The following is a 144,179-nucleotide window of genomic DNA, read 5'->3' as shown; positions in this document are numbered from 1 at the left end:
ACATATAAGTAAGTAAGTCGTGACGTATTGTCAAGTATGGTGACCCATACTCGAAATTGGTGCTCTGCGTTTAACCCATCCAAGTGCACACACACAGCAGTGAGTAGTGAACAAATCCACACACACACACACACACACACACCGTGAACACACACCCGGAGCAGTGGGCAGCCATTTATGCTGCGGCTCCCGGGGAGCAGTTGTGGGTTCGGTGCCTTGCTCAAGGGCACCTCAGTCGTGGTATTGAGGGTGGAGAGAGCGCTGGACATTCACTCCCCCCACCTACAATCCCTGCCGGCCCGAGACTCGAACCCGCAACCTTTCGATTACGAGTCCGACTCTCTAACCATTAGGCCACGACAACTACACGACTTCCCATAAGGAACCGCTGGAGGACCAATTTGCAACTTATTAGGTCAATTGGCAACATGATTGGGTATAAAAAGAGCCTCTGAGAGTGGCAGTGTCTCTCAGAAGTCAAGATGGCAAGAGGATCACCAATTCCCCCAATGCTGTGGCGAAAAACAGTGGAGCAATATCAGAAAGGAGTTTCTCAGAGAAAAATTGCAAAGAGTTTGAAGTTATCATCATCTACGGTGCATAATATCATCCAAAGACTCAGAGAATCTGGAACAATCTCTGTGCGTAAGGGTCAAGGCCGGAAAACCATACTGGATGCCCGTGATCTTCGGGCCCTTAGACGGCACTGCATCACATACAGGAATGCTACTGTAATGGAAATCACAACATGGGCTCAGGAATACTTCCAGAAAACATTGTCTTGAATACAATCCACCGTGCCATTCGCCGTTGCCGGCTAAAACTCTATAGGTCAAAAAAGAAGCCATATCTAAACATGATCCAGAAGCACAGGCGTTTTCTCTGGGCCAAGGCTTATTTAAAATGGACTGTGGCAAAGTGGAAAACTGTTCTGTGGTCAGACGAATCAAAATTTGAAGTTCTTTTTGGAAAACTGGGACGCCATGCCATCCGGACTAAAGAGGACAAGGACAACCCAAGTTGTTATCAGCGCTCAGTTCAGAAGCCTGCATCTCTGATGGTATGGGGTTGCATGAGTGCGTGTGGCATGGGCAGCTTACACATCTGGAAAGGCACCATCAATGCTGCAAGGTATATCCAAGTTCTAGAACAACATATGCTCCCATCCAGACGTTGTCTCTTTCAGGGAAGACCTTGCATTTTCCAACATGACAATGCCAGACCACATACTGCATCAATTACAACATCATGGCTGCGTAGGAGGAGGATCCGGGTACTGAAATGGCCAGCCTGCAGTCCAGATATTTCACCCATGGAAAACATTTGGCGCATCATAAAGAGGAAGATGCGACAAAGAAGACCTAAGACAGTTGAGCAACTTGAAGCCTGTATTAGACAAGAATGGGACAACATTCCTATTCCTAAACTTGAGCAACTTGTCTCCTCAGTCCCCAGACGTTTGCAGACTGTTATAAAAAGAAGAGGGGATGCCACACAGTGGTAAACATGGCCTTGTCCCAACTTTTTTGAGATGTGTTGATGCCATGAAATTGAAAATAAACTTATTTTTCCCTTAAAATTATACATTTTCTCAGTTTAAACATTTGATATGTCATCTATGTTGTATTCTGAATAAAATATTGAAATTTGAAACTTCCACATCATTGCATTCTGTTTTTATTCACAATTTGTACAGTGTCCCAACTTTTTTGGAATCGGGTTTGTAAACAAATCCCATAACATCCAATGTGATTGTTACATTGTAAATTTGAATGGCATCTATGCTAATATTATTTTGTCTGTTTATTTCTTCCACTGAGATTACCCTAATATCCTGGATCCAGTCTGTGACCAGACCAGATGGTGAATAAGCACTTAGAGATGACCATAAAAGCCCTGCATTCAAAGGAGACCATGACAACTACATGACAGAGACAGATCACATACAAAAAGACTAGACAACCATCAGCACAGATCTTCAGAGAAGACCACAAGAACCAGACAATACCACTGCACAGACCCTATGGCCAACTTCAACACCCCAAACACTGGCGTATTCCAATTTTCAAGGAAAGGGAACTGGATGAAATATTCTGAAAGATATCAATCCACAGTCCAACTTGTGATGCAGCCTGGAATTAAACCACACCATGTTCATTCATCTGGACAGAGAAAAACTGAGCCTGGTTTCTCCCAAGGTGCCAAGTTTGAGTTCTCTGCCTGTCACCTTTTCGCTTGCTTAGTTGGGGACAATATTTTGCAATATTAACTTGACTGCACAAATACTATAAAGTATTGAACTGAGCTGAATGATGGCATCACTGTTCTCTCCAAAGCTGCTTTATATATTCATTAAACTCAATTCCATAACTGATGAACTTTACACAGTTATTAAACCAAACTGAATCAACAATAAACTATAAATATAAAATAAATAATGACCATTTATTGTTGTCTTTTCAGAGGTGCTTTACAGCAGAATTAAATTCTGTTAGCATCACTGAAAAGCTGATTTGAATAAAGTGCTATAAAATAAAGGTGACTTGACAATACATTATTTATAAATTATTTGCTACAATTAAAATAGAAAATGGAGAGGCCACACAGCATTTGACCACTGGATTTACATAAATCACTTCACTTTTAAAGACAAATGGTGAAAACATTACTGCGCAGTATATAAAGTATTTCCTATCAATTTATTGGCATGTTTGTTTTCTCAACATTGCCTATTAATCAACTCCTGACGAACACATTATTTATCACTCCAACCATGTATTTCTATGACTTAAAAAAAATGTGCTTGAAAAGTCTTTCAAACACATTAAAATGCACAAATTCACATATTTTGCAATGTAATCCATACTTGCATTCCAAGCCGAAGTGGTTGTGTACTCTGATTCAAATGTGTACACAAATGCATTTTTTGTGTTAACTTTTCAGATTTTGAATGTGACTGATTCAGAAATAACTGCTCTGATCTGTTACCACACATGGATCGCATTTGTAATGTCAAAATTGACTGCATAGGCCTAATTCTAGAAACTTCTTTCCATAAATCACCTTAAAATCAGAAAAAGTGAATGGGATAAGTATGCAACCTGGGACAAATGACTAAAGTCGTTTGTTCCATTGTCTCACTGGCACTGGTGACAAACTCTGTTGTGAAGTTAGTCAGTGGGAAAGAATTTTCACAAAACAGCAGAAACAGAAGAGCCAAGAAGACTTGCCCTATGAAATGGTTTTACAGCAAAGAAGACAAGGCTGTGTCTTTGTTCCGGAAGGAGCCAACAAGGAGCCATTCACATACACACATGCACATGTACTGTGCAGCACTGCTCATGAATGCTTGCTTCTAACAAGACAAACACACCCCATCTGTGAACCTTATAAGTGGGCTGAAAACAATCATGTGAACAATTTGAGATATTCCCGATTAACAAGATCCCAAGAGGGTGGATTAAATAATTGCCTTAATCCCAAACTAATCTACTTCCCCCTACATGGCAAATAATTGTCTAGTCTAGAAATTAAAGCAGCCAGTCAGATGACCTGCAGGTGAACTCATTCCAATTCAAAAGGATCAAACTCTTGCACCGAAAAATTACCAAATTATTTTCATAGCAGGTTAACACTACAGCAGACATGAGACATCTAGCAGAACATTTATGCTGCTCTTTTCCATTCAGTTATAGTGAATTGACCTTGCGACAGAAATGATTTGACAGTCTAGTCAATCAAAATGCTACACAGAGGCTCCGTTGCTGTCTGCCATTTTGTTCATCAAGTTTTAAAACTGTGATTGGCTGGTTAATGGAGTTTAGTTTATTCCGCTCACAAACGCAGCCAGTAATCTCAAAAAATGCTGTGATTTATTTTACACTTTTGTCATTTTGACATGTTTTCTCCAATTAACAAAAAGACTGAATAAAGCTTGTGTTTGAGCAGTTTTCCTTAACAAGATCCATATTAGGCGATTACATGAAATTGTATAAGGCCATATGCTTCGTCAAGAAAATTTTATTTAAATCTTCTGTAAATTTCTATCTACATTTTGAGTAAACACCTGTATACTAAATGCAAATGAGCTTCATCCAAGATACTTGTGCATCTGTTGACTTTCTTACAGCAAGTAAAAAAAAAAAAAAAAAAAGTTCTTTATTTTAAGAAAAACACTAAATAAAATGACACATTAGGCTTACTGTATTTTTCCCTGTTTGCATCTGCAAAGTGTCTGTAAAACTTTGTTTTGTATTAATGTCAGGGTTTTTGACATGTCAACTGTCCACCTTTACACTTTGGAAGATTCCCCTTTGTAATTGTACTACTTTCTCATCTTCTCCATTATATTTGTCAAATAAAATAAAAACTGATACAAAAGCTACTGTTTTCTGATTTTTGCACTGTGATAGGTATGATAAGCATGCCGAACTCAAACTTGTTTTGTTTTACTGACATGTAAATGAAATGATCACAGATAATAATTTTGATGTACTCTGCTGAAACCTGGCTTAAACCAAATTAATATTTTGGTCTAAATGAGTCTTTTACTGACATGTAAATGAAATGATCACAGATAATAATTTTGATGTACTCTGCTGAAACCTGGCTTAAACCAAATTAATATTTTGGTCTAAATGAGTCTTTTACTGACATGTAAATGAAATGATCACAGATAATAATTTTGATGTACTCTGCTGAAACCTGGCTTAAACCAAATTAATATTTTGGTCTAAATGAGTCTACTCCACCAAGCTACTGTTATAAACATGAGCCCCGTCAGACTGGTCGTGGCGGCGGTGTGGCAACAATATATAGTGATATTCTCAATATTACTCAGAAAACAGGATACAGGAGGTTTAACTCATTCGGAATACTTCTGCTTAACGTTACACTGTTAGATATGCAAAATAAATCTCTCCTCTCTCTTGCTCTGGCTACTGTGTATAGACCGCCAGGGCCATATACAGATTTCCTAAAAGAATTTGCATATTTCCTCTCAGATCTATTGGTTAATGTTGATAAAGTGCAAATTGTCGGAGATTTTAACATTCACGTTGATAATACAAATGATGCGTTAGGACTTGCGTTTACTGACCTAATAAACTGTTCTGGAGTCAAGCAAAACGTCACCGGGCCCACTCATCATTTTAATCATACGCTAGATTTAATTATATCGCATGGAATTGATCTTAACGATATCGATATCGATATCGATGTTACTGATCATTTCCTTGTATGTATTTACCCTATACAAACTAAAAAAATAGAAGATAAAAATACAAACTAACCGAATGCTTCACATAAATATTTACCCTATACGAACTGAAAAATAGAAGATAAAAAATACAAACTATACGAATGCTTCACAAATACTGTACATGTGCAAAGAGAGATATTGAGTCAAGCAGCAGAACTATTGTTCCAGCCACCAAAGACAGATTCACAAATAACCTGCCTGATTTATCTCAACTGCTCTGTGTACCCATAAATACACATGAACTAGACGAAATGACTAGCAACATGGGCACTATCTTCTCTAATACATTAGAAGCTGTTGCCCCCCTCAAATTGAAAAAGCTTAGAGAAAAACGTACTGCAGGTACATAGTACAACAGTTATACCCATTCTCTCAAGAAAGAAACTCGTATTCTTGAACGCAAATGGAGAACAATTAACTTGGAAGTTTGTAGAATTGCGTGGAAAAACAGTATGTCCAGCTATAGACAGGCTCTAAAAGCTGCCAGGGCAGAGCATATCCGCAAACTCATAGATAATAACCAAAACAATCCAAGGTTTTTATTTAGCACAGTGGCTAGATTAACAAATAAACACACGCCACCCGATATAACTATTAAACTGTGAGGGAATATTTAGGACTTCATGAATTTCTTTACTGATAAAATAGATAACATCAGAAATGCAATATCAAATGTATATTCTACTGCGTCTAGTATTTCAGCTCCATTCATCGCACCCAAAGAAAAACTGCAGTGCTTTACAACTATAGGACAGGAAGAGCTAAATAAACTTATCAGTGCATCTAAACCAACAACATGTTTATTAGATCCTGTACCCACTAAACTACTGAAAGAGTTGTTACCTGTAGCGGAAGAACTGCTTCTCAATATTATTAACTCATCGTTATCTTTAGGTTACGTCCCAAAACCATTCAAGCTGGTGGTTATTAAGCCTCTTATTAAGAAACCACAACTAGATTCTAATGAACTGGCAAATTACAGACCCATTTCAAATCTTCCGTTCATGTCTAAAATTTTAGAAAAAGTTGTCTGCTCAATTGTGCTCCTTCTTGCAAAAAAATTATCTCTATGAAGAATTTCAGTCAGGTTTCAGGCCTCACCATAGTACAGAAACTGCACTTGTTAAAATTACAAATGACTTGCTTCTTGCTTCAGACCAAGGCTGCATCTCATTGCTAGTATTACTTGATCTTAATGCTGCGTTCGACACTATAGACCATGACATACTCATAGATCGATTACAAAACTATACTGGTAATCAAGTGCAGGCTTTAAGATGGTTTAGATCCTGCCTGTCCGATCGCTACCACTTTGTTCATTTAAATGGAGAGTCATCACAATTATCACCAGTAAACTATGGAGTACCACAAGGATCTGTCCTAGGTCCTCTGCTATTTTCAATATACATGTTGCCCCTTAGTAATATTATTAGAAAATACGGGATTAGTTTTCATTGTTATGCTATACTATATATCTCTCAACAAAACCAGATGAAACTTCTAAGCTAATAGATTGTGTAAAAAATATAAAAGATTGGATGACCAATAATTTCCTATTAAATTCAGATAAGACAGAGATATTACTTATTGGACCAAAAAAAAAAAAGGTACACAAAATCTCTTGGATTACAATTTGCAACTAGATGGATGTACTGTTACGTCCTCTAAAGTAAAAAATCTGGGTGTTATATTAGACAGCAGCTTGTCATTTGAAAACCATATTTCCCATGTTACAAAAACAGCATTCTTCCATCTTAGAAACATTGCCAAGCTTCGAAACATGCTACCTGTTTCTGATGCAGAAAAGCTAGTTCATGCATTCATGACCTCTAGACTGGATTATTGTAATGCACTGCTAGGTGGTTGTCCTGCATCTTCAACAAACAAGCTGGACAGATGGTCCAAAATGCAGCGGCTAGAGTTCTTACCAGGTCAAGAAAATATGATCATATTACCCCAATTTTAGTCTCTGCACTGGCTACCTATTAAGTTCCTGATAACATTTGGGGTTCAGACACACTCTCTCTGTTTAAATCTAGATTAAAGACACATCTCTTTAGCCAAGCATTCACAATGCATTTTATAATCTTGTACTGCAGTTATATCTGATCAAATGTACATTATTAGGGCCCAAGCCAGTAAGGCGCAGGGCCCTATTGTTCTTCTAAGGATTATTATTTTTAGGGCCCAAGCCAGTAAGGCGCAGGGCCCTATTGTTCTTCTAAGGATTATTATTAGGGCCCAAGCCAGTAAGGCGCAGGGCCCTATTGTTCTTCTAAGGATTATTATTTTTTTTTTTATTTTTTTTTATTTCGACTATCCGGGTACTTTTGGGGGCCTTAACGTGCCCGAAAACTCTTGAAAATTGGCACGCACATTGGAACCTGCGGCCATTAGGACGCGGCTGAGGCTGGGACCCGGGCGGGGCACAGGGGCTCTACGGCGCCCCCTGGAAAATTGTCAGAAAGCTTGATGTATAGCTCACACATACTTGCACGTATTCATATGAAACTCGGTACACATATAGAACTCATTGAGCCGAACAACTTCCGTGCAGCATTTCATAGGCTCCGCCCAACAGGAAGTCGGCTATTCAGGGCTGTTTAAAAAGCGCATGTTCTGGAATTTGATATACTCCTCTGAGGATTTCCATACGATTGCCACCAAACTCGGTGAACATGATCTCAAGACATTGGGGATGCTAAATTGCGAAGATATTTTTGATATGTCGAACGGTTTGCCCGTGGCGAGGCGATGAAGTTATGGCGAAAAATGAGACCCAGGAAATGCCTAATAACGTCCACATACATTGTATGATGTAGATCAAACTCCAGTGATTTGTTCGTTGTATGATGCCGATCGGATAGATGTGACTATTATGACTGAAAGTTATAGCGCCACCAACTGGCTGCAGGAAGTGTGTCGTTTTCAAAATGCTTTGAATTCAGCATCTTATTTTTACTCGATTTGCTTCAAACTTCACCAGAATAATGTCAAAACACGGCCGATGTAAAACTGTGAAGGGAATATTGATATCTAAAATTATGTTGCCATGGCAACGTGTCAAAGTTGAAAATTCGTTTCTGGTGATTTTGAGGCAGATAACATGTTTAGAATGTCATGAAACTCAACACACATATCAGTATTAATGATAGTTAGACACTGGAAAAAGCTCATAAACGGGCGTGGAAGAGGCACTCTATAGCGCCACCTTTTGTCAAAAATGAGGGGGTTAGTTTTAGCTACAGACCCCAAACTCGGTACATAAATTGTTCTAATTAATCCGGACAACTTTCTAATTTACAGTCATTAGCTACGACCAACAGGAAGTCGGCTATATTTATTTTAATGTGGGTTTTTTTTTAAAACGGGCTGTAAACAAATTAATACTCCTCCAAGCAGAAACACGGAAATCACACCAAACATTTTTTATCATGATGCCAAAATACTGAAGATGCTAAATTGCGGACGGATTTAGGATATCTTGAACGATGATTTAATGGCAATTTATTAAAGTTACAGTAAAAAAGATAATTTTTTTTTTTTTTTATCTTTTAAGAGCAGCTTCCAAACACTTCATAAAAAATTACATACACAGAACAATACAGTCTGAGGATATGTGATTAATTTCATGAATTTACAATACACTATGCAGAGGAGAAAATTAAAAAACTATCAGAGCTGCTTTTGAGTTAGAGCTCCCTGCCAGCCTGCCTCTGAGTGAGGGGTGGGGGTGGGGTGTGAGTGACTGTGTGAGTGACTGTGTGGATTGAGGCAGTGGGTGAGAGAGAGAAAGAGAGAGAGGGTCTGTTTTTTAAAATCTTTAAAAAATGCTTATAAATCATTAAAGATTTTGATAACACTTTATAATAAGGTCTCAATTCTTAACATTAGGAAATGCATTAATTAACGTGAACTAACAATGAAAAATATATTTTTACAGCATGTTAATTCTTCCATGATAGTATGAACTAACAAAGAACAATTTTTTTAAAGCATTTATTAATCTTTTTAATGTTAGAAAAATAGTCATGTTCAAAAGATAAACTTTAAAATTTAATAATATATAAACACATTTTGGATTAATATTGATCAACATTAAATGGTATATAATTATTAATGATTATATATATATATATAATGATAGCTACAGACACCAAACTCGGTACATAAATTGTTCTTATTAATCCGGACAACTTTCTAATTTACAGTCATTAGCTACGACCAACAGGAAATCGGCTATTTTTTTTTTAATGTGTTTTTTTTTTTTTAAAACGGGCTGTAAACAAATTCATACTCCTTCAAGCAGAAACCAAAAATTCACACCAAACATTTTTTCACATGCTTCCAAGATACTGAAGATGCTTCATTGCGGACCGATTTAGGATATCTTGAACGGTGATTTAATGGCAATTTATTAAAGTTACAGTAAAAAAGAACACTTTTTTTTTTTTTTTTTTATCTTTAAAGAGCAGCTTCCAAACACTTCATAAAAAATTACATACACAGAACAAGACCGTCTGAGGATATGTGATTAATTTCATGAATTTACAATACACTATGGAGAGCAGAAAATTAAAACTATCAGAGATCTCCTGTCACTGCGCTCCTAATGTGTGCGGTGGGTGACTGACTGTGTGAGTTCAGTGAGTGTGGAGGGGGAGAGAGAGAGAGAGAGAGGGTCTGTTTAAACTTCTCAATAAAATCCTTAAAAAATGCTTATAAAGCATTAAAGGTTTTGATAACACTTTATAATTAAGTCTCATTTGTTAACAGTAGGGAATGCATTAATTAACATGAACTAACAATGAAAAATATATTTTTTACAGCATGTTAATTCTTCATTGATAGTATGAACTTACAATGAACTAACAATGAACAAAATATTTTTAATATTAGAAAAATAGTCATGTTCAAAAGATAAAACTTTAAAATGTAATAATATATTAACACATTTTGGAATTGATTTTGATCAACATTAAATGGTATATATTTATTAATGATGTTAACTAACAACAGTTAAATAATGTTGTTTTTTAACATTGGTTAATGCACAAATAACATTAAATATTAACAATATATTTTTTACTTTATTCATTTGTGTTAGAAAAAATTATTCATGTTAGTTAATGGAAAAATAAATCATTAAAACCTTTGGTAACTATAATAATTTCTCATTTGTTAGCATTAGTAAATGCATTAACTAACATCAACTACCAATGAAAAATATATTTTCACAGAATTTAAAGTTTTATATGTTGTTCTGTGTGTGTGTGTTTCACAGAGTTGATGGTTTGGATTAACCCTTTAATTGCCGTATCCCTTAAAACCAAACTGCCAGAGGGTTACTGTGATGCTTGTGCTCGCTGGGCACCGTTTTATCGATGCCACCGGGGTGGCGTATGCTGACGGCTTGGGCCCGTCATCGCTGCTCGCAGCTATATTTAGGGCCCAAGCCAGTAAGGCGCAGGGCCCTATTGTTCTTCTAAGGATTATTATTTTTTTTTTTTTTTTTTTTTTTTTTTTTTTTTTTTTTTTTATTTCAATCATCCGGGCACTTTTGGGGGCCTTAACGTGCCCGAAAACTCTCGAAAATTGGCACGCACATTGGAACCTGCGGCCATTAGGACGCCGCTGAGGCTGGGACCCGGGCGTGGCACAGGGGCTCTACGGCGCCCCCTGGAAAATTGTCAGAAAACTTGATGTATAGCTCACACATACTTGCACGTATTCATATGAAACTCGGTACACATATAGAACTCATTGAGCTGAACAACTTTCACGCAGCATGTCTTAGGCTCCGCCCAACAGGAAGTCGGCTATTCAGGGCTGTTTAAAAAGCGCATGCTCTGGAATTTGATATACTCCTCTGAGGATTTCCATACGATTGCCACCAAACTCGGTGAACATGATCTCAGGACATTGGGGACGCTAAATTGCGAAGATATTTTTGATATGTCGAACGGTTTGCCCGTGGCGAGGCGATGAAGTTATGGCGAAAAATGAGACCCAGGAAATGCCTAATAACGTCCACATACATTGTATGATGTAGATCAAACTTCAGTGATTTGTTCTTTGTATGATGCCGATCGGATAGATGTGACTATTATGACTGAAAGTTATAGCGCCACCAACTGGCTGCAGGAAGTGTGTCGTTTTCAAAATGCTTTGAATTCAGCATCTTATTTTTACTCGATTTGCTTCAAACTTCACCAGAATAATGTCAAAACACGGCCGATGTAAAACTGTGAAGGGAAGATTGATATCTAAAATTATGTTGCCATGGCAACGTGTCAAAGTTGAAAATTCGTTTCTGGTGATTTTGAGGCAGATAACATGTTTAGAATGTCATGAAACTCAACACACATATGAGTATTAATGATAGTTAGACACTGGAAAAAGCTCATATACGGGCGTGGAAGAGGCACTCTATAGCGCCACCTTTTGTCAAAAATGAGGGGGTTAGTTTTAGCTACAGACCCCAAACTCGGTACATAAATTGTTCTAATTAATCCGGACAACTTTCTAATTTACAGTCATTAGCTACGACCAACAGGAAGTCGGCTATATTTATTTTAATGTGGGTTTTTTTTAAAAACGGGCTGTAAACAAATTAATACTCCTCCAAGCAGAAACACGGAAATCACACCAAACATTTTTTATCATGATGCCAAAATACTGAAGATGCTAAATTGCGGACGGATTTAGGATATCTTGAACGATGATTTAATGGCAATTTATTAAAGTTACAGTAAAAAAGATCATTTCTTTTTTTTTTTTATCTTTTAAGAGCAGCTTCCAAACACTTCATAAAAAATTACATACACAGAACAATACAGTCTGAGGATATGTGATTAATTTTATGAATTTACAATACACTATGCAGAGGAGAAAATTTGAAAACTATCAGAGAGTTAGACTTAGACTGCTTCTGAGTGAGAGATCCCTGTCAGCCTGCAGCTGAGTGAGGGGTGGGGGTGGGGTGGGGTGTGAGTGACTGTGTGAGTGACTGTGTGGATTGAGCCAGTGGGTGAGAGAGAGAAAGAGAGAGAGAGGGTCTGTTTTTTTAAATCTTTAAAAAATGCTTATAAATCATTAAAGATTTTGATAACACTTTATAATAAGGTCTCAATTCTTAACATTAGGAAATGCATTAATTAACGTGAACTAACAATGAAAAATATATTTTTACAGCATGTTAATTCTTCCATGATAGTATGAACTAACAAAGAACAATTTTTTTAAAGCATTTATTAATCTTTTTAATGTTAGAAAATTAGTCATGTTCAAAAGATAAACTTTAAAATGTAATAATATATAAACACATTTTGGAATTAATATTGATCAACATTAAATGGTATATAATTATTAATGATTATATATATATATATATATATATATATATATATATATATATATATATATATAATGATAGCTACAGACACCAAACTCGGTACATAAATTGTTCTTATTAATCCGGACAACTTTCTAATTTACAGTCATTAGCTACGACCAACAGGAAATCGGCTATTTTTTTTTTTTATGTGTTTTTTTTTTTTTTAAACGGGCTGTAAACAAATTCATACTCCTTCAAGCAGAAACCAAAAATTCACACCAAACATTTTTTCACATGCTTCCAAGATACTGAAGATGCTACATTGCGGACTGATTTAGGATATCTTGAACGGTGATTTAATGGCAATTTATTAAAGTTACAGTAAAAAAGAACACTTTTTTTTTTTATCTTTAAAGAGCAGCTTCCAAACACTTCATAAAAAATTACATACACAGAACAAGACAGTCTGAGATATGTGATTAATTTCATGAATTTACAATACACTATGGAGAGCAGAAAATTAAAACTATCAGAGTTCTCCTGTCTCTGTGCTTCTAATGTGTGCGGTGGGTGACTGGGTGGGTGACTGACTGTGTGAGTTCAGTGAGTGTGGAGGGGGAGAGAGAGAGAGAGAGAGAGAGAGGGTCTGTTTAAACTTCTCAATAAAATCCTTAAAAAATGCTTATAAAGCATTAAAGGTTTTGATAACACTTTATAATTAAGTCTCTTTTGTTAACAGTAGGGAATGCATTAATTAACATGAACTAACAATGAAAAATATATTTTTTACAGCATGTTAATTCTTCATTGATAGTATGAACTTACAATGAACTTACAATGAACAAAATATTTTTAATATTAGAAAAATAGTCATGTTCAAAAGATAAAACTTTAAAATGTAATAATATATTAACACATTTTGGAATTGATTTTGATAAACATTAAATGGTATATATTTATTAATGATGTAAATTAACAACAGTTAAATAATGTTGTTTTTAACATTGGTTAATTCACAAATAACATTAAATATTAACAATATATGTTTTACTTTATTCATTTGTGTTAGAATAAATTATTCATGTTAGTTAATGGAAAAATAAATCATTAAAAAATGCTTATAAATCATTAAAACCTTTGGTAACTATAATAATTTCTCATTTGTTAGCATTAGTAAATGCATTAACTAACATCAACTACCAATGAAAAATATATTTTCACAGAATTTAAAGTTTTATATGTTGTTCTGTGTGTGTGTGTTTCACAGAGTTGATGGTTTGGAATAACCCTTTAATTGCCGTATCCCTTAAAACCAAACTGCCAGAGGGTTACTGTGATGCTTGTGCTCGCTGGGCACCGTTTTATCGATGCCACCGGGATGGCGTATGCTGACGGCTTGGGCCCGTCATCGCTGCTCGCAGCTATATTTTTTTTTTTTTTTTTTATTTTTTTTATTTTTTATTTCAATCATCCGGGCACTTTTGGGGGCCTTAACGTGCCCGAAAACTCTCGAAAATTGGCACGCACATTGGAACCTGCGGCCATTAGGACGCCGCTGAGGCTGGGACCCGGGCGTGGCACAGGGGCTCTACGGCGCCCCCTGGAAAATTGTCAGAAAGCTTGATGTATAGCTCACACATACTTGCACGTATTCATATGAAACTCGGTACACATATAGAACTCATTGAGCTGAACAACTTTCACGCTGCATGTCTTAGGCTCCGCCCAACAGGAAGTCGGCTATTCAGGGCTGTTTAAAAAGCGCATGCTCTGGAATTTGATATACTCCTCTGAGGATTTCCATACGATTGCCACCAAACTCGGTGAACATGATCTCAAGACATTGGGGACGCTAAATTGCGAAGATATTTTTGATATGTCGAACGGTTTGCCCGTGGCGAGGCGATGAAGTTATGGCGAAAAATGAGACCCAGGAAATGCCTAATAACGTCCACATACATTGTATGATGTAGATCAAACTCCAGTGGTTTGTTCGTTGTGTGATGCCGATCGGATAGATGTGACTATTATGACTGAAAGTTATAGCGCCACCAACTGGCTGCAGGAAGTGTGTCGTTTTCAAAATGATTTGAATTCAGCATCTTATTTTTACTCGATTTGCTTCAAACTTCACCAGAATAATGTCAAAACACGGCCGATGTAAAACTGTGAAGGGAATATTGATATCTAAAATTATGTTGCCATGGCAACGTGTCAAAATTGAAAATTCGTTTCTGGTGATTTTGAGGCAGATAACATGTTTAGAATGTCATGAAACTCAACACACATATCCATTTTAATGATAGTTAGACACTGGAAAAAGCTCATAAACGGGCGTGGAAGAGACACTCTATAGCGCCACCTTTTGTCAAAAATGGGGGGGTTAGTTTTAGCTACAGACACCAAACTCGGTACATAAATTGTTCTTATTAATCCGGACAACTTTCTAATTTACAGTCATTAGCTACGACCAACAGGACGTCGGCTATATTTATTTTAATGTGGGTTTTTTTTTAAAACGGGCTGTAAACAAATTAATACTCCTCCAAGCAGAAACACGGAAATCACACCAAACATTTTTTCTCATGATGCCAAAATACTGAAGATGCTAAATTGCGGACGGATTTAGGATATCTTGAACGATGATTTAATGGCAATTTATTAAAGTTACAGTAAAAAAGAGATTTATTTTTTTTTTTTTATCTTTTAAGAGCAGCTTCCAAACACTTCATAAAAAATTACATACACAGAACAATACAGTCTGACGATATGTGATTAATTTCATGAATTTACAATACACTATGCTTAGGAGAAAATTTAAAAACTATCAGACAGTTGTTACAATGCTTCTATGAGTGAGAGTTCCCTGTCAGCCTGCAGCTGAGTGAGGGGGTGGGGGTGGGGTGGGGTGTGAGTGACTGTGTGGATTGAGGAGCTGGGTGAGAGAGAGAAAGAGAGAGAGGGTCTGTTTTTTTTAAATCTTTAAAAAATGCTTATAAAGCATTAAAGGTTTTGATAACACTTTATAATTAAGTCTCATTTGTTAACAGTAGGGAATGCATTAATTAACATGAACTAACAATGAAAAATATAATTTTTTACAGCATGTTAATTCTTCATTGATAGTATGAACTTACAATGAACTAACAATGAACAAAATATTTTTAATGTTAGAAAAATAGTCATGTTCAAAAGAGAAACTTTAAAATTTAATAATATATTAACACATTTTGGAATTAATATTGATCAACATTAAATGGAATATAATTATTAATGATTATATATATATATATATATAATGATAGCTACAGACACCAAACTTGGTACATAAATTGTTCACATTAAGCCGGACAACTTTCTAATTTACAGACATTAGCTACGACCAACAGGAAGTCGGCTTTTTTTTTTTTATGTTTTTTTTTTTCAAAACGGGCTGTAAACAAATTCATACTCCTCCAAGCAGAAACCACAAATTCACACCAAACACAGAACAAGACAGTCTGAGGATATGTGATTAATTCCATGAATTTACAGTACACTATGGCGAGAAGAAAATTTTAAAACTTATCAGAGATATCCTGTCACTGTGCTTCTAATGTGTGCGGTAGGTGACTGGGTGAGTGACTGACTGTGTGAGTTCAGTGAGTGTGGAGGGGGAGAGAGAGAGAGAGAGAGAAAGAGAGAGAGAGAGAGAGAGAGAGAGAGAGAGAGAGAGAGTCTGTTTAAACTTCTCAATAAAATCCTTAAAAAATGCTTAAAGCATTAAAGGTTTTGATAACACTTTATAATTGAGTCTCATTTGTTAACAGTAGGGAATGCATTAATTAACATGAACTAACAATGAAAAATATATTTTTTAAAGCATGTTAATTCTTCATTGATAGTATGAACTTACAATGAACTAACAATGAACAAAATATTTTTAATATTAGAAAAATAGTCATGTTCAAAAGATAAAACTTTAAAATTTAATATATTAACACATTTTGGAATTGATTTTAAACATTAAAACATTGATTTCAACATTAAATGGTATATATTTATTAATGATGTAAATTAACAACAGTTAAATAATGTTGTTTTTTAACATTGGTTAATTCACAAATAACATTAAATATTAACAATATATTTTTTACTTTATTCATTTGTGTTAGAAAAAATTATTCATTTTAGTTAATGGAAAAATAAATCATTAAAAAATGCTTATAAATCATTAAAACCTTTGGTAACTATAATAATTTCTCATTTGTTAGCATTAGTAAATGCATTAACTAACATCAACTACCAATGAAAAATATATTTTCACAGAATTTAAAGTTTTATATGTTGTTCTGTGTGTGTGTGTGTTTCACTGAGTTGATGGTTTGGATTAACCCTTTAATTGCCGTATCCCTTAAAACCAAACTGCCAGAGGGTTACTGTGATGCTTGTGCTCGCTGGGCACCGTTTTATCGATGCTACCGGGGGTGGCGTATGCTGACGGCTTGGGCCCGTCATCGCTGCTCGCAGCTATATTGAATCATTGTTCCCCTAAGAAATTTTTTTTTATTTCAACTATCCGGGCACTTTTGGGGGACTTAACGTGCCCGAAAACTCTCGAAAATTGGCACGCACATTGGAACCTGCGGCCATTAGGACGCCGCTGAGGCTGGGACCCGGGCGTGGCACAGGGGCTCTACGGCGCCCCCTGGAAAATTGTCAGAAAACTTGATGTATAGCTCACACATACTTGCACGTATTCATATGAAACTCGGTACACATATAGAACTCATTGAGCCGAACAACTTCCGCGCAGCATGTCTTAGGCTCCGCCCAACAGGAAGTCGGCTATTCAGGGCTGTTTAAAAAGCGCATGTTCTGGAATTTGATATACTCCTCTGAGGATTTCCATACGATTGCCACCAAACTCGGTGAACATGATCTCAAGACATTGGGGACGCTAAATTGCGAAGATATTTTTGATATGTCGAACGGTTTGCCCGTGGCGAGGCGATGAAGTTATGGCGAAAAATGAGACCCAGGAAATGCCTAATAACGTCCACATACATTGTATGATGTAGATCAAACTCCAGTGGTTTGTTCGTTGTATGATGCCGATCGGATAGATGTGACTATTATGACTGAAAGTTATAGCGCCACCAACTGGCTGCAGGAAGTGTGTCGTTTTCAAAATGCTTTGAATTCAGCATCTTATTTTTACTCGATTTGCTTCAAACTTCACCAGAATAATATCAAAACACGGCCGATGTAAAACTGTGAAGGGAATATTGATATCTAAAATGATGTTGCCATGGCAACGTGTCAAAGTTGAAAATTCGTTTCTGGTGATTTTGAGGCAGATAACATGTTTAGAATGTCATGAAACTCAACACACATATCAGTATTAATGATAGTTAGACACTGGAAAAAGCTCATAAACGGGCGTGGAAGAGGCATTCTATAGCGCCACCTTTTGTCAAAAATGGGGGGGTTAGTTTTAGCTACAGACACCAAACTCGGTACATAAATTGTTCTTATTAATCCGGACAACTTTCTAATTAACAGTCATTAGCTACGACCAACAGGAAGTCTGCTATATTTATTTTAATGTGGGTTTTTTTTTTAAAACGGGCTGTAAACAAATTCATACTCCTCCAAACAGAAACACGGAAATCACACCAAACATTTTTTCTCATGATGCCAAAATACTGAAGATGCTAAATTGCGGACGGATTTAGGATATCTTGAACGATGATTTAATGGCAATTTATTAAAGTTACAGTAAAAAAGAGAATTATTATATTTTTTTATCTTTTAAGAGCAGCTTCCAAACACTTCATAAAAAATTACATACACAGAACAATACAGTCTGAGGATATGTGATTAATTTCATGAATTTACAATACACTATGCAGAGGAGAAAATTAAAAAACTATCAGAGCTGCAGCTGAGTGAGGGGTGGGGGTGGGGGTGGGGGTGGGGTGGGGTGTGAGTGACTGTGTGGATTGAGGAGCTGGGTGAGAGAGAGAAAGAGAGAGAGGGTCTGTTTTTTAAAATCTTTAAAAAATGCTTATAAATCATTAAAGATTTTGATAACACTTTATAATAAGGTCTCATTTCTTAACATTAGGAAATGCAATAATTAACGTGAACTAACAATGAAAAATATATTTTTACAGCATGTTAATTCTTCCATGATAGTATGAACTAACAAAGAACAATTTTTTTTAAAGCATTTATTAATCTTTTTAATGTTAGAAAAATAGTCATGTTCAAAAGATAAACTTTAAATTTAATAATATATTAACACATTTTGGAATTAATATTGATCAACATTAAATGGTATATAATTATTAATGATTATATATATATATAATGATAGCTACAGACACCAAACTCGGTACATAAATTGTTCTTATTAATCCGGACAACTTTCTAATTTACAGTCATTAGCTACGACCAACAGGAAGTCGGCTATATTTATTTTAATGTGGGGTTTTTTTTAAACGAGATGTAAACAAATTCATACTCCTCCAAACAGAAACACGGAAATCACACCAAACATTTTTTCTCATGATGCCAAAATACTGAAGATTCTAAATTGCCGACGGATTTAGGATATCTTGAACAATGATTTAATGGCAATTTATTAAAGTTACAGAAGAAAGAGAAAACTTTTTTTTTTTATCTTTTAAGAGCAGCTTCCAAACACTTCATAAAAAATTACATACACAGAACAATACAGTCTGAGGATATGTGATTAATTCATGAATTTACAATACACTATGCGGAGGAGAAAAATTTTAAACTTAGAGTTCTCCTGTCTCTGTGCTTCTAATGTGTGCGGTAGGTGACTGGGTGAGTGACTGACTGTGTGAGTTCAGTGAGTGTGGAGGGGGAGGGGGAGGAGGAGAGAGAGAGAGAGAGAGAGGGTCTGTTTAAACTTCTGAATAAAATCCTTAAAAAATGCTTATAAAGCCTTAAAGGTTTTGATAACACTTTATAATTAAGTCTCAATTGTTAACAGTAGAGAATGCATTAATTAACATGAACTAACAATGAAAAATATATTTTTTACAGCATGTTAATTCTTCATTGATAGTATGAACTTACAATGAACTAACAATGAACATAATATTTTTAATATTAGAAAAATAGTCATGTTCAAAAGATAAAACTTTAAATTTTAATAATATATTAACTCATTTTGGAATTAATATTGATCACCATTAAATGGTATTTAATTATTGTTGATGTTAACTAACAACAGTTAAATAATGTTGTTTTTTAACATTGGTTAATTCAAAAATAACATTAAATATTAACAATATATTTTTTACTTTATTCATTTGTGTTAGAAAAAATTATTCATGTTAGTTAATGGAAAAATAAATCATTAAAAAATGCTCATAAATCATTAAAACCTTTGGTAACTATAATAATTTCTCATTTGTTAGCATTAGTAAATGCATTAACTAACATGAACTACCAATGAAAAATATATTTTCACAGAATTTATAGTTTTATATGTTGTTCTGTGTGTGTGTGTTTCACAGAGTTGATGGTTTGGATTAACCCTTTAATTGCCGTATCCCTTAAAACCAAACTGCCAGAGGGTTACTGTATTGTGTGTGCTCGCTGGGCACCGTTTTATCGATGCCACCGGGGTGGCGTATGCTGACGGCTTGGGCCCGTCATCGCTGCTCGCAGCTATATTTTTTTTTTTTTTTTTTTTTTTTTTTTTTTTATTTCAATCATCCGGGCACTTTTGGGGGCCTTAACGTGCCCGAAAACTCTCGAAAATCGGCACGCACATTGGAACCTGCGGCCATTAGGACGCCGCTGAGGCTGGGACCCGGGCGTGGCACAGGGGCTCTACGGCGCCCCCTGCAAAATTGTCAGAAAGCTTGATGTATAGCTCACACATACTTGCACGTATTCATATGAAACTCGGTACACATATAGAACTCATTGAGCCGAACAACTTCCGCGCAGCATGTCATAGGCTCCGCCCAACAGGAAGTCGGCTATTCAGGGCTGTTTAAAAAGCGCATGCTCTGGAATTTGATATACTCCTCTGAGGATTTCCATACGATTGCCACCAAACTCGGTGAACATGATCTCAAGACATTGGGGACGCTAAATTGCGAAGATATTTTTGATATGTCGAACGGTTTGCCCGTGGCGAGGCGATGAAGTTATGGCGAAAAATGAGACCCAGGAAATGCCTAATAACGTCCACATACATTGTATGATGTTGATCAAACTCCAGTGGTTTGTTCGTTGTATGATGCCGATCGGATAGATGTGACTATTATGACTGAAAGTTATAGCGCCACCAACTGGCTGCAGGAAGTGTGTCGTTTTCAAAATTATTTGAATTCAGCATCTTATTTTTACTCGATTTGCTTCAAACTTCACCAGAATAATGTCAAAACACGGCCGATGTAAAACTGTGAAGGGAATATTGATATCTAAAATTGTGTTGCCATGGCAACGTGTCAAAGTTGAAAATTCGTTTCTGGTGATTTTGAGGCAGATAACATGTTTAGAATGTCATGAAACTCAACACACATATCCATTTTAATGATAGTTAGAAACTGGAAAAAGCTCATAAACGGGCGTGGAAGAGGCACTCTATAGCGCCACCTTTTGTCAAAAATGGGGGGGTTAGTTTTAGCTACAGACACCAAACTCGGTACATAAATTGTTCTTATTAATCCGGACAACTTTCTAATTTACAGTCATTAGCTACGACCAACAGGAAGTCGGCTATATTTATTTTAATGTGGGTTTTTTTTTTAAACGGGCTGTAAACAAATTCATACTCCTCCAAACAGAAACACGGAAATCACACCAAACATTTTTTCTCATGATGCCAAAATACTGATGATGCTAAATTGCGGACGGATTTAGGATATCTTGAACGATGATTTAATGGAAATTTATTAAAGTTACAGTAAACAAGAAAAAACATTTTTTTTTTTATCTTTTAAGAGCAGCTTCCAAACACTTCATAAAAAATTACATACACAGAACAATACAGTCTGAGGATATGTGATTAATTTCATGAATTTACAATACACTATGCAGAGGAGAAAATTTAAAAACTATCAGACAGTTGTTACAATGCTTCTATGAGTGAGAGTTCCCTGTCAGCCTGCAGCTGAGTGAGGGGGTGGGGGTGGGGTGGGGTGTGAGTGACTGTGTGAGTGACTGTGTGGATTGAGGAGCTGGGTGAGAGAGAGAAAGAGAGAGAGGGTCTGTTTTTTTTAAATCTTTAAAAAATGCTTATAAAGCATTAAAGGTTTTCATAACACTTTATAATTAAGTCTCAATTGTTAACAGTAGGGAATGCATTAATTAACATGAACTAACAATGAAAAATATAATTTTTTACAGCATGTTAATTCTTCATTGATAGTATGAACTTACAATGAACTAACAATGAACAAAATATTTTTAATGTTAGAAAAATAGTCATGTTCAAAAGAGAAACTTTAAAATTTAATAATATATTAACACATTTTGGAATTAATATTGATCAACATTAAATGGAATATAATTATTAATGATTATATATATATAATGATAGCTACAGACACCAAACTTGGTACATAAATTGTTCACATTAAGCCGGACAACTTTCTAATTTACAGACATTAGCTACGACCAACAGGAAGTCGGCTTTTTTTTTTTTATGTGTTTTTTTTTTTCAAAACGGGCTGTAAACAAATTCATACACCTCCAAGCAGAAACCACAAATTCACACCAAACACAGAACAAGACAGTCTGAGGATATGTGATTAATTCCATGAATTTACAGTACACTATGGCGAGAAGAAAATTTTAAAACTTATCAGAGATATCCTGTCACTGTGCTTCTAATGTGTGCGGTAGGTGACTGGGTGAGTGACTGACTGTGTGAGTTCAGTGAGTGTGGAGGGGGAGAGAGAGAGAGAGAGAGAGAGAGAGAGAGAGAGAGAGAGAGAGAGAGTCTGTTTAAACTTCTCAATAAAATCCTTAAAAAATGCTTAAAGCATTAAAGGTTTTGATAACACTTTATAATTGAGTCTCATTTGTTAACAGTAGGGAATGCATTAATTAACATGAACTAACAATGAAAAATATATTTTTTAAAGCATGTTAATTCTTCATTGATAGTATGAACTTACAATGAGCTAACAATGAACATAATATTTTTAATATTAGAAAAATAGTCATGTTCAAAAGATAAAACTTTAAAATTTAATATATTAACACATTTTGGAATTGATTTTAAACATTAAAACATTGATTTCAACATTAAATGGTATATATTTATTAATGATGTAAATTAACAACAGTTAAATAATGTTGTTTTTTAACATTGGTTAATTCACAAATAACATTAAATATTAACAATATATTTTTTACTTTATTCATTTGTGTTAGAAAAAATTATTCATTTTAGTTAATGGAAAAATAAATCATTAAAAAATGCTTATAAATCATTAAAACCTTTGGTAACTATAATAATTTCTCATTTGTTAGCATTAGTAAATGCATTAACTAACATCAACTACCAATGAAAAATATATTTTCATAGAATTTAAAGTTTTATATGTTGTTCTGTGTGTGTGTGTTTCACAGAGTTGATGGTTTGGATTAACCCTTTAATTGCCGTATCCCTTAAAACCAAACTGCCAGAGGGTTACTGTGATGCTTGTGCTCGCTGGGCACCGTTTTATCGATGCCACCGGGGTGGCGTATGCTGACGGCTTGGGCCCGTCATCGCTGCTCGCAGCTATATTTAGGGCCCAAGCCAGTAAGGCGCAGGGCCCTATTGTTCTTCTAAGGATTATTATTTTTATTTTTTTTTTTATTATTTTTTATTTCGACTATCCGGGTACTTTTGGGGGCCTTAACGTGCCCGAAAACTCTTGAAAATTGGCACGCACATTGGAACCTGCGGCCATTAGGACGCCACAGACGCTGGGACCCGGGCGTGGCACAGGGGCTCTACGGCGCCCCCTGGAAGATTGTCAGAAAGCTTGATGTATAGCTCACACATACTTGCACGTATTCATATGAAACTCGGTACACATATAGAACTCATTGAGCCGAACAACTTTCACGCTGCATGTCTTAGGCTCCGCCCAACAGGAAGTCGGCTATTCAGGGCTGTTTAAAAAGCGCATGCTCTGGAATTTGATATACTCCTCTGAGGATTTCCATACGATTGCCACCAAACTCGGTGAACATGATCTCAAGACATTGGGGACGCTAAATTGCGAAGATATTTTTGATATGTCGAACGGTTTGCCCGTGGCGAGGCGATGAAGTTATGGCGAAAAATGAGACCCAGGAAATGCCTAATAACGTCCACATACATTGTATGATGTAGATCAAACTTCAGTGGTTTGTTCGTTGTATGATGCCGATCGGATAGATGTGACTATTATGACTGAAAGTTATAGCGCCACCAACTGGCTGCAGGAAGTGTGTCATTTTCAAAATGCTTTGAATTCAGCATCTTATTTTTACTCGATTTGCTTCAAACTTCACCAGAATAATGTCAAAACACGGCCGATGTAAAACTGTGAAGGGAATATTGATATCTAAAATTATGTTGCCATGGCAACGTGTCAAAGTTGAAAATTCGTTTCTGGTGATTTTGAGGCAGATAACATGTTTAGAATGTCATGAAACTCAACACACATATCAGTATTAATGATAGTTAGACACTGGAAAAAGCTCATAAACGGGCGTGGAAGAGGCACTCTATAGCGCCACCTTTTGTCAAAAATGGGGGGGTTAGTTTTAGCTACAGACACCAAACTCGGTACATAAATGGTTCTTATTAATCCGGACAACTTTCTAATTTACAGTCATTAGCTACGACCAACAGGAAGTCGGCTATATTTATTTTAAAGTGGGTTTTTTTTTAAAACAGGCTGTAAACAAATTCATACTCCTCCAAGCAAAAACACGGAAATCACACCAAACATTTTTTCTCATGATGCCAAAATACTGAAGATGCTAAATTGCGGACGGATTTAGGATATCTTGAACGATGATTTAATTGCAATTTATTAAAGTTACTGTAAAAAATTGATTTTTTTTTTTTTTTTTTATCTTTTAAGAGCAGCTTCCAAACACTTCATAAAAAATTACATGCACATAACAATACAGTCTGAGGATATGTGATTAATTTCATGAATTTACAATACACTATGGAGAGCAGAAAATTAAAAAACTATCAGAGAGTTATTAAACTGCTGAGTGAGAGCTCCTGCCAGTCTGCCTCTGATTGAGGGGTGGGGGCGGGGTGGGCTGTCAGTGACTGTGTGGATTGAGGCAGTGGGTGAGAGAGAGAAAGAGAGAGAGAGGGTCTGTTTTTTAAAATCTTAAAAAAATGCTTATAAATCATTAAAGATTTTTATAACACTTTATAATAAGGTCTCATTTCTTAACATTAGGAAATGCATTAATTAACTGAACTAACAATGAAAAATATATTTTTACAGCATGTTAATTCTTCCATGATAGTATGAACTAACAAAGAACAATTTTTTTTAAAGCATTTATTAATCTTTTTAATGTTAGAAAAATAGTCATGTTCAAAAGATAAACTTTAAAATTTAATAATATATTAACACATTTTGGAATTAATATTGATCAATATTAAATGGTATATAATTATTAATGATTTTATATATATATATATATATATATATATATAAAATGATAGCTACAGACACCAAACTCGGTACATAAATTGTTCTTATTAATCCGGACAACTTTCTAATTTACAGTCATTAGCTACGACCAACAGGAAGTCGGCTATATTTATTTTAATGTGGGTTTTTTTTTTTTTTTAAACGCGCTGTAAACAAATTCATACTCCTCCAATCAGAAACACGGAAATCACACCAAATATTTTTTCTCACGATGCCAAAATACTGAAGATGCTAATTGCAGACAGATTTAGGATATCTTGAACTGCGTTTTAATGGCAATTTATTAAAGTTACAGTAAAAAAGATAATTTTTTTTTTTTTTTATCTTTTAAGAGCAGCTTCCAAACACTTCATAAAAAATTACATACACAGAACAATACAGTCTGAGGATATGTGATTAATTTCATGAATTTACAATACACTATGCTTAGGAGAAAATTTAAAAACTATCAGAGAGCTCTTAGACTGCTTCTGAGTGAGAGATCCCTGTCAGCCTGCAGCTGAGTGAGGGGTGGGGTGGGGTGGGGTGTGAGTGACTGTGTGAGTGACTGTGTGGATTGAGGAGCTGGGTGAGAGAGAGAAAGAGAGAGAGGGTCTGTTTTTTAAAATCTTTAAAAAATGCTTATAAATCATTAAATAAGGTCTCAATTCTTAACATTAGGAAATGCATTAATTAACGTGAACTAACAATGAAAAATATATTTTTACATCATGTTAATTCTTCCATGATAGTATGAACTAACAAAGAACAATTTTTTTAAAGCATTTATTAATCTTTTTAATGTTAGAAAAATAGTCATGTTCAAAAGATAAACTTTCAAATGTAATAATATATTAACACATTTTGGAATTAATATTGATCAACATTAAATGGTATATAATTATTAATGTTTATATATATATAATGATAGCTACAGACACCAAACTCGGTACATAAATTGTTCTTATTAATCCGGACAACTTTCTAATTTACAGTCATTAGCTACGACCAACAGGAAGTCGGCTATATTTATTTTAATGTGGGTTTTGTTTTTAAACAGGCTGTAAACAAATTCATGCTCCTCCAAACAGAAACACGGAAATCACACCAAACATTTTTTCTTATGATGCCAAAATACTGAAGATGCTAAATTGCGGACGGATTTAGGATATCTTGAACGATGATTTAATGGCAATTTATTAAAGTTACAGTAAAAAAGAGAAAACTTTTCTTTTCTTTTTTTCTTTTAAGAGCAGCTTCCAAACACTTCATAAAAAATTACATACACAGAACAATACAGTCTGAGGATATGTGATTAATTTCATGAATTTACAATACACTATGCGGAGGAGAAAATTTAAAAACTATCAGAGTTCTCCTGTCTCTGTGCTTCTAATGTTTGCGGTAGGTGACTGGGTGGGTGACTGACTGTGTGAGTTCAGTGAGTGTGGAGGGGGAGAGAGGGAGGGAGAGAGAGAGAGGGTCTGTTTAAACATCTCAATAAAATCCTTAAAAAATGCTTATAAAGCATTAAAGGTTTTGATAACACTTTATAATTAAGTCTCATTTGTTAACAGTAGGGAATGCATTAATTAACATGAAGTAACAATGAAATATATTTTTTACAGCATGTTAATTCTTCATTGATAGTATGAACTTACAATGAACTAACAATGAACAAAATATTTTTTATATTAGAAAAATAGTCATGTTCAAAAGATAAAACTTTAAAATTTAATAATATATTAACACATTTTGGAATTGATTTTGATCAACATTAAATGGTATATATTTATTAATGATGTAAATTAACAACAGTTAAATAATGTTGTTTTTTAACATTGGTTAATTCACAAATAACATTAAATATTAACAATATATTTTTTACTTTATTAATTTGTGTTAGAAAAAATTATTCATGTTAGTTAATGGAAAAATAAATCATTAAAAAATGCTTATAAATCATTAAAAGCTTTGGTAACTATAATAATTTCTCATTTGTTAGCATTAGTAAATGCATTAACTAACATCAACTACCAATGAAAAATATATTTTCACAGAACTTAAAGTTTTATATGTTCTGTGTGTGTGTGTTTCACAGAGTTGATGGTTTGGATTAACCCTTTAATTGCCGTATCCCTTAAAACCAAACTGCCAGAGGGTTACTGTGATGCTTGTGCTCGCTGGGCACCGTTTTATCGATGCCACCGGGGTGGCATATGCTGACGGCTTGGGCCCGTCATCGCTGCTCGCAGCTATATTTATTATTATTCTTTAGCTTGGGTTGAACAAATCATTTTTGCTTAGATGGAACAGCAGCTACGCTAATTATGTCTCTATTTGTTTATCTGTTTCTGCCATGGGATTAACATCCCGTGGTAACTAGGAATTACAGAAGCTTCAGTCTGGAACCAACCCTTAAATGATCTGAGGTGACCGAACACCTGAGAAAAGATGATGCCAACCCCTCAGAGGACCTCAGAGGATGCCAAAGCTCAGACAACATACAGAATTACCAAATTTTGCCATAAGTTAATTATATTAAGGTTCTGCAATATATAAATATATTGTGGAAACTTAATTTCCTGTAGAGCTGCTTTGCAACGATTTGTATCGTAAAAAGTGCTATACAAATAAACTTGAACTTGACAGAGCACCATTCCTTGAAAAGCAGCAGGTGTGGTTAAGTAACTGTTGTCATAAGCTCAATTCTAGGTTTTGACAGTAACGCCCACCTGGAGGGCAAAACAATGCTTTCCTCCACTGGCTGCCAGATTTGTACTAAATAATAATGTACTAAGTCAGTCATAAGTCCAAATTCACTATACACCTTATCGCTAAATTGCACATTAGGCTTTAAAACCATCATAAAGAAAATGTTCAATATTGCTTAATGCATTAAGGCAGTGCGTTCCTATTCTGGGCTCATATGCTTGCCTGTATATAATGCGAATCATCAATAAGGTGTATATAATTAATTTGATCTTGTAAAACTTAAACATTCTGCCTAAAAGAATGGAGAACACGTGGATGATAAAATGACAGAAAAAAAAGGGTACATACACTCAGAACTACTTGAACCATTTAAAACGGAGAATATATGAATAGATATTTTCAGTGTATATCTTTTAAACATCTTGTATATCTATGAATATACATGTGCCATCACTTTGTTTGTGTTTGTGTGTGTACCAGTGCCCATGACAGACAGCCCTGCCAAACAATCTGCCACCATGGAGCTGAGCACAGGCTCCTCCTTAGGAGACTTTAATGACTGTGCCATCACCTGCTGAAACCCACATGACTCATAGAACAGCATGGATTTAACCCTTTAAACAAAAGACACAAACAACATCCATCTTGCCACCTAAGACACAACCATCTCTAAGTTGAAGAGGCATGTGCATGACTCAGTATTTCTTAAATTCTGAGATTTAGAAAATCCTGAGTACTAAGAGATTAGGAACCTGTAATCTACTACTAAAAAAGGCAAAAAATGAAATAATATTCAGCATTAAAGATTTATCACCCATGAAATAGTTTTAACCATCTGCAATACCACACAATTATGCAGAAAAACAAGAATTTAGAGCGAATCAAATGAAGAACGGTCTGGATCATATTTCCACTCCAAAGAGGTAATGATAATATATTTTGCATGAAGAAACTAAAACCTATTTTAGACATTTAGAGCCATTCAGGATGTTTTGTATTTTGTGCAACTCCTCATCCATTCTTATTACTACAACTCAGCTGGAAGTTTTCATTGTATTTATAATTCTTTCAGATGAATTCAATTCAATATTTTGACATTGGCATTTTGAAAAAAAAACAAAAAAAAAAAAACATCTTTTTAGAAAATGCACACTGTCCTGCTATCCCAATTCAACCAAGACCAATGGCAGTTCTCCATCATGAAAAGCTCCACTGATGCTGAGTTTACCTATTAAATCATGTTAACAATTGTTCATAATGGGAACACTACACGCCTCTAATAGTAATTGTCATGTCATTGCTCTCTTTATGTGCAGTATGACTTCGTTGTGCCGTAAACGTCCCAGGACAGGTGGGTGCCATTATTTAAATAATTAAATTGCCATTTGTTGGGTCTACAAACTGAATGCTGAATCGAGTTAAACTTCAACGCCAAAATATATTAACACTCAAATGCACAAAATCCACATTCTGTAACAACCATTACAGAACCCTATGGAAGCGTATAAATTCAAGCGTAGCTAAATTCAATTTGCAATGTAATATGCAAAATGGCAATGCAATATGGCAAAGTATTTCTGTATTTAAATTTACATCTTCCCATTCATGTGCAACATTTAGTGCAAAATGAAAATTCAATTATATCATTTAAATTTGCCATTTTCTACACTAGTTTTAATATGCAAATTAAAAACATTTTAAAGTTTTATAAGTTGCAAAATTAAAATTTAAATGTATTACCCAAATTGATTAGATATATTTAACATGTCCAAGCAAAAGCCGTAGCAAAATTATCATTTAAATGCTGTTTTTCCTAAATGCATTTAGACTTGGGGATAGGACACTTGGGATTGCATTTTCATCGGGAGACCGAGGGATAATTGTAGCAAAATGCATTCTGACCACAGGTGCAGCAAAATGGTTATTTAAATGTATTTTATTTTTCTTAAATGCACTGACACTTACATATATGACATTTCAATTGCCTTTTCATTAAACACCCCGCGATGAATATAGTTTGTCATTGGTCTCAAACTCAATTCCTGGAGCGCCACAGCTCTGCACAGTTTAGCTCCAACCCTAATCAAACTCACCTGATCTAGATCTATATATATATATATCTCTATAGGTCAAAAGTTTGGATACATTAATATTTTTGCAATAAGTCACAAAATTGTAATATAGCTACTTTAAAATACATTTTATGCAATGCTGACTTATTAGCAATGTTGGAAACAAGTCATACTTTTTTCAGGATTCTTAGAATAAAAAGTTAAATAAGAACTTAACTTTTGTAACAATATACACTACCGTTCAAAAGCTTCCGGTCAGTATGTTTTTATTCAGCAATGATTTGTTAAATTGATAGAAACTTGATAGTAAAGATAAATTGATAGTAAAGTTTAATATTAGAAAACATCTCTATTTTGAATAAATGCTGTTCTTTTTCAATTTTATGTATCAATGAACCCCAAAAAAGTATGACTGGTTCCAAAATAAATAAAATAAAAAGCAAAAAAAAATAAGCAGAACAACTGTTTCCAACACTGATAATAAATCAGTATATTAGGATGATTTCTGAAGGACCACGCATTGAAGACTGGAGTAATGATGCTGAAAATTCAGCTTTGAATCAAATAAATATTTTAAAGTATATTAAAATAGAAAAACACTTAAATTGTAATATTTGACAATTAGTTTTTCTGTACTTTTGATCAAATAAATGCAGGCTTGATGGGCATAAGACACTTTCATAATGCTGCATAATTATCAAAAATGGTAATATAATAAAGTCCTTTCACTTAATTTCGCCAGCCTACACTTCACATAAGAGGCCTGTAGGTGGCACTTGGGCTTCGTTAACTATGAGAGTTTCATGATATCATACACAAATATAAATAAATTGAATAGCCTACTGATTACCATTATTGCAACTTTTTGTGTCGTGCTTTTGTAGCCATTCAACATTTGTCTCAGCGATGTAGGCTAATTTGACTTATAAAATGAGACAAACCGCAGATCCAGATCGCTCCACAAATAAGCTCGTCTGTCCTGCTTATTTGCATCAATCCGAGTGTAAACAGTGAGAGATGTTCAGACAGGTGAAAAGCGCTTGGTTAATGGTGAATATTGACCTATTGTGCGTCCTGTTGCCGGAATGCATTTTCAAATCCACAATGACCATTGGTCTCAAACTCAATTCCTGGAGGGCCACAGCACTGCACAGTTTAGCTCCAACCAACTCTAAATCGCACCTGCTTGGAAGTTTCTAATAATCCTGAAGACCTTGATTAGCCGGATCAGGTGTGTTTGATTAGGGTTGGAGCTAAACTGTGCAGAGCTGTGGCACTCCAGGAATTGAGTTTCAGACCAATGACAAACTATATTCATTGCAGGGTGTTTAATGAAAAGGCAATTGAAACGTCATAAGTGTCAATTTAAGAAAAAATACATTTAAATAACCATTTTGCTACAATTATCCCTCGGTCTCACGATGAAAACACAATCCCAAGTGTCCTACCCCTAAGTCTAAATGCATTTAGGAAAAACAGCATTTAAACGATAATTTTGCTACAGTTTTTGCTTGGACATGTTAAACATATCTAATCAATTTGGGTAATGCATTTTCATTTGCAACTTAGTATTAAAATGTTTTTAATTTGCATATTAAAACTAGTGTAGAAAATGGAAAATTTAAATTATATAATTGAATTTTCATTTTGCACTAAATGTTGCACATGAATGGGAAAATATAAATTTAAATACAAAAATATATTGCCATTTTACATATTGCACTGCCATTTTGCATATTACATTGCAAATTGAATTTAGCTACGCATACGCTTCCAGACTGAACGCATTGCGCGCTCTCACATCATACATTCGGTGTGTTTGCGCATTTGTAAAGTCAATACAACTTGCATGTCCTCTACCTTTGGAGGCTGGTCGTGTGCTGTTGGAGAGCGGAGGTCTACTCCGTACGATGATGTTGGAGAAGCCATGTTCCTTTCGGTGCACCTTCAAGAGCAGGACACACCGCTGCAGTAATTTCTTCCGAACAGGACAAGGACTTTCAGAACAGTCTTACAATACCACATATATCCCCTCCATCTTTTCAGCTGCTACGGGCATCTAAATGACCTACAGTAACTATGTTACAGGGACAGTGGGCGCTAATTGCGACACGTAATCTTCCGTCGCCGGTGCTTTGGTTTGTTATTGAATGCGCCCTTCCACACCCTCAGTGCAACAGTTTTGTCACCGAATTACAGTGCGCAGACACACACACTCGCAGTGAGTGGGAGGGCGGCAGCTGCAGTCTTACTTGATAATGACATCTGAATGCCATTCTTTAAATAACAAAATATCACAAAGCTATGGAAACTTAAGTGCCACCTTTTCCATTTCATGTTTTTTTTTTTTTTTTTTTTATCTATCGACTTCAACACTCAAAAGAAAGCTAAAAGTCTTGGCTACAAAACACCTTAACATTCCCACCAGCTCCAAACTGACCATGCTCACCATGAATGTATGCCAGTGTAGTTTTATTGTGTTTGTTTACAGCTAATAAGCTTAGAGTGAAATTTTATAGTGACATGACAGACTTCCACAAAAATATCATAATAGAAGAACGCTTTTAATTAGGTGTTTGAAAACAACAAAAGAACCCCTGCTAGAAAACACATTGTTTACACTTTTTACTTATAGCTACTTTATAGTTAAAGTGAAATGTTAGTTGAACATGTCCATAGTTTGTGATAAACATCTGTGGTTCTCTTTCATAAGTTCACTGCTGACATGGAGAACACACTCCAGGTGACACTGTTTGCCCGGATTTGAAATAATTAAATTTACAAATTCAATTAACTAATTTAGTTGCAGTGTACTTAAATGGTTTAAGTTTGGTTGTATGACTATAAAATATAAGTATACACCTATATACCGAGTTTTAGGGGCAATTTTAATCTTGTTCCAGCTCTCCGGCACACTACAGTATTGCAGTCATTTTCCAGATGCTGAGACCGTACTGGATTGTGTCCTGTGATGTCGTTATAGTACAAGTCACCTTTCCTTCTATAGCACTTCATAAAACATTACTTCAAAAGCAGTTTGACAGGGATAAAATGAAAGTAGCAGAATAAATTTTGGAAACTCAACGGGATATAACTGTAAAGCAGCTCTAATGCTTAATTTAATTTAGAGAGTTCAGATCAAAAACGGGGTGAAATTAATCTTTGAAATGAGTTTCATTTAGCTATAGGCAGTTCTACAAAGGGTAGCAATTTCATTTAGCTCAAGCCAGTTCAATGATCAATTCAGTTCAATACCTTGCAATGCAATTCAGCTATAAAGCTCAGATAAGTGTCATCATCCAGATTAATACAGTTCAAGTGTTGTTCTCATCTGATAGTGCCAGTCAGTGCGGTCATATCAATAAACTACTGAAAGAGTTTCAGATCCTGGAGCAAGATAAAACATGCCCAAACGCCATCGAGGACAAAAAAAAAAAAAAAAAAAGTTGGAAGATACCAGGTTCAATCAGGGTACCAGATTATTAAATCTATAATTTTAATATGCATTGAATTAATTGCAAATACTGACATTTATCTAATGCAGGGGTGTTGTTCCTGGAGGGCCACAACCCACGGCCCTGCAGAGTTTAGATTCAACCCCAATTAAACACCTGATCTAACTTATCAAGTCCTTCAGGCTTATTTGAAAACTACATGGTGTGTTTGTGCAGGGTTGGAAACGGCGTTTGACAACCCCGATCTAATGCATTGGCAAGTGCAGTGGAGGGGAGGAAAGAAAAATAATAAAACACGTTACATAACTGGCAAGTAGCAATTGTTCTGTTTGACCTCTGGACAAATATAAACCTCATAGCAGGTGTGGAGAAGGACCAGTCACATTTTTTAAAGGGTGTTAACCACTTGATACCAGACTCTGTCCTGGAGGGCTGGTGTCCTGCAGTTTAGCTCCAACCTTAAACACACTGGAACCAGCTAATCAATGTCTAGGTATACTTGAAACTTCCAGGCAGGTGTGTTGAGGCAAGTTGGAGCTAAATGTCAGGACACTGGCTCTCCAGGATCAAGTTTGGTGCCCCCTGCACGTGACCATTCCTTTCCCCTGCCAATTGTTCAGTTGTTATATTATTGGAATAAAGTGACTAAGGCGGGTTGACTAGTCAATTGAACATTTTTAATTTCACTCAAACGAATTAAGGTCAAGTTCACAAGAATTCCAAAGCAGTAATTCACCACATTAACCATGTGTTAATTAACAGTGTTCATTAACCAGGTGTCTGAACTAAAACAGTTTTAACAAGAGTGCCTAATTCATTGTAAAAGCCTCAGAATGCTATATAAAAGTGAACACAAGGAGTTAAACAATGCAAAAATACCAGATAAAGGATAGGTTTGAATCTTTGTGCATTTAGACGTGTTACCCAAAAAAAAAAAAAAAAAAGTAAATAAATAAAATAAAAAAAAAAAAAAGTTTTAAAAGAAATAACTCCCCAGTATAACAAACGGAGAAACATAACATTTGTGAAGACATTTTGGAATTCCAGCAGTTCTCTTCCAAGAGGCAATAAAATAGTTAAATTAAAATAAAAAAAAAAAACACATTAAATCCCAAAATACAGAACAGAAAATGAGTCCAATTGACAAACCTAGTATACTAAAACATGTACACATAAAATGCCACATTTTGTGGTTTAAAAAAATAATAATTCACCCAAAAGTGAAAACGGTTATAATTTACTCACCCACTTGTGGTTTCACAGTTGTATGCATTTCTTACTTCACAGAACACAAAAGATGATTTTCTATAACACTGGAGCCAAACAACATTTGACCCCATTGAATTTCATTGTACAGCATGTAGAAAAGTTAAGATTTTACCAAAATATCTTCATTTGTGTTCTAAAGCATAAAGAAAGTTATACATGTTTGGAAAAACATGGGGGGAGGAATGACCGTTTTCATTTGAGAGAACTAGCCTTTTAATAACTTGTGAACTCGAGGGTTTACATATTGCATAATCTTGTGATATTGACTTCATTTCTAAATTTCTTTTTTTTTTTAAATACATAGTGTTCTTCACTGAAGAGCAATTCAAGGCATTGTAACAACTAGTGTATGAAATATAAAATTTGTATACACAAATGCATCCATAACCCGTTACTTAACACTATAGTTTCATCTTGCAGAATGTTTTACTCTAACTTAAATATATTGTCATACATAACTTGTAATAATTAGTATGTATATATTTTAGCTGAAGATGCAAGCATAACTAAAGAATGGGCATTAAAAGTAACGCTCAAGTTCAAACCATTAAAAACTAAAGCATATTTAAAAGAAACAGCAGCAAACCTTCGGGACAAACACTTAATACTTCTAAACATTCCTCAGGTCACCTACAAAGGTGTCAAGAGTTGATCTCAGAATTTTAAATTTGCGAGCACGATGTATAATGATTTTTAATAAGTATGATTTGGCGGTTACATTTATCAAAAGCAATGACAATCATAATAACGGACTGTCTTTTATAAATCATATGAATTGTTTCTGTTTTTATGCATGTTTTGAAAGATTTGACATGCCAAATGTTATACATGTATAATATTAAAAGAAAAAAATAAATAAATCACTGAGCCAAATAGAACATCCATATCTGTTGGTAACATTCCAGCTACCAAACAGAGCTAGCTTTCAGATCCTAAAATAAAAACACTTCAAAAACAGAACAAAAGCTAATAATGTAAAACCGTTAAGGTGCTTACAGTCATTTAAAACCCTGCAATCTATACAACCTTATCATAAAATTTGACCAATTATAACAAACCATTGTCAAGATTTCCATTGAGGAGTTCAGTACCGTTCAAATTGTCCCGCGAAATCACATGGGGTAAATGGACCTTGGTCCGAATGGTCTGAAAAATGACTGAATTGTTTTAATTGAACGCCGAGGTGTTACTGTTAATACTCCGGTTTCCAAAGAATGATCCGTTTGTCCACACCACCTGTGATGATAGTACTGCATTGTTCATTCATCCACATACACGTGACTGCACCTGCATTAAAGATACGCAGTCAGGTTAATAGGAAGCCCTGTTCCAAAATCTAGAATGTTACCGACAAAGAGTGCTACACATATGGGTCAAGTCAATTTGACTAAAACACATTATACATTGGGATTTTCTTTCTGTAAGGACAGTGGTTTAGAATTTAGTCAGTTTCCCCGAGCTATCAAAAACGACAGACAATTCCAGTGTAATTGAATAAAGATGCATGAATACAAAGATTGACTAAAATTGTACATTTTTAGAGTATCAGGTTGTTTGCTTAGCAATAAACTAATGTCCAACAACTGGAATTTGTTTCAAGTCAAAACTCTTGTACATCTCACATGAAGTGTGGTGGAGTGAGTTTCTGCCCATGCAGGGGATTTTAAAGGGATAGTTCACCCAAAAATGAAATCATGTTTCAAACCCGTAAGACCTTCGTTCATCTTTGGAACACACATTAAAATATTTTTGATGGAATCTGAGAGCTCTCAGATTTGTGTTCCGAAGATGAACGAAGGTCTTACGGGTTTGAAACATGATTTCATTTTTGGGTGAACTATCCCTTTAAAATTACTAAAGTCACTCCATTTCGGTTAAGATGCAGACTTAAGCCTTGTTCACACTAACATGAGTGACAATGACAGTTGGTCAGACCACGGGCACATTTCCCAAAAGCAACTATGGTAACAAGTTCCAACGTTACCAACAGAAATTGCTACCATAGTCAACTATTGATGCTTTTGGTCAGACTCACTCTGCTCACTGGTGTGTTTACCTGTGTGAGCAGGCATCTTGTGGATGACTTTACTGCTAAGGAGGTCCCATACACTGAGATCTCCTGTCATCCCTCCAGACAACACAGTGTTACCATCCCAGCAGAAACACCTAAAAGGAGGAAAGTGATCTTTGGCTTAGAAAATATAGGAACATGTTGATAATAGCTCCTTAACATGAAACACTGTGCAAATATAATATATTTTAGTGTGTGTTCTGGTCACCTCTGCTCTTGCGCTGCATGTACAGTGGCAGTGAGCATGCCTGTCTGCACATCTGTAACCACAAAACACGAGTCCTCCCCAACACTCAGTATGTGTCTACTGTCTGAACACAGAAACAAAATGATATCAAAATTACCCCTTCAAAAACAAACTACGAAAGTCAAAGATCTTAATGCATTCTTACATAAATATGCATTACACACACACACACACCCACCAGGACTGAAGGCCACCTGATGAATCTTTCCAGAATGGCAGGTCAACTGATTTAGTGGGAGAGGATTGGCAATGTCCCAAAGAGTGAGTGTTCCTTCTTTAGTACCCGTTGCCAAAAGTGTCCCAGCTGGGCTGAGATCTAAAGTATTAACCTGTAAAAAGAAAAAAAATAAAATATATATAAAAGAGTAAAAATGACAATATAAAAGGCACTTTTCATTAGGGCACAAACAGAATCAGTGCACTTATAAACTGTACAAATTCAATTCTACAACTCTTGCATGTTCTTTAGTGAGAACTATTATATATGCCACATTTTATATTTATGGCTTATTACAATTATTTCACAAGCTATTAAAAAATTAATTACTACTAGTTTTATTTTTGTATACAACCCTACATGACTTGCATTAAAAAAATAAAAAAAAAATAAAAAAAAAAAAACTCCCAAATTGTGGCATGGACATCATTTAGACACTTTGTATAACGTGGTGGGAAAATAAGCAAATCAGAACATAATGAATGTGTTAGGCTCAACCAATTAACTTGTTACCCAAGATCTTGTAATGTAAGGAAATATAATATTCAAGCCGAGCAGCCAAGTCCTTCGCCATCTTCAAGAATTGGCTAAAAACCCCCATCTCTTCCATCTGCATTTGACCCTCCAACTAACACTAGCTTCTCTAATCTTTTTGCATTCCATCTGGTTCTTTTTATTTATTATACAAATAACAAGAGGAGAAAAAAAAAAAAAAAAAAAAAAAAAAAAAGGCCTCTAACACTAGCTTGCGCCATCCTTTCTATTCAGTTCTCTTTATTATATAATTTAAAAGAAAAACCTTGCTAATGTACATGACTTCATAGGCTCCGATTATTAGTTTGCACATTTTCCAGTAAAAAGCTTGCCTTTCTGTAGCTTGAATAAAGTTATATAGAGAAGTCTAACAATAGATTCCTTTTCTAGTTTGCAATTTCTCGTCAAACATCATTCAGAATTCATCTGTGTTCACTTCTTAAAAATAACTTCTGGTACATGCTGGTCAGGTATGTGACTGGCTTTAGTCAATGGCGCTGCTTAGATGTCTCTGCTACAATTTGTCGCACAGTCTGGCATAGAAAAAAAAAAAAAAACAAAAAAAAAAAGTGTATAGTAGGTTTAAGAGACTTAACATTTAATTTGAAAAACTAAAGAGACTAAACTTTTGCACCTCAGCTCTGAAAAGTGACAAATTAATAATCAGCTCTTTGACAGTTGCCTATACTGCAGTTTTTTTTTTAAAGATTCCTCAGCACTAACCCCAGCCTCATGTTCAAATTCAGCAAGCAGGTCAAACTGAGCCCTTTTATTACTGGAGATGTCATCTGCTACACATTTCCAAATCTGTTGAAGTAAAGAGAGAAAGTAGGAAATCAAGTGAAACTGTGGGTGATTTAGATATAAATTTTGTTTTATCATTTGAACCATATAAAAAGGAAACATAAATTAGTGTGTGTGCATCCTTAATTATAGTGGCAGATTCAGTTCGATGAATGTCAACATCCTATTGAAATAAGCAAATTTATCTTTCCTTAGTTTATCAGAAATAAAATTGTTTGCAAAAAGGCTTATTTGAAACATTTAGTACCAAGTAAACAAGGTGTCTTTGAGCAGACCTGAATGTACTCTACAGTTACCATAGTTAAAATCAAGATTTATCCATCCCTAAATGCTTTGCAAGAAAGCATACTTGGCTGGATTCATTTAGAATACCTTCACAGTAGAATCCCAAGATGCCGTGTAAAGTTTGTCATCCCTCCAGCAAATATGACTAACTGCATCATCATGACCCATCAAAGTGTCTTGTCTTCTTCCATATGCGATAGAGTAAAAATATCTACAGGAAACAAAAGGATCAAAGAGTAGGTGAACAGAAAAGGCAGAAGTGTGATTTAAAAAAAAATATATAAATATAAGTGTATTAAACTGATTACATATGAATATGATTGAGTTTACTAAATGCTTACACATTGTTGTCCCAGGAGGAGCACGCAACAATCTTATCATCAGGCAGCACCAGACAGGAAGACAGTGCCTTGAGGTTAATTTGAGAAAAATGTTTTAGTTCGAGGTAAGATTTCATTCCAACCTGGCCATGGTATACAGTGAAATATAAAGGTATAAATTTATTGTTTAATGCAATTAAATAAGCCGCACCTAAAAAGAATCGGTCTAAGTTCAAATAATTTTTGGGACCACTGGGTTTACTACAATCTCTAGAAAGGTTACCATGTTTGAGAAGGACACACTTCTTTGCAGTCCATTTTCTTTTGAGAACATCTTCAATGTGGAGTCTACGTGAGAATAAAAGACATGTTTACTTATCCTTCCTGTGAGAGGTGATCATTTAACTCCGCTAATTTCAGAATCTGTCATACACAGACTAAATAACTGATGAATTCCTAACCTTGAGAAGTTGAGAAGATGGACTCCCCACTGAGGGTCACAGCAAAGCCCGTTACTGCTCTGCGGAACCAAAATAACAGGGTAGATTTAAAAATTAATATTGGATATTTGCTTTCAAACACGCAATTACACAGATAAGGTACTCCACAGATACTCACTCTTTGTGTATTTTGTGGCAAGACTGCAATGCAAGTTTGTTCATGTTGCTCCAGGCCATTTTCTTACTCTCCTCAGTCAGGTCCTCAAATGATTCCATACTTTGAGACGCTACACAAAATACAAAGTTTCATTTGCATATTCATGGCTTTCACATACTAAATGACGTCAGGGTGAAGTTACATTCAAGCCATTCTAAAAGGAATGAACTTATTTGATCAAAATGACATTTAAACTTCTCAAAGTTGAATTCTAAGACCTCTTTTGAACATTTACTATCACAAATGTTGAGGTTAACCAATCAATATAAAGATAGATTACTACTTCCTAATGGTGACATTGCAATTTAATATCTGTAAAATTGCAATTTTGCTTAAATGAAGGGATGAGAAAAAAAAATTCTTGATTAAAGTCAACAAATCAGTACATAGGAATGTCCAACCATGCTGCAGCAGATTGCGTTTTAATGTGCGAGATGAAATGGTCACCCTTCTCATATTTTGCCAACTCTCAGACAGGTCTCCGCTTGTCATTTTCCTGCTTTTTTTTTTATAAAAAAAAAAAAAATTATGAAACAAACTCCAAATGATTATTTCAGGAACCTTGTTACAAGTCCATTTTTTTAGGACCATTGCAGCTCTGCATAGGAAGAAACAGAAGCTGCGGATGGATGAGGTCCATTTTCAGTGGTACATAACCAAACATTCTTTCCAGCCTAAAGGAGAAAACAGGCACAGAGCCATTTCCCTGATGAACAGCTGGATTTGTGTTTGTGGCGAGTGGTTTAAGAATAGTTTAGGTCTATTCAGACGGTCAGTAGAAATCGGATTTGTGTTTCTGATTTAAGTCTGAAAACGCAAAAGGTGGTGTGTAGACCAGCAGCATATTTTTAATTTTCTGTTTGACTTGCATTCGCAAACAACCTTGTTTGTGCAAAGAAATTGGTCAGACTGCAACGGACTTAAAGAAATGCAGATTTCAAACAAACAGATTTGTACTAAACTGTATTTCATGTGAATTTTTTGCAGTTTACACTTGCTAAATGTGATTGGATTCCAATTGAGCATGCACAAAAATCTGATTTGGACTGACAGTCTCAACGCTTTGAACCATCCTTTAAATCGCTGCTTATTAAACAACTTAACTTGGCCGGTTGGCAAAGGTCACTGTTGCTTGTGTAGCCGGAAGTCACCAGCTCTCCATTGAAAATGAATGGAGTCATGTTGCTTAACTGCAGCAATAACAGGGCTTAACATTATTTGTGTTTTATGAAAAATTTGCTTTGCTTTTAATTCGAGTCCTGACCTAATGACCAAGGGAAAATATGGGCCTCAAAGCCATATCATTTGAAAACCATTGCAATGGAGCATGCTTACAGTGCACACTGCTAGTACAAACTTTAAAAGAGAAAACTGAACTAAAGCAAACACAATTAGTGCAGTACATGTGTGATTCTCTCATACCTGGTGAGAGCTCACTGCTGCTGAGGCTGGGGGTTGCTGACAGGTTGTGGAAGCGTGGAGTGATCCTCTGAGGATGAGGAGTGACAAAGAGTTGTCGTGGCGTTTGTCCAAACTCCAATATCTGAGTTAGCATGGCTATTTTCTGATCTGGGTCCTCAATACTGCAGAAAAACAGGCATACACTGACAAATGTACACTGACAAATATAAAAAACAAAAATTGGATCAAAAAAGATATTCAGGCAGTCAAGCAGGAGTTATAGAGATTTATTTTAACTTAATGAAGTTTACCCATCGCAGTCGACTCCTCCCTCATACGTTAATGGATGGAAAACTGTAATTTAGTAAACATCATTGTATTTATTCATGATACAATAACACTAATCCTTCATACTTTAAACTCTTTAACAATATTTGACTGATGCTAATCGGTGTTCGTCTATTTTACCATTATGGGCAGCCACAGCTTCACTTCCCCTCTGTTTGTAGCCAAAAATCAGATCAATCCACTCGTGCAGGTGTTCAGACACATACTGACTCTCCAGTGCCAAACACATTTTCTCCAAAAAGTCATCTGGATCTGCTTATGTACACACAGAAATGCAAACAAAATATAAGACGTGACTTCATACACAGGGCTCCGAAGCAGGAAGGGTTGGACACTAGCATTTATTTACATCCAACAAATGTCACAGTTTGAGCTATATAACCACTGAGTTAAGCCCAAAACACACTGCACAATTTTAGCAATCCTATAAGATCACTGCATGTCACACTGTGCGACATGGATCTAATAAACCTGGCTACGACATGCGTGTGGAGTGTACGATACGACGTCAAATAAAACGTCATCAGCAGGCGGTAGTGCTAAACAAAAAGAGCATAACAAGACTACAATTTAGCAGTTGTATTTGTTTCAGTGTGCTGAAAAAAAAAAAAAGGGGGAAGCGGTGAAAGAAGGATAAGAGCTTGAGGTAGGCAGTTTTATATTTTAGCGCCATATTGCGCTTATTTCAGGTCACAGTTTTATTAGTTGGTCAGTAAACATGGATCGTACCAGCAAACAAAGCATGTGCGATGATCATGCTGCATCGTAGGCTCTCTTTGGTTGTAAGACCGTGACAACGGCCATCTTTGAACCTCTAGCTATACGACACAGGACCACCGATTAGGAGCCACGAAGATCATGCAGTGTGTTTGGGGCATTAGAGGATGTAGCAAGTTAACAAACTGCTATAATGCAGGTCATCATTTCACTGCTGGGTTCCAGGCACTTGAATCAACTCTTTAAATGCCAAAAGCGCACTCAACTATACAGCGCATTCCTAAATATAGCAGCGTACTGTATCATTTGATGCTGCTAAGGTCAATATAAAAAGTGACAGTTAACATGTCACATGACATTGTATGCAGTTGCGCACACTGACATGAACAATGATTTGCCATTTCAGCACTGGGTGATTATATTACTACTTTTCAGCTATGAGATGATGTTCTGTAGATCTCAATAGCAACACTTTTCTAAATCAGAAGGACTGTAATTTTAGACTGACATTTGTAGTTCTTGCATTTACTCAAGCAATTTATAAAGCAAGACTAATCTACTATTGACAAATGTGCTGTACAAAATAACCATTAACAGAAGACATGGTCACAAAACTGCAAGACAAGGCAAAGCAAATGCAAATCATGAATAAGCCAGATCAAATAAAAATGTTTAACCAAGATTTTAAAAAAAAATAAAAAAAAGGGACAGTGTAGGGGCGGTTCTGATTTCTGAAGGTAGACTATTCCAAAGTCTGGGAGCGGCTATGGTGAGTGCTCGATCACTCCAAGACTTGAGTCTGGTTCTAGAAACCACTAAGAGCCTTAAATTGGCAGACCTAAGCTTTCTTGCAGGTTGGTGGTCTAGGAACAGATCAGAGAGGTATGAGGGTGCTAAACCATTTAAAGACTTAAAAACCAATAAGAGCACATTAAAATGAATCCTGTAGCGCACAGACAACCAATGTAAAGACTGAAGGACGGGTAATATGCTCAAGCTTTCGAGCTCCCGTCAGGACTCCAGACTGTTCAAAATGCGGTTGCATATGAAGGCGCTTTTATATAATAATAAAAAAAAAAAAAAAAGACTGAATTACAATCAATATACTCAAAGTCTAGATAAATATATTAGGCATGTTTTTCTATAGTTTAAATGAATATAAGATTAAATGAAACATGCTCATCTTTGTGTGAATTTTATATAATTAACTTTTAACCAGTTCATTGCAACTTTTTGACTGATGTGGAAAATCACTTAATTTTGATACAGACCAATACACGTGCTTTAAACAGTGGAAGTTGTGACAGTTGTTGGTTCAGGTGAGGACGTGCAATATTTTATGAAATTTAGCTTTGAACAAAAAATTAAAAGGTGAGAAAGGCAAGAATGAATGAGCACCTGATGCCCAAGGAGGAAGTTCAACATTTTCAACTCTGCCTCCTCCCTGCCTCCTGCCCAAATTCAAACCTAGCAGATTCTTCAGAAAGCTGCCATCACTTCCATAGAACTCGGGAATCAGCTGTAAATACACAGAAACAAACAAAAAACCCTGTACTTTATTGCATGACCTACAATTGGACCGGTTCACAAAATGGTAGATTTTAGCACACTAAATTGATTTTAAAAATAAAAACTGGTTTGCAATACGATAGAAAGGCAGGACATTACATTCAGAACTCACCTCTTTGAAATCGGTTCCTCCCTCTAAACAATTCTTCCATGTCTCACCAACACTGCATACACAAATGCACAATAATGTTAGCAAATGTTTTTCAGTATGGGTTTGTTTACTAGTGTGTGCAAATACCTGTTAAACATTCTGTCTGCCTGATCAAATCGTCCATTCTGTAGGCAAAGCATGTGCTCTGGAGCTGCAGGAAGGCAAAAGATGTCAAACACTGTAGTATCCAAAAGCTATCACCAAGTAAATTCAGAATAGATTGCATGCTTTGTTCTGAAACTGGGACATAAATTATACGGTTGCGTTTGCATTCACAAGGCAACATTTCAAAGCTACCAAAGTTTACACAAGTCGCATGTAAGCATTTATGTTCCAGGATTCCACATCAAGATGGACCGTTTACTGCTTTTAGGTTTTTAACACCTTAACAAAAATGGCTATATTCATGGCAGCATTAACAATACAGCTGGTACAATACAAAAAAAAAAAAAAAGTTATTGTTTTGCATTTTAATGAGTGAAATCATATTTGATCCCCTAATCAATAAGCAAGATTTCTGGCTCCCAGATGTCTTTACAGGTAAGGAGCAGGGAGTGCACCTAATCTCAGTTTGTTACCTGTATAAAAGACATCTGTCCACAGAAGCAAATCAATCAGATTCCAAACTCTCCACCATGGCTAAAACCAAAGAGTTGTCCAAGGATGTCAGGGACAATGTTGTAGACCTACACAAGACTGGAATGGGCTACAAGACCGTCGCCAAGCAGCTTGGTGAGAAGGTGATAACGGTTTGTGCAACTATTCGCAAATGGAAGAAATACAAAACAACTGTCAACCTCCCTTGGACTGGGGCTCCACGCAAGATCTCACCTCGTGGAGTTTCAATGATCACGAGAATGGGGAGGAATCAGCCCAGAACTACACAGGAGGATCTTGTCAATGATCTCAAGGCAGCTGGGACCATAGTCACCAAGAAAACTGGTAACACTATGCCGTGAAGGACTGAAGTCCTGCAGCGCCCACAAGGTCCCCCTGCTCAAGAAAGCACATGTACAGGCCCGTCTGAAGTTCGCCAATGAACATCTGAATGATTCAGAGGAGAACTGGGTGAAAGTGTTGTTGTCAGATGAGACCAAAATCCAGCTCTTTGGCATCAACTCAACGTGATTGGAGGAATGCTGCCTGTGACCCCAAGAACACAATCCCCACTGTCAAACACTGCGGTGGAAACATTATGCTTTGGGGGTGTTTTTCTGCTAAGGGGACAGGACAACTGCACCGCATCAAAGGGACGATGGACGGGGCCCATGTACCGTCAGGGCATTGAAGTCAGCCAGGGCACTGAAAATGGGTCGTGTGCAAACCTGGTGGCCAACTACAAGAAACGTCTGACCTCTGTGATTGCCAACAAGCATTTTGCCACCAAGTACCAAGACATGTTTTGCGAAGGGGTCAAATACTTATTCCACTCATTAAAACGCAAATCAATTTATAATTTTTGAAATGCAATTTTCTGGATTTGTTATCCATCTAACGGTTCAAATAAACCTACCATTAATTATAGACAATTTTTGTCAGTTGGCAAACGTACAAAATCAGCAGAGGATCAAATTATTTTTCTCCCCCCCACTGCATTAACATGGACTGAGAAACTAGCTTGAATTTACATGCTCAAATAGACGTCCGCAACTCCTGTATACCGATTTGGACAGAACTGATACAAAAGTCATCCATTAAATAAATGAAACTCGAACTTGATTTCGAAAACTACTTTTGTCCGAATACTGCTACAGAAGCATAAAGCTGAAACAAATCCTTACCAACTCTGGCAAGGTAGAAAAGCACATAACCAGGTGATGAATAATGACTGCCATACATAAAACAAGGCTCAGGCATGTCTCTGTAGCGTTCCTGTAATGCACACACACAAGACAAGATTGATAAGGAACATCTGAATATTAAAAAGGCTGTCTGCGATTACTGGATTTCTCACCAGTAATCTCTCCAGTCTCTCTGTATTCAAAGCTCCAATTGGTTTACTGAGATCTCGAAATGAAGCAGGGTTCAGCAAATCTGAAAATATATTTTTTAGCATGAGTGTGTAATGCGTGTTCTCAGGTGTGTGTCTGTGTTAGAGAGAGACTGACCCAGCTGTGTGCTGCTGTAGTCAATGACCACCCAGGGGAACACTGGATACTGGGAAAGGTCATTCACACTGCGGTCTGCCAAATTGTTTAGATGAAGTAGGTACTGATAGTTGGAGATGTGACCTCTCTGCCACTGCAGCATGTAGCTCTCCGCTGTGCACTCCGCTACATGGTTTTCTACAGTCACATAGACAGATCTTCAGTAAATGCAATGTGTTGGTAGCTGGTTTTACATGCTCTTAAGGTTAGTCTGGTAGAATAGGTCCCACTTCTGCTCCTGAAGACCAACTTCATGCGCCGTTCAACTTTACTTACAAGTTAAATAACAGGAATTCCATTACAAAATCATAAGGGGGTTTTATTTGACTCCCAACCCTCTGAGTCAATTAATGTTGACTGTACCCTTTAGTTTGTCGACATTGTGTACTATTGATGAAGAAAACACTAATGGTCTGTTTGAAGTGACAGGCTTATGCAACCAAACTACACTTACAAAATAGGGCTGGCAGTCACTTTTTTTGAATGGACCAAAAAAAAAAAAAAAAAAAAAAAAACCCCATGGTGGGTAATTCTGCCGTTTACTGACACTGATTTGCAAAACACTGAATTCATGAAATAGTGGTTTGTGTTGTTAACTTTTCCATTTGCTATTTTAATAAAATCAATCTTTTTATCAAAATGTGGTTGTGTTCACTACTGCGTTTACCCAACAGCCATTTCAAAAAGTATGATAATTTTATACAAACACTGCTAAACACCCCTATATTTACTGAAATACAGCCCGTGAGACAACCTCCCAGTGAACCCTTGCTTAATACACAAAAGTTAAAGCCTACCAAGGAAAGTTGCAATGTAGTAGTAAAGCTCGTCTCTCTCTTTAGTACTGTAGAACTTCAGGTAGATATCAGAGCACAGATCATTCTCTGTGCAGAACACCTCAAGGCCCTAAACACAGTAAATACACAAATTCAAATGCAATCTGCAAATTATATTTGTGTTTGAGTGTAATACCACAATAGACACAAAACTAGTGAAGAGATACATACAAGAACAAAAACTCACCAAAGGCCTCAGCCCATGTCTCCGTTTGTAGATGCGTCTTATACTATGTAACCCAATCTGCACCACCAAATCCTTTCAGAAATACAGAAACACAAGAACTGCAGTGAAGGAACTGCAGTTGAATACAAAAAAAAAAAAAAAAAGCAAAAACTCACAGGGTAGCCGTTCATAGGCTGGAAGTACAGATTGCAATCAGTGATGCAAGCATGACCAGCGTTTGTCACCAGAGGAGAAACCATTTCTGCCACACACTCCATGTGTGGGTTTTCGGTTACATGCTGAAAGCTGCACACAAACATAATCCATCTTTCTACTAGACCACAATTCTGAAATAAGAGGTTTCGGGTGTGTTGGGTCGAGCCATAATGTGCCGCAGATGCAAGCAAGAAATATCAGTTTACATTTTCAAACATTCATTTTGCCATTAATTGTAATAATCCAGTGCGATTTGTTTGTACAAGAAGTCTGACAACAACCAATGCTCCACACAGTGATCTGATCAGGGGTGCGCTTCCCAAAAGCAACCATGGTCGCAAGTTCCGTTGTTACCAATAGAACTTACCATCCGTAGATGGCTAACGATGCTTTTGGGAAATGCACCCCTGATAATCATCATCCAGTCTGTCTGGAATGACATGAAGAAACAGAACAAAACGAGACAGACTAAATCCAGAAGAACTGTGGTAACGTCTCCAAGATGCTTCAAGAATCCTACCTGCAAAGCTACGTGAAAAACTATGCGCAAGTGCACCTAGGGCAAAAGCTGCTTTAAACGCCAAGGATGGTCACACCAAATGATGATTTAATTAGATAAGACAATCTGTGTGTGACATTTTTGACAGCATCTTCATTTTACAGCATTTTTACACAAGTGCCTAAAACAATTAACAGTACTGTAGCTTTGCAGGTAGGTTTCTTGAAACATCTTGGAGACGCTACCACAGTATTGTTATATTAATAAATATAAAAACACACGAAGTCAAAAGTTTACACCGATCCACAGCTGTGATTTTTTCGTTTAGTGATAGTTGTTCATTAGTCCCTTGTTTGTCCTGAACAGTTAAACTGTCAGCTGTTCAGAAAAATCCTTCAGGTCGATGCATTAAGAGCTGGGGGGTGAAAACTTAAACAATCTCTTATTTTGCCCAAGTATCATTTTTTTCTTCAGTTAGTACAGCCCTTCAAAAGCTACAGAAGACATTTAAATGTTTCCCAGAAGACAAAAGTTCAATTTACCCTGATCTTCAAATTCAAAAGTTTTTCACCCCCCAGCTCTTAATGCATGGTTTTTCCTTCTGGTGCATCAGTGAGTGTTTGAACTTTCTGTGATAGTTGCATACGAGTCCCTCAGTTGTCCTCAGTGTGAAAAGACGGATCTTAAAATCAGAGTCATCGTTGGAAAGGGTTCAAATACACAAATGCTAGGAAAAAAAAAAAAAAAAAAAAAAAAAAATAGAATTTGTTGGACCTGAAGGATTTTTCTGAAGAACAGCAGACCGTTTAATGGTTCAGGACAAACAAGTGACTCATGAACAACTATCACTAAACAAAAACAACAGCTGTGGATCATTCAGGTAAGAACACAGTATTAAGAATTAAGCGCATGTAAACTTTTGTCATTATGAATTCAACTTCTCTTGTGGACTACATGTAATCATCTTTTATGTGAAATCTTATTCGGGTCAATACTAAGACAACAGCATGCATTTTGTATGATCCTTTTATTTTGGTAAAATAATCAACATTTTGCAGATTCTGCAAGGTTTGTGAACTTTTGACTTCAACTGTATATAATATTTTCTTATAACTATTATAAAGTAAAAAAGTATTTATTTGAAATGGACTGTACTGTGAAATGGACTGACTGTAATTCACAAGGATGCATTAAATTGATCAAAAGACTTTCTTGCTTTTTCAAAAGAAAACCCTTACTGATCCCAGACTTTTGAATAGTAGTGTACAGTATGTACTACTTTTGTACGCTGAGTGACTGGAATTCTTGATACTTGATGAATATACTTGTTGGTTCTTACCCGTTTTTATCAAAACTTGTTCTTGCTAACCTGGACTGCAGTATAGCTGCAACCTTCAGCAGAAAAACAGATCACCCATAAATATTCAAAAAAAAGCAAAATTATTATTAGAAATTTTTCATTTTACCGACCATTGCGGTCTGGTCACTCTGCTTATCCAGACAGGATGCTCTGTGTAACTGCAAAAATTGCCAAAACCCCAATTAAAGCCATAAATCTCAAAGAAAAGGAGAAAAGGAAAAAGGGTGGGGGGGGGGGGGTTGCAAACCTGTAATAAGATCTGAACAACATCCTCCGTTTTTCCTGCCACATCCAATTGGAATGTGACCTTTTTCTCTCCCTAACATGCAAATCAAAATCAATCGAAAAATTAATCACATCTTGAAATTTGCCGAAACTTATAAAAATATCAACGTTGTAAATTTGTTCCCCACCCACTTTTCAACCATCTTGGACCGAGACAAAAAAATAATTAAACTCACCCTTTCATATTTATATGGAGCAACCACATTGTCTTCTTTAATTAGATAAATCTGAAAAAAATAAAAATAAAACCTGAAACTTGCAGGACTACAGATATTAAAGAATTGATAGGAACTGTGAGGCACACTCACCTGCTTGGTTTCTATAAGAATACAGGCAGGTTCACTTCTGCAAAACACACAAGGAATTGAAAAAGAAAAGAATTAAAAATATAACAAAGCAAAATTGCACTAAACCTGAAAACGTCAAACAAAAATGTTTGTGAACATTAATCAGTATTACTCTGTAAAAGGGTTGTGGCCCGTTTCCTCCACTGCTGCTATTCCTTTGCAGTCTTTCAGAAGAATCTGCAAGAAACATTTACTTATTGTAGAACAAGAAAAACCATATTATCACCAAACTTAATTGCGAAGATAATACCTTTAAAATAGGCTTAACAGCATCATCGGGTTCAAAAATGACTGATTTGGAACAGATCTTTAGCGAGCCACTAGTTTGTCTGTGTATAGAGAGACATAAAAAAAAAAAAAAAAAAAAAAAAAAAAAAAATAAAAAAAAAAAAAAAAAAAAAATAAAAAAAAAAAAGATTGTTTACTGACAAATTCTGACTTCTACAGAGGGGAAGAATTTCAGCAAACAATTAAACAGCTGTGCATTTTCAACAGAATTATTTGTTCTAAAGATCTATAATGCACCATATCATTATGTACATACTATGATGCTTTCTATCATTTTCAGAACAAGCACATTTTCCCGCACTAAAGTGTGAAGTGCGGGGAAATGTGCATTCACATAAGGGTTCAACATCATGCTATACACCCAATTTTTATTGTATTATTTCAGACACCTTAGAGTCAATAAGAATCAATTCCTGTTTTACAATTGACTCTGGCACGAGGGCTATTCAAAGTCAAGGAATCAACTTTTTTTGGAGTGGACTCCATCACTAGACAAACATACAGCCAAGCAATTCAGAGTCAAATTCTGAAAACATCTTGCATTTCCCTAATAAATTGAAGATCAGTTATTCAGTTGGTTAGCTCACCTGTTTGCCTCCTGACCTCTGCTGGTTAGATTATATGCGGTGTGATGTTCAAAATAATGTTCCTCCAGATCCAGCAGCAGCAACGAAAACCTGCACAGAAACGTGAACAAATGATAAATTTTTAAAGGAACTGGTAAATGTTTCTGAAAGTCCCTAATAGGATTTAAAAAAAAAAAAAAACTCATTTTTAAATTAAGCCAAAACAAAACCGTATTGCGATCGCAATGTTACTGAGTCTTAACATTACTGCTATAATATAATATTCACACGCTTGAAACAAATAAGGGACAGGGAATTATACAAATGAATTGGACACCGCTCTTTCTTTCCCTAAACAATTCACCCGATGCTAGGAAAAATGTTGAGATCAAAATAAAAGTATTAACAAGAAAGGCTTAAATATGCATGCATGCATATTCCATAAACGCTACGCGAAACAACACCGAGACATGTGTTGTGTTTACTGGCCTATGAGGACGATCCAGCGACCTAAAGTGACACAAAAGGCCTGAAGTCAGGGTCCTACGGGACGGACCTGAGAGAGAACACCTTCCGGATCCGTCTGGGATGGCGGTATAAACAAAGTGTCAGTTAAAATATGAATGCACAATACCGTTCTTTGCTGCGATCCTTCTTCGTAATGAAAGCCATGAGGGATCCGTGCCTGCTGCTGACATGTAAACACGGAAGTCCTCTGAAACGGAAGAACCGGCTGATCTAGTCTCAGGCGCTCATATCGGTCATGCTGCCGTGGAGAAATAAATAATATATGTTTAGGGAATTTGTGCGTTTATCCATTCATAACATTCTGCTGACAGGACCAAATAAAATTATACTTATAAAAACTAATGCGACCTGTTGTTGTTTATTAAATAGGAAAAAATAAAACAAAAATAAATTCCAAGTAGGCTATAGCCCAACACCCCTTAGTGGTTCTAAAATTCCTGTAAATCATATCTTCCGATCATTTTCATTCTGAACTACATACACATACACATGTATGTGTATACATACACATGTATGTGTATACATACACATGTATGTGTATACATACACATGTATGTGTATACATACATGTATGTGTATACACACATACATATATATATATATATATATTAAAAAAAAACAGCTAGACAACACATCCCCATTTCCTCCCACTGTAGAAAAATTAGGCCAAATGAAATTGCAGTACTACATTTGAATTTGAACTTACTTCACAACTGTTAAAAATGTAAGTATGTTCTCCAAGCCTGCTCCTGGAGAGTTACGGTCCAGCAGATTTCAGCTCAAACTCCAATCAAACACACCTGAACCAGCAGATAATTAAGGTGTTCAGGGCTACTTGATAATTACAGACAGGTGTGTTGGAGCAAGTGTTGTAACACCCACCATGCTGCCTCATGGGAAAATATGAATTTGGACATACTCTTTTGGCATACTGATTTTAGCATATAACTAGAAATTGTGAGTCATAATAGGTCCCACCCAGACTTAATCACAAGTGCGCAATCATGACGCCACACACCGTTTTATTGCATCAAATAACTAACTAAAACCAAAGTTGTTTCCAGTGCTTGGGTAGATCAATTACAAATTGTAGTCTACGGATTACAAATTACATGATTGACTTCTTACACGATTAACACAAATTAACTTTTAAATATGAAGGAATATGTATTTGTATTGAATTTTCATAGTTGTTTTATCCGTATTTTAAATTACACATTGCATTGTGGGGTAAGAACCACAAGGTGCAAGAGGCAGGGGCCGGACCAGTTTGTTCTGCATCCCAGATGCACTGGTCGCTTTTTGAGCACGAAACTTTGAATGCAGCTCCCACGTGGAATTAGATTGTTGAGCAACCGTTGTTAGTTGATCCATATGGTTAAAACTTTGTAGCAGACAATCACAGAAGTCTGACAGATTATCCTGGAAGAAAGACATGAAATTAGATATGAGTAGGTTAATAAAAATGGAAGGCATGGTTGGAAACAGGATGTTAATATGTGGGATTAAAAAGCATTACGCTAGGAACAAGAACAAACAACCCTGACGAACAAACAAAGAACAAAGCAAGCCTGTGGGTCCACCCCTAAACATAGCCATCACTGAAGTTGCAAATAATTGTTTAAATATATTTGTAAGACATGATAAATCAAGTAGCGCTTGTGTGTGTCCCAGCAGGGTTGCACACTCTCATTGCTGGGCTCCATCAGGAAGGCCCTCTGGCATAAAACCTGTGCCAGATGGCTGTGCGGATAGTTCTTCTGTGACGAACCCCAATGTCAGGTATACACTACACAATTTTAGGGCTGATTTTCACTTGCCAACATTTTTTTGCAGATCGCAGACCAAAGCTCGAAATCTGGGGCTAATCGGTGCTCTTTCACATGAGTGTGAATTTCCAAATAGTGAAGCATCGATGCGATGCTAAAGAAATATTTAGCAAGCTAAATATTTATAGGCTGTTTGCCACTCAGAGACTTGCAGTATGAAATGTGGTTTGATTGGAAATGACATTGGCAATAACTTATAAAAAATATGATATGAAAAAGACTCAATTTTCAAAATGTAATTAAATATATGATACAGTTGTTGAAGTAGGGAGTTGTAGGAGACATAATTTTGTATATGTGAATGTATGTATAGGATGCAAAACACATCATCCAACTGATTTTGCTGACAAATAAACAGGCATACATGTGTGCAGGTAACATGTAGAAAGAGTATGCACTGTCATTTACATATATTACTAGTTGAAAATCAGTCATGTTGTCCTTTAAATTCCCAGTTAATGACTATAATAGAACATAGGTGATGACAATGAATCAAAGAAACCATAATGAACAGGAAATGTAAATGCAGACACAACAGAACAGAATACAAACTAATTGTCCAGAATGACTTATAAATATAAAGCACTTTAAAGCACAAGAATTGTTGACATTTGACAACATTAGCAAGCGCAAGCAAAAGTAAAGGCAAAACTGACCGTGAAAAGGCAGCCCTTTTGTATTGAATTAAAATGATTAGGAGCATGAGATGAGAGGAATCCGGAGAAAATGGAAATATATCATTCTGATGATACAGGAGAATGCAGCAGTGTCCGATGAAGAGAAAGCAGAAATGATGGTGAAGGGTAACATCTCATGCGAAAGATGAAATCTGATATATATATATAATTTAAAATGTAGGTGTTCTAGTATCTATGAAGCTTCTAGGTTTTTATAATAAAGTGTGTAAAGAAGGAAAGTTGCCAACTGGATAGAACGGAAATCAGGGAATGACCCATCAAATCCATTGAATAATAACACGGCACACATAAGAAAGATAATGGAAAGAATGATTACTAAAAGATCAGCATAAAGTAAAGGAACTGTACCACTAAATTGTTTTAGGAGAGGGAGATACCGTATGTCTGGAAATATTGAATATTGACTTATATTAGTGTTATAATTTAATTATGGAAGTATTGGTTTGCATGCTACTATAGGATTGTGAGACTGCATTGGTGATGGCGCAGTGGGAGAGACCAGGGTTCGAATCCACTGTGAGACACCAATGTGTCCCTGAGCAAGACACTTAACCCCTAGTTACTCCAGAGGCGTGCGACCTCTGACATATATAGCAATTGTAAGTCGTGTAGAGGATATATTAAGAGTCATGTGTAGAGGAAACAACCCTGCTGAAAAAAAACCCCAATAGAACCCTGCCCAAAACACAATAGAAAATCTAATGGATTTAATGGTTATAATGGGAATTGTATTGGTTTTAATGGAAACTATAATGGTGTCTACTGGGATGTGATGGAGTCTATTGGTGGGATGTTAAATCCTATTGGAAAAATGCCTAAAACACACTACAAAAAGGAATTTTGTATTGGTTTTACTGGAAAAAGCTAATGGTTCATAATGGTATTTTAATGAAAACCATTGGAATTTCTGTGATGGTTTCTATTGGGCTTCTATTGTTTGTTTTTAGCAGGGAAGGCATCCCTCATCTTCTGCATAACACCATCCTAATGATATAATAAAAAAAAAACTAACACAGAGCACTCAGGACCTCAGATTTGGTCAAAGGTTCACCTTCCAACAGGACGATGACACTAAATACATGAGAATGCAAGAGTGTTATATGAGAGTCCTACGGCCCAACAAGAACAAGTAACAGCTGAAAATGACACAATAGGTAACAGTGCAAATATTAGGATATAAAGCAATATTTTTTTCCCCAACATAACACTGCTTAACAGGGTCAGCTGCATTTCAGCGGGAGGCTGCATTTCTTACCTTGCTTAAGGTTCTAAGCATGTCATAAATGTGAGGGGAAAATGGTGAAATATACAGACAACATCTGTTTGTAAAGTGTCAGATGCATAAAACAGCTAGCAGTGTAAACATCTGCATTAACAAGCTATACAAGAGACCATAGCAAATATATTTTAGCATTCCTCTTTGCTTCAACTGTAAACATAATGTATCTACTTTTGCATTTCCACAACTTTTCAAAACAGGAAAAATAGAAATAAATGGGTTTACAGTAGCAACAGGAGAAAATGATGTACACTCACTCTGATGTACACTCACAAGCTGTATTAGGGGAAAACACACACACACACACACAAAGATGTAGGCTATTAGAAACCCATCACAGCAATTTTATTATTATTATTATTTTTTTTTTTTGAAAGCTGAGGTAATATTACTCAAAGGTGCTATATTATATCACAGTAACAAGGGTCTATTCCTAATGTTTTACAGTTTTGCATGCAGTATATTAACTGCTCCATGAACGGACAGGTGTCACTCAAATAAATGACAAATGAAGTCACTGAAAAAAAAAATAGTATTAAAATATTTTAATTTAATTTCAACCATTTATGGAAAGGCTCTTTGTCCCTACGTTACATCCAATATTGCAATACTATGTATTCCCCCCGTGTATTTATGTTACTCTTTTTATTATTAACTGCATGTTTTTGATGTAAAATTCGTTTGATACCTTTAAAAAAAATACCCAAACACATGACGTCATAAGCTGTCACGTGGCATGCGGAAGCACACCATTTCCAATCTAAAGAAAACATGATTTATATCTACCTTGCCTGCCTTTTTACGTTTTTAAATGCCGTGTTTGCTAACCATATCGGAACACCTATAAAAACGAATGAAAGACCAATAATAGGTGGGTTGCAAAGCTGTAATAAATAGAGTGCACGCTAGTTTCAACTGTATTATCACATACATATTTCATGAAGTAAACCATGTCTAAATCATGTCTAGGTGTTCTTGCCCAGGATGTGTATAACCCGCCGCCTCATAGAAACTCATATATTGCGGCGTCCTACGTTAAGTTTCTGGAATCTGCTGGCGCTCGTGTTGTGCCTCTGATGTAAGATAAACTGCCTTCACTGTAAACAAGCAGGGTTTATTGATCTGAATGAACTTATTTTTTTTAAAATGTCTTTAGGATAAATAAGTCTGATGATGAGTACAGAAGGCTCTTCAAATCCATAAATGGGTAAGCAAAGTTTTTTTTTTTAAATAATGATTACAATAAGGGATTTGTTACACCTTTTCTTCCTCTCTCTAGAGTTCTTTTTCCTGGAGGTGGAGTCAGTTTAGAATCATCTGGCTATTCCAAAGCAGCTGGCATTTTCTACAGACTTGCTCTTGAGGTTTGTGTACAAATCAAAACAATGTATCCAAAGTACATTTTTTAAACATTAAGCAGCATTGATAGTAAGGTAAAATAGAAACAAGTTAAAATAGTAGAAATTGTGAAATAAAGTACCATTTTAAATGGAGTTGCAGAGGTCAGACTTTAGGTTTATAGTCAATTTTGTGATTTATATTTATGAGCTATAAAAGAGGGCTGGCAAAACTTTAACCCCTGAGCAATGGAAAAAGTCATAATGATCTTCATTTTACTCACATATACACTGCATTTTGTTGTTAGGCATTCCTCTTACTTTTGTTGGTGTAATAGGAATACAATATGTTGGCGTAATTAAATTTTTCATCTAATTTATAGATATGTCTGTGTGTTAACAGGCCAATTCAAATGGTGATTATTTCCCTGTATGGGGAACCTGTTTAGGATTTGAACTCCTCTCATTGCTAACAAGTGGGAACTTGCTGTTGTCCCACACCAACACTAGTGGAATTGCCTTGCCACTGAACTTCACAGATGGTAAAGCCGTGTTTTATACCATTTAACTGTAAAGTCAAATATATTTACATAATGGTTAATGCAAGTAACATTATCGGCCTACTTCCAGTCATGAATTTCACAAAAATGGATTATTAGCTTGGTACTCTGTGATGTAACATGTAATTATTAATGGTGCCTCTGCAGTGCAGCTAGTATTCATTTCTCAAATAAGTGAAAATATTTTAAGAATGTCATAGTCATCATAGATGTATAAATATTAATTTATCCAATGCTGTTTAGATGTTAGAGACAGTAGACTGTTCAAAGACTTCCCCGAAGACCTTATGAAATCACTGGAAACAGAACCCCTCACAGAAAACTCTCATCAGTGGAGTCTTACTACAGAGGTAGAGTAGCAGATATTACGATCACCGCTCAACAACTATTTCTTGTTTCATTACTACTAGATGTTTGTTTTAAAATACATGAAAATAGCCATAGATGCTGGTATGGCAATAAAAATAAACCTTGATTTCTGATTTATAATAAAATGTATAAACTAGTGATTAAATTAACGTTATTAAAATAAAAATGATTAAGTTACAGTTTATTAAACTTGTAATTTAGTAATTTTATATTGTGTGCTTTATTGGTAACCAGTTGTACACAACAGGACAGGAAAAGAATACACCTTCATATCTTAGAAAACAGTGTCAAATACAGGGGTGTCAAACTCAGTTCCTGGGGGACCGGAGCCCTGCAGAGTTTAGATGCAACCCTAAGTAAACGCACACAATTCCAGCTAATCAAGTCCTTCAGGCTTATTTGAAAGCTACATAGTATGTGTGTTGGAGCAGGGTTGGAACTAAACTCTGCAGGGCTGCGGCCCTCCAGGAACTGAGTTTTACACCCCTGGTCGAATACATTAGATTGTTTGGAATGTATTCACTGAATTTAGCAATAGTTTATCACTTTACAGTATCACCAGACATTATTTAGAATACAGTATACACGCCAACGCACATTATCATGTCTGTGATAGAAATTTGGTCAAACAGAGGATACAGTAGAGAAATGTTTTAGTTCTAACAGGGAAATGTATTCAATACTAAAATGATGCATGGCAATGTTAATTTTAAAGGGTAATGTACAAAAAATGAAATCAATTAACATCACATGTATTGAATTTAATGTATATTAATGTAATTTATTTTTTTCCTGGATGAAATAAAATGAGGCATTTTCAAACTTTTAAATCTAGAACTTTACCAAGAGTGAGACCCTGAAAAAGTTCTACAGAGTTTTGAGTACCAACACAGATGGACAAAATGAGTTTGTTTCCACAATGGAAGGTGAGTGATGATAATTAGATGGATTGATAGAGGAAGAATATAGACTGTGCTTTTCGCCTATTTCTATTGAGCAACATTGTCATTGTACTGTTTTTTTATGCATACCCACAGCATATGATTTCCCTATCTATGCTACTCAGTGGCATCCAGAGAAAAATGCTTTTGAGTGGACCCAGCCCTATATTCCCCACTCGCCTTCAGCCATTAAGACCACATTCTACATGGCTTACTTTTTTGTGAATGAAGGTATGGTTAATAATAACAATAATACTACTGAGCAACATACAATGCGTTTTTATTAGCTCTTAATTCAATTTGATTCCTTTAATGCAATGAATTTACAAATTAAGAAGTTAGACCTTCACAGAGTAACCTTTCTCTTCCTTTTACAGCGAGGAAAAGTTTTCACAGCTTTCCTAGTACAGAGGAAGAGGAGAAAGCTTTGATCTATAACTACAAGCCTGAATACACTGGACCTAAAAGTGCATTTGAACAAATCTATTTTTTTGATTAGATGAATTAGTTTTAATGTACTGAAGTCTTTATTAGTGTTTTTTTTTTCTTTTTAATTAGTATTATTTAATTTTCAGTTTGGAACTTCATGAAAATGAATCAAATAATAAGATAAATTATTATTATTGTCCTTTTCAGACATAGCAAAATTGAATACTTCCCAAACAATACAAAGAGCAAACATTTTTGCATGATGAAATTATGTAAACAAACATGTATTCAAAAATCGTGTGAATTTGTAGTGTTAATAAAATGTGTGCTTGCAGTGAATCTGAAGAAAACATATCCACATCACATCACACAAAAAAACTGATGACCTGGACTTGTCCTTTACAGGTCTCCAGTACACATGACCTTAATAGAATAGTTTCCAAGGTTGGAAAAGGCACAACGTGATTTTTCATGGCTGTGCACTCATCTCTTATAGCTAGCACATATGCTCATTTATGTATTCACCTGAACACACATATATAAAGAAACCCACAACATACAGTGCAATGTTCAATCATATTTCTATAAAAAGTGACTTGCAAGATGCAACTCATTCTCTCAAATTCTGATCTCTTCATTGTACTGTTGTTTTACTAAAGGTAACCCTTCAATCTAACCTAAGATATAAATCTCAAAATGTACATTTTAATCCTTATTTTATCTTTCATTTTACTGTTTACCGTTGAGCACTAAAAACATGCTTCCAAATCGTATTTGCTTTACCAGAATTAAGATATTGAATATTAGATGAACTGTCGTTTTAAAGCCCTTGAACTTCTAAATCCATCCTTTGTTTTACGAAAATCACACTTATATTACTCACAACTATCAGTATGATTGTTTTTCATTAAGACTTATACATTCATATTGCCTTGTAATCATAACCCACAGGACAGCACAATAGATATTTGTGATTTATGAAATCTGTGATTGGCTAAGGACAGCAAATCTGTCACTCCCATTGGCGGTTGACCTACTTGACCTACAACACTCTCAGTTTTTGAACAAATCGTCTATATTGGTGACAGAGTCTGCCTCTGTAATTGGGTGAGTTCTGGATGCCAGACATCCACAATGAAGATGAGTCTGTAGCTTTCTGCTTCCTGCCAGACTTCATGCTCGAATGAGTCATCGAATATTAACACTTTTCCTTCTTCCCACTCCCTGAAAGACAATCAACATTCACTGAATACATTTTTAAATAATAATAGCCATGCCACACATTATATCAAAAAATAATAAAAAACCAACTATCCAAGGTTCTTCTACAAGCCAATTGTTATTTACATTTGATGCTTGTCAAGTGTTCATTTAAAACCCTGTAACCAACTAGTTGGAGTGGAAATGGAGCTGTCAATAGTGAAACATTTTAAAAGCTTTGTAGTTAATGCAGTTTTAATCAATGTGTGTAAACTTGTGTTTCTAATGATTTAACTGACCTGGTTTGGTTTGTACAACGAATCCTGCATCCCTTAGAAGGGATGACGAGGCCTAGATGCATTCGTAAACGACAGTTGGTGGGACCAGTGTGAGGCCATACATGAGTACCAGCTTGCATTACTGAAAATTTGATCTAAAAGAGGAAGATTTAAATGAATAGGCAACAGTTGACAAACAGAAACAAGCATTGTAAAAAGTAGACTTGGTGAAGCTAAATTAAAAGTACAGCTAGGCAGGAGCGTATAACTGTAATTGATTTCTGGTGACTGACCTGGCCTCTTTTGCAGCTAGTGGCCTCTGGGTAACGTTCCAGCAAACTACAGGTTTTAGGGACATAGCGACATGAAGAAGTAGCCTTTCGACCTGAGAAAAAGTAAAACTTGCATACACATTGTGTTTTCCTCAAAAGTGTCTCAATATTAGATATATACACTCACCTAAAAGGATTATTAGGAACACCTGTTCAATTTCTCATTAATGCAATTATCTAATCAACCAATCACATGGCAGTTGCTTCAGTGCATTTAAGGGTGTGGTCCTGGTCAAGACAATCTCCTGAACTCCAAACTGAATGTCAGAATGGGAAAGAAAGGGGATTTAAGCAATTTTGAGCGTGTCATGGTTGTTGGTGCCAGACGGGCCGGTCTGAGTATTTCACAATCTGCTCAGTTACTGGGATTTTCATGCACAACCATTTCTAGGGTTTACAAAGAATGGTGTGAAAAGGGAAAAACATCCAGTATGCGGCAGTCCTGTGGGCGAAAATGCCTTGTTGATGCTAGAGGTCAGAGGAGAATGGGCCGACTGATTCAAGCTGATAGAAGAGCAACTTTGACTGAAATAACCACTCGTTACAACCGAGGTATGCAGCAAAGCATTTGTGAAGCCACAACACGCACAACCTTGAGGCGGATGGGCTACAACAGCAGAAGACCCCACCGGGTACCACTCATCTCCACTACAAATAGGAAAAAGAGGCTACAATTTGCACGAGCTCACCAAAATTGGACGGTTGAAGACTGGAAAAATGTTGCCTGGTCTGATGAGTCTCGATTTCTGTTGAGACATTCAGATGGTAGAGTCAGAATTTGGCGTAAACAGAATGAGAACATGGATCCATCATGCCTTGTTACCACTGTGCAGGCTGGTGGTGGTGGTGTAATGGTGTGGGGGATGTTTTCTTGGCACACTTTAGGCCCCTTAGTGCCAATTGGGCATCGTTTAAATGCCACGGCCTACCTGAGCATTGTTTCTGACCATGTCCATCCCTTTATGACCACCATGTACCCATCCTCTGATGGCTACTTCCAGCAGGATAATGCACCATGTCACAAAGCTCGAATCGTTTCAAATTGGTTTCTTGAACATGACAATGAGTTCACTGTACTAAAATGGCCCCCACAGTCACCAGATCTCAACCCAATAGAGCAGCTTTGGGATGTGGTGGAACGGGAGCTTCGTGCCCTGGATGTGCATCCCACAAATCTCCATCAACTGCAAGATGCTATCCTATCAATATGGGCCAACATTTCTAAAGAATGCTTTCAGCACCTTGTTGAATCAATGCCACGTAGAATTAAGGCAGTTCTGAAGGGGAAAGGGGGTCAAATTAGTATGGTGTTCCTAATAATCCTTTAGGTGAGTGTATATATATATATATATATATATATATATATATATATATATATATAAAAAAAACAGTAACACCACCCAAGATTCTAGTAAATTCAAACACATCCACACTAGGTTGTTAAATGAAGTGACTCCACTGTGTTTTAACTTGTACTGTAGCTTAAAAACCATGTGGATTACATGTAAAATTATTTTCTCATTTAAATAATTTTGTGCTCGCCAATGGTTTTCTAAATAAAGGTGTGGTCTTAATTGCAGAAGAATTTTACAATAAAAAAAGGTTAAGATGTATTAAGAAATGCTCTGAAAAGCAGGTTTTTGTTGGTCAATGCTGTGAATTCACGCCTGACTGCACGGATTCCTAATGGATTTGCAATGCAAAATTTTGCACCTTAAAAAACGAACCACAAAAGAACCACTAAAAAGAAAATCCTGGGTTAGGCGCTAACCCTCAACTGCTCCCCGGGTGCCGCAGCATAAAATGGCTACCCACTGCTCCGGGTGTGTGTTCACGGTGTGTGTGTGTTCACTGCTGTGTGTGTGCACTTTGGATGGGTAAATGCAGAGCACAAATTCCGATTATGGGTCACCATACTTGGTCGTATGTCACGTCACTTTCACTTTAAGATGGATTTATATCAAGTGCAATTATAAGGAATTTGTTGGTAAATGTAATTATATTATACTTTAATTATATATTTTACCCTGCTGCCACAGTGTAAACTGGCCCCACTTTCCGGTCTCTCTCAGATTTTCATCTTCGGGCAAGAACTGCCCATTGTTGCTGTCTAACACTGACAGTGCTTCATCTCTAATGGTCAACCAGTTACGTTCCAACATCTGTAAAGACATATGAACACAATGAAAGCAAAGCAGAGAGACAAGCATACAAAGAGCACTTCCTTCACAGTTAAAGTGATGAATAATTATAGGGGCAGTTGTGGCCTAATGGTTAGGGAGTCAGACTAGTAACCGAAGGTTGCAGGTTCGATTTTCAATACCGGCAGGAAATGTAGGTGGGGACAGAGCTCTCTTTCACGCTCAAGTAGCATGCCAAACACCGTGTAATGGATCTCCAATGGGGATTTCAGGAGAAGATGCTGTTTATGTGAATTGGATCAGTGTTTATCAATATATGCGAAATAGTGATTATACACTACCAGTCAAAAGTTTTTGAACCAAAGGTTTATAATAATTTTTTTTAAAGAAGTCTCTTCTGTCCTTCACAATATTACTGCTTTTGCTGTATTTTGGAACAAATAAATGCAGGCTTGTTGAGCAGAAGAGAATTTATATAAAAAAAAAAGGTTATAAATGTGTAGTTACATACAGTATAAGATTGGAACAGAACCGGGGCGGGGGGCTTTTTAATGTTTGAATGGCATTAAGTTAAAAGATGTTTGACTGTGTCTTGAGACACTGCACTTCTGGTGTACTGTAGACAGCTGTTGCGGTTCAGTCTGCAGGAGGTGCTGATTAACAAACATGACAAAACAACTTAACACATGCTATTTACAGGTTAACACAAATGCTTTTTTGTTTTTTTGTAAACTGTATATACATTTTTTGAAGATGCAGTTTCTAAGGTGCTCCCAGTGGGTTTTAGTGGCAAGTCAAAAAGTCCCCACCCTCAAACCTCATTTAGACCCCTTTGACTTATATATATATATATATATATATATATATATGTGTGTGTGTGTGTGTGTGTGTGTGTGTGTGTGTGTCTTTACCTTGACTAAAGCCGTATATCCAGTCTCTTCAGCCTTCCACCAGGGTTGAGCACGAAGCCCTGGGACATTATACAGAGATCTCTGCCATACAGAGGCAAAGTGACCTCGCCGATGTCCAGCCTCATACCAGTCATAGGCCTAAACATGCAAAAAAAACCCCCAAAAAAACAAACACCAAATTCACTTTTTTTCCTCTGTAAACTTCCTATTAATAATCTTAGTCTTACTTTCATCTTACACTCTTGTCTCCTGTTCTCTGTAAAGCATCCCCAAGATGAAAGTAAAACCTTCCGTCATCAGTTCCTGGCTCTCCAGACTCCAAACCCTCCTAAGCACACACAAACATGGAGAAAAATTTAATTACTTGTATATGTGTGTTTAAGTGGAAGTATATGCTGTACATTTCTGTTCATAAAATCAGAATTACCCTGAGGTACGGTATGCTCTCTGCAATCTTGTTTTCGGATTTAAGTATGAACCCATAATGCACTTTAGCAAATCCATCATTTGGGGCACGAGCTAAAACCTGAAGAGGATTTTCAAAAAGGGGGAAATTAGTGATCCACATCACATTGCTAAACATAATAACATAATAGTGATGTTTTACCTCCTCGTATATTTGTTTTGCACCCTTGTTGTCACCCAGAAGCAGATGTGCCACTCCCACGTCATTTTTTAAGCTGATGTCTTCTGGGAAAATCTGAACTAGCTTCTCCAAAGTAGCCAAAGATCCCCGTGTACGACCTGAACGGGAACATGACAAAGGAACATCTTTTGGCAATGTTCTCATATTGTTATGGACAACAAACTATTGTTATTTTACAACTGTCAATGAGAAGTCACCATAATTCTATAGCTACATTACTTGTATACCTAAGAACTGTTGTCTATCTGCACGTCTCTTTAATGTGGCTTTGATGAGGTCAGGTGGTACGTCTGGGAGCTCGGATACTTCTTTGTACGAATTCACTGCCTTCAGCAGCATCTCATTACTGCGCATTTTCTCAGCCAAATCATCTTCTGCCTGGAAACATATCACACTTCTCAGAAAAAAACTATTTTGTTTAGGATTTTCTACTGAAGCACAGTAATGAGATTGACCATTATGTGACGTAAACCGTAATTTTAACTTTAATGATTGTGTGTTACCTGGGCTTTGCCATATCGGCATCTCGGACTTTGTGGGAATTTCTGGACAAGAGCTTCAAAAGCACGGAGGGATTCCTCATTTTTCCCCTGAAATAAAGACAACTACTATTTTTTTTTTTTTTTTTTATAATTTTGAAAAACACACTGCTGAATTAAAAAAAAGAAAACATTTTAATTTTCCAGTAACATACAAAAACATTTGAATCTTCCAGTAACATACTAAACCTTTTTTAAAAAAATTTTAACAGTACAGAATCTTACCTTCTTGCGTAATTTCTCTGCAGCGTTGATCTCAGATTTAATTGTTTTGTCAAATTTATTAAGAAGTTTTGGTGTCTTCTTTTTGGCTGTAGAAGAATTCACCACTGCATTAGACTTAAAGTAACTTAAAAGAACTTAATAAATCAAAGTAGTGTGTATTGTCTATTAGTATAGTGTTTTTCACAACAAGTATCTTTTAAGTATTTCAAAGCAGACCAATTAAAAAAAATAAAAAATAAATAATAATAATTTGATTTCCCCGGAAAAGTGTGCTGAGTGTGGTGCTATCAGAACATTGTTCTGTTTGTTTAAGCAGAACAACATTACAAGCAAGCTCCACATACCTTCTTTTTCTTCTTTGGACTCTACTGAGGGTTCTTCTGTGAATTCTGTTGTCTCAGTAATTGATTCAGGTGTGGAGACTGATGTAGGCACAGGTTGAGCTGCAGGTGGAACCTCTGGTGAAATTTGGTTTGCAGGTCTTGATTCCTCTGTTGTGAACTCTAATGAAGGTTCTGCATCGGATGTAGACCCATGTGGAGAGTGTGATGTGGATTCTTTACAGGACACATATAGTGTACTTTAACAAATATAATACAAAAAGTCCACATTACATAAACCATACATAAGTATTTTAGTAAAATATTTCTCTTACCTTTGTTTTCACCAGGTAGAGATTCTGCATGTAACTCTGAAATGGCACAAATGACAACAAAATTAGAAGAAAGAAAGAGAAAAGAAATATGTAAAATACTGCATTATATTCCTGTACATTTATATACTCAGAAACCCTAAGGGATTGAAACAAAATGAAAACTAATTTCTGTCTTCATTTTAAGTTTCATTTCAGTCTTTTCCATCATATTTTATTTGTCAAAGATAAATAGGAATTAAATAGTCTAGATGGTTTATTTTTCATGAACTGACCTTTATCTTCTCACGACATACAAACGTTACAAAACTCAAAACATAGATGCATAAAAATGACTCCTACAGGGGGCGCTACAACTGGAAATCATCATTAAAGCATTAACCATACGATCAATGCAGTTGAAAACTGGTATTCATTTTCTTTGTTGGACATTGCAACATATGCTCTAATATAACTTGAATAAAGGCTGAACAAATTACAGTGGATTTATTTGATTGAGAGAAAAATAAATCAGCCACAGGACGGTGCTGTCAGATTTTACAGACGTTTTTCTCAAAAACACAAGTATCTGAGACTATACTGTACTTGTAACCCTGCAGTATCAATATGAAACTTTAAAAGCACATAACATACACACATAAATAAAAAGACATTCTGAGGACATGCACCAAGTCGCATTAAACTATGGTAATAGGGGGCGCAACAACAACACTCGTAACAAGTGAGCTGTATGATCAATCAAGCTAAAAATGGCTATTAGAGGAAATTGTAACTAAATATCAGTCGCATATATATATATATATATATATATATATATATATATATATATATATATATATATATATATATATATATATATATATATATATATATATACATATACATATACACACACACACACGTCCAACAGGAGCCAATAAAAAAAAAAAAAACTAAATCTAAATGGCTGACTGATATGATATTTGTAATCTCTTTTGATTCCTTCAGTGTCCCCAAAACAGTTGATCATGTGTATTCTACATACTCTACATAAAAAAATATTTTTTTTTCCATAATTTCAAGTTACCTACTTTTTAGATTAACCTACTTTTTCAAACTCACCCTAGGCTGTTTGTTACAGTCACACAAAATTAGGTATTCACCATAGTAAGGCACTTATAAAAAAGGTTATCAGAAGAATTATTATTTGTGAAGATATGGGCCGCTCAGGGGTCTAACAGCAATATATACTGTATATTTAAAAAATAAATAAATAAATAAATAAAATCTACCATTTCTACCAAAGGAAACAGCAGGGGCCTCATTTACAAAAAGTTGAGCAGATCCCATCCTAAATTTGATCTTACGATCATTTCTCAAATATGCGTACATGTGATTCATAGAATGAACGTACGCACATAAAACGCACGTACGCCCCTCTTTCAGATGTCAAATCTATGAATTGCAAATGACCTTGAACTTGCGCACAACTGAATGGATTCAGCTTTCTGCCTTGTAAACAACTCCTAATTAATGTCATTACAGTGGTGGAAATGGCCGATATTTACTGGGGGACTCTAATTTGGAGGGGGGGGTTAACAATGGTAATTTTAGATTACCTTTTGGGTGTATTTTATCATAAAAACATTTATAATCTATGAAAACATTTATTAAGAACTTATGTCATATTTTCTCTAAACCTTCTTGTAGCCTACATTAAGACAGGCACCTGCAATTCTGCCCAAATTAAAGATGCGTTGTGTTTGTGCATCTTATAATTATTATTAATGACCTCTTGTGTTTAATAAAAAACAAACAAAAAAACATTGATTAGTGAAATGAACTAATGATTTCATAAAATATTAGAATGATTGTCTCTCATTGGCCTGATTAGCTAAGCCCTCAAAACACGTCTTATTTAGCGGTACAGTATTGCATGATTTGTAGATTATATTTAACAGTTTACACTTTGCAAAAACCTTTTCAATTAGTTTTAAAAAGGTAACATTACATTCTTAAGGACTCTACACTTACGTTTCTTTTCAGGAGCACTAGTGCTTCTACTTAAAAAAATAAAGAAATTAGGAACACCTTCTGATCAATGACAGAAATTAAACTTACTATTATAAGATGATGTTTGACTCCTTAAAGTATTTTTTTAACCTTTGTAATGCCATTTTTATCTTTATTAAATGTATGTCATATGTTGTGCCAAAATTAGATTTATTAACTTTTTGTAAAAAATAAATAAATTATTAAACAATAAATTCATTTAAAATAATAAGATACAATCAGGAAGATCTGAAATCAGCAACAATTAATCTTTGCACGGAACAGAAGAGCACAAATGTGGAATATTTACAGACTTTTTAACAAGACTCAGAGGTGGCATTAATACATTTAATAAAAACAATGTTATGAGATTGAATACAGGAACATTAAACAATTAAAATTTATACTTTAAAAATGAAAGTCCCAGTAGGTGGCAGCAAGTCACTGTCTGTCACTGAATCATTCATCTAATCGATTCGTTCAAACTGCTGATTCATTAAGGAATGAAGCAAGTGACTCTCTTTATGAATGGATCATAGAATCATCGACTCACTAGATTTGTTCAAAAACAAAGATTCATTCATAATTGAAACAGCGCTGTTTGCTTGGAGATGCGCAGTGGCTCAGCTGCGACTTTATTTCATCAACAAAATAGTTCTCAACAGATCAGACAAGTGTTCCTAAAATGTAAGTCGCTTTATATTAATTTTTGAATAAAATCATGTATAAATCTGTTGTATTAATTAAATTTCACATTTGCAAACTCTTTATAATCATTAAGTTCATCGCGATCTCACAAACTTCTATTTTAGTGAATGAAGCTCTCTACACTGCAAACTGAATCTATTATTTCTACACTTTGTTTGTTACAATGAATGACAAACTGCAGTCTGCTTTCACGATCTGTGCTGTGAGGAGCAGCATGCGCAGTAATAGAGAAGCATTTCCATTGGCTGCAGTCTGCTCTTGATGACCAATCAAAGACGGCATTGCCCAGCAAACCATAGACACAAATATCCCGCTACATTTTGTTTAGTCTGCACTGCACTACGGTTTATGCAGAACTGGGATCGCTTTTGTAGTCTTTTGAATGGATATAATATAGAAATCATTTTAATTTTCAAATAAATCTAACCAGTTGGAAAAGAAACGCCGTCCCCCCTCGAAATTCACTCCCCGGACTCCGTCCCCCCCCATTTCCAGCCCTGCATATAAAAGATCACCAGCCATCGTACGAATTCTTTAATTTAGAACAGCGAGCTGCAGTACTCTGACAAGAAAAAGTGTGTATGTCTACTCAGACTTTGACGTGACGCTACGCACTTTTCCACGTCAAAGGCAGTTTTTTTTACAAATATGAGCTTTGGCGTGGATTTAAGCGTACACACAGTCTAAGATCAAATCTGTGCGTATGCACACTTTATAAATGAGGGTTCTCATCTCTGGCCCTCTAGGTCCACTTTCCTGCAGATTTTTGATACATCCTTGATCAAACTGACCTGCCTGTGACTTTCTTGTAATCCCCAAAGATTTAATTAGCTTTTTCAGTTTTATTTGGTTAAGGTTGAAGCTAAACTCTGTAGGACCAGGGACTTCGAGGGCCAAATGTGAGAACCTCTGTCCGAATAATACTAAAAATGTAGTTTCTAGACATGACTAAATGTAGTTTCTGGGACTCGAACTCAGGACACACAAAGCACAATGGCACGCTGCTCATGAGGCTATTGGTGCCAACACACACAGCCTGTCTGCCTTTTAGAATTATTTTTACTAGGTTGTTTGCCTGATCAGAACGAAAACCAATGGAGAAAAAATCTTTAGCTTTGCATTTTAGGCCAAATGTCAAAATGTAGACAGATAAATGTAGTCAAAAAAAGTTTGGCCGTTTACACGTAACTCCGCCCAACACTACAAAAGATTGCTGTCATACGTAAGCTCTAATGGCGTAGATCAGGGGTGCCCAACCCTGTTCCTGGCGATCGACTGTCCTGCAAAGTTTAGGTCCAACTCTAATCAAACACACCTGAAGCAACTAATTAAGGTCTTCAGGATCGCGTGAAAATTAAAGGCAGGTGTGTTTGATTACAGTTGGACCTAAACTTTGCAGGACAGTCGATCGCCAGGAACAGGGTTGAGCACCCCTGGCGTAGATGGTAAAGTGTGTACCGTAGTCTTTTGACGTGATCGACCAGGGTTCAACATTGCCTTCTGCCAAACATTTTTTCCTCCCTTTTCAAATCTCATCACATCGGAAAGGCATTTATTTCCAATAAAAATAAAGGAAATAATCAAAAAAATTGAAAAAGTATCGCGTAGGTGTTATTCCCTCATTATCCCAATTACAATGAGCAGATAAAAGGTCCAGAGTTCATTTCAAGTGTGCTATTTGCATTTGGAATCTGTTGCTGTCAACTGTCAAGATGAGATCCAAAGAGCTGTCACTATCAGTGAAGCAAGCCATCATTAGGCTGAAAAAACAAAACAAACCCATCAGAGAGATAGCAAAAACATTAGGCGTGGCCAAAACAACTGTTTGGAACATTCTTAAAAAGAAGGAACGCACCGGTGAGCTCAGCAACACCAAAAGACCCGGAAGACCATGGAAAACAACTGTGGTGGATGACCGAAGAATTCTTTCCCTGGTGAAGAAAACACCCTTCACAACAGTTGGCCAAATCAAGAACACTCTCCAGGAGGTAGGTGTATGTGTGTCAAAGTCAACAATCAAGAGAAGACTTCACCAGAGTGAATACAGAGGGTTCACCACAAGATGTAAACCATTGGTGAGCCTCAAAAACAGGAAGGCCAGATTAGAGTTTGCCAAACGACATCTAAAAAAGCCTTCACAGTTCTGGAACAACATCCTATGGACAGATGAGACCAAGATCAACTTGTACCAGAGTGATGGGAAGAGAAGAGTATGGAGAAGGAAAGGAACTGCTCATGATCCTAAGCATACCACCTCATCAGTGAAGCATAGTGGTGGTAGTGTCATGGCGTGGGCATGTATGGCTGCCAGTGGAACTGGTTCTCTTGTATTTATTGATGATGTGACTGCTGACAAAAGCAGCAGGATGAATTCTGAAGTGTTTCGGGCAATATTATCTGCTCATATTCAGCCAAATGCTTCAGAACTCGCTGGACGGCGCTTCACAGTGCAGATGGACAATGACCCAAAGCATACTGCAAAAGCAACCAAAGAGTTTTTGAAGGGAAAGAAGTGGACTGTTATGCAATGGCCAAGTCAATCACCTGACCTGAATCCGATTGAGCATGCATTTCACTTGCTGAAGACAAAACTGAAGGGAAAATGCCCCAAGAACAAGCAGGAACTGAAGATGGTTGCAGTAGAGACCTGGCAGAGCATCACCAGGGATGAAACCCAGCGTCTGGTGATGTCTATGCGTTCCAGACTTCAGGCTGTAATTGACTGCAAAGGATTTGCAACCAAGTATTAAAAAGTGAAAATTTGATTTATGATTATTATTCTGTCCCATTACTTTTGGTCCCTTAACAAGTGGGAGGCACATATGCAAACTGTTGTAATTCCTACACCGTTCACCTGATTTGGATGTAAATACCCTCAAATTAAAGCTGACAGTCTGCAGTTAAAGCACATCTTGTTTGTTTCATTTGAAATCCATTGTGGTGGTGTATAGAACCAAAAATGTTAGAATTGTGTCGATGTCCCAATATTTATGGACCTGACTGTATAATTGCCATTTACACTTAGTGCAAAACAATGTTATTTTCATTGCAAGATGTCAAAAATGATCTGAGGCTGTATCTCTGGAAGACTGACATGAAATTTAATATTTGAAATAGTAAAATCTTCCCCTAACAACGTCGCATCAATTTCATTGCCAAAATTACGTTCAGTTGACATTTCTGCCATTAGTGTGCCTGGACCCTGTTTTTGCACAGTTTTTTTTGTTAATTTTCTGTCATAAAAGTGAATGGACATCAGAGATGTCTTGCACACCCCAAACTTGGATGGTTCCAAATATGCACTTCTACTGGGGTGCACAGACACCATCTGTCCAACACTAGATGGCACTATAATAAGGCATTCTGCACCGTTACTCTGGAACCCTATGTGTGGCATGAACGGAGTGAAGCAGAGCTTACAAAGTATTCTAAGGATGTTAGGGGCACTACAACTTAAGTTCCACCATACTGTGAATATGAAAATTGGCATTCATCTTCTTCTGAGGATATCCTAACATATCCTCTAATCTGACTGCAGCAGCCAATCAAAATTCAGTGGCTAGTGAGGTCAAATTTGTATGGACTGCTATTCCAAAAAATGGACATATTTGTACACGGTGTAAAAATGAGTGTAAATTATTGTTTCTTTTAAATCCTTGGTTTAAGCTCTAACAAGGACATATATAATTTTTGTTCATCTATGCAATTTATCCACCATTCTAATTTTCAAAACCTACATTTTCTAATCGTTTAGCAGATCTGACATATTAAGTCACTTTCTGATTTTTGGGGTACTAACAGTAAAAAATGTGCTATTTTTAATAGTTTGCTTGTGTTCTGTGTGAATGATTTCTGATCCTCAAATGGTGTTCTATTGTTTGGAACATCGCCGGTATTTTGAGGCTTGGGCAGCACCGGTATACCATGGAACCCTAGTCTGTCATGGCATGAAGAATTGCTTCTATCATTTACTTACCTTTTTCTCCTAGGGGGTTCTCGGGTGATGCCACCATAACAGGCTTCTCAGTCAGACCTGTATGAATGTTGAGTAAAATCAGACACAATCCCAGCAAGAGGAAAGGAAAAAAAACACACTTTTATCAAGGACAAAGGTTATTTCTGCAATGAAATTCTACTAAATGTACCATAAAAAAAAATTAAGTATTGCTATCATAAAGCATTACTTCATATAAAAAGTCTATTCATCTTGGGTTGTTAAGAATACAAATAAACTCATTTTATCAACACAAACGAGTAAACCTGACCATGTATTAATCAGACAAAGTATAATTTAAATAAGGGAGAAAAAAAAAGTATATATTTGAGGCAGTTACCATGATACTTTTTTTTTGAACACTTAACCACACACTTTAGTTTCAGTGAACATACTCGATAAACCATGTCAATGAATATATTAGCAACCAAAAATGACTTCACTCAGTACTTTGTCTTATCCTAGTTAAATATGCACGTCTTTTGCATGTCGTTTTCCCTGAAAACATTCGTTCTGTAACATTATGAAAGCATAGGTGTTTGCTGAAACAGACACGTAACCTGACTAGATTGAGTAATGGCAGATGGGAAAACTGCTTTATTTATTTTCAGAAATCTATCTAGAAACATTACTTTTGTCTGTTTGGTAGCACTAGTGATAAAGAAATAACACACTTCAACACACTAACAACATTCTACTATATCATTATTGTTACATATTAACATAATTAAACCTTAAAATGCTTCACACAACAATAAAACGTTTCACGCAATAATTAAATGCTTATCCATCAAAGAACTGACAAGTTTAAGGTCTTACTAAACTGAACAAAATAAACCCAAATGTAAAACATAAAACAACTATCAGTAAAAAAAATTAAAATAAAATAAAAATACAATTTAGCAGACATTGTCTGAACTAAAAATGTTGCTTCAAAAAAAAAAAAAAAAAAAGTTTAAAGAAACAACTGCTGAATAAGCACATGTTAAAAACTTGATCCTCATTTTAGCTGCATAGCTTCACTTCCTGAACTTAAGTAGTATATCTTCCCTCATGAGCTCTTTCACTGGCTCACAAAAAGCAGAACTGGTGCTTGATCAGTACTCAGTTAGAATCTGATATTTTTAGCATTTCAGACTTTGTTCACAATGCATTCAAATATAATTTGTTTCAAATATGACCTTTTAGGCCCAACTGTCTGCACTGCCATTTTGCAAGTAATCAGATGAAATTGGACCAATTTGTTCAGTGTAAATGCTAGCAAGAGACTTTCTTCAACAAGAAGTGAGAACAGCTATAAGTGTGAATAGAGATGATTAAAAAAAAACTGCTAATGTTCATTATCGCATCTCACAGTGGTGCTGAACTTAAAACAAATGAAACGAAAGTGTTTTGCACATTCATGAACACACAATGTTTAAAACCACTCAGCCATATGCTCATTTTAAAAAAAACAATTGCTACAATCAATATCATAGTTCACTATAAACCAAATCAGGCACATCTTTACACATTTGTTTTGTGACATATACGCCATGTCGTAAATGAAAAACAAAAACTATGAAATATAATGATATTTCAGATTCAAGTGCAATTTCAAAACTTCAAATAAATACTGTATTTCAAGTCACTAAATGGATTTGAGCTAGCAGCACCCTTACATAAACCATTTTTTAATGCGATTGTATCAGGAGGCTCCTAAGTCAAGTTTACACCTGGCATTAATGTGTTGTATCTGGACATTGTTTAGCTTGACTGCATTTATGCCTTCATTCCAGTCACCAGTGTGATCAGATAAACATACATAAAGACCAGGAAATTGTAAAATACTATAAGAGAGGTTGTATTAACTGAAATATTTCTATTCTCTAAATAAAAAATTAAAAAATGGATAATTCAAAATGCATAGTCATTTTAACAGCTAAAAAAACAACAACAAAAACACTTAAGAATCTGGCTTCTATTTCCCTTCTTTCAAATGTTTCTACAATATAGGATATTATTAAGAATTAGACAATCTCATTGTGCTAAAAGCGTGTTTGATTATCTCTGAACCAGATGGTGGCAACTTTTTTTTTTTTTACCTTGGTTGTTTGTACATATTGCGACGGTTCAGAAAGCTCTGTTATACATAATAAAATAACGTACCACTACACTACAGGGTAGGGATGGAACGATTCACTCAACTCACGATTTGATTCACAATTTAATAATAATTGCATATTATTGCTCTTTTGTTGGTTTTGATTGCTTCTATTCTCCTCGTTTATAAGTCTCTTTGGATAAAAGCCTCTGCTAAATAACACAACTAAATTAGAATTTTAAAACAAGCAAATTTTATAAACAAAATAAGGCTTTGTCTGTGCTCTTTCCATTTAAAATTAGAGGCAACCACAGCATTTTAATCATGATCCAAACAAAGATGCTGCATACATGCAACATGAGCCGTTGTTAATATAAATTAGATTGTATAATTTCGAAATTTGAAGCAAAAACAGAATGGTCTGACTTCAGTTTTGTGTAACTACTGTATACATAAAAAATATCTGCATGAAATGAAACCGAAGATGCGCAGATTCACTCTCTGCCAGCAGGTGGCGCTTTAAGCATTTCCTTGGTTTCCGCTGTAAACAAAGCAGCGCTGCACTTATGAACTTTAATATGCATTATACAGAGGCAAGTTTAAAACAAAACAATAGCAGACCGTAAATTCCCATGCATTCATATAAACTTATGAATCGTCTGGAACATGCATTCATATAAACTTATGAATCGTCACATATGAATCGATTTTCATCCGGCTCGCGGTTAATCGTTACATTACACTCTACCTTAAACCTAACTGACAGCGTTAACAAAAGTATATATGAGATAAAAAAAACTTGTCCCTTTTAGACTTGCACTCTATTAATTTACTGCTTGTTTTCTTAAAAAAACAAAAACAAAAAAAAACTAACCCTAGATGATCTAATCTTTTTGTATTCTATCCGTTTTCTTTATTATACAATTAACAAAAGCAAAAAAGGCATCTAAACACTAGCTTGCTCGATTCATTATTTATATTTATTTATTATATTATATAATAAAAAAAAAATACCTTGCTATGTGTACTGCATTGAGCTAACTGAGACTTGTTATAGCACTTGCTCTTTTATTGATTTTGATTGCTTCCGTTGTCCTCGTCTCTTTGGATAAAAGCGTCTGCTAAATGACTAAATGTAAATGTAAATAAACGCATTTGCTGAAGCAACCGTGGCATTTTAGCTTGCATCTACAAGTCTTTGAGCTCTTCTATTGAATGTCTTGACTTGCGTTTCATGGGACTCGTGCCAAAGAGCAATGGTGAGCTACTGAGCAAGTTTACTACATCAGCAAAACAATACATATTGAGCTGATTATGTGAGGCAAACATCATTTATTTGATTTACATGTGTTTTTGTGGTCGCAAGTAGTGGTAAAATTATATATAATCACCAATGCCAATAAAGTAACTCTAGGCATTGTTTTTTTCTCTGTTAGTTTTTCCGTTTGGCCGATAAGTTTTGGAAGCAGGTCTTAATGAGTTTACCGTCTTAACAGCTCTTATCTAGTAATTATATTAAAGTTATTATAGTATAGTTCGCTTTAAATCTGCCATCAGCCACCTTGTTCTCTAAGATATCCTCAAAAACAGATTAATGCCATGTGTAAAGGAGCCCTAAATAGTGTACAGTCAATATATCCTTAAAAAATAGTTAGCTACAGTACAAGCTACAAACAAAAAGCTGCTAACTACATTGAAGCTAAGAGTATAAACTTTATAATTATATAACTTTCAATTGATATTTAATTCCGCAACTAGAGCAGTTTTTATCTGGCATTAAAACAGAGTATAATACATATTAATAAATATTCACAGAGTAAAATGATTAACACACTAATTTCTATAACTCACTATTTTATAAATTCAGTCTGGACTTCTGTGCAGGCTAAATCACTTCTTGTGGAGGTGTTGGACTCCGTTTCCTTGAGAACCGGCTGACTGAGTCAAACCTCCCAACACCGTTGGGTTATTACCTCCTTCACTCAGAGCTGCATGGGTCCAACAGCCATGCAGAGTTTTGTTTTACTACACCACTAGTTAGAAAGTAGCTTGTTAGTATTTTGAACAGCGGTCACTGTCACTAAAAACCATTAGTAGTAACGCTACTTTTAGTTGTTTACTTTGCAGCGCTGTTCCTAGTAAACACCTTAGGAGTTTTTTATTTCCAATCATATCTCACAGTTATGGCAGTTTACTATTATTTCTTGATAGTTTTTTTTGAAGATTTAAGTAAACCACGAGTAGATATTTTCTCATCTCTGGTATTTTTTTCATCTGCTGATTCTTTTTCGTTTCCTGATTGATCAGCTTTTTGTCCATGAGCTTTTTTATTTAATTTGGCCTCTTTTTCTTGTTTGTTATTGTTCACATTTTCTTTTTCCTCCTTTACATCTTTCTCTGTTTGCCCCTTTGGTGCACTTTCTTTTACTTTGTTAAGCCTTTCTTTCTCTGCTTTCTCTTTATCCAGGCTTTCTTTTTCTGCTTTTTCTTTATTGAGTCTCTCTTTTTCTGCCTTTTCTTTGGCCAGTCTTTCTTTTTCTGCCTTTTCTTTAGCGGGTCTTTCTTTTTCTGCCTTTTCTTTGGCCAGTCTTTCTTTTTCTGCCTTTTCTTTAGCGGGTCTTTCTTTTTCTTTAGCGATTCTCTCTTTTTCTGCTTTTTCTTTAGCGGGTCTTTCTTTTTCTGCTTTTTCTTTGGCCAGTCTTTCTTTTTCTGCCTTTTCTTTAGCGGGTCTTTCTTTTTCTTTAGCGATTCTCTCTTTTTCTGCTTTTTCTTTAGCGGGTCTTTCTTTTTCTGCTTTTTCTTTGGCCAGTCTTTCTTTTTCTGCCTTTTCTTTAGCGGGTCTTTCTTTTTCTTTAGCGATTCTCTCTTTTTCTGCTTTTTCTTTAGCGGGTCTTTCTTTTTCTTTAGCGATTCTCTCTTTTTCTGCTTTTTCTTTAGCGGGTCTTTCTTTTTCTGCTTTTTCTTTCTCCAGTCTTTCTTTTTCTGCTTTTTCTTTAGCGGGTCTTTCTTTTTCTGCTTTCTCTTTCTCCAGTCTTTCTTTCTCTGCTTTCTCTTTCACCAGTCTTTCTTCTTCTGCTTTTTCTTTGGCCAGTCTCTCTTTTTCTGCTTTCTCTTTCTCCAATCTTTCTTTCTCTGCTTTCTCTTTCTCCAATCTTTCTTCTTCTGCTTTTTCTTTGGCCAGTCTCTCTTTTTCTGCTTTCTCTTTCTCCAATCTTTCTTTCTCTGCTTTCTCTTTCTCCAATCTTTCTTTCTCTGCTTTCTCTTTCTCCAATCTTTCTTTCTCTGCTTTCTCTTTCTCCAATCTTTCTTTTTCTGCCTTTTCTTTGGCGCGTCTCTCTTTTTCTGCCTTTTCTTTGGCGAGTCTCTCTTTCTCTGCTTTCTCTTTATCCAATCTTTCTTTTTCTGCTTTTTCTTTGGCCAGTCTCTCTTTTTCTGCTTTCTCTTTCTCCAGTCTCTCTTTCTCTGCTTTCTCTTTCTCCAGTCTCTCTTTTTCGGCTTTTTCTTTGGCCAGTCTCTCTTTTTCTGCTTTTTCTTTCTCCAGTCTCTCTTTCTCTGCTTTCTCTTTCTCCAGTCTCTCTTTCTCTGCTTTCTCTTTCTCCAGTCTCTCTTTCTCTGCTTTCTCTTTCTCCAGTCTCTCTTTCTCTGCTTTCTCTTTCTCCAATCTTTCTTTTTCTGATTTCTCTTTCTCCAGTCTTTCTTTTTCTGCTTTTTCTTTAGCGCGTCTCTCTTTTTCTGCTTTTTCTTTGGCCAGTCTTTCTTTTTCCGCCTTTTCTTTGGCCAGTCTTTCTTTCTCTGCTTTCTCTTTCTCCAGTCTCTCTTTTTCTGCTTTTTCTTTGGCCAGTCTCTCTTTTTCTGCTTTTTCTTTGGCCAGTCTCTCTTCTTCTGCTTTTTCTTTGGCCAGTCTCTCTTTTTCTGCTTTCTCTTTCTCCAGCCTCTCTTTCTCTGCTTTCTCTTTCTCCAGCCTCTCTTTCTCTGCTTTCTCTTTCTCCAGTCTCTCTTTTTCTGCTTTCTCTTTCTCCAGCCTCTCTTTCTCTGCTTTCTCTTTCTCCAGTCTCTCTTTTTCTGCTTTCTCTTTCTCCAGCCTCTCTTTCTCTGCTTTCTCTTTCTCCAGTCTCTCTTTTTCTGCTTTCTCTTTCTCCAGCCTCTCTTTCTCTGCTTTCTCTTTCTCCAGTCTCTCTTTTTCTGCTTTCTCTTTCTCCAGTCTCTCTTTTTCTGCCTTTTCTTTGGCCAGTCTCTCTTTTTCTGCTTTTTCTTTGGCCAGTCTCTCTTTTTCTGCTTTTTCTTTGGCCAGTCTCTCTTTTTCTGCTTTTTCTTTCTCCGCTTTCTCTTTCTCCAGTCTTTCTTTTTCTGCTTTTTCTTTGGCCAGTCTCTCTTTTTCTGCTTTTTCTTTGGCCAGTCTCTCTTTTTCTGCTTTTTCTTTCTCCAATCTTTCTTTCTCTGCTTTTTCTTTAGCGCGTCTCTCTTTTTCTGCCTTTTCTTTGACCAGTCTTTCTTTCTCTGCTTTCTCTTTCTCCAATCTTTCTTTCTCTGTTTTCTCTTTCTCCAATCTTTCTTTCTCTGCTTTTTCTTTAGCAAACCTTTCTTTTTCTGCCTTTTCTTTTGCAAGTCTATCCTTTTCTGCCCTTTCTTTGTCCAGTTTTTCTTTCGTGAGTCTCTCTTTTTCTGCTTTTTCTTTAGCCAGTCTTTCAATTTCTGCTTTCTCTTTCTCCATCTTTTCTTTTTCTGCTTTTTCTTTGGCTAGTCTTTCTTGTTCCACTCTTTCTCTCTCTGCTTTCTCCTTGGCTACCTTCTCCTCTTGCTCTCTTTGTATTCGTTTCTCTTGAAGCTTAGCTTCTGCCTCTTCTTTGACTTTTTGGGCAGCAAGAGCAGCTTGTCTCTCCTCTTCCTCTTGAGCCAAAACACTACGGACCTCAGCAAGGGCTAGTTTGGCAATCTTTTTGGCTTCAATCTTCTCATGAATAATTCGTAGCTGCTCCTTCAGAGCTACTTTCAGCTTTCGCCCAATATCCCTGGTAGGATGTTCTGAGAATGAGTGGGACAAAAATTCACATCTCAGAAGGCTCATCATTCCCATGTCCCATGCAAACACACATATTATTTGATTGAGCTCTCTTAAGTGTGTGAATAACTATCTTAGTCTCTATAGTTCACAAGAAAGGAAAATCCACATTCAGTTCTTTCATTTATAATTAGGATTTCTTTTTGATGATCAGTTTATTTGTCAATTTTATTGCTTTAGTGTTTTAATGATTAATTGATAGTTTGAAACAAAGACTCCAATTGTTTTCATTCATGCATCTGATAAAAAAAAAAATTGCATTGTTGTGCAACTTATGTCCCTTCTAAACACACACACACAGAATTTGTATATGCACAGAAACATACACATCATGTGTTCTGCAGAAAAAAAATGTCATGCAGGTTTTGGAACAACATGAGGGTGAGTATATCATGACAGAATTATTTTTTTGAGCATTACTGAAGCTAATTTATTATGCTACTAACTCCTTAACTCATGCTAAGTACCTCTGTCTTTTTTAAGACCCACTTCTTTAGGTGTCTCATCTGCATTGAAAGAGGGGCAAACAGAACTTAGAAGAAAGAATGACTTGGAAAGATGTGTAATTGTTGCAACTGCCAAGTTACAGAACACATGCTCTAATAAAATCCAACATTCAGCTGATTAGTTACTAAATCATAACAAAAAAAAAAAAAAAAAACTTTAAAATGTTAGTTCACACAAAAATGAAAAATCTGTTACCATTTATTCAACCTTTATAACATTCCGTTTATCTTCAGAGCGCAAATGAAAATATTTTCAAATTTTTTCTCCAATGAGAAATAAAGAATTTTCCTTAAGTATATTTTTCCCCCTTAGTATCCAAATAGCACTTCCTGGAGGAAAGAAAACAATAAGAATGATAAATAGAGCCCACAAATCCACACACAAACAATAACTATCACCAGACAACGTGGTCCACAGCATTAATTAAACACACACTAAAAAATGGAAACCTTTAGAACTTTAAAACGTATTCCTGTGTTATGATGTTACTGTTTTTCAGAAAGGGCAAAATATTGGCCTGCATCAACTAGTGAGATCACTGAAATTTGGTAAAGAACTGCCCAATGCATTATTAAAACCCAGAAGGTGGGTCACCTTTTGGTTCACTATAAACGTCATGTAAGAACTGTAGTCAGGAGGAAAAATAAATTAATTCTTGAATGACCACGAGCACCAAAACTTTTAGGGAGCCTAAATAATTGATTATGAAGCATTGGTCAGGTCTAGTCTCTGCAATGTTATTTGGCAGTAAAATGAAGTCAGCTGAGTACTAAATGACCATCCAATGACAGCACTCACATATTACAGGACGACAATTCCAAGCTCAAATTGTTCAAGAGTGGTTCAGGGAGCACAATGAATTATTTCTACACATGAACTGGGCACCATAGATTCCTGATCTTAATCGCACGCAGAGATGATTAGATTAGATACAAATTGTAATCCATTACTGATTCCAAATTACATGACAAAAATTAAAGTTAGTAATGTAATCCATTACATTACACATTTTAGGTAATATAATCAGACTACTGTTTAATTACTTTTGACCTAACACATTTATCACATTGATTTAAATAAGATAATCTTGTACCATATCTATATAAAAATGCAAAGAAAAAGAATATATGTTCCATTTATTGTTACCAACAACATGAAGTGCATTAAACATTACATTATGTCAAGGTTTCCCTAAACTGGCATTCGTAAAGGAACTGCAGGGGGTTTGAGAGTTTATTGAAAAGCAAATAATTAATCCAATCATAAAAATGTAATATTAAAATCGATCATTTTAAAATAACAATCAAAATAAAACACTTACTAAAAAATGTAAATATTTGATTTGTTTACCAGCATGTCATGTGACCACTAACCAATGTCAGGGAACCGTGAACATGCAAATATGGTACTTAAATATTAAAACATTTATTTAAAAATCGCAGAGGTACTTTAGCGGAACACTCCGCTTTTTTTTTTTTTTATAAATAGACTCATTTTCCAACTCCCCAAGAGTTAAAACGTTGAGTTTTACCGTTTTCGAGTCCATTCAGCCAATTCATGCCGTACCATGGGTGCAGCAGGCACAATGATATTACGCAGCACTTGAAAATAGTCCCCAGCTATACCAGAACTAGTTACATAGCTGGGGACTATTTTCAGGTGCTGTGTAATATCACTACGCCTGCTGCACCCATGGTACGGCAGCAAAGTTCCTTGATTATTACGCCAGAATGAGAGTATAGTTCCTAGCCATATCAACCTAGAAAATCGCAACTTTTCATTTTCCGTCAGTCTTAGTACACAATGTAACTACAGAAGAGTCAAGTTTTAAATAGGAAAAATATTGAAACTCTTTGGTCATTTTTGAGCGAGATGCTAACGGTCTAATCAGATTCAATGATCTATGCTAAGCTACGCTAAAAGTGCTACCGTCAGACCCAGAGATCGGCTGAATGGATTCGAAAACGGTAAAACTCAACTGTTTAACTCTTGAGGAGTTGGAAAATGAGCCTATTTTCCAAAAAAGTGGAGTGTTCCTTTACAGCTAGTGCCACGAGAAAGCAAAATATGTTCATGCAGCGAGAGAAACATAAAACTAATCCGATGTCAGTTCTTTTTTATCGTCACGGTCATACATATTTTTTTTTTTATTAGATAATTATTACGTCTTCTAAAATAGAAGTGTAAGAATATACAATATACATACAATATACATCTGTATGTAATTTCAATGCTATGGGCTTTGTGATATTTAAAGATGGTCATCTTTAACCATGATTGTCGGGATTTATATGAAATGGCAACACTTTACAATAAGAGTCATTTTGTAACGTAAACTAAGGTTAGTAAATGCTGTATAGTATCTCATTGTTAAGATTGTTAAATTCAACATTTACTAATACATTTTAACACTTTAAAAGTTGTTTGTTTAAAGTTTGTTTAAAAATCTACAAAGTGATAGACAACCATTACATGGAGGACAAGCAGTGACACTTAAAAATAAATTCAAATGAAAGTGTCAATTATCAATAACAAATTTTCATATATATATATATATATATATATATATATATATATATATATATATATATATATATATATATATATATATATATAAACTTTTCAAATTGACAAATAGATCTAAAAACAAATTCATGTATTTGTTTAAAAATAGCTAAATGTAACAATAATACATTGATAAATAATTTTAATTGCTTTTCTTATCTTTTTACAAAAACGCTTTTTAATCATTCTGCAAAAAACAATGATATTTATTAAAAAAATACATTTACATAATTAACATGAATTATTTTCAAATTGAATTGATTTGTTTTGTTGCAAATAACCGTTCATTTGTCAATTTGAAAAGTTGATTTTTAACCATACACTCTCATGAATCCACTTCAGTCAAGTTTGGGTGCCAAGAGCCAAGTCAGAATAAAATGCTTCTTCAAAGACCTCAAACAACACACCAATGCACACCTTCCAACATGCCAGTCAGAAAAGCTACATCTTTTTGCAGCTTTCTCAGTGCAAGCAAACACAATCGACAAACACAAAGCATAGGCACAGGTGGCCATGATAGCCACAAAAATATCTTTACATGTAAGCTTGGAATGGCCTGCTTGGATACGGTCTCCCTCTGTTGTGATATTTTTTGAGGTTTTTTCCTTAGTAGCCACAGTAGCATTTTCTGAAGCAAAGAAAGCTGTATGAATGATACCAATAAATAGAAAAGGCATATATGCACACACATAGAAAGATAAATAAACGCTGACTACCAGCAGACAACACTACAGCAGTTATTAATAACCACTGTGCAAAAGCCAAACACTTACACCACCAAATGACAGGAAACCTCAAATGCAGACACTTCTGCATTTGACATATAGTGGAGGAGTATACTACCATGTTCATGGCATCCTCACATTTAAATTTAGTGACAAGAAAAACTTTAGACCACTTGAGTCTGAACATAAATAAGGGAGATAAAAAAAAAACAGAGACAGAAAGAGTTGACACTTTTGAATGGGTTGTCACCTCAGTCAGTCATGGCGGAAAAAACCACATACACAAGTGAATCTCACTCACCCAACAACACTTTGGCATCTTCTACATCAAAGTCTCCATCGCCATCAGCATCATATACTCCTCCAAGAGCACCTTTCATTGAGCAAGGATAAAAGAAAATACTTGTGAAACGAGCAAGTGAAAATGCAGAGTAAAGAGGGTCCAACACAGTAACACGGTAAACCAAATGCATTTCCAAATCTAATTTCTTGCTCCAGACCCTGTTTATGCTTTTGTTGGTCTTGTACATCCACAATGAACCCTGAGGTTGTTAAGGCCCATTCGCACTTAGCATGACTTAACAGTATACATATCTGGTTTGTGCAATAAAAACTTGATTCCTGATGGGTGGGAACTGTCTATTCAGTTTGTCCCTCACAAATCAATCAGCAAACCAAAGACTGGTTTGCATGAAACTAAAAAAAACATTTATTTATCTTATGTTATGATCAATATTATGACAGACAGCTAGAATAACTAGATTCATTTATGGTGTATGACCCTCTCTACCCAACCTGGTGTGTGTAGGATTACTGGTCCTACCATTTAATCAATATTTACACACTCGATGATCAACAGAAGTGTCTGATTCTGACAGAAAATGGAAAAGTGTGTTAAACTTTGCAGTTTATGCTACAGTTAAAATAAGGTCCTGTATATAAAACATTCTACACTCTAGAAAATGCTGGGTTAAATACAACCCAGCACTGGGTAAAATATGGATGAACCCCAGCGATTGGGTTGTTCAGAGCCAGCGGTTGGGTTAAACATTTAACCCAACTGTTGGTTGAAAACAACCCAGCATGTGTTCTGCCCAATATTTACCCAGCACTGGGTTGTATTTAACCCAGCATTTTTTAGAGTGTATAGAAAACATTTTCTTATATAGTAAAACCTTGTGTGGACATTTCACCCAACCCTGTGGCTGTGTGTCCACCAAAGCATTTTTAACCAGCTGAGATGAGAATGCCAGGAGCTCTACTGACAACGCTCAAGCTGCGAGTGCTTGAGAGTGCTTCTGCGGCATTCTTTTTCATAACAATATTGTGGTAGTCCGGGAACTCCATCTGGTTAAGACATGAATGCTCGGAGACAGGCAACATTAACTATTAACCCAGGGGTCATCAAACTTGATCCTGGAGGGCCGGTGTCCTGCAGAGTTTAGCTCCAGCTTGCCTCAACACACCTGCCTGGAAGTTTCAAGTATACCTAGTAAGACCTTGATTAGCTGCTTCAGGTGTGTTTGATTAGGGTTGGAGCTAAACTCTGCAGGGATAACAGCCCTCCAGGACCGAACTTAGTGACCCCTGTATTAACCACTGGTGTTTAGTCATACAAGCAGGGTGTGACAGTTGGTCGGCGTTGTATTAGTCCCACCCCTCTTCCACTGTGATTGGCTAGCTGACTAAAAAGTAACAGTGATGAGTGCTGCGTTTTACCCAAAAGGTGAACATTCTTCAACTCTCATTGGCATTTAAAAAAAAAAAAAAAAAAAAGAAGTGTCACTCTTATTGAAAACAACTAAAAATAGAAATACAATAGCCTTGTGGAAAAAACACTTTGGTTGACACGCCGTCTAACACTCTTAAGCACCGGTGGGTAAGGAGGTTGTCCTCCTGGAGTTAAACAGGACAGATGTGACCATTTGTTATGAACTTGTACACTCAATGCCAGGGAAGAACAGTAGTATACTTAAAGTTATGAAGTACATACCAAGTACTTTAACATTACACAGTTATTGTATTCAATCAAGGGCATTTCTGCAACCCTTTATTTCAACAATATAATTTACTATATATTTAAATTGTTTCATTTTTCTATGAATTGTATTAGTAATCACTAAGGGAAAAATAATACACAAGAAAAAAAAATGAAGAAAAAATACAGCATTAATAAAGTATTTTTTCAGAAGGTGTGTTTTCAGGGGATCTCTCATACACACACACACTTTTACATTACTATAAAAACTGTTGACGCAAACACTCCAGAGATCTGCATGAATCATTTAGGTGACAATGTTTATTCCAAAAAACAATTTTACCACAAAATGTGAGCAGTCTACATTCCTGCAAGACTGTTTAAAAAAATTTAAATAAAACTTACCAACCACACTGTTGTAGTCAACTAGGTCAAACCACATGACACCCACAGACAGCCAAGCCCCCAGCAAAGCCAGCACCAACAGCCAGCTAAAGAAAGAGTTTCTCTCTGTCTTTTTTTCACTCTTAATGGCTGTATTTCCACCTGGAGAGTCTGAGAAGACACGCAAAATCAGATATGAGATATAGAATTAACATTCTAAGTTAAGTGCAAACTAAATGTACACTGAAAACTGAATTCAGAATTAGAAACAATAGATTTTCAAAAATGCTAGTTAAGCAAACACAAAAAGCAATTATTTTAATCAGGGGCGTCATGCACTCATTATTTTTGAGGGGGCACGAGTTGGGGGTGGGTCGTCATGTGACACACAGCAGCCACAACAGCATATGTTTTATTATTTTTTCCTTTTTATTTGAAACATTCCCAAATGCATTAACTGTATCATGAAATATCTTGATTCTCACCTTTATAGATTATGTTAGTTGATCTAGTGGGCAATGGTCAAAGTAACCTAATAATGTACATCTATTAACTATGCATAAAAAAACCTGTCTGTTTACTTAATTAACCAACCCAATATCATGCGTATAAATAGTACGCCAAATAAAAATTCAAACTTGTGGTATTACTACGCAAAAACTACGCGATGGGTAGGATTAGGGTTGTGGGGTAGATGCGTATCATATGCACGCCAACAAATTTATTATCATATGCACGCGAAAACTGCGTATTATATGAACGCTAAACACGTTCGTATCATATATGCCAAAGTCCATTTTTGAGTATCAATACCACGAGTTTTCTTCTTTTTTTTGCCGTATTTATACGCATTTTCATAAGACCGGGCTCAATTAACAGATATGGGTGCCAAGCCATAACATTTTAATATGACTGACTTTATATTTAATGTGAATTTAACATTGAAAGTTAATGTGAATAAAAACATTGTTAGGCTACTAATCATAACACTTTCAATGTACAGAAAGAGAGCAAAGAACATTTACATTATCAAAGCTATTTCACTGACAGTAGAGTTCAAGCACTCTCCAAAACAACCATTTAAATCACTGAAGCTGTTTACACTATGAAATTAATATCTTACTTACATATTCGTACACACATTTGCACTTTGTTTCTGACAAGAGAATTCGCCAGAAAGAGTCAAGAAAACGCCGGTGTTCTGTCGATTTGTGCTACCCTGTCAGATTTTCCTACCTCCCATTAAAACAGTAGGTAGTACAATTCAACAACGAAAAAAGCTACCTGTTAAATTAATGATTTATTAATGTCTACACCTACCACAACCCTAAACCTACCCTTACAGTAATGCAAATACAGTAATTATGTGTTATATTCGCGGTTGTGGCTAGAAGGGATACAGCTACCGGAAACCAATAATAAATATTTTTTTTCTACCTATTAGATTGTGTTTTATTAACGTCTACATCTACCCCAACCCTAAATCTACCCTTACAGTAATGCAGATGCATTAAATATTGTTGTTCAGCATGAGAAAAAGGACAAAATATTGATGTGCGCATGTGCAGTAAGCCCCGGTAGGAAAACGACAGGTAGGATAAAATGTCAGGACACCTGCATTTTAGCGATGACTCATCTGAACAGCTCTGATTGTTCATTGTAGTTCACCCAAAAATGGAAATTCTATTATCATTTTCTTACCTCATGTAATTCCAAATCCATAAGACTTTTATGTGCTATATCCAGCTGGACGCTATGTCATATTCACATGTAAAATTGCCAGGTCTTTATGGGAGAAAATATGATTCTCAGTATGCAAAGGCCATTTTATTAAGTGCACTGTTGGTTACAGTGTTTACTTGCTTTTTATTCATGTTTTTAATCATTTTATTAATTTATTATTATATATATATACACACATATCCACCCATCTCTGTAACATATCAGCATCAGCCATTAAAAAAATATATATATCTGACCACCTTTAGTTTTATAGGTTTGGAACAACATGAGGGAGAGAGTACATGACAAAACTTTCATCCTGTTACATTTGTCACCCCTACTAGCATTATGGAGTTTTCAGTTCGGTAATACTAGCTCTTCTGGCATTGTGCATTCTTATTCTATGAAAGTACCTGTAACGTCCTGAAATGAGGTCAAATGTTGAATGTAAAAAGCCACAGGGAATGGTTCACTCACAGAGGTAAATAACAAAGGGTTAAAAAAAAATAACACGATCATATAACAGATTGTATTACACTTGACTGGCAAGGTCATCTGTATGCTACATGCACATACAGACATGTGATCATACAGTTCTAATTTTCAGCCCAAACTATGAAAGGGGAGTGGTTACATATATGTGGGTGTGACCTCACAAGGTTGACAGGACCAGTGTAATTAGTATCGCAATGATTAGTCAGTCCAAAACACAACCAATTATCAAACTATCAAACATGCATTTGTTAAATGAAAACAATTCAAATGTAAAAATTACTACAAAAAGTTGTTACAACCAAAACTACAGTGGCATGTTATTAATGAATTACAAACGGGATTAAATAATTTAACAAGCTCACACTGTATGAAAAATGCAATACACAAAGTGATGAACTTTAGACTTCATGCTCAAACCAGCACCGAGGTCAACAACCTCAAGTGAAACGTTACACTATATCTGACAGATATAGATTTAGCTCACACCACACCAGTAAAAGCACCAGCAAAAACAGCTCGCATCTAAACATGTCAGACTATACCTGTCATTTTGGCTCCATCTACACTGGTTTCAGCCATGCTTGAAGGTTTCTAGTTTTTGCAAACTAAACTGCAAAAGAAAAGCAAAGCTTTTTCTGCTCACATGAAGTACATCTCACTGGTTTAACTGCAACACGATATATGCACAGCGCCTCCTGGGTATTTTTAGAGCTGCTGTACACACACCCTCTTTTGGACCTCATATGGAGACAACAGTTATAGCTAACACATACATACTAACACAATTGACCCTAAACTGAGTCCGCCTCCTGTTTCTTCTAAGAAAAAAGACCAAGCTGCAACTTTTATGAGATTTTTTTTTAAGTCTTAAAATAATTAACACCTAAACTGCACTTTGTAATAAAACACTTAAAAAACATCATGACAACACCAAAATACATCCAGGCTAAATCTGGTACATTCTGTTCATGTACATATAATGTAGGGTAAGATGGGAGAAGACCTTTAAAATAATGTGTATTTACTTGTACATTGTAAAATTGAGAAGTTTTACAAAAACGATGCGGACATTTGAATAATGCAAGAATAGAGAACGTACCGTACGTATTATTTTATATAAGAAATAACTGTTAATTGCACTTATGAATTACATTTTTTTTTTTACAAATTCTAACAGTGAAAACACAGACCTAACAAAACCATGTAACTTTGAGATTCGTTAAACCTGATTTTTAAAGCTATCATGACATTATTTTTTTAAAGAATTTTAATAAGTTACTCAAGGTTCACTTTATTGTTGATGAAGTTTAAAAACATTAAAACATTAACCATATAAAATTGGTGTTATCTGGTTTCACAGGCATCACAGGTCGGGTTCTGAAGGCCTGCGCTGACCAGCTAGCACCGGTGTTCACTGTGATCTTCAACCTCTCCCTGGAACAGTCCATAGTCCCCTCATGCTTTAAGCAGTCCACCATTGTTCCTGTCCCCAAGAAACCGCAGCCCACCTGCCTAAACGACTATCGCCCTGTAGCCCTCACATCAGTGGTGATGAAGTGCTTTGAGAGACTGGTCAGAGACTTCATCATTGCATCACTACCAGACACACTGGATCCACTACAGTTTGCATACAGGCATAACCGCTCCACGGAGGATGCTATCTCACACCTCCTCCATACCACAACAAGTCACCTGGACTGCAGAAAAGGGAATTATGTAAAAATGCTGTTTGTGGACTACATTTCAGCGTTTAACACCATAATTCCCTCCACATTCACCTCCAAGTTGGAGGTCCTTGGTCTCAGCACATACTTGTGCCAATGGATCTCCAGCTTCCTGAAGGACAGACAGCAAGCCGTACGGATGGGTAAACACACCTCATCCTCCATCACCCTAAGTACTGGAGCCCCTCAAGGTTGTGTTCTGAGCCCCCTGCTGTACTCACTGTACACTTATGACTGTGTGGCCACTTCCAACTCCACCACCATCATCAAGTTTGCTGACGACACTGTTGTGTTGGGCCTGATCTCAGACAACGACGAGACGGCCTACATACAGGAGATTAAGAACCTGGAGAGTTGGTGCCAGGTGAATAGTCTACACCAGAACATCAGCAAAACTAAGGAGCTGATAGTGGACTTCAGTACGAAGCAGGAGCGGTCATACCAGCCGATCACGATCAGCGGGACTCCAGTGGAGAGAGTGGACAGCTTCAGATACCTGGGTGTTCACATCACGCAGGACTTGACTTGGTCCTGTCATACCAGCACCCTGGTGAAGAAGGCCAGGCAGCGTCTGTACCATCTGAGACGCTTAAGGGACTTTAGACTTCCCTCTCGGGTGCTTAAGACTTTTTACACCTGCACCATCGAGAGCGTCCTGACGGGCAGCATCACTTCCTGGTTCGGGAACTGCACTATGCAGGACAGACGAGCCCTCCAGAGGGTGGTGCGTTCAGCGGAACGTACCATTCACACAGAGCTCCCTGACCTGCAGGACATCTACAGCAAGCGGTGCCTGACCAGGGCCAGGAAGATAGTGAAGGACCTCAGCCATCCCAACAATGGACTCTTTTCTCTGCTGCGTTCAGGGAGGCGCTTCCGCTCCATGAAGGCGAACACAGAGAGAATGAGGAGGAGCTTCTTCCCGCAGGCCATTCGGAGTCTTAACCTCTCTCCACTCTAATCACATCACCCCACACTTCCACATTTTCATTACAATCTGCACTAATTTGTAGAAGGTCACGTAAGGATAAATGAGTGGGACTTACATACCATTTGTCTTTGTCTTTAGTATTCCTTTTACTCACTTATACACTTTACTGCACTGCACAGCACACAGACACTTTATCACTGACATACACTTTACTTTTTATAGAATCTATATAGAATCATATTCTATTTTTATTCTTCATATCTATTTTTATTCTCATATCTATTTTTTATTTTATTTTATTGCTAGTTTATTTCTATATATATGTTTACTGTACTTTTTCTATTTGTATTTTTGTAAACTTGAGGTTTTTCTTAATTTTTGTTGGACAATTTGTTGGACAGTCGTACAATACATTTCACTACATGTCGTACTATGTATGTATATGTATGTGACAAATAAAATTTGAATTTGAATTTCTCCCAAAGCATTTTTTCTCCATTATCCAAACATCACATGGAGCAAAATAATGTGAACACCCAGTATTTATTTATTTATATACTTTTTTTTTTTTTTGCTGTTTATATTCCCTAGGATGTATATTAGTGTAGTGTAAGTTGTGTTCAGAAGTGTTTAGTACAAGCCATGGGTGAAATGGCTTGGACATCTGAAAATGGCAAATCATGGAAACACGTTTAGCAGTCTGTAACATTAACAGTTCAATCATTTGGTGTTGTAAAAACATGTCTTCATGATTATGACTGTGTACTCAAAGCATGACAAGACTTCATCAGCAAAGAAGAATGATAGAGACCGTCAAATACTAAGAACCGTGTCCAAACAACACAGAACTACTGCAGCAAAGTGAAAACTAATTTTCACACTGAAGACCCTGTTTCCGCAAAAACTGACCACAGAGAAGTTCACAAAGCCAACATCCATGAAAGAGCTGCAACTGCTAAAACTTTAATCACAAACACTAATGCCAAAATGTGAAAAAGATGGTGTCAGATTCATGATCATAAACTTGGACATTTGGAGCACCAAGATGTTTTTTATCAAACAACTGGGGGACGCTTTTGAAAATAAGTCTTTCATTTGCAGACTCGTAACTCTGCATATATTTGTCTATTGCACAATTGCACTATAGTATGTTGTAATTTTTGTTGCTATTATCAGACGTGCCCTTATTTCTTGTATTATGATGCAATCGGAGATACTGTGTTTCGTTTCTCCCTGAAGCCACTGGCAGATTTATAGACAACATTCAACTGGAGACTATTCAAAAGTTGTATGAATCTATTCAAAGAAAGTTAGAAGCTATAGTAAATGCAAACGATGCTAAAACACCTTAATAATGACACACTGCCTGTTTGTTCACTTGAATTTGTCCAACCCCTGTACAATTATGTGAATTTAATTCTTGAATGAGGAAAAAATGGAGAGCGGGACTTGATTTTGTCCACTGGGACTGTCGTCGTTTGCTAACTGCTGTACATCTGTATCACTGCAGCTCAGTGACCTCCGAGTAGGAGAGAAAGAAGACAGAAACCTCCAAGAGATTCACTATGGATTTGTGGTTAAACAGTGAAAACAGCCATTTAAAACTTCATGCCATAACATTTTATTGTAGTTTATATATTTAATTTCTAACAACTTTATTGTCATTATTTTGCTTAAATATAAACACACTCAGTATGTTCAGCTCTGTCCTAATAATAATGATGTTGATCTGAATTAGGTGTGTTAGATAAGAGACATACAAAATGTGCAGAGTGGTGGGGCACCGGGGACCGGAATTGAAACAGGAGCTATTTTAGAAGCTGCTTTACTTAAACAATGCTAGATGGCTTTAGGGGATGCAGTTGAGGGGTTGATTAACTGCACAATTTCATTATTTTATTAAATATTTTAAGCTTTAACGTTACCTCCACATACTTGCCCTGTCTGCTTGGAGCTGACTTCAATTCTGCCAGGACCTTTAAATCAGTAAAAAAATCACTGCAGAACATCACATTTTAAACTCGTTATTAATAATACATATGTCTAACTAACAAACTTTGCCACAAGGTATGTTTAAAAAAGGCCATGAAATCGTATGGATATGTAATAAATCATCTCTGCAAGCTTTATCATTAAACATCCACCCCATTCTGTACGAAAAAGATTCTTTCACTACTGCGAGGATAACACACTGAAATTGCTTGATTAAATCTAACCCCTGAATTGCGACATTTAAATAATATTGTGTAATAAAAAGCATCTATGTATTGGGCCCCACATAAAGAACAATGTACTTGTATGAAACGAAATCTTAATTAACGTTACCTTTTCTGGCATGGTTGCGAAGCGCCTTCTTCTGCTTCATGATAACAGAGGGAGAACGTTTGAAGAGGCTTGTTATGGTTAATCTCACAATCTAACAGCTCTAATTTTGATTTGTGCAGAGAGCTTTCTTGCTCTTCTTCGGGTTTAATAGCAGATTGGTGTCATAAGCACATACTGCCACCTACTGTACATTGTGCTCTTCTTCTCATTCTTCTTCTTTCGTTTATTGGCGGATACATTGTGCTCTTATCATCATGAAAATACTTTATGGGCGCTTCTCAAACGGAAGGCTGCTTCAAGGCCAGAGTCCTGCTCAGTATTAACGCTTGAATTAGACAGTCTAGTAAGTGTGGATGGATACGAAACAGAAATACCATTAAAATTATAATGTGAAGAATACTTATTAAAAATCTATTAACTGGCCTTAAAACCGAACAGTACAGACAGGAAAGACTGTGGAGGTTTACATTTATTCACAGTTTAGCAGTATTAACTTAAAACAATAACAACAACAAAAAAGAAAACAATGCTATATTCTCCAAAACTTTTTTTTTTTTTTTTTTGTCTGAGGTTTGCAAAAAGGTTGCTCTTCAGGAGCAGGGTTGAAGACCCCTAGTGCCTGATGAAGCACATAGGGTCAGTTGTGGAAATGCCACTCGCCCAGTAGGTGTCAGTGCTGTATTTTCAGTGTCTTATGCTTATGTTCATTTGTCATGTGGCTACATGTGATATTATGCCTTGCAAACGTAAAAAAAAGGGATTTCCTTTTATGTATTGAACATTAATTTAAATATGCAGGTGCTGGTCATAAAATTAGAATATCATGAAAAAGTTGATTTATTTCAGTAATACCATTCAAAAAGCGAAACTTGTATATTAGATTAATTCACTACACACAGACTGATATATTTCAAATGTTTATTTCCTTTAATTTTGACGATTATAACTGACAATGAAAGTCCCAAATTCAGTATCTCAGAAAATTAGAATATTGTGAAAATGTTCAATATTGAAGACCCCTGGTGCCACACTCTAATCAGCTAATTAACTCAAAACACCTGCAAAAGCCTTTAAATGGTCTCTCAGTCTAGTTCTGTAGGCTACACAATCATGGGGAAGACTGCTGACTTGACAGTTGTCCAAAAGACGACCATTGACACCTTGCACAAGGAGGGCAACACACAAAAGGTCATTGCTAAAGAGGCTGGCTGTTCACAGAGCTCTGTGTCCATGCATATTAATAGAGGGGCGAAGGGAAGGACAAGATGTGGTAGAAAAAAGTGTACAAGCAATAAGGATAACCGCACCCTGGAGAGGACTGTGAAAAAAAAACATTCAAAAATGTGGGGGAGATTCACAAAGAGTGGACTGCAGCTGGAGTCAGTGCTTCAAGAACCACCACGCACAGACGTATGCAAGACATGGGTTTCAGCTGTCGCATTCCTTGTGTCAAGCCACTCTTGAACAAGAGACAGCGTCAGAAGCGTCTTGACTGGACTGCTGCTGAGTGGTCCAAAGTTATGTTCTCTGATGAAAGTAAATTTTGCATTTCCTTTGGAAATCAAGGTCCCAGAGTCTGGAGGAAGAGAGGAGAGGCACATGATCCACGTTGCTTGAGGTCCAGTGTAAAGTTTCCACAGTCATTGATGGTTCGGGGTGCCATGTCATCTGCTGGTGTTGGTCCATTGTGTTTTCTGAGGTCCAAGGTCAACGCAGCCGTCTACCAGGAAGTTTTAGAGCACTTCATGCTTCCTGCTGCTGACCAACTTTATGGAGATGCAGATTTAATTTTCCAACAGGACTTGGCACCTGCACACACTGCCAAAGCTACCAGTACCTGGTTTAAGGACCATGGTATCCCTGTTCTTGATTGGCCAGCAAACTCGCCTGACCTTAACCCCATAGAAAACCTATGGGGTATTGTGAAGAGGAAGATGCAATACGCCAGACCCAACAATTCAGAAGAGCTGAAGGCCACTATCAGAGCAACATGGGCTCTCATAACACCTGAGCAGTGCCACAGACTGATCGACACCATGCCACGCCGCATTGCTGCAGTAATCCAGGCCAAAGCAGCCCCAACTAAATATTGAGTGCTGTACATGCTCATACTTTGCATGTTCATACTTTTCAGTTGGCCAACATTTCTAAAAATCATTTTTTTTGCATTGGTCTTAATTGATATTCTAATTTTCTGAGATACTGAACTTGGGACTTTCATTAGTTGTCAGTTATAATCATCAAAATTAAAGGAAATAAACATTTGAAATATATCAGTCTGTGTGTAATGAATGAATCTAATATACAAGTTTCACTTTTTGAATGGTATTACTGAAATAAATCAACTTTTTCATGATATTCTAATTTTATGACCAGCACCTGTATGACCAAGGCAACATTATCTAGCTGGCTATTTTATATATCAGAATTGCAAGAAGTTTCATGAAGACAGTTAAGACAGATTTTATAAGCATCAACAAATAAGTACTGCGTTTGATTGTTTAGCTACAAAATTTTGAATTTAATTATAGCTTATAATTTATAGTCTTTAGAGTTATATTTAAACAGTAGAATTTATAATTACTAAACTATTATAATTACTATAGCAATTTAGAAATCTAATTATTTAATAAATGTAATATAATTATATTATTATTATTAATTGTTTATTTACTTTTTGCATTTTGGACAGAAAAATATGTTGCTAAAAACAAAATGTATAATTTTATTTGGAACCAGTGGAAATAATAGATTTTTCAGTTGTAATTCACAGCCTGACACTGTCTAAAGAGGCTTCAGATGAACATGTAATAGCAAGATAGCAAAACAGTGTTGCAAAGGTGTAGTCCTATCTGCAGAGACACCAAGAAAAAAAAACAACAAGTTTTGGTGAGGAAAGAAAACTACTGCTTTGTTTTAAGTACCAAGCCACACAAACATAAACAATATGAAGCAGAACAACAAGAAGAATGCATGAGCACAAAATGTACTGCAATTATAACTCTAATTTATAACAATACATATGACACATAAAGTTGTTAATAATTAATCTCTGAATTCTGTACTGTTTTTTTTATACAAAACTATCTTCAGCAGTGCATAGTTTTTAATGGCTTTTAGAATGCATTATTCTTATGACTGTTTTTTTTGTGAGATATGTTGCAAGAACCTGAAATAAGCTTCAAGCTTAACACAAAATATCTTAAGTGGAAGAAGATGAATCAAAGGCATCACCCAACAATGAAAATTTGTCAACATTTACTCATCTTTATGTCGTTCCAAACCTTATTCTAAACCTAAGCAGATGCTAAGCAGAATATTCACACTACAGAATAAAATGAGGACATGAATGGGGACTCAAAAAAGCACTATAAATATGTCATAAAACTAAACCATATGACTTGTGTTCTGTAAGTCTTCAGAAGCTATAGCTTTGTATAAGAAAACATACTGATGTTTAAGTTGTTATTTGCTGAAAATCTTCTCCACTGCAGCTCCTTATTTGCACTTATGTAATTATGAAGTGTGAATGATGTGAATGACATAAATGATGCCAAACTGCAAAGGTTGTTGTGTGTGTTATGTTTGATTGTGATTAACCAGTTTTAATATGCAAAAGTGTGAATGACATTTGACAGTTATGGCAGAGGGGAGGATTAGTGGATTTAATCAGTGCATAATGACTTACATTCTGATGTGTTCCACACTATATTTGCCTTCATATGTTAGAATATAGCAAAGTAAGTTGTATAAATGGCTTTACTTTCATGGTTTGCTGTATTTTTTAGGTTCAAAAGCATTCAAACCCAATTTCGGTGTAAGGAAAAGAGCAGTGTGAACATTCTGCATATGGCCTAACATTTTCTTTTGTGTGATTCGTCAGAAAGGCATATGGGTTTGGAACAACACAAAGGTAAGTAAGTGATTACAGAAGGTGTCATTTTTGGGTACACTATTAATTTAAAGGAAAAACTGAAACAAATATCTCTCGTGTTCTCCTTGCTTTGTCTTTCTTTGCCTGACAATAATCTCTCAAACATACATAAACATACAAAAAAAATCACATGATTGTGGACACACAACCGAACTTGTGCTCCAAACAAAATGTGAGCCCTCCAAAAACTGTGGCCAAATCATCTCCAGCTGTACAGTTTGATCCAAACGATCTCACACCTCAGGAATAGAATGGTCCATTAGTGACTTTACAATACTGCTGGACATCCTGCAGCGAGAAAAAGAATGTTAAGAATACATTTGTGAGACACAATAAAAGGAGGAAAAATAAGATACTTTCAGTAAACTTGCATGAATAGACTACTGATTGGCATTGGGTTTTGTCCACCCGCTGTTTATTTTCCATACCTTTTCATCATGTGTTCAAAGATGACCACTGGCATCACAGTTACCGTGACAACTCCTCCGCTGGAATTAAGGATGTCTGTGATTTGGGAGTCCTAATCAAAGAGATGAAAAGAGAAGAAAGTAGCTTAAATTGAAATCAAGTGCTTTAGAGGGCTATGTTGTGATTTAAGAGAGACAGAGCAAAAGAGAAAGGAAAACCAACAAATGCAAAACACTGATGTCATTTACCTTCAGTCCGATTATATTCTGACCATTGATCTCACAGATCTGATGATCAGTAAGGATGCCGTTACGTGCAGCTGAGCTGTCTTTTACTATTGAGGTGATTCGACCCTTTTTAAAAAGAAAGCCGAGCTGCCCGTTCATGTCCTTGTGAAGAGTAACAGTTCGCTCCAATGGCCTGCAAACAGTAATAGTATTTTTAGTGCTGGTTTATAATTGCATAGTAAACATGCACGTGATAGTATAAGGCAACATTTTTTGCTTTTTTTTTTTTTTTTTTAAATGAAGAAAAAAAATTTGTCGGGGAGTCCTTTGCAGGATTTCCTTTGCAATTTCTTGTATTGCATCCTTTCCCATATATGCACTAGTATTTCAAAACAACCTGTCACAGAGAGATGGACTCAGACAGAGTGAACTCTACAGGGTTTATTGGCAGATTAGATTATACAAACACAAGTGTTGTAGTTCCTTGTTAGAGGATGGAACTGGCCACGACTGGTCGGTGGAGACCTTCCCCAGTCCATTGGCACTCCAGTGAGGCTGATGTTATATCTGAAAAACTGGCCTGAAGACCGATGGAACTCACACTTCTTCAACCCTAGGAACAGACAGTGTTTGCAGAGTTTTTCCCATTACAAGAGTTACATGGTAGCACTTTTTGGAGTCTCGTTCTTAGAGTAGCCAGGATATCATCGATACAGATGATGATGCTGAAGTAATGAAGACACTCCTGGAATACCTCATTCATGAAGCCTTGGAACATGGAGGTAGAGTTGACCAAGCCATACGTCATTATAGGTCACTGTAGGGCTGGCAAGTTGGTGACTGCCTTGCGATGGGAAGCACAGATGAGACACAGTTAAATTAATTTCTCCAGGCCATAACTGTTATGGTATGTGTTGTAGTCAGGAGCGCACGACGAGGAGTAGGAAAAAAGGAGTATCTTTATTCAGCTTCAACACAACTTCCATTATTTAACAAACTTAACATTATCTAACATTAACTAACATCAACCCAAGACTGAGGGAGAACTGAGGACTTATAAAGGGACGACCAAACAAGGAAACAAGATAATTAATATAACACAGGTGATGAGGATGAACGATAATTAACTAATGACAGGAAACTAGAACAGGAAAAACCAAATAAGGGCAAAAGGGAAACTAAACAGAAACCAAACCGTGACAGATATCGTCCCCCTCCCGGAAGGTGCATCCCGCACCGTAACAGTCACATCGGGGAGGAGGGGCGGGCGCCCTGGAGGCTGGAGCAGGGCCAGGACAAGGAGGAGACAAGGGAAGCCTCCAGGGCAGATCAGGAGACTCGGGAGGCCATGGCGGGACTGGAGACTCGGGAGGCCATGGCGGGACTGCAGACTCGGGAGGCCATGGCGGGACTGCAGACTTGGATGGCCATGACGGATCAGGGAGCTCCGTGGCCTTGGCTATGTGCCCCCCCCAAAAAAAAAATTTTCTTGGGGAAGTTCCCCTCTGGAGGCCACTGAGGAGGAGCGGGCTCTGTGGGGCGCTCTTGAGGAGCGGGCTCTGAGGGGCGCTCTTGAGGAGCGGGCTCTGAGGGGCGCTCTGGAGGAGCGGGCACTTGAGGGCGCTCTGGAGGAGCGGGCTCTGTGGGGCGCTCTGGAGGAGCGGGCTCTGTGGGGCGCCCTGGAGGCGCAGACACTTGGGGGCGCTCTTGAAGCGCGGAGAGCTGGACGGAACCAGCGGAGACGCAGGAGAGCTGGACGGAACCAGCGGAGACGCAGGAGAGCTGGACGGGACCAGCAGAGATGCAGGAGAGCTGGATGGGACCAGCGGAGACGCAGGAGAGCTGGACGGGACCAGCGGAGACGCAGGAGAAGCGTTGGCGTAGAGCAGGCACAGGAGGGCGCTGTCGAGGAGCGGGCTCTGGGGAGAGGACAGGAGCCGAGAATTCAGGGGGTATCGCCAAATCCAGGAGCTGCAGGGCAAGAACCGGCAGGCTTGCCATATTCTCAGGCGGTGGGCTTGCCACATTCTCAGGTGGCGGGCTAGGGTTGGCCGCGAACGGCGGAGGGCTTATCGCCGCGGGCGGAACCATCTCCGCCTCGGACGGCGGAACTTTCTTCGCCGCGGGCGGAATCCTCGTCATCGCGGGCGGCGGCATCATCGCCGTGGGTGGAGGAAGCGGGCTGAAGATCCCAGGATATCCCTTGCGGGGAACCAAAACCAGCCGCCTCCTCATCTTCTGTTCGGTCATCCATCCTGTTTCGGTCTTGGATTCTGTTATGGTATGTGTTGTAGTCAGGAGTGCACGACGAGGAGTAGGAAAAAAGGAGTATCTTTATTCAGCTTCAACACAACTTCCATTATTTAACATAAACTTAACATTATCTAACATTAACTAACATCAATCCAAGACAAAGACTGAGGGAGAACTGAGGACTTATAAAGGGACCGACCAAACAAGGAAACAAGATAATTAATATTACACAGGTGATGAGGATGAACGATAATTAACTAATGACAGGAAACTAGAACAGGAAAAACCAAATAAGGGCAAAAGGGAAATTAAACAGAAACCAAACCGTGACAATAACATCATTGTGGGTGGTGAGATAAAGCCAGAGAGAGGGCTCCAGGGCCAGTGGTAGGTGATGAGAAAAGTCAGTTCATTCCATCCACTTGCTGGTTCAAAGGTTCAGAAGTGCAGAGCATAGTCAGTTATAGAGAAATTTCCTTGACAGACGGTACAGTTATTCAGATTGCCTGGCTGGGTGAGTGATTGGCTGACCGGGTCGTTCTGGTTTTAGATGGTTCAAATTCAGTGCACTTCCAGAGAGCAGAGAGATGACAAACACTTTTTTGGCTCGAACCGTGGGAAAGCACTGTGACTGCATCTCTAACTGGAGCAAACGGTAAAGGAGAAAGTTACTGCAATCCTCTGTCACTCCTGAGTAGGGCACTGGAGTGACCTAGAGTAGAAGTGTGGTAAAGACAAAGAAGATGGAGGTGAGGTAGATGAGAAAGTGGTCACGTTTTAGCTTTAGAGTGCAGTGGAGCAGCGACAGCGAGAGTATGACAACGCTGCTGTAGTGAAAGACGTTACGTGCATGGTGATTTGTGTCTGGTCTCCTATCATGGAGAGTGGAGCCTTATGGTTTTGGAGTGACATGAGCGTGAGTACTGATAAGTGAATCTTCATTTTTGAGTATCCCTTTAAAGAAAGAGGTTTGTTGAAACTGCCTGATGAGCCAAACAGTACTTTCACTGAAGTACAATCCTACTTCAGTGAAATACTAGCAATAAAAGTTCTATTTTGTCAGAATATTAAGTTATTTGTGAATGGTTATGTCATCTAAAACAAACAAACAAATAAATAAATAAATCAAATAATACTGCATACAATATACAGTATATATGTGTATGTGTATATATGTATTGGGATAAAAAGCCAAATTGTATTTTCTTTATTTATTAACAGAAATGTTATTTCACTTCTTGCCAGTGTTGTCCAACCAAAAATGTACATATTGCATATTGCATATGACTATGAAAACAAATACACTAAATGTAACAATGTAGGCTGTCACAAATCGGCCAGGCTCAATCACCAGTCAATCACAGCGCACTCCCTCACCCGAATTCTAATCACCTGCACCTGCACGTCATCAATGGCAATCATCCCGCACTCCTCAAATACTCACACCTCAGAACACTCCAGTGTCCGGTCTCGTTCCTACGAAGAGGACTACTATAGCTTTCATATCTCTATGCTTGATACTTACCATCTTGTTTACGTACCTGCTGTGTTCCATCCTAAGTGTGTCTTCCAGCGATCCCAAGTCTGTCAGCTCCCGAGTCTCGTCCTGATCCACTGTGTTGGTGAGGTGTGCAGTTACTCCTGTTCTGTCTCCTGTTTGGGAAAAGATATTCAAGTTACCATCCCTCCAGAACACCGAAGAATCCTTATATCATCACTAACCTGATTCCTACTTCCGTAACAGTAGGCTATGCCTATATATATATATATATATATATATATATATATATATATATATATATATATATATATATATATATATATATATATATATATATGGGGGGCTATAGTACCCAAGCTCCTGCGGGTGCGGAGCTTGGTCAAAGACTGACAATGGACCCACCACTGATGTCAGTGCGAGCGGCTGACATCCCAGTGGTCTCTATGCTCTCAAGCCCAGCAGCTATCCCATTGTCTGCTGCACTGCCTGTAATGGCGTTCACCATTTTGAGCATGTGGGCTGCACACTGTACTCCTGAGGCCTCTCCTGTCCATGAATCTGCTCCTAAGGCAGTGTCCATGTATCGATGTCCATGTATCCACTCCAGTGCCTCCAGAGGTGGTGGTTTCTGCTGCAGAACCTCCAGAGGAGGCAGCGTCCACTGCAGAACCACCAGAGGTGGTGTCTTCCACTGCAGAACCTCCTGAGGTTCCCACTTTTGAACCCACTGTCTGTCATGTCACGGCCATGGAGGCCATTCATGAATTCACTGTCTGTCCTGTCACGGCCACGGAGGACGTTCAGGAACTCACTATGTGTCCTGTCATGGCCACGGAGGCCGTTTATGAACACTTCCTGTCACTGCCAAAGGGGGTATTCGTGAACTCTCAGCCTGTTCTGTCAAAATCAAGTTGTCTGTCCATGTCTCTGCTCAACCATAAATTCCTGCTCTGCCGGCACCGTCCTGGCTTCCTGCTCTGCCGGGACTACCATGGCTCCCTGCTCTGCCTGCGCCACCATGGATTTCTGCTGTTCCAGATCCGCCAAGGCTCCATGCTCCTCTGGAGCTGGTCCATGGCCCAGATCCTCCATCGATCCACTGCTTCATGGCCCACACCCTCCTCTGCTCCATTGTCTGTCACTGCTCCACGGCCCAGGTCCTCCAGTGTTCAACAGTCTGCCACTGCTTCATGGCCCAGGTCCCCCTCTGCTCCATTGTCTTCCACTGCACCATGGCCCAGGGTCTTGCCCTCTGCTTCACGGTCCACGCCCACATCTGCCCCATGGTTTAGTTGTGCCATTGCCCCACTCTCCAGGTCCTGTTCCCCTTCACGGGCCTGGCCCTCCATCCCATCCCCAGGACTACTTCTTTTCCACCACCTTCCTGGACTTTTGTTTTGGGTGCTTTAGGTGTCTGGAGTCACCTTTTTGAGAGGGGAATATGTAAGGTCTGTTTTGGGTTCTGTTTCATGTTCTTGCTTTCATGTTTTTTATTTTGTAATTGTTTCATGCTTCCCTTGCCATCTTGTATTCCTGCTATTGGTTCTCTTGTTCATTGTGTCATGTTCTGATTGGTTGTCCAAGTCATGTGTCCTGTCTCTCATTGGTTGGTTCTTGTCACATGACCTGTATTGTTTGCTATAAGTAGCCATCATGTTGTCAGTGTCTCTGGTCGTGTATTGATGTTGTAACCTGCTGTCGGTGAGTCTAGTCTGTTTCATGCCAAGTCTGTTTCAATCCAAGTCTTCGTCTGCTCAGATTATGTTTGTATTTTTGGATCACGTCTGTAATTAAACTGCACTTGGGTTCTCACTACGCTCGCCTTCAGTGGACTCCTCATTACACACTTTAAGACCTTTCAGTGCATGTACTGATCCAAGATATTGATACTGAATCACAACTGTTTACATTTAGTTAAGGCATAACCGACTGAATACTCACCCAGACTGACATTTTTTTATTTATTGTGTGTGTTTGACCATTAAAGCACAATAAGCCATGAAAAATACAATTCAGATCGACAATCCAAAGGTTGGGTTGCTTTTGGTGCATGTGCTTCGGGTGTGTGTGTGTGTCAGACAGAGCAAGTACCATACTGAGTTTTTTTTTTTAATACCTTGCTTAATACCTCTTATTTTCTCATTCATGCATTTTAAATGCTGCTCTCCCTGGATATAGTTTTACATATCTAAGTGACCAACACCAGAGAACATGGTGGCGAATGTGTGACATAATCACTTAAATTGGTCGCATCCTGAAGTGTTTTCATAGGATCAGCTTAGAGGTGTGTGATATGATGATTTTTGATCGTGGATGATAATGTCTCCATGATCTGCTTTTGAAGAAATATTGTAGTATCACGCTACACACATTCTATCAGTTGCAGTTCTGGCACCTCTGTCTCAATATGCTGTACAACTCCACATACATTCACATCAGTGTTAACTCAGCGGTAGAGTTACTGTCACAGGACATTGCACTTATTCACAATCATAAAAAAGTATATTATTTGCATCTTCTTTAAAGCCTTGCTGGTTAAGCATTTCATTCACGTGTTGTTCTGCTGTGCGCTTTTTCTGAGTGTGTACACCTGAAGTGCACACACTAAAAAGCCTGTCAAACAGTGCCTAATTACTGCACTAAATTATATTTTGCTCTAATACTGTCAAAACACAAAAGGTTAACATATAGACTCAGTTGGGTATGTCTAAAATTAAAGTAAACCGTTGAGAGAAAAATGTATACTTGCCTGTATTATTAGATGAGTGCAGGTCTTAAAGGGATGGTACTAAACATGCTAACGGCAGTCATTAAAGGGATAGTTTGCCCTGAAATTTAATTTCTGTTTCTTTCTTGTGCTGAACACAAAAGAAGATATTTAGAAGAATGTGGGTATCCAAACAGTTGCTGGCCCACATTGACTTTAATAGCAGGAAAAAATACTATGGAAGTCACTGGGGACCAGCAACTGTTTGATTACCCACGTTCTTCAAAATAACATTTCACGAGTTCGCACTAACATATAATCTGATTGAGCAATTAGTAAGCATATTCGGCATGCTGTTCAGAGGGAGGGCTCCGAGCTCAGGATAGAGCCTGAACCCAGAGGAATGATGAGGCACATGATGGGAGGACAGGTGAGAGACTCTCAGCGTCAGATGGAGAGCTCTCACTGCGACCGAAGGGAGTCGCAGCTCTGCTGCACCAGAAGGGAGAGCCCTGTCAAATGCTGAATAAGCCGTGAAACTCAAAACAACAGATGGAGGGCTCTCGTTGCGACCGAAGGGAGCCGCGGCTCTGCTGCACCAGAAGGGAGAGCCCTGTCCGAAGCAGAAAAAGCCATTGGCTCGAAACGATGGATAAAGGCACTGCAGCGGCAGTATCAAATGACCGGGGCACTGCAGCGGCAGTATCAAATGAAGCGGGGCACTGCAGCGGCAGTGTCAAATGAGTGGGGCACTGCAGCGGAAGTATTAAATGAGCGGGGCACTGCAGTCATTAACTGATTGGAGTTAGATGAGCTTTCTTTATGTGAAAATATTTGGTCATGATATAGCTCTTGAAGGCGTCCGATGACCATCGACCAAGAGCTTGGATCTGCTGCTGTGAAAGGCCTTTTTGAGCTGTAGTTGCTGCCCCGATTCGGAAGGACTGTGACGGGTGGTTACAGTCATCGAAAAAAAGAGGGTAGAGAGGGGATGTAGACTGAGAGCTTCTGAATTGGAGATAAGAAAAAAGGTCCTGATACGGTTGGATTGGTGACGGGAGGTTAAATATGTAGACGTGGTGACCTCTTTTTTCCTGATCTGATTTATTTTGAAAGGGGAAAGGGAAGTGGTGTGTGGCCAAGTATGGTGACCCATACTCGGAATTTGTGCTCTGCATCTTTGCTTGATGAAATAGGAGATAGTTTCACTGTCGAGCACGGAAAGGTCGGAGAATGTTGGATGGAGTTTGGGGTTGAATTTGGAAGTTATTGTGAATTCTGAGCATCTCAGGAAACCGAAAAAAGGCAGTATGAAAATAGCATTGAGTGTGCGAGCAGTATAAAGTGAGAGGTAAAATTATTTATGCTCATAAGAAGAAAGAAACTCATTCAGGTTTACAACAACTTTTGAGAGTAAATGATGGTATAAAAATAAAACACTATGACAGCATTGACAGACAGGTGACAGAATTTTTATTTTTGGGTGAACTATTCTTTTAAAGGGGTCATCAGATGCCCATTTTCCACAAGTTGATATGATTCTTTAGGGTCTTAATGAAAAATCTATATCATACTTTGGCTAAAATTTCTCAGTAGTAGTGTAAAACAACACACTTTTTACCTTGTCAAAAACAGCTGTTTTCACAGCAAGCAGTTTCAGTGCATTTCCCTTTAAATGCTAATGAGCTCTGCTATCCCTGCCCCTCTCCCTCCGTGGGGTGATGCGCAGTTCTCTGAGAGACTGTAAACTTTAGCCATATTCAATGTGAAACTTGCTAACTAGCACATTATTAGGAAAGGCGATTAATGAAAATTCATTAAAAAAACGTACTTCTTCTGGAGGTGAAGCTGAATCACAAATGATTCGCATGAGCATAAATGCATTTAGGCAGATCGGGGGACGTATTCCCTTCAAAAACAAACGTGCTCAACTGTGTCTTCAGCGGCTCAGATGTCAGGAGTAAATGACAACTGCTATATACATTATTACATCCAACAACAAAACACCTCAGTTGCTTAGGAAACATTCTTGTCTACAACCTCTCCGGCATCGAAACAATGGCAGACTGATGACAGCTCACTCAGGGCGGGTCTAAGTTAAAACACTAGTGTCAATCAACAATCGTGGGAGGGGCCTGGGTCTGTGTGACGTCACACAGCCAAGAATCTGAGAACGGCTTGATTTGAAAAAGGGGATATTGTTTATCTGGATTTTAAAAAACCACCGGTTGGATTTTTATCATTATAGTTTGGCTGTGTACACACACTGCCAACACACATTTCAGTTCAAACAACATGTAAAAGTGAATTTTGCATCCGATGACCCCTTTAATGTTAATAAAACAACAAAACATAAAGAGAAAAATCACTCACTAGACTGAAAAACCTTAATACAGTTGCTTTAATAGGAATCAATAGCGTTTTATTTTTATATTCCTTCAATTTTTTGAAGGAATATAAAAATATTATATAAGATAGTAGTAGCTTTTTATTTAATTTTTTCATTGATATGTTTATTATTGAAATGTTGTTGTTATATGCGTGTTAATTTTATTTAATTTCTTTATTTTCTTAAATATGTGGGTAGATAGTATTTATAGAGTTGTAACTTTTTAGTTTTAGTTACTTTTTCTTATTTGTAAGTCGCTTTGGACAAAAGCGTCTGCTAAATGACAAAAGTAAGTAAGTAAAAGTAAAGTAATTTCTTGAATGCTCTGGCTAAATGCACCTTTTGTACCTGAAAATAAAACACTGTTTGTTTTATTTTGTATATTATGTGTATTGTGTATGCAGTACTTTCACGTATCATGTAGCATGCTTGGTGTATACTCAGTGACCCGAGCTTGAATTCTGACTCAAGGTCTTTTCTCATTCCCCTCTCTCCTGTTATTACTGCTCAAATTCAGGCCTTGGCCAAAAAATTTAAATGGACTTATACAATTTGACAAATTAAAATTCTTTTGACAACTCTTTTCATGAATGTTTCTGATACCTACATACTTTTTAGTATCAACAATGGTTTACAACAATAGTTGCTGTACAGTTGTAAGGCTTAAACTACATACACACACCCTCCTGTGTCTGATCTCTTCATGAATAATTCATGGAAACCTGATCCTCATAAATTAATCATTGTGCAGAGTATTTGAAACCTGCAAAAATGCTCTATATATGATGTCTGTGTGCGTGTGTGTACCTGTCTCGCACAGCCAAAGTGATCTTCTCTGGGTTGGCATTCTTAAGCTCCTTATGTGCATTATCACTACTCCAGCCAGCACATGATTTGCCATTGATCTGCAGAATCTGATCACCAAAGCGCAGCCCTGCCAGTGCTGCAGGAGTGTTAGCCTGCACTAATTGCACAAACACGCCCTGAAACACACATTTGGAAATGTTAATCAGAGATTACCATTAAACTTTTGGGGTGTAATGCTATGATGTGAATGTGGATGTCATTAAATAAAACATAGAACACTTAGAAATTATTCAAATATCTAAATGTTTGACATATTTTTCACCTAAAAGTTCAGACTATTGACATGTTGCAATAGATTCTCTCTTGTTGGATTGTTAGATTAGTAAATTATATTAATTCAAGTGTAAAAAGTTAAAGTATTTATAACATTAAAGAAATACATTATCTATGACTTTGAGGCGGAGGCCAATCTTCCCATCCATGTCTTTGCACAGCACCACCTCCCGTACACCCAGTCGAATCTCTGCCCGCTTCACCCCCAGGTCACTTCTTGTTATGGGGGCTGCCGCCCAGCTCATTCCATGTGTGCAGACACTAAGAGCCTAAAAAGCAAAAATTATTTTGTCAAATTACCCAAAATATATACTTCATGCGGTAACATCTCAGTTATTTTTCAAAAATTGAGAAAAACAATTAGTTTTATTCAAGTTAAATATATTACTTAAAGTGACTGTAATCAAGGTGGCATTAAGTTATACCAATGAAAGTAATTTTCAAAGATAAAGTAAGGTAAAAACAGCTTCTTAAGGGTGCAGTATGTAATATTGACAGCTAGCGGTTGAATTGGGTGGTGTAGTCCAAATTCAAAATATTGGAGATAGTCGTTTATCCCACTTCCTCCTCTTCAGACTCTATGCTCACATGGGTTGCCAGATCAGGACACACAAGTGGAATGAGTGTAACTGACAATGGAAGGCAACAAGTCTTACAATGTAAGTTGTTGAGTTGATTTATCTGTGTTTTAATATGTAATATTATTTTAATATATTTAATATTAATATAATATCGTTATAGAGCTTTTTAGATGTATGCTGAGGCTTTTTAGGGTAGAATCAGTGATCTCTGACCCAGTTCATTTGTTGTCTCCCATGGCTGTAATACGCTGTTTTGCAACTGGCAACCTGGGGTGTCAAAATACTATTGGGTAAATTGGCAGTGGGCGGAATCACACAGAGCAAAAAACGAACAAAAAAGACATTCCGACACGGAACACACATTTCAAAAGTAGAATAACTGCCTGTAACTTTTTTTTTTCAGAGAAACAAATATGTGAACTTTTTCTGTCTATGTTGTGTTATGCTTTTAAAATTGAATACAAGATTGTGTGATATACTGCCATTCTGGTGTGCTCCTCTCTTTCCCTTGTCCTTTTGGTTTGTTACAGTATATTAGTTTACCATAAATGCTTGTCAGTACTTTGGCAATGAGCATTAACCTTTTTCACAGACCATGGAATTAATTATTAAATGACATATAAAATTGTATTAAGTCCAAAGTGTGATGTGTCTTCTGTTTCTAGGACTCTTAGTTTGAAGTTTCCTTGGACTCTTAGTTGTTGTTGTTTTTGTTCCCATTGTGGTATATCTACATTTCCTGTTGCTTTTTTTCCTGTTTCCTTGGTTACAGAATCATGTTCACCTGAAGTTTCGTTCCTTATTTTCTTTTGTGAATGTACAACCTCTGCCCACTGAGATTTTTGTCAGTTCTTGTCTTTACACTGCCTATGATTTATTAGCAAGTTCAGACATGACGTTTTTTGTATTTTTGCCTTCTTCTTTTTGTTCATCTTTTAGTCATAGATTGTTTTCACTCATAAATAAAAAGCAAAAAGTAAATCATTTCTGTAGTAAGTACTCTTTGTTTTTAAATACATGCAAAGTGTACTTCTTTTTCACAAGAGAATGTCTTGTTTTTGTGTCTTATTTTGAAAAAGGGACGTTTTCAGACACAAACACACTCACCCCACTGGTCTGGTCAGGAACTGAAGAGAAAAGAGACTGTTGAGCTTCTGCACTGAGATTTAGACCCATAAACTCATTCAGCCCAGGGTACAACCTGCTAGAAGTAGCTAAAGAGAGACAGACAACATTAAAAAATGGGCTACGCTAAGTGAGTAAAATCTGATAACTCAAATTTACTTGTTTCTATGAGTTTTCCAGGCCTGAAAATATCAGTTTTTAAATTTCCATAATATTTCCTGATTATTCAAGACTGTAAGAACCCTATATATTCAGTAACACTTTAGTTTAGAGACAGTTTTAACTATTTACTTATTAGCATGCATACTACTAGTATATTGGCTGTTTATTAGTACTTATACAGCACATATTAATGCCTTATTATGCATGACCATATTTTAGATCAATTAACCCTACCCCATACTGAACTTAACAACAACCTTACTGTTCATAAGCAGCAAATTAGGAGTTTATTGAGGCAAAAGTCATAGTTAATAGTGAGAACTAACTAAAGTGTGATTGTATGCTAAACCCTCTTATTAGGTACCCATGGCACCCTTTTTTGAAGCTCAGCTTCAGAGTCTAAGCCCCTTTTCTGTCATAAATTATGTAATCATACATAGGTAGAGCACAGTATCTAATTCTTACCCATCTCTTCAGATTTTGAATCATAGTCAGGCTCAGGCTCTGGAAGAGGTAAAGCCTTTAATGGGCTCGCAGTAGGGGTGTTCTGTGCCTGCATAAAATGGGGGGTTATGGGGGTTAGCATTTTGGATAAGTAGATATATATTTTTAAATACACACACACATACATACATACACACATAAATAAATCAATATCCAACCTTCATGAACTGATCCACCTTCATGTCTTCTAGAGATGGATACAGTGACATGGTTATTCTGTTTTGAGCGCTCTGGATGAATTTCCTGAAGAAATGTTAATGTTTAGTTATTGTAACAATAGAAATACAATTTACTATCTAAAAACATAAAACCCGTAACGTTAATAGAAACTTAGCCCAGACAATTATTATTATTATTTATTTGTAATTTTTTTTTTTTTTTTTACATTTTCTTATTTCCACATTTCCATGTGTTTGTGTGTATCGCAGACGCATATCACATTTTGCGTCTGCGATAAAAAAAACAATTTTGTCGAGATCAAGCAGTAATTTTCGCTTTGTAAAGATAGGCTACTAAATGACAACAAATATAGGCTACTGGTCGTTCGCACAAGGAAGGTTTGTTTCTTGAATGTTGCGCGTTGTTGGAATATAGAATAAAAGACAGCACAAATTTAAGAGATAATGCGATAATTAATATTTCTACATAATAGCTGTGACTGTGACAAGTCAACGTTAGCTCGTTTTCTGACGATTTGTAAGAATGCGGCCAGGATGATGCGCACTCACCTTGACGATGCAGAAGTCTAGGCGCACCAATGAAGTATTATATGGCTTCAGTGCTCGTCGGTCCGGTTTATTCGATAGTAAACCTATGATAGCTGATTTAGTTCACTGGGTCTCAGAGCTAATGAATGGAATGTCCTCGGGTGTGCTGGATGAGGGAAATACAGCATATACTCGAGCGCAAGTCAGCACATCTCCCCAGAGTGAGCGCCCTCGTTCGACTAAAATAGCTATGCTTGCTCGCAGTACATGAAAACGCGAGGGGATAAAAGCATTGGACTGTTGGGTTGTGCTTTTCTGCTGGACTGCAACAGTTTTAAATACAATTTTTGATAATAATAATTATAATAGGCAACGAGAAAGTGCTGCAATACACTACATCAAAACAGACAACAATACCAAATAAACACAGGATCTTATGAGCATGTTTCATGAGTCTCCCAAAATATGGGTTTTACTGGTTTTGAGAAGAAGAATTTACCTTTGTGGCATAGGCTACTATGTAAAAGAAATGCATAATACATAGCAACCTGATACACACACACACACACACACACACACACACACACACACACACACACACACACACACACACACACCTAAATGTGGCACAGCTATCCAATAACCCTCTTAAACCATTGGCTGTTAGTGGTCATTCATATAGGCAGTTATATTTTTATGTAAAGATTTTATTTATGTATATAGGCCTAAATATTGCCATAATTTGATGGCACAATGTTAAAAAATTTATTGTAGTGTAAAATTACAGTATATTCTGAGTTACACTTTTCACAGTGGGATTTTTCTTGTATCTAACTGCACTCAGAAACTTCTTGTAAACAAACAGAATGATACTGTGTTTCCGTCACAGATTTGTGGTTGTAGAGAGATAAACAAAATACGAAATAGCATCAACACACTCTTCCATTTATTAAACGTTAAACTCAGACAAAGACAAGGGTAGAAATGAGGACTTATAAAGGAAATGGAAAAAAGGAGCAACTGAGATGATTAATGCAAAACAGGTGGGGATAATAAATGATGATTAACTAATGACAAGAACCAGAACAAAACCAAACATGGGCAAACAGGAACTAAACAGAAACCAACACATGACAGATATCGCCCCCCTCCCGGAAGGTGCATCTCGCACCGTAACAGTGATATCAGGGATGGGGGGCGGGCGCCCTGGAGGCTGGAGCAGGGCCAGGACAGGGAGGAGACAAGGGAAGCCTCCAGGGCGGATCAGGAGACTTGGGAGGCCATGGCGGATCAGGAGACTCCGTGGCCTTGTCCCGGCTACACAGGCAGTGACTATATGGCTTCCCCCAAAAATTTTCTTGGGGAGGTTCCCCTCTTGGGGGCACTCTGGAATCGCGGAGCTGGACGGGACCAGCGGTGTTGACGGAGAGCTGGAAGGGACCAGCGGAGACGTAGGAGGGCAGGACGGGACCAGCAGAGACGAAGGAGGGCTGGATGGGACCAGCGGAGACGAAGGAGGGCTGGACGGGACCAGCGGCATCATAGGAGGGTTCATGCGAAGAGCAGGCACTGGTTTGGAGAGTTATGGAGGGCTTGCCATACTCTCTGCCAGAGGGCTTGCCATACTCTCCGCCGGAGGGCCTGGGTTGGCCGCGAACGGCGGCGTGATTGGGTTTGCTACGGACGGCGAACTTGTGTTGGCCGCGGACGGCAGTGTACAAGGGAGAGCCGTGGACGGCAGCGGACATGGGAGAGCCGCGAACGGCGGTGGACGCTTTCCCGCGGACGGCGGGCTGGAGCGAGCTGCGGTCAGCGGGTTGGTTCTGGATCGGGGCAGGATACTCTCCAGACACCGGAGGATCCCTTCCCTCCAGCTGAGTCCGGTGGTGTCTGGGAGGACCACGGAGTGATGGTAATTAGCCCCGATCCAGAACAAGGAGTTCAGCGTGGCGTCGTCTAGCCCCGTCCACGAAGCGAGTCCATTGAACTCCCTCACATACTCTGTCAGTGGGAGATTTAGACCCATAAACTCATTCAGCTCAGGGTACAGCCTGCTAGAAGTAGCTAAAGAGAGACAGACAACATTAAAAAATGGGCTACGCTAAGTGAGAAAAATCTGATAACTCAAATTTACTTGTTTCTATGAGTTTTCCAGGCCTGAAAATATCAGTTTTGAAATTTCCATAATATTAGGCTTAGGGTTAGGGTAGTCAAGCGATCCGTGACCTCCATTATTCGGTACGGTCTGAGTTTCTGTCACGGATTTGTGGTTGTAGGGAAATAAACAAAAGACGAAATAGCATCAACACACTCTTCTATTTATTAAATGTTAAACTCAGACAAAGACAAGGGCAGAACTGAGGACTTATAAAGGAAATGGAACAAAGGCGCAGACGAGATGATTAATGCAAAACAGGTGGGGATAATAAACGATGATTAACTAATGACAAGAACTGGAAAAAAACAAATATGGGCAAACAGGAACTAAGCAGAAACCAACACGTGACAGTTAGCTTATGGTTATTTTGACAAATGTTTTAATTTATCATACTTCTGACATGACTAGATCAGAAATTTGAATATGAATGTGCAATGTCAAAGAGCCCAAACAAATGGGATCATCGATCACCATTATGGTGACTTCAAACCAATTACAGTAATAAACAAATACATTTCTCACAGTGGCACAGTTAAAGACAACTTTATAATGTGAATTTACAGTAAAACAAGAAAAGTAAATTACTGTGATGTTAGCATTATCCTGCTGTCCATTCACAGTCATTTGATTTCACAGTAAATTTCTGACTGCAGTAATTTACTGTAAAATAATACTCTTTTTGATCCTGTAATTTCCAATTTTTTGATTTTTGGCTTTATTATTATAGACCAGTGTAGAGGAGACAGGAAGCAAAGTGGGAGAGATTGAGGGGGTAGGATTGGGAAAGGTCCTTGATCTGGGACTTGAATTTGGGACGCCCATAGCGCAATGGCATGATATGTCGGCACGCTGCCCACAAGGCTATTGGAGACGTCCTGGCCATTGTTTACAGTGCAGACAAACCAGGCAAAGTGACTCTATGTTATAGATAATAGTAAGAGGTTAACCCACCTTTTCTTACACTTTTTGTCTACAATCATGTCCACCTGATCTATCAAAGTCAAATATACAAATATTCATCATACAGAAGCTGTATTGTTGCTGTTAAACAGTTTACTATTGTGCTATTTTTATTAAGCCCATTTGTGAGAAATGCTACATTTTCATCGATTTCAATCCATCATACAAAGTCCAATAAGATCAAATCATCATTTAACATATAGAAACTAGAAAATTTATCTTGTCCTATGGCAAAGATCTTCATGTTCCTTCTTGCATCTTATACTTTCCATCTCCATTTCCTATCTTAACTGTTCTGCGGCGGTGTTGGTTTTCCTTCTGTATCTGAGAAGGACATCTCGTGATGGTGGCATTATACCCAGGCCTGCACGAGTACTGTCTGGAACCAGAGTGACATCAGGATCACTGAGCTGTAGGTCATAATGCCACAGTGTCAGTGCGAGGAACTGTTTAATCTCATGTACTGCAAAAAATCGTCCAGGGCACTTGCTAACACCAGAACCAAACGGCAACAAGAAATGCTTCAGTCTTCGCTCATTTTTGAAGAAATTACTCTTTCGTTGACCTTTTTCATCCAGGAAGCGGTTATATTTGAACTCCTGGGAAACAGAGGAACATTTTATTTACTGTACATAGCTGTCTGTGTTTAAAAAGTCAATGTGATGTCTAAAATATTGCAGTATCAAAGTTACTACTGTATAATGTGTCTTTATAAGTATATTAAATGCATTGAGTGACATATTTTATAACAATTACATGCTGTATCAGAACTGTGCAATAGGAACATTGCATTAGGAAAATCTGCAATCTTTGTAATCTTGTATACATTTAAGGTAAGTGGAAGCTACATACATACTGCTTCCATACTTACATACAATACATATAATAAAATTCTAAATATTATAAATATCCTACAGATGGAAATGATCTAAAAACCTGTCTAATTTGTATAAGCTTGTGGTTTGAGAGAGCTCATTGGTTAATAAAAAATAGTTGACATAAGTTTGAACACATACTGTAGGGTTGGGGTAGATTTCAGGATCCAGGTGTATAAGTTGGGGGTAAAGAGCAATGTAATCTCCTTTTCTCACATCAGCTGTCTGACCTGAATCCAGTGTCAGCGTAAAGTCATCACTGGCAACACGTATCATAATGGAGGCACTAGACAGGCGAAGCGCTTCTTCAATAATACTTTCTGAAAACAAACAAACAAAAAAACATTTAACTTAGATACCACTTTAACATTTAATTAAAAAAATAACACAACTAATATTACTATTAATAAAAATATCACCTAAGTAGTATCATACAAGAAAGAATATTATTGTTCCTTGTCATGAGGAAAAATACAAACAAATACAAAATTCTTGATGCAGTTGGTTTGAATATCTGCATGGCTGGAGTCTTGCAATGTATCAAAATTTGGTTGCTTCACCATTTTAACTGTCCTATTTGTATTGAGTGATTATGTATTGGTATTGAAAAAACACAATTTTATTTTAATTTTACAGTACTTGATTATTTTATGTTTATTTATTTATATTTTTTATGTATTATTATTTTCAATGGGGGCTAAAATGAGTGAGAAAATGAAATTTTGTAAAATCCCTCTCTCTTTCAGGTAATAATCTAGTGGGGGACCAGATAGGAGCCTGAAATATTCACAAATATAAGTCCTCTATGGCAGTGGTTCCCAACCCGGGGGTCGCTAATGATTTTCGAGGGGTCGCCAAATTTTTTTTTTCCATCTATAGCAGCACTATAAATAATTAAATTCTGAATATTAAAAAAAAAAAAAAATTAAATTCATATATGAATAGAGAAGAAATTTCCTTAACGTCGAGAATTTTTTGCAGCGTATCTTAAGTGTGGGAACGTACAGACGTAACTTTAAAAAAAGACGAAGCAAAGAGAAAATATGGCAAAGCGCCAGGGAGAAGATCAAAATGAATGCGCTAAAAAGAAAACAAGGACTTATTTGGACAGTTATCTTGAATTCGGTTTCATTGAAGTGATGGACAAGGTGAGAACTGAGTGCGTAATCTATGGTGAGAGACTAGCAAATGAAAACATGAATCCCTGCAAACTAATGAGACATCAGAGCAAACACTCACAGAGGGTTGGTAAACCCAGAGAATTTTTCCTAAGGATAAAAGAACTTATGTCAAATAGACCCCAGAACATCAGAGATGCCTTTACTAGAGCTGGAAATGAAAACAAACAGGCGATGGTTGCATCCTTCGAGTGTGCTCTCCTAATTGCCTAATCAATAAAGCCACACACCATCGGGGAAACTCTGCTCAAACCCGCATGTGTAAAGATGGCAGAAATAATGTGCGGGGCACAGGTAGCTTCAAAACTAAAATCTGTACCTCTGTCCAATAATACAATAAAGGACAGAATCGACAGAATGGCGAATGATGTTGAGAACACGTTGGTTGAAAAGTTAAAGATGCACCCATTTCCTATCCAACTTGACGAAACGTCTACTGTGGCAGATGAAGCAGTCCTCATTGCATATGTGCAGTACATTGAAGACACCGAAATAAAGCAGGATATACTTTTGTCAACTAATTTGTCTATAACACCACAAGGAGAAGATATTTTCCACGCGATTGACACATACTTCACCAAGCAACACATAATTTAGTCGCATGCTGCACAGATGGAGCTCCTTCAATGATGGGAAAAAACAAGGGCTTCAATACACTTTAGAAGGAAAAGGCTCGCCACTGTCTTGATACACCGTCAAGCCTTGGCCAGCAAACACCTCTCTGATGAACTTAATGAAACAATGAAGACAGTTGTAAAGATTGTTAACTTTATTAAAGCCTGTCCGGTAAACAAGCGAATCTTTGCGGAGCTGTGTGAAGATGAGGTTCATCAGACACTCCTCCTTCATACAGAAGTACGCTGGCTATCAAGAGGCCAAGTGTTGGTTTGTTTTATTGAACTGAAAGAAAAAATAAAGGTGTTCCTGAAAATTAACAATCAGAAACTGTTTGACAAAATGACAGATGAATTTCTCATCAGAACATCATACCTGGCGGATATTTTCAGCCTCTATAATGAAACAAACAAGTACATGCAGTGCGTGGATGCAAATGTGCTGGAATGCAAAGAATGCATGGGGGTCGTTAACATTTTTCAGTGTTAAAATAGGGGTCTCCTGAAAAAAAAGGTTGGGAACCACTGCTCTATGGAATCTACTGTACATAAATAAAATAAATTAATCAAAGACTCAGCTGGTTACTGAGCTGGTAGAATTCTGGGAATAAGCCTACTGTATTCTTGGATTTGAAGAATTGCCATAAATGAACAATAATTATGTTTACAGTTGACATACAATAACTAAAGCTTGCCAATGTTGTCTAAAACAGTGATTCTGAACTGGTGCCATTTTGGAGGCCCTAGCAAACTTCCAAGGGGGAAGGGGGAACTTCTCGTTCCTTCTCTTGCACAGATCAATCAATCAATCACATGTGTTACAGTGCAATAATCCACCAAGCGGTACGGTTCAGTTCACTACAGTATGCAATTATTTCCGTTTCCACTGTCAGAAGTTGTGAATGGTACCAAAAAAGCAAACCACATCGTACCACTTTTTTGGTACCCTTCCGTTGGTGTACCTAGCACAGCAAAATGTACCAAAAGAGTGGAGCTAGACTCACCGCAGAATGTTGATTGGTTGACTAGAATCGTCACTTGTGTCTACAAGCGTCTCCTTCACTCGTTCCGCCATACTGTTCATGCGTGTTGGGCGTATTTACTTCAGAGTGCGCAAACACACACACAATGTAAGTGTATTTTATAACTTTATATTTTTATACAGACAATAGCCATTTCTCAATATGCGCTCTTTTTTTAAAAGTCGTGACGTATTGTCAAGTATGGTGACCCATACTCGAAATTGGTGCTCTGCGTTTAACCCATCCAAGTGCACACACACAGCAGTGAGTAGTGAACAAATGCACACACACACACACACCGTGAACACACACCCGGAGCAGTGGGCAGCCATGCTGCAGCGCCCGGGGAGCAATTGGGGGTTCGGTGCCTTGCTCAAGGGCACCTCAGTCGTGGTATTGAGGGTGGAGAGAGCGCTGGACATTCCCTCCCCCCACCTACAATTCCTGCTGGCCGGGGGCTCGAACTCACAACCTTTCGATTACGAGTCCGACTCTCTAACCATTAGGCCACGACTTCCCCGACTTCCCACGACTTCCCCGCTCTTGTCTGTACTTATGTTTTTGTGAAACGTCATCAGTCATTGCCTAAAACCCGAAACATTTTCGAAATATTATATTATTGTGTCATGAAATGTAGTTTTAAAGAGTTTTTCAGGTGAGAATGTAGTTGTTTAAAACTAAAATTTGCAGTTTATTAACGCCTATTTGGAAATTTGATGTGAGATGTGAGCTCCAGGCAATCACCCCGTGCTCAGTGCTCATGTATCCGGATAAGAGCAGCCTTAACTCGGCTAGTCCTTCTGACATTTGCTGCTGGCTCTGATGTCTCTGTAGCGGTTAAACATGAGATATAATTTGTTTTAGTTATATAACAGGCAACCGTTGGTCTCATGAATCTATTATTTGTTCCTGGTCATGTCGTTTTGGCTGAGCACAAAGTTATGTTTCATAACTTTATATATTCATTTCATTTTACCATAGTGCAGCACTGACATTGTAGCGCACATTTGACTGAATTGTTTGCTTTTGTCTTTTGTCATATTATATAAGCCTCTTATATTTTGTACTTATACTTTTATAATGGCTATTATTGGTGAAGCTGACATTTAACAAAATGGATCACAGTGTTCCATCCCGAATCGTACCGTACTGTACTGTACTGACCTATGTGGAAACGAGCAATAAGAAATCACCTACCTAATACAGTCATAGAGTCCAGCTGCTCTCTAGAAAGGCAGATTGTTTGGTCCTGGTTGTTTATTTGACCTGACAAAATCCTATTGACCTCTGTGCAAGCAGCGGTGAAAGCATCAACGGACCTGAGGGTCAGAACACACAAACATACATGTACACACATACACATGCCTTAATTTAAATAGGTACTTCATTCATTTTACTGTGAAGGTATTATCAAACAGGCCTATAGAAAGGTTAAAAAGTCAGAGACCACAATGAAAATCTAGTATTCTAATTGAATACATGTTTTCATTGCACATTATATGCTTCTGTGACCCAGGCATATATTTTGCCCTCTGCAGAGGACATTATATTTTAGTTAATTTTTCTGAGACCATATACTTGCCACAATTCTAAATCTGGATGTCCTGTACATAGCATATTTAGGACTTTTCAGAGATACCAAATGGTTGGAAGTTTGATCATGAGAGCTCCTCCTGCTTGGTCTTTAAATATGACAGACATATGACGAAATTCAGCACTCTTATGGAAATATGATAATATTTTGTAATTATCATTGAAATCGGACTAATTTTCAAATTGTTTATCATAAATGAATATGTCAGAACAACTTTGGTTGCCCTGGGGTTTCAAAGCAGTATATGTCTTTCTGTTGTGAGACACGTATCAATTTCATATATGTCCATTGACATACTGATGCTTATTAGGCATTTTAGGGAGACATAATAAGTGAATAGGGAAAGAAATTGCATATATGCCATGTGTTTCTTATGCTCCAAACAATGCAATGATGTAAAAAAAAGAAAATTTACAAAACCTTTTTTTTTTTACTATGGCTCTCAGTGAATAATTTGAATGAACAATATAATTTTACAATGTGTTAGTATTTGGAATGGCCTGCTTTAATGAAAGGAGTATTCTAACTGGCATGAGCTACACACATGCAAAACCTGATGATCCATGTCATATGGTATAATTTTTCAGAAGTACAAAAGTTTGTACAAAGTGTCACTAATTTTCATATTTTATTAGTTACTTATAAATATTGTGGAATTCTAAAAAACATTCCCCATGTTAACTTTTTATTTTATGTTACAGTCATTGTCAATAATTAGTGTTGTTGCATACTTGACATGTACATTTTAACATTGATTTTATCAGTATCTACATTACCTATGTAATATTTCAACTTACCTCAATGTGTAGTACAGGCTCCAGAAAGCTGCTGGCAGAGTATTAGCCTGTGATGCCCAAAGCATGCACACGTGTGTCCTTGCTTTTCCAGTTTCATCCAAATGCATGCAGTCAAATACGTCCATTCTGCGCTGAATCAGATCTGAGATGCATTTCCGGTGATGAAGCTTATCATGTAGCAGTTCCTCTGCTAAGGCTTCCCTTGCTCGCCATGCTTCTGCACATAGACCAATGGGAACCCCTGCAGCCAGTACAGGGAAAGCACGATCAAATGCCAAAAAGTCTTGCACAGATTTCTGCATGCATATTCTGGTGCCCGACATGCCATCGGCCTGTAGAAACCCTGCATCCTTTCCAAACAAAGTGAGAAACCCTGCCTCAAACATGATGCGGTTTGTGAAGCTCTGAAGACCCTCTTCAATCCAGTCATGCTCATATGGTAGACCACGTTCCAATACCATCTGCAGATTGCCTAGCATGGTCTCCGTTAGCTGCTGCAGGGACAGGCCTTGAAGTGTCTGTTGAAAAATGCTGTGAACTTCCCTATAACTCTCACTGAACAGTGAAGAGCTAAAGTCAGCATGACCAAAGACCTGTGTGTGTGTGTGTGTGAAAGAGAAAGATAAACAGACATATAAGAAACAGAGGCAGAGAATCAGGATCCACCCCAGTTATTAGCCAATGTTTTACATTTACATTTATTCCATTATATTCAAAGTGATTGAAATGAGGACCATCACAACACTTTGTCATAAGATCCAACAGTTTGTGTGTTCTCTTCAAACATTCACTCATCATCCTCACATTCTCACTCCAAAGGGGTCTGTCATTGTTGGGAGATAATTAAAGAGGTTTAGTCTCCTGAGCTTCTGAAGACCAGAACTGTAAGTTCAGCAGAAACACTTCACTATCAGACTTTACTTACTTTTTATCAGAATGCTTGGAGAGAGTGTTCTGAGGAGCCTTGGATTTTCTCAATTATAACTTAGGGTTACAAGCTTCAGGTTGCAGTGAAACCTGCGGTTTTCAGCTGTGGATAACTGCAAAGTGCCTGTGTTTTCACTGACATATTGCATACAAGGGGAGAATATCATCACATTTGAATGCACTTGGGCTTTCCAAAAAAGTTTTAAACACTATCCAGTGTCCATTAACATGCTCCTTATGTGATTTTAATTGGCATGATTGAGAAATCAGTCGTGTGCTTCACACATCTGCCCTTCCCCACCAAACAGTGCATGATAAGGGAGACATTCAAAACCTGCAGTGGTGGGGGGCCTAAGGGTGTGGGTAATGCTGCCTTCACATGCTATCGGAATTATCGTAAATACGAGTTTCCTAATCGGAAATTAGATGTGAATGGCCTCTCAAGTATTTACTACTGGGAAATTCGGAAATAATTTTGACACCAGAGTTTCAGAGTTGGGTTGGTCATAAATTTTAAACATGGTGGAGGGCACAACCATTGCTGCTGTCAATGCTGTTCTCACAACAACTACAACCCTTTGTCTTGTCGCTGAAGTAGTGTACTTATAGGCTAGATTTGTACGATCATTCAAAGCATATTGTATGTTTTATAAGCAGTGAAATAAGCATGCATTTGACCGAAATTCCAGAATTGTCAGAATACTGCATGTATAGCACTGTGAATGTTTATATGATTGTCAACCAATGGGATGCTACATTTTATTCTTTGCAACATTAAAGCACTTGAATATGACAAAGCTTGTAATCACGACTTCATAAGTGGAAAATAGGAAATAGGAGGAGAGGATATTGCTATCTGTGTCCATGCTTAATGCACTTGTAGTGTACTAAAAACTTAAAAGTAGATTTAAAAAGACGAAAATAAGAAAAACTAAAAAGCAAATAATATAATGTTAATTATATTAAATTAAATACAAGGCCTTAAAAAGACATGTTCATGGCTTTGTTTCTTAAGTACACATTTAAAAAAGCGACCTTTGTAGTGCTGTCAAATTAAAAGTTAAGTATAAGTACATTATAAATCAATATATTTGAATAACCTTTCATTGTTCTTTCAAGAAGCACATTCACAGTATTTTGATGTGCTGACTAACATACTAAGCACATGCAAATAACTTGATTATAGTTTTAACTGTAGTGTTATCAGATATTACATTTAAACTTAATATATTTTTAATGTACAAAATTGCAACTTTTGCAACATTACTTTTTTTCTAAATTACAAATATATTTAAACACATGACATACAAATTTAAATAAAAATTATGTTAAAGTATTTTAGTCTACCATATGTATCTAAGTACATTCAGCAGTCCACTTTAATCATATCAATATAGGTAATTATGTAATAATCAAGTAATTTTGAAATAATGAAATTACATATAAAGTAGCACTTCCTTAGTGGCCAAAAAATACTCAACTAATTGAATTCAATATAAATTTTAACTATAATACATTTTAATTTAAATGCAACTAACATACATTTAAACATTACATTTATTTTTTACATAAGTATATTCTTTTTAAGTATATTATATTTGTAATAAGTAGTCTTATAGTATACTTATAGTTTTATAAGGGTTGTGCTTATATGTGAGCAGGATATGATCATTTTGGAAGAATAATTATTCATTTGATGGGTTACTCAGTGTAAAGGTACAGTAGGCCGATCTCCTCTCAGTGCTTTCCCATTGGATGGTGGAGGCTTTTGGGTTGCCTTTTGGGCTACCTATTGTCAGTAAGGGAGATATTTTTGCAGGAGCAAACTGGGCATCTCTGCGTACATTGATAAATTCTACAGATTAGATGTCACTGCGCCTAATAGCTCACATAGTTAATGAATCTGGTTCTTTGGAGAACTGAGAGGCAATTGCTCACTCTTTTTAAAGAGATAAAAATTAACATTCAAAGAAAAGCCTCTGGAGATCAGAACACAACACTCTCTTCATCCAGGCTTGTTTTATAATGCCCCACCCCCTGGTACTGAATCACTTACCCGGTGTGAAAAACCAACAGCAAACTTCTGAAAGTCAAGATTTTTGCTTTGCCGCATCACAATGGAGAAAGAAAAAGGGTCTGTTACAAAAGTGAAGTACTTCCCAGCAATCTTACATGTGAAAACATCCCCATATTTTTTCTGAGTCTCTCTTAAGAAGCCTAAAGGGTTTGAAACATAATCCAACGTGACACCAATGAATGGCAGCCAACCAGTAATCAATGGAGGCTCCCCTTTTCGCCTGTAAATAGACACACACAATAACAGAGAGCATAGTTAGTAATTAAAAAAAAAAAATCATATAATCATATAGGACATCTGATTTTTTTTTTTATAATAAACGTCACATTTCCTGTAGGCTATAAAGTAGAGAAATGTTCTCAGTTAGTCTGATATGCATATTTGTAATCATTACTACATCATTAATATATACACACACACATATATATATATATATATATATATATATATATATATGTGTGTGTGTGGGAAGAATAACTTTTTTTTATTGTGAATGATATTTCAAAATTAATATTCAGCAGATTTAACCAACATATTACTTGATATACTTACACAGACTTACACATTATTTATTGAAGAATGTGTTAAAAAATAGTTCTATGTTTGTTTTGTTTTGTTGTGTTGTAATCCGTCTGTTGCGATAATAATTAACAAGTTACCAGGGTTCGTAATATGATCATTCTGCCATACCTTACCTCAAACTTCAGTTCCTCCTGTAGTAACATAACGAACAGATATAACCATAGTCTATACCTTACCTTTTTCACTTGTTGTACTGGACGTGCACTAACCTACGAACGATAAGCGTGAAGATCTGCGTTATTCAAGAGAGACTTAATGACCGTGAGTTCATCTCACCTTTTCCGTGAGTGGCCGCATATCCACACTATCCCGAATGTAAGAAGAATCGTCGTAATAACGAGAAGAAAGGTAGCCATTTCGGGTAACCTGCGTTTTGCTTTCCCCTCTAACTATTGATAGCTTGTTCCCTGACCTCGCCAGAAGCGCTTAGAGGCTTGACGCAACACACACACACACACACACACACACACACACACACACACACACACAGACAGAGGTTTCCATAGTGGTATTTTATACTATACAAACTGTATTTTCTATCCCCTTACTTTAACCCTACACGTAAAACTACAAAAACCTCACAAAACTTTATGCATTTTTAGATTTTCACAACACTTCATTTTGCATGTTTTACAAGCTTGTTTCTTCATGTGGACCTATTTTTTTTATTTGTAATGATAAAACAATAGCTGTATTAAATAATAAAGTATTTAGACACTTTTTGTGAGACCTGTGAACTGATGCGATACATTAACAATCACCTCAGAGTCAGTTCTAAGTTCCTCATTTGGCTTGATATTTTCTAATCTGATACAATGACACTGATACATTTTATTTGTGGTTTAAGTGCCCAAATATGCTACAGAGCCACTGCATAAAGAAAAAACAAGTCTAAGTGAATGATAAAGAATAACCCCAAATGCCCGATTGCTGGACACAAAAACCAACACAATATGCTGTAGCAATCTTATTGAGTAAACTTAGAGGCAGTTAGTGGTCAGGATTTAGACATTTCCTGAGAACCATGAACACTTTGTAACAGCAGTCTAACTGCCACATGTCAAAAACAAATTATCTATAGTTTAAAGAAAATACAACATAAAACAGTCCGGGAATGTTTTTAATGCTTTTTGCTTTAATAATCCAAAACTAAATAAGATTTTTTTTTTCAGACAAACATTTATTTGCCCAAAATGACTACAGGAACACAAACACATCCATGCCAACATCCATTTGCACTTCAACAACATTACATTCCCAATTAGCAGGACAAACCTGTGGGCAGACAAGAACTATTTTATTTGCAGACCAGCAAACTCACCCAAACTGCACTTCTCAGATGAACTTACACTGTCAACAGCTGCATAATTGCTTTAATACATTGTGTCTATGTGTGTCAGTCACAGATCTAGCATGTCTGTGTCCCCATCGATCACAGAAACATAGCAAATTTCTTCCACAATGTTGGATTTTATTTCATCGGCTATGGTTGAAATCAGATGTGGTTATCATACGATGAAGTTATATCAACTCCATTCTTTTTGTAGAGCAAAATCAATTGCTTAAAAACTTTGTAAAAGGAAGTTCTTCCCATTACATAAGGATCTTTTCTGGAGCCTCCATGCACCAGCAACATTGCATTGGGTATCTTCAACTTTAGGCATTTGTGCATACTCTACAAGAGGGCCTCTTTTCACACTTTTATGAGGTTTTTACAGTCTTGACGTTGGTTTGACTCCTGGTTCCCAGGTTTTGTCTGCTTGATTTACTTTGTAGTAAATTGCCACTATGAACGTATTTTAACGCCATAAAGATTTGCATGTGCAGGGTAAGATTTGTGAAAGCGCACATAAGACTGTAAGCGTAAATTAAATTTGCATGCGCAAGAGACACTTTGTAAAGGTGTAAATCGTGTTTCAAGCGCAAGAAAAAATGATTTGCAGCATTTTACTGTTACTTGTAAGTGTAATTCATGTATTGTGAAACTGCAGCTTTATGCTAGCGCAAAATAAATATGATCTGTATTCTTATGACTTCCATTTTTCTGCGCTTACACTTTTGGCACGTTTTTTTCGCCAAAATGCGGTCAAAAGTACTGCAAGCCTGTGAACAGTGATTTGCAAGCGAGAACAACAGTTTAAAGAACTGCAAAACGGATTGACTCCGTAAAACCAATCTGTATGTGTAAAAAAACTGACTGTCAAATGTCTAAATGACTTGTTGTGTATGTAGGGCAAAAAATTCCCGAAACAATCCGATATGTACAGCTCCATCTTTCTTTTCTCTGCGCTCACAGTTTTGGCACAATTCTCTCACTAGTGATGTTACGTTCGTGAACGAATCGTTCTTTTTGAACGAATCTTTTAGGTGAACGAATCATTCTCGTTCATGTAATCCATTGACTCATATTTCTCGTTCACTGAAATTCCTCCCTCCACCGCAGCGCGCCGCTATTGCGCGCATGCGTAGCTCTGGACCGTTTCATCTGTCAAAGAATGACTAAACCTCGAGCCAATAGCCTTCGAGTATGATACGAGGACGGAGCATGTGATTTGTTGAATCTAGTGAACGAATACGCCCTTCATTGAGTTGCTTTGAGTTTGAAAGAGTCAAATGAACTGTTACATACATACATCTCGTCTCATTATTACGTTCGTCGTTCGAACAACTGGTTCTTTGTTTTATTTTTTTATATTATTGTTTTATTTTTTTTTTATTTTTTTTTATTTATCATTTAGTTTTATTTATTTATATTATTGTTGTTTTATGTTTGAACAGTTACATACTTTTAAATAAAAAAATATTTCATTATGTTAGTCATGTCATGCACTTTTGTTTGTTTAAAAACTGTGAAACATAAAAAAATATGGCAGTATTGATTATTTGCGTCACGTCATCCTATCTCATTTGCGTCACGTGACTCAAGTCAGCAAATAGCATTTCAGCTCGGGTTTAGAAGGGTCATGTAATTGGTTGGATCGAACGAACGAATATAATAGCATCATTGACCGAGATGGCTCTGTTTTGAGTCTGAACGAGAGAGAGATCTCCCGTTCGTGAACGAATTGAACGAACTGGTAGCTATACCCAGTTCGTTCGTTGACCGGGTAGGTCGGCCATTCTGTCAATCTAGTTCATCAATCAGCAGAAAGCGGATGCAAAGCACAGGTATCCGTACTGTGCACGCTTGTTTATATTCATATTTTACATACAGAATAACTCCTCGTTTAACATAATCTCAGATTTGAACGTGTAAATCTCTGCCTAAACAATTAAATGTTAACTAGCCTAGTATGCAAACAAATAAAAAAACACTTGTGCTTTGGTCATCCGAAAAGAGTGTAATTTAAAAGATAAAAAGAGTAATGACTTTGATCACTTATTTAGACTTATTTTATTCATTTAATGAGAAGGGCACACTTTTTAATGAAGCCAAATCGGTTTTTATTTTGTAACAAGTAAACGTTAGTTGAACAACACATTTTGCCGCACATGCTGACGTATTTGTGTAATATGGAAAAATGGTCACTGAACGAATTAGTGAACGAATCTGAACGAATCATTTTGGTGAACGAACGAAAAATGAACGAGTCTCTGGAAAGAATCAAAATTTCCACCACTATCTCTCACTAACTGATATTTGCAAGCGTGAGGGAGAGGGCGGGGCCACCTTGTAGCCAATCAAATGAGGCTCTCGCTGACTCTCCATTTACTCTAATCTGATTGGTTCAAAGAAATACATCATTCGCCAAGACATTTATCTTCATTTAGTTCGGGAACGTTCTCCATACTTTTAATTTTAGATACAGTCAAAATAAATAAATACCAAACAAAACACGTTGAAACATGTTGGTTTATAAGTCGTGTTCCTTTAGGCTATGTGTTCATACTAAATTACGAGCTGGTGTTAACATTATTTGGTTTGGTTTTGCTTTACATTGAAATTTCATAATCTGCTTACACCACTGATGTTAAACTTTATAATTAAAATGATGTCATGTGACAATGCTCAACACTATGGTATCAGAGTGCTACACTTTGTAAAACCTTTTTTTTGCTATGCGAATAAAGCTACTTAAATCTGAATTTGTCAAACCATGCCTCTGTTTATGGTTTTTAACACTCAATTGTATATATTGAAATTTCAGTATTGATTCAGATAACTTTCATGTGACTGATTAAGCTATTATATGAAGCAAGAATGAGTAACAAAATGCTTTCTTTGTGTCCAGATTTGACTAATGCAAAAACTTTGATAAATATGTATTTAATCATGTCTAAATATATATCCAAATTCAAGTAACTAACTATGTGGGAATCCAAAGTTCCCAGCCACACAGCCATGTTTATGTGTTTATATATAGAGTTCATATATATATATAGCCATGTTCATGTGTTTATATAGAGAGAGCTAAAGGGGCAGTCGTGCTCCACTGCTCTGGGTGTATGTTCACTACTGTGTGTACACTTGAATGGGTTAAATGCAGAACACTAATTCCGAGTATGGTTCACCATACTTGACAACACACCACTTCCTTTCCCTAAACAGTCATCTAGTGGTTACACGATGGTATTACAGATCAGATAATAAATATTTAATAAATATTTTAGTAATATTTTGCAAAGTCGCCTTAAATCACAACATGTTAAAGAAAAAAATATTACTGTTGCTTCTGTTAATTTTTGTTAAAAAAATTAAACCATCCCTGATCAGTAGACAAGTGAAATTATGCATGTATTAGGCTAGTGCAGATACTAGGCCTTTAATTATCATCAAAATTACAATATAATATTACAATAAACTAAATATAGCCTGTTTAGGAGGAGAAGGATACTACACCGCTCGAAATTCAGTATGAACACACAGCCTAATGGTACACAACTTTTAAAAGATCATGTTTTAATTAAGTTGGTATTTATTTATTTATTTATTTTGACAGTATGTGTAAATTAAAAGTATGGAGAACGTTCCCGAACTAAATGAAGATAAATGTCTTGGCGAATGATGTGTTTCTTTGAACCAATCAGATTAGAGTAAATGGAGAGTCAGCGAGAGCCTCATTTGATTGGCTACAAGGTGGCCCCGTCCTCCCCCTCACGCTTGCAAATATCAGTTAGTGAGAGAATTGTGCCAAAAGTGTGAGCGCAGAGAAAAGAAAGACGGAGCTGTACACATCGGATTATTTCGGGATTTTTTTGCCCTACATACACAACAAGTCATTTAGACATTTGACAGTCAGTTTTTTTACACATACAGATTGGTTTTACCCAGTCAATCCGTTTTGGAGTTCTTTAAACTGATGTTCTCGCTTGCAAATCACTGTCCACAGGCTTGCAGTGCTTTTGACCGTATTTTGGCAAAAAAAAAAAACGTGCCAAAAGTGTAAGCGCGGAAAAATGGAAGTCATAAGAATACAGATCATATTTATTTTGCGCTAGCATGAAGCTGCAGTTTCACAATACATGAATTACACCTACAAGTAACAGTAAAATGCTGCAAATTATTTTTTCTTGCGCTTGAAACGCGATTTACACCTTTACAAAGCGTCTCTTGCGCATGCAAATTTAATTTACGCTTACAGTCTTACTCTTTCACAAATCTTACCCTGCGCATGCAAATCTTTATGGCGTTAAAATACCTTCATATGCCACGCTTTATATGGGCTTTAAACAACCGTCACACCTGGAGGATTTTCCCATAGTGTCAACTACTGGCATAACATCTTATTCCCTATTCTGGGAACCAATGCTACATATGTAACTGTGACGTTATGTAACATGGGGTTTGGGTTTTATTTGATGCTCATGATTTCATGTCTTTTATTTTGGAGTTTAGTCATGGTCCCTGTTTGTGTCATGGTTCTCTTACCCTCATGTATTCATGCTATTGGTTCTCTTGTTCACTGTGTCATGTTCTGATTGGTAGTCTTAGTCATGTTTCCTGTCTCTCGTTGGTTGGTTCTTGTCATGTGACCGGTATTGATTGCTATAAGTAGCCATCATGTTGCCATTAGGCTTGTTCAACTTCATGACAAGCATGATTTGTGTTGCGTGGTTATTCTAACAATTCAATTCCAATAATGCTCACAAATCTGTTTTTATAAACGTAAAAGTTTTTTTAATGTAGTCACACTGTTATCTTTTTATCTTAACAGTTTTTTTTTTTTTTTTTATCAAAAATACTGATAAAAGCATATATATCCCCACTTTATTAGTATTTAAATAGTATATGTTTATGTTGAACTTTATTCATGAACAGATGTATTAAGCGGTATATAAAAATAGTTTCTGTTGCTCATAAAAACATTTTGTATTTGACAAATATTGCATTTAATTCACTTTATCTGTGATAAGAGTATGGAAACACTGTGAGATCGTCACTACCGGGAGCAGAAAGTGTCTGACTTGACATCTCCGCTTTTAATTCCGCCCTGACTGCAAGCGGCTACTCTCGCCAGCTGGTGGCAGGCTAGTGTAATTCATCTCGAACAAGCCTTATGTCTCTCGTCGTGTATTGATGTTGTAACCTGCTGTTGGTGAGTCTAGTCTGGTCATGCCAAGTCAAGTCTGTTCAAGTCAAGTCTGTTCATGTCAAGTTTGTTCAATTCAAGTCAGGTCTTCGTTTGTATGTTTGGATTTTGGATTTCACTCTGTTAAATAAAACTGCACTTGGGTTCTCACTACGCTCGCTTCCAGTGGATTGATCATTACAGAATAAACAACCTTCTAAATGAACCCAGGAGATCATCTTGGTCGTCTTTGCCTACCACAGATCAAGCAGCTTTTAAAAACACGTGATCACCATGGATCCAGCATCACGCCTCATTCGCCTCCGTCAAGGTAATCGCTCCATTGAGGAATATGTGGCAGATTTTGTGAACTTTCATATCAAATTGACTTTAAGGAAAGTTTCTTGAAGGATATTTTTTGGTTTGGATTGAGTAAGGACATATCATGTTTAATATCACTCAATAACAATCACTGGGCTCTTGAAAAATATATTGACTTTGCTTTGTTGCTGGCTGGTACATCATTTATTGTGGGGGTTGCTGAGGAGGAAAACAGCCATCCTACAGTACCCGTCACATCAGACATCCCAATCGTCATGTTAGGAGTTGTTCACATCATGCCTGCCAAGCCACAGTCTACTCCCATCATGCCTTCCAAGCCACAGTCTACTCACGTCATGCCTGTCAAGCCAAAGTCTGTTCACTTCATGCCTGCCAAGCCACAGTCTGCTCAAGTCATGCCTGCCAAGCCAGTGCCTGCTCACGTCATGCCTGCCAAGGAGCGCCTGTTCACGTCATGTCTACCAAGGTAAAGCCTGCTCATGATATGCCTGTCAAGCCTGAACCTGCTCGTGTCATGCCTGTCAAGCCACAGCCTGCTCATGTCATGCCAGAGTCTACGGTGCCTGCTCGCGCCATGCCTGTCAATCCTGAACCTGCTCGTGTCATGCCTGTCAAGCCACAGCCTGCTCACGTCACGCCAGAGTCTATGGTGCCTGCTCACGTAACGCCAGAGTCTACAGTGCCTGCTCACGTAATGCCAGAGTCTACGGGGCCTGCTCACATCATGCCAGAGTCTATGGGGCCTGCTCACGTCAGGCCAGATACTTGTCACGTCTCAGATGATCGTCCAGAGTCTCATCTCATCACAGCTGAGATTCCAGAGCCTCGTCCTATCATGGCCGCCACGCCTGAGTCCCCGGCCAAGATGGCCGCCACACCTTAGCCTTGCCACGCCATAGCCATCAATCCAGAGCCTCATCACACCATGGCTGCTGAGCAAGTTTCCCCTAAGGACTTTTTTTGGGGGGGCTATAGTGCCCAAGCTCCTGCAGATGCGGAGCATGGGCCAGGACTTATTGCCAGTGTGATGGACCCACCACTGATGTCAGTGGGAGCAGCTGGCATCCCCAGGGCCTCAGCACTGGCTGTCACAGAGACTGTTCCCCTGACCTCAGTGCTTCCTGTTATGGCGGTAGCCATTGTAAGGTCCACCCATCTGGCCCAAAGAAGGTTTCCGATGGTGGATGAAGGTTTCCTGCGTGCTCGGTCTTTCCGGTGTGCAAAGTTCTTTAATTTAAGTTAAACTCTAATCTGACTCCATTTTATCATTTAATCTGACTCCATTTTATTATGACCTCGTATTTAGCTTGAAATACAAATTGATTGCTTGTCTATTTCTAATTTGTATTCTTCTGATATTTGATTATTCTAGTTAACTCTTGACTTTATATTTACTCATTCATTCTCGTTCATGCTCATGTCTTTAACAAGGATGCAACGTAATCTACTAGAGTCAATAATTACAGAGTAAAACAGAATAAGGTCAAATGTAACAATTTATTCTCAGTCAGGTAAATACTGTATGTATTATGTCAATTCCACAGCAATTCAAAGAGATCAAATCATATCAATACAAAACATCCAATTCTCAAAGATAAACCTATGAGTAAAGAATGCATACCTGACTTTCTAGAAATGCATAGTGTAAAGTATTGAGACATACCACACTACGGGCTTCTGGCTACAGAATCGCCCCGACCCTTTTGCCACATTTCCTTAAGTACCTCAAACCAAGACCAACACCCCTGAAATGTAGGCAGGAACTCACAATTTGAATTTGCTTTGATCAAGCCGAGTTAGCACCTTTTGGGACAGAAGGTAATTTGCATGAAAACCACTGGGAACTGACCCACCCTCTACAGTATGCAAAATATCTCTGAACTCTTAGGATCTGTATTACCTTTTAGTTTACTTCTTATAAGAATGAGACCATTGTACCAGTCGCCCTGAGATAATTCAAATGATACCAAACATGACTGTAAATAACACTTGCATTAATGCAGAACATTACATTTCTGCTATTGACCATTCTGAGTGAGCTGAGTGAAGGGAAGGATGGATGATGGGAAGGAAGGGATGAAAAGGAGTTTATGCATATGCGAGGGAGGCATTTTCCCGCGTTTTCTCTCAGTGGGGTGCGGAGACAGATGTCTGTATGTTAATGCACTGTGTGTGTGTTGTCCATCTCAGGAGACTAAAGTGTCTGAGGTTCTGTAATTCTTACACCATTCTGAGTGTTTGGGCGGCACTTCTGAGGCCTCTCTTGTCCACGAGTCTGCTCCAGAGGCCGCTTCTGTCCACAAGTCTGCTCCAGAGGCCTCTTCCACGAATCGGCTTCAGAGGCCTCTCCTGTCAATGAATCTGCCTCAGGGGCCTCTCCTGTATATGAGTCTGCTGCAGAACCTCCAGAAGTTGTGGCTTCCGCTGCAGAACCTCCCGAGGCGGCGGCTTCTGCTGGAGAACCTTCAGAAGTTGTGGCTTCTGCTGCAGAACGTCCCGAGGCAGAGGCTTCTGCTGCAGAACCTCCTGAGGTGGCGGCATCTGCTTCTGAACCCTCTGCCTGTCACGGCCATGGAAGCCATCCATGAACTCTCTGCCTGTCCTGTCACGGCCCTGGAGGCCGTCCATGAACTCACAGTCTGCCCTGTCATGGCCAAATGGGCCGTTCATGAACTCAGAGTCTGTCCTGTTACGGCTGCAGAAGCCGCATTTAACATCTCTGTGTTCTCTGTGTTCGCCTGATCCGCCTTGGTGGATACCTGTTTTGAGGTGGTGGTCATCTGTTCCAATGTAGGGATCTCTGCTCCTGTTTGCTTGGCTGACCTAGTGGTCATCTGCTCTGCCATGGTTTCCTGCTCTGTCATGGCTCCCTGCTTGGCCTGCCCCGCCATGGCTCCCTGTTCTGTCAGCTCCGCCATGGCCCCATTCCCCTCTGGATCTGACCTGGTGGTCTCCTCCTCCATTGATCCATGGTCTACCACTGCTCCATGGTCCAGATCCTCCACTGGTTCACAGGCTGTCACTGCTCCATGGCCTAGGTCCTCCTCTGCTCCACGGCTCAGGCCCACCACTACTTCTTGGTTCAAGCCTGCCTCTGCTCCATGATTTCAGTCCTGTTCCCTTTCATGGGCCTGGCCCTCCATCCCTCCCCCCTGTTCCACCTCCGCTCCACCACCCTCCTGGACTTGTTGGGTTTTGTTTGGGGACCTGGGGGGTATGTAATGTGGGGTTTTGGGTTTTGTTTGATGTTCATGTTTTCATGTCTTTTATTTTGGAGTTTAGTCATGGTCCCTGTTTGTGTCATGCTTCCTATCATGCTTCCTCCTCATGTATTCATGCTATTATGCTTGTTCGAGATTAACTACACTAGCCTGCCACTGGCTGGCGAGAGTAGCCGCTTGCTGTCGGGGCAGAATTAAAACATCAAATCGGAAACATCAAATCGGACACTTTCTGCTCCCGGTAGTGACCCTCGCATGGTGTTTCCATACTCTTATCCAAGATAAAGTGAATTAAATGCAATATTTGTCAAATACACAGAAACGTTTTTATGAGCAACAGAATAACTTTTTATATACTGCTTAATACAGCGCCATCTGTTCATGAATAAACTTCAACATAAACATACACTATTTAAATACCATAAAGTGGGGGTATGTATGCTTTAATCAGTGTTTTTGATAAAAATGACTCAAGATAACAGTGAGACTACACTAAAAAAGCTTTTCCTGTTATAAAAACAGATTTGTGAGCATAATTGGAATGGAATTGTTAGAATCATGAAATCATCTAATCATGACAAACTATATATCATTAGAAAGGTCTAAGACTCCTACAGTAAAAATATATTTTACCACTGTAGTTTGTTACAAATTAAGTAATAGATAAATTCATGATGAGTGCACCTCAAAAAATCTACATCATAACTGGAATTCTGATCTATGTCACTAAGTCTTTCTTCGTTGCCTTTTTCCCTATCACACTTTAGAAATCATCATAAATTATACATTAATTGAAAACTTAAAATCTCAAAATTCATCATTTGAAAACCATTTTAAAATCAGACATTGCCTTACCATGGAAATGGTACATCAAAATCATATTACAAAATATTTTTGTTTATGAATTCTAAAAAGTTTGAATAGTAAACTTTCATGTATATGCTCAAAAATGGGAGTGACAGTTAAAGGATTAGTTCACTTTTAAAAAAAACTTTGCTGATAATTTACTCACCCCCATGTCATCCAAGATGTCCATGTCTTTCTTTCTTCAGTCGAAAAGAAATTAAGGTTTTTGATGAAAACATTTCTCCATAAAATGGACTTCATTGGGACCCAAACGGTTCAAGGTCCAAATGACAGGTTCTGTGCAGCTTCAAAGGGCTTTAAACGATACCAGACGATGAATAAGGGTCTTATCTAGCGAAACGACCGGTCATTTCAAAAATAAATAAAAAAGTTTAAGTTTTATAAGCACAAATGCTCGCCTTGCTCTGTTCTGTGATGCGCGTTCGCGACGTCACGTAATACGCAATGACGTTGAAAAGGTCACGGTTGACTTAGGCGGAAGTACCGAGTCAGTGTTTACAAATGTGCGGAAGGAGGACCATATACACATATTCAAATGTCTTTGTGTCAGTTTATCGTTTAAAATGCCCATTTGTGAGTATCCTGGGTGTTTTAATATTAAAAAGCCTACTGACTCGGTACTTCCGCCTAAGTCAACCGTGACCTTTTCAACGTCATTGCGTATTACGTGACGTCGCGAACGCGCATCACAGAACAGAGCAAGGCGAGCATTTGTGCTTATAAAACTTAAACTTTTTTATTTATTTTTGAAATGACCGATCGTTTCGCTAGATAACACCCTTATTCATCGTCTGGTATCGTTTAAAGCCCTTTGAAGCTGCACTGAAACTGTCATTTGGACCTTGAACCGTTTGGGTCCCAAAAGGCATATGGCATAAAGAAAGGACAGCATGAAATGGGAAAGTCTGGGAATGGTTGTAATAGGCTAATTTTTGCTTGGATGACTGTATCCTATTGCTGTTGTATTTTTCTCAAAATCTTACTATACTTCCTCAGATTTATTTGCTACAGATTACGCTATTTTAAATTCTCCTAAACTGTGTACACTAATATCAAGTAAAAAGAGCACTTTTGTTACAATCTACCCAACCTCTGTAGATGTCTAGATGACAAAATGTCCACAAACAATACACTCTTTCTCTCAAACACACTTGTCTCACTCACACCCTGCATCCCAATGTTCATCCATCATATATCAAATCAGTTATATTACATATAAGTTTCTGAATCTCCTTAAGGGCTTCTTGGCCAAAGTATTCTGACATACAGTGACAGTTATTTGAATGTTTAACAGGAATTACAGCACATCAGCAGGTTAGCAAGCAAACCACAGGGAACAACTTAATGTGACCAACGACTGCAATGAACAAAATAGGGCATGATGCATGGGAGAAATAAAACGTATATGTAAAAATGCACTGACATGATATATTTATATTAATATGTTCATCCATCATTACTAGTAGGCTATGTGAAATTAGAATAAGTGTGTCACAAAGCATAATATGTTAAAAAGAGTATGACTGTAACACCAAACCAGCAGAGGGAGCCCTCACCCGAGTACTGACTGCATGCCGCTCTCTCTGCTTCCTCTACTGACACTCTACTGAAAGTTTGGTGACTTTATAAGCTGGATACTGAGCACGTAGCAGATTGTAAAGTATTGCCAGTTTACCTGCCTTACCGAGCATTTTCCATTGTTATTTTCTGCCTGACTTTCTGTGTATTACTCTGCCTGATTATTTCGACTTCTGATTTCCTGGATTTGCCCCTTTGCTCTGTTTATCTGATTGGACGGATGGTTGTGTTTGAGCCCTCTGCCTGCTTCCTGACTCTCATCTTTTGGATTGCCCCTGTGTTGGTCAATGGATTCAACCGTTACTCTGGTTTTGACCCTTTGTCTGATTTTACGTTTCTGTCTACTGCAAACCCTTTTAATAAACTTCTACGAATGGATTCCAGTTCTGCCTCAGCGTCATCCTTACAATGACACATTCAAAATTTATTTCAAATGGTCTTTTGTGTCCATCTTAACATGACACAAAATGATAACATCAAAACCAGTGATGAAAATGACTGAAGTATTTATACAGTATTCAGTATATAAAGCCAAAGCTGGCTGTGACTAGGGAATGGGACATAATAATATAAACCAGTCAACTGTCATTGATTTGTTCTTGTGTGACAAAAGAGTTCTACAAAAACTTGGTTATGCCTACATCGTAACCAAAGCAACCCAAGTGGACTGGTCCTGTCTGGACGAAAAAAAAAAAAAAATTCTGCCTGAAAAAGATTTGTTTTGGGAAACATCCAATTTGTCTGCAGTCTGAACATAGCCTAACACAGGAAACAGTGTTAAACTAACTCTGACAGTCTGTGTAGTTGGATGGATGACCTGCAGAAAACCAATAATGAGGTGGCTTTGAGAGTTGCAGATTTGAAAAACAAAAAGGTGGGAACTAAGAATCCTAAACGTTAACACAAAGAACTATTTCAGCATAAAATGGTTTTCAGGATGATATGGTTCTAAATAGAACTGTTTCTATGTGTAAAGAACCTTGAAATAGCAATCTGGATTGTGCAATATATTTAAAAAGAGTTAGGGACTTTATGGTTGTATTTATTTTCTATGCCAGTATGTGACGATAAATTAGTGTCGGTTTTCATTGTGTCCATGACAGCATTTGAATGAAGTTTGAATCATTTGTTATTAATAGCCTATATGTTAAAAGAATATTTGAGCTACCAACAAAAAAAAATACAAATCTAAAAGTCTTTGTATTACGACGGCGTTTTAGTGCCACCTTAAAAAATAAAAAAAATCTAAGATTATGAGATTAAAGTCGTAATATTTCGAGAATAAACTCGAAACTACGAGAATAAAGTCGAAATGTTACGAGAATAAAGTCAAAACACTACGAGAATAAAGTCGAAACTACGAGAATAAAGTCGAAACACTACGAGAATAAAGTCGAAACTACGAGAATAAAGTCGAAATGTTACGAGAATAAAGTCGTAATATTTCGAGAATAAAGTCGAAATTATGAGAATAAACTCGTAATATTTTGAGAAAAATCACAGAATTGCTAGAAACAATGGATGTGGAGGATTTGGTTAAATCCTACTTTAGATTAGGATTTAGCAATAAGGAAGTTCTTTGTCTTTTGGCGCATCAGCACGGAGTTATAATTAGTAAAAGGACACTGCAGCGGTTATGTAGGAAACTTAATTTATTCAGAAAAAAAAATCAGACAGACTTTGAGGAAATTGCCTCTTTTGTGCAGTCTGAAATCGCGACCAGTGGTCGACTCCAAGGATATCGATGGTTATATCTGTGTGCTATTCGAAGAGGATATGTTGTTTCTCAAGAGACTATGAGGATGGTGATCAAAGAAATCGACCCTGAAGGAGTTGAACATCGTTTCCGACGTCGCCAGTACTTCAGCCGGGCCGGGTCCCAATGCGTTGTGGCATATGGATTCATATGATAAGCTGAAGCCGTACGCCATTGCAATTAATGGTTGCATTGACGGCTTCAGTCGGTTTGTGTTGTGGATGGAAGCGTACAATACAAACAGTGACCCCAAAGTAATTGCAGACTACTACATTTCTACTGTAACCCGCATTGGGGGTTGTCCCGAGCGACTGCACGCCGACCCAGGAACAGAAAATGGACACGTCAAAGACATGCAGGTTTTCCTGCGCAGAAACCACATGGACAGTTACGCAGGAGAGAAAAGTGTTATGTATGGATGCAGCACGGCAAATCAACGCATAGAGGCATGGTGGTGGGGCATACTGCGTAAACAAAGTGGACAACTTTGGATGGACATCTTTCAGACCCTCAAAGATGATGGGCATTTCTCTGGTGATTTCTTGGACAAAAATCTTATACAGTTCTGCTTCTTGAACCTTGTCCAGGTATGTAACAATTTATTAGGTATTTATTACGATTATGTCTAAAGGCTAATCATACAGTAATATCCACTTTGAACTGAAGTTCAAATACTAGATAAACAACTGGATTTAACTATTATGTGAAGTTCAAAGTGTTGTTTATGCAAGGATGTATTTTGTGCATATAAATTGTGCAGTAAATAGTTATAGATAAAATGGTGAATCTTAATGACATTTTTAGTGTCAAAATTCATGAACAATAACTTTTTTGGGGGGGTTATATATGTATGATGGTGATTCTGCAGCTCAGTCTACATCCAGTTTTAATAATGAATGTCTTTATTTGTCATGCAGAATGAGCTAGATGAAGTTGTGAAAACATGGAACACCCACCAAATAAGACGACGACCAGGCCAGGGATTGCCCGCAGTTCGCCCAGTTCTGATGTTCTCTTTGCCAGAAATTCATGGTGCAACAGAAGACAAACTTAAATCTGTTCTTCCTCAAGAAGTGGCTGCTTGCAAAGAGGAGTGCACCCCAAAGGGGCAGTACCCCTGTGACAAGACTGTATTTGAGCTCTGTGTTCTTCTTATGGAAGAAAAAGTATTAATTGCTCCTGTGGACCCATACCATGCAGCTGAACTGTACACTCTGTTAAGAAATGAGATACTAGAGAATATCTAGAAAGAAAAACTTTACATGTTTGTATTTTAATGAAAGCATAATTAAATTTGAACTCAGATCTATATTACATTACTCATCTATATTACATTACTCATAAGATGGCGCCGGTGAGATCGGCTGCCGTCACGACTGCTCCGACCAAACTTTGTCTTCTTTTGTTATTTTTTCGTATTGTTAACTATAAACACCGTTTTCTTTTTGTAAGATGGCCATTCTTACATACGACAGGGCCACTCTTATTTCTATTGGTGCACAATGCACTAACCTTTCGCCGATTTTGAACCCGGACCCATCCTGGCCAAGCGAGATCCTGAGGAGGAACAAAGGACGCGACCCGTACCGGCGTCCTCGAGGGAAACGAGCCGGCGTCAGGAACAGGCTGAGGGCACGCGCACACCGCGCTCCCTTACCAAGTGTCCTGCTCGCCAATGTCCAGTCGCTGGATAACAAACTCGATGACCTCAGGGCAAGAGTCAGGTTCCAGAGGGACATTCGGGACTGCAACCTTCTCTGCTTCACCGAGACATGGCTGAACCCAGCGGTACCAGACCACGCCATCCAGCCGGCCGAGTTCTTCTCGGTTTACCGCATGGACAGAACGCTGGACTCGGGGAAGACTAGGGGAGGTGGAGTATGTCTGATGGTGAACAAACACTGGTGCGACAGCACGAGCATTGTAGCCCTCTCACGCTCCTGCACACCGAATCTTGAACTTCTGACCATCAAATGTCGCCCTTTTTATCTCCCTCGGGAATTTAGCTCGGTCATCGTCAGTGCCGTTTATATTCCACCTCAAGCGGACACGGACACTGCGATATGGGATTTACATGAAACACTACAACTTCACCAGACACAGCACCGGGACGCCGCATTCATTGTTTTGGGAGATTTCAACAGTGCCAACCTCAAGCGTGCACTGCCGAACTTCCATCAGCACATCAGCTGCGCCACCAGGGGCGAAAGGACATTAGATCACTGTTACACCCCATACAAGAACGGCTACAAGGCACAGTCACAACCACCGTTTGGGAAATCGGACCACGCCGCCATCTTCCTCATGCCTGTTTACAAACAGAGGCTGAAACAGGAAGCCCCGGTGCAGAGGGAGGTCCAACGCTGGACGGACCAATCGGTGGCCGCTCTGCAGGACGCGCTAGATGACGCAGACTGGGACATGTTCCGGCGCAGCTCTGATGACGTCAGCTTGTTTACGGAAGCGGTTGTGGGATTTATAGAGAAACTAATGGATGATACGGTGCAGAAAACCATCATCAGGACGTTTCCCAACCAGAAGCCGTGGGTGGATAAAACCATCCGCGACGCCCTGAGATCCCGCTCCGCTGCCTACAACACAGTGCTCATCACCGGGAACATGGATGATTACAAGGCTGCATCTTACAGCGTGCGCAGATCGGTGAAGGCGGCGAAGCAGCGCTACGGGAGGAAACTAGAGTCGCAATTCCAACATGGCGGCTCTAGGAGTCTGTGGCAGGGACTTAGAACCATCACGGACTATAAAACACCACCCTCCAGATCGGGGAATGCGGACGCTTCTCTGGCTGACGAGCTGAACACTTTTTATGCTCGCTTCGAGGCTGCAGCTAATCACGCTAACGGCGCTAGCAGTGCTAACTGCATGCACGCTGAGGAAGCCGGTGAGGACAACGTATTCACCATCACGGAGCATGACGTGAGGAGGGCATTCAAGAGAGTGAACATCAGGAAGGCAGCAGGACCAGATGGCATCACAGGTCGGGTTCTGAAGGCCTGCGCTGACCAGCTAGCACCGGTGTTCACCGAGATCTTCAACCTCTCCCTGGAACAGTCCATAGTCCCCTCATGCTTTAAGCAGTCCACCATTGTTCCTGTCCCCAAGAAACCGCAGCCCACCTGCCTAAACGACTATCGCCCTGTAGCCCTCACATCAGTGGTGATGAAGTGCTTTGAGAGACTGGTCAGAGACTTCATCATTGCATCACTACCAGACACACTGGATCCACTACAGTTTGCATACAGACATAACCGCTCCACGGAGGATGCCATCTCACACCTCCTCCACACCACAACAAGTCACCTGGACTGGAGAAAAGGGAATTATGTAAAAATGCTGTTTGTGGACTACAGTTCAGCGTTTAACACCATAATTCCCTCCACACTCACCTCCAAGTTGGAGGTCCTTGGTCTCAGCACATCCTTGTGCCAATGGATCTCCAGCTTCCTGAAGGACAGACAGCAAGCCGTACGGATGGGTAAACGCACCTCATCCTCCATCACCCTAAGCACTGGAGCCCCTCAAGGTTGTGTTCTGAGCCCCCTGCTGTACTCACTGTACACTTATGACTGCGTGGCCACTTCCAACTCCACCACCATCATCAAGTTTGCTGATGACACTGTTGTGTTGGGCCTGATCTCAGACAACGACGAGACGGCCTACATACAGGAGATTAAGAACCTGGAGAGTTGGTGCCAGGTGAATAGTCTACACCTGAACATCAGCAAAACTAAGGAGCTGATAGTGGACTTCAGTACGAAGCAGGAGCGGTCATACCAGCCGATCACGATCAACGGGACTCCAGTGGAGAGAGTGGACAGCTTCAGATACCTGGGTGTTCACATCACGCAGGACTTGACTTGGTCCTGTCATACCAGCACCCTGGTGAAGAAGGCCAGGCAGCGTCTGTACCATCTGAGACGCTTAAAGGACTTTAGACTTCCCTCTCGGGTGCTTAAGACTTTTTACACCTGCACCATTGAGAGCGTCCTGACGGGCAGCATCACTTCCTGGTTCGGGAACTGCACTATGCAGGACAGACGAGCCCTCCAGAGGGTGGTGCGTTCAGCGGAACGTACCATTCACACCGAGCTCCCTGACCTGCAGGACATCTACAGCAAGCGGTGCCTGACCAGGGCCAGGAAGATAGTGAAGGACCTCAGCCATCCCAACAATGGACTCTTTTCTCTGCTGCGTTCAGGGAGACGCTTCCGCTCCATGAAGGCGAACACAGAGAGAATGAGGAGGAGCTTCTTCCCGCAGGCCATTCGGAGTCTTAACCACTCTCCACTATAATCACATCACCCCACACTTCCACTTTGCACATTTTTCAAGTACAATCTGCACTAATTTGTAAAAGGTTACGTAAGGATAAATGAGTGGGACTTACATACCATTTGTCTTTGTCTTTAGTATTCCTTTTACTCACTTATACACTTTACTGCACTGCACAGCACACGGACACTTTATCACTGACATACACTTTACTTTTTATAGAATCTATATAGAATCATATTCTATTTTTTATTCCTCATATCTATTTTTATTCTCATATCTATTTGTTATTTTATTTTATTGCTAGTTTATTTCTGTATATATGTTTACTGTACTTTTTCTATTTGTATTTTTGTAAACTTGAGGTTTTTCCTTATTTTGTTGGACAATTTGTTGGACAGTTGTACAATACATTTCACTACATGTCGTACTACGTATGTATATGTATGTGACAAATAAAATTTGAATTTGACATTAGAGACCGTATTACAATAGTATGTGTATTACAGTGTTATGCTAATATATTTTATTATTTTGAGCTAAGTGTAATAAATATTTTTAATGAACAGTTGTGGTGCATTCTTATACAAACAAGAAATTACAGTACACCAATAACTAACCATAATCAACGTAATACATGCAAAATATTTAATATATATTTAAAGGTGCCATAGAATGTATTGAAACATCTTTTAAATTGTTCTCTGATATCTACATAGAAGGTATGTAACTTAGGTAAGGGGAAAAAATGCCCAGAAACGGTTTTACATGTCCATTTACAACCCTAGAATTTGGAAGGTTCATGAAAAGTGAGGAGGTCTGCTCTGATTGGCTGTTTCTCAGCGCGGCTTTTTTCAGTAGCACAAACAGATTTTTACTGTCTGGCGTGAATGATGGAGGGACTAGGCATTCAACCTTATATGTTTGAGCCTGTATCAGACGAAGATACCGATTTTGAAGAACAACCCGTTTTTCTGAGATTGCACATCGACCCTTCTGAATGGTAAGTTTATTATTTAGTTTTTTTAGTAAGGACCTGCAAAAGGTAACTGTAACGTCAAGGTTATATAGCATATAGCATTAACTTTGCACGGTAACTCATAACGTCAGCAGTCACGACTTTATTTTTAGCACTTTCACAACATTGGAATTATTTTAATGTGTAACCATACGATTTTACAATGATAGCTTTTTCACTTTGTGTCAATAACTGTAACCTGCGAACTGAGCACCCCATAAATGTAAGTAAGTCGTGACGTATTGTCAAGTATGGTGACTATGGAGTCAAAATAGGGCCATATAGATCTGCAAAATAAAACAATGTTTTGCAAAAAAAAAAAAAGTTTTGCAAAAAAAAATAGAGTATTGAGAAAAAAAATGCTTTTTTGCAAGTAAAAAAAAAAAATAGCAAAAGAAAAGTTAACCACTGAGAGAAAAAATAAAGTTTAGCAAAGTAAAACTTCAGCAGCATTGACTTTGCAACACATATTTCCCTTTGCGCCGCTCCTTTAAATCCGCGTTTCAGTCATCCGTGCCTCTGCGGCGCAAGCTTTCCTTTGCGCTTCTTTTTTCTTTGCGCCTCGCTTTGTGTCCCTGATTTGACGTGGGGGAGGGGTCAAGAGGTTGGGGTGTGTACAAGGGACGAAGGCGCGTCCTTCTCGTTACGTCATCAGCGCGAGCCCCAGACCGAGTGAGTGGATCGATCGAAATGGCTGAGCAGAGACATGCGGGTGATGGATCACAGGTATGTATTATTGATTGCTTTCTTATTATTAGACTCCTATATTATTATTAGACTCCTATATTATTAATAACAGATACTTCAGACCGGCCAGAGGGTGGTATTTAGCGGGGTTTTGAAGTAAAATTATTTGAGTAACACAGGCTATTATGTGTGGAGAGCTTTCACTGAACATCATAATCTCATTTTTTGATGGAGATGGGCCTGTAGAGGCTTTTTGCATCTGAAATCTTTAAATGTAATCCGCAAAAAAAGGCACAATATAGTATGTGTGGTGGAAATAGTATTCAGACATACGTTACTGCATCCGCCATGTTCTGTTGTCATGTGACCCGTATGTTCTTTGACCTGAGACGTTAAGAGTAATTGCAACCTTTACCTAGGCGTCAGCACAAATAAGGCTGTCACGATTAACAGACATTATATTGTACATGATTTATGAACAGCTTGTGGGTGAAATAGGTAAAATACTGTTGCACCCGAAAGCTAGAGGTCGCTCTCGTGCGA

At 37.5% G+C, this 144,179-nt stretch overlaps 6 protein-coding genes across 8 annotated transcripts; 1 reads left to right on the top strand and 5 right to left on the bottom strand.

The window, feature by feature from the left end:
* Positions 1-34,175: 34,175 nt before the first annotated feature.
* LOC306887320 (protein FAN-like) lies at positions 34,176-51,529 on the bottom strand. Of its 2 annotated transcripts, none has more exons than XM_079444962.1 (31): positions 51,453-51,529; positions 50,840-50,929; positions 50,215-50,293; positions 50,077-50,141; positions 49,926-49,962; positions 49,794-49,844; positions 49,580-49,651; positions 49,443-49,490; positions 49,312-49,364; positions 47,434-47,563; positions 47,279-47,350; positions 47,053-47,161; positions 46,217-46,393; positions 46,063-46,142; positions 45,890-45,980; positions 44,196-44,259; positions 44,070-44,121; positions 43,787-43,907; positions 41,792-41,926; positions 41,635-41,677; positions 41,345-41,505; positions 39,884-39,992; positions 39,727-39,785; positions 39,549-39,613; positions 39,287-39,354; positions 39,033-39,156; positions 38,580-38,663; positions 37,284-37,434; positions 37,067-37,169; positions 36,844-36,953; positions 34,176-36,074 (listed from the first exon to the last, which is right to left on the bottom strand). In XM_079444962.1, exons 1-31 carry the CDS (start codon positions 51,488-51,490, stop codon positions 35,980-35,982), a joined length of 2,736 nt encoding a protein of 911 aa, XP_079301088.1. In that variant the 5' UTR covers positions 51,491-51,529; the 3' UTR covers positions 34,176-35,979. The 2 variants fall into 2 exon arrangements, with proteins under 2 accessions (XP_079301088.1, XP_079301089.1); XM_079444963.1 differs by having other exon boundaries at positions 41,792-41,923.
* Positions 51,530-55,865: 4,336 nt separating this feature from the next.
* On the top strand, positions 55,866-59,127 carry ggh (gamma-glutamyl hydrolase (conjugase, folylpolygammaglutamyl hydrolase)). The gene is made up of 9 exons (XM_079373846.1): positions 55,866-56,023; positions 56,122-56,230; positions 56,309-56,359; positions 56,432-56,516; positions 56,893-57,031; positions 57,293-57,399; positions 58,254-58,344; positions 58,456-58,590; positions 58,737-59,127. The coding sequence occupies exons 1-9, from the start codon at positions 55,924-55,926 to the stop codon at positions 58,856-58,858; spliced, it is 939 nt and encodes a 312-aa protein (XP_079229972.1). The 5' UTR covers positions 55,866-55,923; the 3' UTR covers positions 58,859-59,127.
* Positions 57,615-93,150, bottom strand: LOC306842766 (aspartyl/asparaginyl beta-hydroxylase-like). Of its 2 annotated transcripts, XM_079373826.1 has the most exons (18): positions 92,944-93,150; positions 92,544-92,594; positions 85,768-85,917; positions 83,686-83,757; positions 72,428-72,484; positions 65,716-65,751; positions 65,405-65,617; positions 65,061-65,146; positions 64,800-64,886; positions 64,524-64,674; positions 64,258-64,394; positions 64,078-64,176; positions 63,889-63,978; positions 63,651-63,788; positions 62,625-62,760; positions 60,560-60,651; positions 60,288-60,421; positions 57,615-60,012 (listed from the first exon to the last, which is right to left on the bottom strand). In XM_079373826.1, exons 1-18 carry the CDS (start codon positions 92,981-92,983, stop codon positions 59,862-59,864), a joined length of 1,920 nt encoding a protein of 639 aa, XP_079229952.1. In that variant the 5' UTR covers positions 92,984-93,150; the 3' UTR covers positions 57,615-59,861. The 2 variants fall into 2 exon arrangements, with proteins under 2 accessions (XP_079229952.1, XP_079229953.1); XM_079373827.1 differs by lacking the exons at positions 92,544-92,594; positions 92,944-93,150 and adding an exon at positions 88,506-88,646.
* LOC306876745 (uncharacterized protein) lies at positions 74,355-81,653 on the bottom strand (the record flags this gene model as incomplete). Its single annotated transcript, XM_079428131.1, has 4 exons — positions 74,355-74,366; positions 77,965-79,550; positions 80,055-80,093; positions 81,626-81,653. 4 exons carry the CDS (start codon positions 81,651-81,653, stop codon positions 74,355-74,357), a joined length of 1,665 nt encoding a protein of 554 aa, XP_079284257.1.
* A 3,960-nt stretch (positions 93,151-97,110) lies between the features above and the next one.
* LOC306881532 (syntenin-1-like) lies at positions 97,111-110,083 on the bottom strand (the record flags this gene model as incomplete). The annotated part of the gene is made up of 8 exons (XM_079435687.1): positions 97,111-97,165; positions 97,306-97,397; positions 97,534-97,705; positions 107,170-107,345; positions 107,610-107,771; positions 109,191-109,297; positions 109,836-109,923; positions 110,033-110,083. 8 exons carry the CDS (start codon positions 110,081-110,083, stop codon positions 97,111-97,113), a joined length of 903 nt encoding a protein of 300 aa, XP_079291813.1.
* Positions 110,084-112,879: 2,796 nt separating this feature from the next.
* LOC306883437 (cytochrome P450 7A1-like) lies at positions 112,880-123,831 on the bottom strand. The gene is made up of 6 exons (XM_079438702.1): positions 123,642-123,831; positions 122,763-123,003; positions 119,780-120,372; positions 118,586-118,707; positions 114,716-114,894; positions 112,880-114,298 (listed from the first exon to the last, which is right to left on the bottom strand). Exons 1-6 carry the CDS (start codon positions 123,719-123,721, stop codon positions 113,981-113,983), a joined length of 1,533 nt encoding a protein of 510 aa, XP_079294828.1. The 5' UTR covers positions 123,722-123,831; the 3' UTR covers positions 112,880-113,980.
* Positions 123,832-144,179: the final 20,348 nt, after the last annotated feature.

This window comes from Barbus barbus (assembly GCF_936440315.1).
Source record: "Barbus barbus genome assembly, chromosome: 2".
Classification (NCBI taxonomy): Eukaryota; Metazoa; Chordata; class Actinopteri; order Cypriniformes; family Cyprinidae; genus Barbus; species Barbus barbus.
This window is presented reverse-complemented; position numbering and strand designations above follow the sequence as displayed.

Bases quoted from the DNA above. Each gene is read 5' to 3' on its own strand.
- ggh (XM_079373846.1), top strand. From the start codon at position 55,924: ATGATTTATATCTACCTTGCCTGCCTTTTTACGTTTTTAAATGCCGTG. The intron at 57,400-58,253 runs GTAGAGTAGCAG...TTTTAAATCTAG, and splicing joins AGTGGAGTCTTACTACAGAG to AACTTTACCAAGAGTGAGAC. The intron at 58,345-58,455 runs GTGAGTGATGAT...GCATACCCACAG, and splicing joins GTTTGTTTCCACAATGGAAG to CATATGATTTCCCTATCTAT.
- LOC306842766 (XM_079373826.1), bottom strand. From the start codon at position 92,983: ATGAAGCAGAAGAAGGCGCTTCGCAACCATGCCAGAAAAG. The intron at 85,918-92,543 runs GTAACGTTAAAG...GTGTCTTCTCAG, and splicing joins GACAGGGCAAGTATGTGGAG to ACTCTCCAGGTGGAAATACA. The intron at 65,752-72,427 runs GTAAGTAAATGA...GTGCCATTTCAG, and splicing joins GAACCCCCTAGGAGAAAAAG to AGTTACATGCAGAATCTCTA.
- LOC306883437 (XM_079438702.1), bottom strand. From the start codon at position 123,721: ATGGCTACCTTTCTTCTCGTTATTACGACGATTCTTCTTACATTCGGG. The intron at 114,895-118,585 runs GTAGGTGATTTC...GTTTGTTTTCAG, and splicing joins GGACTCTATGACTGTATTAG to AAAGTATTATTGAAGAAGCG. The intron at 114,299-114,715 runs GTATGTGTTCAA...TCTGTTTCCCAG, and splicing joins AAATCTACCCCAACCCTACA to GAGTTCAAATATAACCGCTT.
- LOC306887320 (XM_079444962.1), bottom strand. From the start codon at position 51,490: ATGGCTTTCATTACGAAGAAGGATCGCAGCAAAGAACG. The intron at 37,435-38,579 runs GTTAGTGCTGAG...TTCTTTTTACAG, and splicing joins AATTTGAACATGAGGCTGGG to GTTAATACTTTAGATCTCAG. The intron at 37,170-37,283 runs GTGGGTGTGTGT...TTCTGTGTTCAG, and splicing joins TCAGGTGGCCTTCAGTCCTG to ACAGTAGACACATACTGAGT.